General features: G+C 40.7%; 2 protein-coding genes across 3 annotated transcripts; one reads left to right on the forward strand and one right to left on the reverse strand.

The window, feature by feature from the left end:
* The first annotated feature begins 4,041 nt into the window (after window positions 1-4,041).
* Window positions 4,042-83,324, forward strand: AOAH (acyloxyacyl hydrolase). Its single transcript, XM_064670095.1, has 22 exons — window positions 4,042-4,256; window positions 4,645-4,799; window positions 18,279-18,374; window positions 23,359-23,419; window positions 24,508-24,607; window positions 32,340-32,399; window positions 37,980-38,050; window positions 40,004-40,064; window positions 40,566-40,636; window positions 41,817-41,865; window positions 42,277-42,325; window positions 43,441-43,535; window positions 51,483-51,574; window positions 53,890-53,972; window positions 60,824-60,860; window positions 61,853-61,927; window positions 68,063-68,235; window positions 70,927-70,985; window positions 71,066-71,125; window positions 72,687-72,783; window positions 76,533-76,609; window positions 82,968-83,324. Exons 1-22 carry the CDS (start codon window positions 4,132-4,134, stop codon window positions 83,094-83,096), a joined length of 1,875 nt encoding a protein of 624 aa, XP_064526165.1. The 5' UTR covers window positions 4,042-4,131; the 3' UTR covers window positions 83,097-83,324.
* A 4,546-nt stretch (window positions 83,325-87,870) lies between these two features.
* Window positions 87,871-115,907, reverse strand: ANLN (anillin, actin binding protein). 2 transcript variants are annotated; one of them, XM_064670083.1, is made up of 24 exons: window positions 115,774-115,907; window positions 111,445-111,598; window positions 110,807-111,076; window positions 110,044-110,390; window positions 109,132-109,351; window positions 108,034-108,227; window positions 107,788-107,895; window positions 107,145-107,265; window positions 106,155-106,271; window positions 105,395-105,621; window positions 104,725-104,876; window positions 104,274-104,421; window positions 103,511-103,646; window positions 103,005-103,187; window positions 101,188-101,314; window positions 100,203-100,251; window positions 100,067-100,123; window positions 98,515-98,553; window positions 98,100-98,121; window positions 96,968-97,080; window positions 92,225-92,311; window positions 90,568-90,675; window positions 88,426-88,598; window positions 87,871-88,068 (listed from the first exon to the last, which is right to left on the reverse strand). In XM_064670083.1, the coding sequence occupies exons 1-24, from the start codon at window positions 115,789-115,791 to the stop codon at window positions 87,945-87,947; spliced, it is 3,294 nt and encodes a 1,097-aa protein (XP_064526153.1). In that variant the 5' UTR covers window positions 115,792-115,907; the 3' UTR covers window positions 87,871-87,944. The 2 variants fall into 2 exon arrangements, with proteins under 2 accessions (XP_064526153.1, XP_064526144.1); XM_064670074.1 differs by lacking the exon at window positions 107,788-107,895 and having other exon boundaries at window positions 115,774-115,894.
* Between the last annotated feature and the right edge of the window lie 3,324 nt (window positions 115,908-119,231).

Genomic DNA, 119,231 nt, shown 5'->3' on the forward strand with positions numbered 1-119,231 from the left:
ATCTTAAAAGTCAATATGTAACAGAAATCTAACCAAAAAGTAAAAAAAAAAAAGTGCAATAATATGTGCAGTGGCTTGGACAGAATAAGATAGATAAATATACACTGCCAGCTGATCTCCTTTCATAAGAGGACTCTGTCATTTTTATTTTTTTCAATCAAATGGTCCCTAATCCTGACAGATGGTATGTCAATTCTTACTTGTCCTGTTTTGGGGCTTCTTGGAAGTATTTTCCATTCTTTTTTCTTTTCAATGGCTTTTTTCAATGTATTTTCTGTGTACATTACAGGTCTTTAGGGACCCATTACAGAAAGCAGTGTTTAGCATAACTCCATCCTTGTATCTCATTTCACGCTTCTACTGGCAATCGTGTATTGTGCCCTATGGGGAAAGGGTGATTCTTAAATTGTGTTTAAGACCTTATTCAGGAAATCAGACACCCAAAATCAGTTCCACTGTATCTCTATCAGGGGCATTAAAGATAGAGGCTGAAACCTTACCTGCCCCCTAACTTGTTTGTTGGCACAACCACCCAAGCCAATGTACATTCCATGTCAGGAACTAATATAGAAGCACAAGAAATGGAGAAGTGTTGTGGGTCCTTCAAACTCCAGCCATCACACTCCTGGGATTAGTCTAGGTGATTGTATTTCTTCACTAGTTATGTATGTGCCCTGACGCTGTCCGCTCTGCCATTATCGAAATTCAGGCTTGGTTTTGTCTGCTTTGCCTCACGTTTTTGGCAGCCACACACATGTGCAAGTTTCTCTCAGCTCTGCTTAAATTGAGAGAGGCTTTAGGGTGTGGCTGGAGACCTCAAGTTGGGAGTTACTGAATGGGGCACATCATGGTCCGTTAACCCCTGGAGGCCCTTCAGTGACCCCCAACCAAAGCCCTCTCTTATGCGGTGTGTCTTCCACACATCACACTTGCTACTGATCTGTATGTGGGAATATGGTGACTGACATTTAGCTCTGTGGACCCACACATGTGGTAAAACTCCCCAGGAAACATAGACTGGATCAAGCTGAGTGAGATGAGCAAGCTCCTCAGTGTGTCCTAGCATCCTGAGAGAATATAGCAGACAGCTATATGACTTTCCTTCAGAGAAGCATCTTACTAAAACCCCACAGAGGATGCAACGTACATCTCTCCTCATCTGTGTGCTGAATGGAGGGAGCTGTGGGCCCTCCCATTTCCCTGATAGGAAGCAACAGTGTGAGGGCCAGTGCATATCATGGATGTGTGCACATGTATTTATTTATGTATTTGTTATCATTAGTCCAAATTCAACCTTGAAAAAATTCAACTGACCCTACATTTTCTGCATAGAAGTGCCTGAATGACCTGTGTGTCTGTGGAGGTTGGTCATTGCTGGAGCAAAGAGGGTTTCCCATCTGCAAGAGGTGGTGTTCTCACCACACCTTTGGTTCTACACAGTCCTTGCTTCCTCTTCAAAAGAGACACATGGAGACCCAGAGAGAGACAAAATATTGATTACATTCCCAATGCTATTTAGGTGAGTAATGCTGCAGGCAGGTACTTAGTGGGACTTCCAGAAGCATTTCTGCAGAGTTCATTCCTGTACCTGCCTGGCTCTCATGGTCCCCAAAGGCAAGTGTCAGGGCCCTGGGGCACAGCCTTGACCAGGCCCACCAGGACACCCACCCAGGCACCCGGAGTCATGTTGCAGCACAGCCCTGAGCACCTGGTCCCCACCTGAACTGCACTCCTCTGCCTCCTGGCTGGACCTGCTGCAAGTCTAGGTTGAAAACATGAAAAAAACAATAGAGCTGGGGAGACAGAGATGCTTGCAAGCTGTAGGGTGACTCTGCCAGATGTTTTTAGGCAAGGAACACCCCAGGCATCACCTCTCTGCCCTGATGCTTTGCAGTGGGCAGAGCTCTGCTCTTCCATTGCTCCTGCTGCCGTACCCTTTATTTCTAGGTAGGCAGCATCTCCTGAGTCGCCCTTGTCCCAGGTCTGCTTCCCTGACTTAGGTGTTGTACACAACCTAATAGAAGCATTTATTTTCAAATCCCTTACTTTGGGACAGAAATAATGTGGCTTTTACCTCCCATGAACATCATCCATGCACTTACTAAGATTAAAAGGCAATGCTCCTTCACTCCTGTACCAAGACAGCTTTAGGTCTCACTGTCTTAGGGACTTGGAAGTAATATAAAACCTGCTTGGCAAAAGGCAGGCCTTGCTATCTGGTTTGAGTGGGAAGGAGAAAGATTTCACACCGGGGGGTGCCATCTTCCCAGCTGGCCTCTAAATCTAAGCATGCAAATCCCTCATTTGTCTGGCCAGACCACATATTTTAAAAGCTTTGGGGTTTTTCTTTAATTGGTTTATAAGCTTGGCTAACGCATAAGGTACAGTGCAAACCAGCTCTGTGTTACACACGATTCTGGGTTATCTCACCACTCTTTCCACAGCCTGAAATGAAAGAAAATAACAGAGCCGATTATAGGCTTCAGCTACATGCTTTGTAGGTTTACATGCCTGGGAGCAGCTTGTGATCTAACTATATATTTTATAAGTGCTGTTGTTTAGATTTGTGTTTTGCAACAGATATAAAGCAGAAACCATTCTGAGGACCTCTCTGCTTGGAAGATTTTTTTCTTGCCTATTATTAGCACTCTGCTTTTGCAGCAAGTGCTCATGAGCCAATATGCAGGGTTTTAAAGGACTTCAAAGTGTCATTGGGAACCAAGTGATATGTGTGTTAAAAAGGGGTTTAATGGAGCTGCAGTCGCTGTAGCACAGTGTCTTTTTATAGCAAGTTTTTACAGCATTAAGAAAAACATCCTGCAGATTTCAGTAGGATTGGCATATGGATAAGGTACTTCGCACTATGATTTTTGTTTATGTGCTATTAAAAAAAAAGAAAACAAGCATTGCTAGCTATAGGGAGAATGATAAGCAGGAAGAATTCTGCAAAACTCAGGCAACAGCTATTGCCTCTATTTTGGGTTTAATTATTTTCTCCTTTTTTTCAAAGAAAAGTTTATATTTGAAAGCCAGCAGCTTGACTTAGAGAATGGAGATATGGTGTGATTTGTATTCACATTGAAGATTTTAAAGTCTTTTTTTTTTCCCCAGAGCCACTGGATTATATTATCATTAGCACAAGGCAAATCCTGCTTATCAAAGTTGAGGCAAACTTTCTGGGACTGTCTTTAAAAAGTCATAGGTCAGGCTCCCAAGGAAAGAAGTGGTTTGCAAAAACTGTATGAAATACTAAAGTGGATCTGATACCTATGTGATCATGTTGATCTGCAGGAATTGGCAGGAATTTTATTAGGTCCTCTAGTTCTCCTTTTATGACATCATTTATAAGTCTGCTTTAACTATTCCTGGGGAGTATGCAGGGATAGCAGGTGAGACAGGTTACTCATTGTCCTTTAGCAACCTGTGTTAACAGCCTGATAATTTCTGAAAGAGGCAGGCAAGGAGTGGAAAGGAAATACAAGTACCCATGGCCCACTGGGAGGGCAAGAGGCTTGCCCAGGGTTATACAAAAAGACATACAGTGTCTGGAATGTAGCTGTATGGACTTGTTCCAGCTCTGAAGCAACGTTATTTAAAAATGTTTTACTCTCTGCTTTTGCTTCAGGCTGGAGAACAACTGGTTTCTGCCTTATCTGAGGGATTGGGAAAAAAAAGAGAGTCAGGGAAACCTTTGGTTGTTGTGACTGCCAAAGTAGGAACAGCTCGGGATTTCTCAAGCCTCGCAGGCAGCTGAGAGCTGCAAGCAAATGTGCTCAAAGCTGATGACAACGGGGGTTCAGCTCCCAGTGCTGCCCTTACACTGGCAGCTGTTTCCCATCCCCGTGGCTCAGTCCCAGCAGAACTAAAGCCCTGGCAAAACCCCAGTGTGGCAGCCCCGTCCCTTCTGCCCCTGCTGCTCTGGCTTGAGCAGCTTCTCATTTTTCACACCCAGTTCTCCTAAACGGAAACCCTGGTCTAAAATCTTACACAAGCAGCCGGAGAGATATTTTTTTCTAGTCTGCGGAGGAGGGCAGAGGAGAAACGGTGCAGGGGGGCAGGGTTTGTGGAGTTGGTTTCCTTTTTTTTTCTTTTTGCAACACTAGTTATTCAGGGGAGTGTCTTGCATTATTAATGCTGAGTGGCTCCGGCAACTACTGCGGTTCAAGGTCGTTACTCATCCGCTGCTACTGCAGGAGACACAGGAGCGCTGAGCCAGAGCTGTTCATCCAACTCTCTTGGTCCTCCCAGGCCAGCAGGTTGGGAAGAGCTACACATGGGGCAGCGGGGTCGCGTGGGGGTGTGGAGAGCAGCCCCGGGCCATAGGGTCATCGCAGTCTGGTCATGGGGTGCCTGGGTGTGTGGGATCTGCTGGATTTAGTGGGTGGCGGGGCCTGAGAGGAGCTGAGGGCTGTGCAAAGAGCAGGGTTTGGGAGAGCACCTGCGATGTGGGAGTGCGGGATCCTCCATGCACCTTGTGGGAGGGCAGATATCTGTATGCCTACCTGGGCATCTGCCCCTGTATCACTTACAGCTACAGAGGCATGCAAGTCTCCTTTCATCTCAAGCTGTAGGAATGCAGGATGCTCTCTGAGCATGTCCACGTGCTCCCTTCCTGCCTGATTTCTTCCGTTTTTCCTTCCTTAGGATGAAGGGCCCTAGGCAAACATTCCTTAATTTATTCTGCATCCTCTGGCTCTTGCTTCTGCTGAAGGCTGCCTCTTCCTCCCCTCTACACCATGAAAATGAACCACCACCCCCTTCACTCCCCATTGGGCTGTACAAAGGACAGACCTGCGTTGGTATGTATCCAGGTTTTGTTTGCCTACTGGACTTGTTCATTTGTTACTCCACTGGCGAGCTGAGAATTGCTGTGCACGTCATAAATCACTCCTTTATCTATTTCAACAGCTGTACTCCAAAACACTTGTAGTCTTTGGTGAAACAGTCACTGAAGATTTTGCAAGGCCATTGTGGGGTCTGGAGTTATTTTATGATTTTGTTTTTCAGTGACTGCTTCCCAAAGTTCATGGTTTTGCTCTGTGAGCAATGGTAACTGAAAAGCTGGTTTTAATGTCTGTAGGTCTGGTACATGGAAACAGGATGTTGTGAGGTCCTTGTGTTTGTTAGGGTTCACAATGCATTTTGCTTAACTGCAGGAAGGCACAGTTTCCTTCAGACTTGCCCAGAGTCTCCCCATTGTCTTCATTGCCTTGGAAACTCTTCTTAAGAGTGGTTGGTCCATATTTGGGACAGACACCTTTGTGGTCTGGATGATCATCTCTGAACAGCCAAGTTGAAAAGGCTGTTTCCTCACATTTCCTTTCCTTTTTGTGAGTGCATGCATCTGCATGACCTGTACTAAAGTGACGCAAGTTGGCAACACCCTTCTAGTGTGACTTCGGTGACTGTGGTGATATCCACAAGATCTGTAGCTGGGGGTATCCTCAGCTGGCTGATTCCCAAAGGAAGACTGGTAACACTAGAGTCAGTTTAAACTGTGGGTATCTCTGCATCAGAAATGCCCTTGTCATGAGACTCTGTATATCTAGAGAGATGTGGGATCTTATATTTTTTATGTGTGCTAATGTGAAATGTTGGGTATGTCCTATGCATTACAATCAAATGCTTTATTTTGTCTTCAGTTGGACTCATTGATTTTAGAGGTCTTTTCCAGCCTAAATAATTCCATGATTCTTTTAGTTTCCCCGGGCATGTTTTGTGCTGTAAGCATAAACCCTGTCACAACCCTCCATCCTTCAGAAGGAAATAATTCTTTTCACTATGGCTCAAGGAATATAATTAGAAATAATATTCCTAAGCTTGATAAAATCAGATTTTTACCTCACTTCTGAGCCATCCACAGTGCCCCTGAAAGTTTTGGTGCCAGGGAGGCAGGATGAACCAAAAGTGGAACAAAGTGGAAGTCAGGGTGGTGAGGCTTGTGCAGCCCCTGATGGGGTTCAGCCACCAGGCGGAATATGAGAACAAGTGGTGAAAAGCAGAAATAACTGTCAGGGACTGGCCTTTTTTGGAGTGGCAGCCATGCAAGCTGTGACTGAGCAGCTGCCAGAGCGAGGGAGAAGTGGTGTTTAATGGTGAGATCTTTAGGGTGTTACCATTTTGATGACACAGGAAAGTTCTAAATTCCTAAAGTGACTGCACATAACATTGAAGTTGCCTCATGCAAGGTCCTTTTTTCCCTCCTAAAGGGATGAGAGCTGAATCAGCCCCATTGCTGGGATCACTGAACATGTCCCTGGCTCTTGTCTCCAGCAAGAGGACAGGAAAAACACTGCCTTCCACACCAGTTTCTCTCTCTGAAGTGTCCCTTCAGCTAAAAACGTCCTTCTGAGCTCAACTCAGGACCAAAACAGACTGTGCCCCACCTCTGTAAACTGCAAGATAAAAACAAAGTGTAGCAAGTGTTAAAAGCGCCTGGGCCAGGCCTGGCAGGGAGGGCTGGTGGCTGCTAGCCCAGATGTCTGCCACTGGGCTTTTACTGATTAGCTGCTCTTTCAACTAAACACTTGAAAACACTTACTGTGTCCCTTCATTATATCAAGCAGGAAAGAGAAAGCACAGAGAAAGTGATGGTTGTGCTTGCCATGGCTTGGAGCAGGAATAAAGTCAGTTCTTGCATCTAATTCAGTGAGCAGCCCTCTCAGGAGCAGAAATTAAGCAGAATCAACTTGTGATTTCCTTCCAATAGCTCGACCCCAGACCCTGGTTTGCCATCTTGGAAGGTAATGGGAGAGAACCATAAGAACTTCCTCTGTGTCTTCTTGGCCTTAAAGATCAAGGCAGAATTTTTCATAGAATCAGAGAGAATCATGGAATGGTTTGGGTTGGAAGGGACCTTAAAGACCATATAGTTCCAGCCCCCCTGCCATAGACCTATAGACCATGTTGCTCAAAGCAACATCCAGCCTGGCCTTGAACAGTGCCAGGGATGGGGCATCCTGTTCCAGTGCCCTCTCACCCTCACTGTGAAGAATTTCTTCCTAATATCTAATCTAATTTTTGATGCGAGAAATGCCTGCTGCCAAACGTATGGGAGATTTTATTGAAGAAATGGGGGTTTTCATGCAAGTTAAATGTGTGGTCAGGTATCTAATCTTTCAAAGTTATCTGCCCCTGTTTTCTGAGGGAAATGAGGTAACTTCACATTGAATAGTCATTTCTAATCACTCCTGTGTACCACCTGCATGACCGGGATTGCTGTGTTAGTAGCCAAATCCTGCCAGAAAATGGATGCTCTTCCAGTAACAAAACCTCAAAAATATTTCCCATTAATCCTTTCCACTGAAATTATCACACTTCTTGAAGAAATATGTAGAAATGATATGACAGAAGAGCAAAGTGCATCTCTGGTACCTCTGTTAAATGTGGTACAACTTGGTTGCTTCCTCCTTCTGTTCTCCTTGCTAGTGGCATTCCCTGGGTAGGCACCACCATCTGCGCCAGTATATTCTGGTCATACTGGCAAAGCAGTTGGATGCTTCAAGGGGCTTCCCTGCCCTTAGCAGATCCTGGGAAATGTATTTTGTGTCAGCACCTGTATGCTGATACAGAATATGGCAGGGGGAGAGGAGGGCACGCCTCCGATGAGGTGCCACAGCAGGCTGAACAACTCAGACAATTCATAGGGAGAGGTTGGTCAAAACACATCTGTTTTCAGATTGTCACTTGTCTAAAAAAGATGACTCTTTTGCAGCAAACTCATATTAGAAAACATTAGACAAAAGTTTTAATCATCCTCGGGAACTGTAAAAAAGGTCATGCCAATTTTTTTCTGCATTTTCTTAAAAAACGTGGCTGCTTCATTCAGGGAAAGTCTTTTTATAATTGACATGGTGTGCAAATAAAGCAACTGTAGTGTTCCCACCTAAAAAAGGGTTTAGTACTGCTGCCTTTTAGAGTTATGGCAAAGAGGGGAAAAGCACACAGCAATAATCCTCCCAGCCACAGGATCAAATGTAGTATACCTAAGCAGTTCTAAGATAACTGGTCTATAGCAGTTTCTAACCACAACCAAATAAATGGTCTTCCTTTGGCCTTGTCACGAGAAAAACTTTCCCAACATGTGACATTCTCTGTTCTCCATCAGTGTTTCCTGTCTCCCCAGGCTGGAAAAATGCCACCCTTTTTGTGTGAAATCAGCTCAGGCCCTCCCTCTTGGCCTTTTGCACACTTAACATGTGATATATTCTTCTGGTTTTTCCCTATGGAAGAAAAAAGGGCTTTTGTAATTTTTTTCTACATAGAATCATAGAATCACAGAATATGCCGAGTTGGAAGGGACTGCAAGAGCCCATGAAGCTGTTTTATCTCCTGTAAATGCAGTGAGATTTGCTCTGTGCACTGGTTTGGATGCTGGGTCTGGCTTTCCTTTCTGTTTGTTACTAATGGGCAGTATGGCTTAAGAGGTTTATTCAGGATGAGACCTAGAAATCCTTTTGCTGAGTGCAGCCTGACAGTTTCAGTGTGGCATCCTGAGAAAGAGATTCTGTGTATTTTTCTCTCAAAAACTAAGCATGAATGAACACTTCAGATACTGAGGTCTCTGACTTTCCCATCTGTTAAATGAGGAAAAACTGCCCATTTCACAGGGCAAGCAAAGTTTTACTTAATGTTAGGGTACCCAAAGACAGTACAATAACACTGGTAACTGCTGACACTGGTGTTGATGTTTCATCATACCTGAGATCATGTTCTTTATTTTTCTACATTTCTTAAAATTTTTCTTCTAATTTTGAAAGTTTTTATTCCCTACTGCCTACCACCCTAAATTACAGCAGAGCCCTTTCGGGGTTTTTGCAAATTGTTCTGTACTCTAGCAAAGCTGACTTCATCCAGAGGTGTCTGAAGCAACCTCAGGAAAGGTAGAAGCTGTCCTGGAGGACGCAGAAACTGGGGGAGACACTGAAAGACAGAAGGGAACCGCTGTATTCATCTCTCTGCAACATAGTGAAGAAGAAATTTGGGGAATGGTAGATTAGTCACTTAAGCATCAATTCCTAGAAAAATCATGAAATAGTTAATAAAACATTTTAAAAGCACCTTTCAAAAATAATGTCAGATCAATCTAATTTTCTTTGCCAATGGTGTAATGGTGTGTAGACACAGAGGAAGCAGTAGATATTATAGCTGGACTCTAGTAAGACCTTTGGCACTACCTCAGCACTAATCTTATGGCTGAGAGACATGTGGCATTGATTAAGCTTCTACAGGGCAGGACAAAACTGATGGGTAGCCTTGTTTAGAGAGTATTTACAAGTGGCTCACTCCCTAAGCAAAAGGATATACAAAATTACGTCTTTCTTGGACTTCTCTTTCCATATTTTCACTAGCCAAGATAATGAAATTTGTGCTATTAAACTAGCAGCTCATATACAGCTGAAATTGTTTGCAAGTACAATGAAGGGATGAATTAAATTAAAACAATCTTGACAACTTGGAGTACTTGGACTTGAAAAAGTTATTTCAATATGGGAATGTTGAAGGCACTTCAGTAGAAATAGTCCATGACACGTAGCAGATGAGGCCAAACCAGGTGGGTAGCATCCCTAGGGAAGATCATCTGGGCTTGTGGTGGCACAATGTTGGCATGCTGTCATGAAGCACACACATGCTTGGCGAGCACCAAGACGCGAGAACAGAAGATAGCTTGCAAGATGTGAAGTAACCCGTTACCTTTCTCAGCATTGACAAAGCTCAGAGGAATTTCTGCCTTGCCTTTTGGGGCTGTGCATCAAGAATGATGCAGAGTGACAGGAGGTTTCAGAGAAAAACAAGCATAAGCTATAAAGAACGAGTGAATAAATTAGAGTTAATTAGTCTAGAGAAGACAAACTTGAGAAAAACATGTCTGTCCTTGAAAACATTAAAAGGGTGCTCCATTCTCAAGGTTCATAACACCTATGGCAAGAAATAACAGAAATGGGTACCAGTGGGGACATTCGGGTTAGGAAGAAGATTTTCCAAGGTCAGTAATAAGTGAGCACAGTCGTTAGTTCCTGAGAAATCTGTAGAAGACCTCATTAGAGATTTTTGCAGACTGTGTCTAGCCTGTCCCTTCAGAATGGCCTAGATGGCACAGATCAACTGCTAGAGCAGAGGTTGTGTAAGAGGACTTCTTTCAGTGTTTCAGAGGTTCGGTGCTGTGACTGCGAGAACCATTTGCAAATAGCAGCATTTATTTGTTTTCTTCCCAGAAGTCAACTGCCCTGCTCTATTGACCGTTAACTTTGGTTGCCCTTTTTGGAGCGAGGTGATTAGTCAGGGAGCGCTCAATACAACCAGACAGCAACGCTGTCCATCTTCTTTGCTAGTGAGCAGAGATCCTGTGGGTCAACAGCCAGGGAAGCAAATTTCCCCATCTTTGTGCTCAATATAATGCCATTCTCAGCAACCTTTGCAGGTCAGCACTTCCATTCAGCCAGGAGCACATAATTCCTAGTGTATGAAGAAGCATGTTTTTAAAACATATTTTCAGCTCTGATTACATTAAAGAACAGATGTTTCCAAGCTACCAGCAGTGTAAAACGCTGACCTCTACCTGTGTTGATTTGCTTGGTTGTCATTGTCCTCACCAGTTTGCCTCTGTCTAGCTGTGCATGAGTGCAGGGATGAAATATGCCCCGCAGAGTGGCAGCAGGATTGGTGGCGTCTGGAGCTCCTGATAACTTCACACAATGGAACATGCCAAATGGAGTTGGAGGCTTTTAACAACTGTGCTCAGACAAAGTGGCTGTGCACATATTGTCTGGGGAGGCACCATGACAGAACGTATAATTTACAGCTCAATGAGTTCTGTAAAAAGGCCATGCCCAGTATCAGTGTAGCACCACAATGTATTTTACTCTGAAAGGCTGGGAATTGACTTTGATTACAGCTAAACCACTGCCAAGCCGCACCTCTGTTCAGTTCACCAACATTGCTCAATTTACTCAGCGGCAAAATTTGGCCTGTTAGTCAACAAGAAATACTAAATTTGATCATAACATTTTTTTCCTAGGTTTATACTTTAGATAGAAATGAACAGACATGGGAGTAGTAAATACAGTAGAGATACTAAAGCTACTATTCAGTAAAAACATCATTTCCAGAATCACCCCAACTCTTACTGAAAGTTTATGACTGTAACATGTAAATATATCTATTGACCACAATAAAAAGGTATGCTCAGCACACCAACACATCTACATCTATGTGTGTGTAAATACACAGTCACATCTGTATGCATTTGTAGATATGGGTAGTCATGTACATTTTACATTACTTATGCTTGCCTTCAGTATAAGTTTTCTTTAATAGTCTTATTTATTGATGGTCTATTTGGGTGCTGATTGCCACGTGTGTGCCTCTCATTCTTGTTCATATGTTAACCCTTAGAGAGAACTTCTGCTTATGTTTAAGGCAATCACTTTTACTGGTTTTAGGAACTGTATATCTGAAACAAGTTTCGTGCATTCAGAGTCTTAAAATGGTCAAACCTTTGTGACAAGGATGAAGTTATCCATTCACATTAACTTCCCCTGCCAGCAATCGGGCTTCAGTAAATTTTCAATATCCTTTCTTGATTTGGAAAAGATAAATATGCTCACGGCGCACATGCAAACATGGGGTTTTTTTCCTATTAATTAATACAGAAAACATTTCTATTGGAAATGCCTGGGGTTATAGATTTTTTTTAAATAGGGCTCTTTAAAGTGTAATACAGGAAACATTTGGAATATGTTTGGTTGGCAAGTATGGTACTAGTGTCTTCCACTAGATGGAAACTGAATTTTCGGCACTGCCATAGTATCAGAGTCCTTATTGGGTGTCTTAAGAAATCAGTAGTGAATGAATAGGGCTCTAAAGTTAGGGTGTCTGAGGTGGCTCACTGCTACTGCACGTGCAACAGAAATGATAACTGGTATTCCAGGGTTTGCTGGTTTTGTTACTGATTTTGTTACAAATGTACTCAAAATACTGTTATATTGCTATTAATATTTTAAAAATATCTTTAGCCAATATACTATATGTAATTTAATACCCAGTGACAGGTTTGTTAATAGTGTATCATTTAGTATTTCCAGGATATTTTATAACACTTAGCAAATTAAGGGCGAAAGTGTCTTGTATATGCCAGTATGTTTGAATGGATACCTCTAATTATATTCCATCATTTCAATATCTCTGTAAAATGCATTGGTACTGTAAATGAAATAGGAAACAAAATCTGAGTTAAAAGACTTTATTACTCAGATCCATTTCTAAATTATCTTTCAAAGAAACAAATCTTCTGGCTGTAAGAAAACTGTCCTAACTTTGCATATACAGTTAAGTCATTTGAGCTGAATATTTCCAAGCTGGAGTGAAATCTTGAGGGCTGTTCTTTGAAAGTATCAGCTCAGTGCTGAAAAGCAGTGCAAGAAGGCAAAATGGGTATTGGGAACTATTAGGAAAGGAATATATAATGAGTGAGATGCTGGAACAGGTTGCCCTTGAGAAGCTCTGGATGTGCCAACCCTGGCACTGTTAAAGGCCAGGCTGGATGGGGCTTTGAGCAATCTGATCTAGTGGAAAGTGTCCCTGCCCATGGGATGGATAACTAGATGATCTTTGAGGTCCCTTCCAACCCAAACCATTCTATAATTCTATGAAAAAAAAATCATTCCTGTATTGTAACTTTGCATGGTCTGCCTGCATCAAAAATACCCACATGGATGTCCCCATCTCAGAGGAGAAAACCTTACTTCTTCCTAGTTCCCCATATGAATGCTTTTATTTCAAACAAGAATGTCTTGTTCCAGGTTGAACTGGAACTGGATTACATGAATTTAGATAGAGGAGATTTTATACCTGTATAACAGCATCTGCATGAGGAGTAGCAATACTGCCTTTTATAGACAGGCTCTTGGGTCTCCTCACCTGTAGGCTTTGAGATGCTTTGGAGCTTAGGATCGTGTTTTGGGAAAGCCTTCATCTTCTGTACAAAACCAGGAATGTGATAGATGGGTTCATTTACACAGAGGCTGGCTGCTGCAGACAGATTTTTGAGGCAAAGGTTTGTCGCTTCACCAAACAAGGCTCCAGCTCCTGCTTCACTGGGAGTGAGCTGGCTGGCAGGGTTTGCAGAGAGCTATTTGTGTTCAAGGCTGCTTTTGTGGACTTATATCCTCCTTTTGCTCTGTGGGTACGTTTAATTTATGGCTAAGGAACAGTGATATGGCTGGACAGGTGAGAAAGAAGTCCAGTACCCAGAAATGTGAGCAAAGGATGGCAAAGGAGGATGTGTCAGGTGCCAGAAATCCAATTTAACAGAGTTTTACTCAGACAAATAGACCTACAAATCTGAAACTTAGAGAGGCAGCTTACACTATCCAGACATTTTTTGACATCCCTAGGTATAATTCTAATTATAGAGCCTTTCAAACTTGTGCAGCAGAAGTGGATTAAGTTAAATAGTCTGCTCAAACTGCTAGAGGCTTCACAGCTAAGAAATTAATTTCTCTAGCTTTGATTTTATTATTGGGGTATGATTTTTTTTCCCCTGAGCTTATTGGAAATGTCATTTTATTATTACACACTACTTTCAAATACATGGAGAGAAGTACTTCCTGATGTGTGAGTTTTCACCTTGCTGCTGCTGAGCAAAATGGTTATGGACTTGTCTTATCTCTTCAGAAATTAATAGCAGATGGCACAAACTATCGCTAAAAGAGACAGGCATTTTATTAATACCAGAGTCTAGTTTCTAATGGCTGGTGGGTATTTTAATGCCAGTGAAGTTCTTCCAGAGAAAACATTCTTCAGCCTGTCAGGGTATTGAAACCTATTATTGAAGTGAGACAGCAGAGTCAATTTATTGAAACTTGTTTCTAAAGAAAATCTTATGCAACTTTAAAAAAAAATTAGAGCTTTTTTAATGATGAAGCCTATTTACATTGGCTTATATGCACCCAGCTCATGATGAGAGATAAATCACATCTAAATAGCAAGTAAATTAAAAGCAAGCAATAGTTGCTAATGACTGGCCAGATCAGGACATACTTTTCTACTGATGCCAGAACACTTAAAAGTTTGTATTAGTGCACATATCATAAGTAATTAAATCAGTTAAATTTCTACAGTCGAAGATATCTGATTTCCCCTTGCCCTTTTTAGCTAACTAATTATTTTGCATTTTTGGCCAGCAAAATTAAGACCCATTAAAGGCTAGGATAACTGCTTACCATTTCTTTTCCTGACACTAAATTCAGAGGAAGATAATATATTGGATTAAAAGGAGAGCAGGTTTGTAGTAGGAGTGAGGATAGTCTGGATTATCTTGAATATGTAAACACTAACCTCTTGAAGTTCAGCCCATCACCAGAGATAGGTTCTCCCAGAGCATAAATCTGAATTACTGGGGTGGCATGTTTTTAAAAAACAAAAAAATGGGGAGTCTGGGTGGGTTAGGCTCCCCAGACCATAGTGACCCCTAGACATTCCTCCTCCCTCTGCACAGAGTTCAGTCTTTTTCCCCGAGTAATTTACAATCTCCAACCCAAAAGCTTCTCCTAATGACATCACTCTAAATGAAGGTCTTTGGCAGAGCTCATGGCAAGGTGATAAGAGATGTCAGCAGACCACAGGGAGTAAAGAGAGGTGGGCCAAGGGCAGTTGATAAAAGACCTGGTCGATAGGGAAAACAGAGCAGATGAGCCAATGGCTTGTGTTGATGGCATGTGTTCCCAGGGAGCACCTTTCCCACTACCCAAATTCAGGTCCAGAGACTTCAGCCGCGGTGCCTGATGATGTCCCATCTAGAACTGCAGACCCTTTTTAAAATCAGTCAAGACTTTCTTTATCAGCTTGTCCCACAAAGTAAGCATTTTGCGTGGAATAAATGCATTTGACTGGGAGAGCATTTGAATAATCAAGGCGTGGTCTGTGGGTGCCTGAGGTGGGGAGGGTATAACAGTGTGAACAGAAACATCCTCTCTGTGATAGTGAAAACAAGTTTATGAGAGCAAACATTCTGAAGTTCAGCTCTGTGGGTTTTTCCCTAGTAGTCAGGCTATTATTATTGTTATTTATATTCATATAGCTTCTAGTAGCCTGAGGTACTGCATTAAGTACTGCACAAATTCAGTGATGGCTCTGTTAATCCTCGTGTGAAGCAGATTTCCCTTCAGGCCTGGTTCAATAGACACAAAGGTGTCTATCTGACTTAATCGATTGAAAAAATTTTCATTTAATTGCCAGGAGAGTGCTCCTAGAGTAGTGTTACCCCCATGATTGTGTTTGTGATTAAGAATTCTATTTCTGTTTGGCAGAGCTGAACCAAAAATAGCTTTTTTGTTTCTCACTCCCTCTGTGGTACTTTGACAAACATGAGATAGAAACTCACATCTTCAGTGTCTTGTATAGCACAGAAAATGGAAGCACCAAGGGTATTTTTATTCTCAGCCCAACTCTTCGGATGTTGAGCTGTTTGTCCATAAGCCCCTTTTTCTGCAGACCTCGAATGGAAGTGCAGGAGCACTGCATTACACAGCACAGGCAAAACGAGAGATACTTCTCTCTGCTGCAGTAGGTGAGATTGTCAGCTCCAACCTAAACAATTCTATGATTCTGTGGATTCCTCAAGCTCGTGGTGCAAAAGAATGAGAAAAAAACAAAAGCTGTGCACCTTGGAAAATATCAGAGGGATAGCTCTTTCCTGTCTTTCTTCTTGGACTCCTTTTTGTCTTTTTGACTTCTAGACATCAAGATTGTTAGATGAACACCTGACCTCGGTATGAGTAGAAAGGAAGGCACAGAAAGAATGTGTGTTTTTGTGATCAAGTCATCATTTAGGTAGTTTTCTGAGCTTCTATCCTCATAAATAAAACACAGAAGTCAGGGGAAGGGTAGGGTTTTTTTGTCTGTAGGTTGCACATGTATGTTAATAATATAGTTTTATAAGAACTAAGCTATGTAATGCCTTTTAGATGTGTTACAGTGTGTCTTGAGGATGTGCACTGCCATCTCTGTGCTAAAGGATGGATCAGTCCGGCATGGCTGTGCCCATGCTACCCCGGCAAAGGACCCAGGGTCTGTTTTCTGTCTCAGGGGTAATGGTTTTAAACTAAAATAGGTTTTGGTTAGATTAGATATAAGGAAGGAGTTTTTTACAATGAGGGCAGTAAAACACTGACACAGGTTGCCCAGAGACGTGATGGATGCCCCAGCCCTGGCAACATTCAGAGTCAGGTTCAATGGGGCTCTGAGCCACCTGGTCTAGTTGAAGCTATTCCTGCTCATTGCAGGGTTTGGACTAGATGCATTTTGAAGGTCCGACCCAGCCCAAAACACTTTGTGATTCTATGATAAGGCTGTTATAAGGCCCCTGCTAGTGGTTAAATCTGGTTCAAATGGTCCTGGTGTGTTCTTTGAGCCCAAGTCCAGAGCATGCTTTATCCTTCATTTTGGATGTTCCCTTTACTTTAGTTTGTGTCTTTATTATTCTACTCATTTTTTTTCTTTACGAGCTATTGTGTTTTTAATGAGCTGTTAATTCCTTGGGCTAGCTAGCCTCTGGTTATTTGGAAGGATAGGGGAAAGAGGGAGGGGGAGAGGGAAGAATGTCCCGCTTTAGGTTTTTTTCCTTGGTAGTATCTGTCTTCATTTAATCTCCAATCCTTTTAGTCTGACTAGAGGTAATGGCTCTTAGCATGCTCTATAAATCATTCTGCAGAAGATCTTGAGTGAGCATTTTATTTAATAAGTATGGAGAAGTGGGCTTTTATCCGTGCAAAGGAGGTGACAAGTTCACTGTAATTTCCACTGGATTACTGTATTTGGAATAGAAGAAGTAATAGAAGACTCAAAATACTGGCCTTACAGCAAGTTCCAATTGTACTACCTCCTCTTTTACTTGCTACTTGATCCATAGAAGCATCAAAGTTATTTATGTTGAAAAACAGCACTTTGATTTAATAGCGCATAGGTGCTTGGGTGGAATTTAAAGCTCACTTTGAAGAGTTGTGCCAGTCTGAAAACCTGAACATTAAAGCTCTCGAGCTTCAGAAAAAGGTGAATCTGCAGCCACATCAAATTGCTGCAGCTCACCTCCATTTCTAGACTGTGTCAGAGCAAGTCTGAGAGCTTGGATTTCTTGAAGAGGAGAGGAAGTAGGGTTCAGCTACAGGGATCTCAAAGAGAAATCTTTATCCAGGCTGCTGGAAACTGGCATCCTGGCTCCTTGTCTACTGTCTGCCTGGGATACCCTCCTTTCTTTCTCCTTTTAGGCTTTGAGCCTAGGCAGGGACTTCACTCTGGCTGCCAGGTCTGACTACAGTGGGAAGACTTTGCATCACCAAAGCTGTGTTCCTCATAAAACAGTGAAGCCACTGCAGAGAAAGCGCAATGTTGACTTACAGCAATTTAAAATTGACTTGAAATGAATGCTCATCATGTGGATTTTGAATGGCTGTTGAGTGGGGATCACATTGAACCTACTTCATCCCCAGAACAGCAGGAAAAGTGCTGCACATCTCAAGAAGTGCTTCACTAGTGTACAATTTTGTGAGTCTCAGCCACAGGAAGTCCAAGAAGCAACTAGGCTGTAGCCCTGTTCACACCCAGATTAGTGATGAGAAATAACCAGCTTTATAGGTCAAAGGAAGTGGTTTCTTTCCAACCACAGAATGAACTCTGAAGACATTTTGTCTTTAACAAATGGGACCAGCAAGCCTGTGTGTGTACTGAGCAGTGCTGAGCTTCAGAGTAAAGTCTGTGAAGAAATGATGCCATGGATGCTTTGGTCATGGTCAGAACACACATCTGCAGTGTGATGTCTCTTCTGTAGGTCGTCACAACCGTTTGTTTTTCAGGTTTGGTATCTCTCTGTGTGGCTTGTATGGAGAGGTATAAAAGTCCTATCAAGTACAGACCCATGACTTTTTTCTTGTGAGAAATAACGAGAAAGCAGGTGGCCAAGCAGGCAGTCGAAACAGTGGCTATCCCCCTGACTCCTTGATTTTCAGCCTTGAAAGAATGGAGTAATTTTTCCAGAAGCACTATATAGTAAAAGTCAGGCTGTTCTATGTGTTCCCCTGGTATCCACATCCTCCCTGTAATAACTTACAGGGTTTGAATCAAGACAGGAATTCACAGACATTTTTCTTCTTGAACATTTATCTGCCATGGAGCATTTCAAGAAATAAAATGCCCAATGATGCCTGAAATATTTCTGTGGCACAGGGCACTTCGTCACACCTCACAGACAACCGTATTCACTCTCTTTGTTTGTTTGTTTGAAGGATGCGTGCTTGTGGTGTCTGTAATTGAACAACTTGCACAATGGCACAACAGTACAGTAAAGGCAGCCGTGGAGAGACTGTGCAACTACATACCTGGTAAGTACCAAGTAATGTGCCATATGTTATGCTGGTGCTGCTGTATTTCTCTGTTAATTAAAAATTCTCATGTGAAGTCTGAAAAAACTTTATCCACTTCTCATGCAGCGTCTCAAACGTATGTAGCTAGGAGATAGAAAGTTGCTATTTACAGGAAAGTCAGTGGCGTGGCTTTGCTTGGTTTCAGGGACGGGATTTTGTCCCAAAGTTAGAATATATGGGGCTGTATTAAACCCACACATATCTGAGCACCAACATATGCAGACCCCTTTCCTTTCTTTTTCTCCCCTTTGTCTCTTTGTTAGTTGCTTAAGAATAGACTCACTGTATGCCCAACTACTCATCTTGTTGATAAGGGTCTTCTTAGCAACTGTGAAGCTGAAAATGTTTTCAGTGGATATAGGAAGCTGCTACTGTAAAATTTTAAAAATGAGATGAGGTTGACAGGTGTGATGTGAGGATTTGGTATGCGCAGAAAAGCTATTGAAATGTAACTGGTGATACAAATTTCAAAAGCAATAGTTATTCCTTATGATTATATGTAAGAGTCCCGTTTTTCTGCCCCGTATTTTGTCTGCCCAAAGGAGCTTAGCTGTCCACATGCACACTCCTAAATAGAGAGCAGTTTGAATGCCACAATAGCTTTGTGCCTCACAGACCAATCCCATAACTGTTTAAGTAACTAGATCTCACATTCATGATATCTTTTTAACATTATGAATGTAAAAAAGATGGCTTAGGATTCTTCATTAAAAAGTAATTTCTATAGGACTTCACGAATTATATCTTTGAGAAACCATCTTGCTCCATAAACCCTAGTTAGGAGATATGTGTAGAATATTAATTTCCTCCTTTCCAAGTGAGGATTTCCAAGTGGAATGGGGCAGGGAGCTAATTGCTAGGATTCATTCATTGATAGAATGACGCTTATCTGATTTCTATTCCATAAGTCATATCCTCAGTGTTTTAAATTACAGGCACATAACCATGAAGTTACAATTACAAACACTGATCCTGCTATTAAACTACAATTTTCTTCTTTAAATTGTGACATACTAGCTCTGTGTTCACGATTCGCTCAGTGGACCTTGTTCTGCTGACATGTCAAGATATTTCTTTTCAGCTGCCATTCTTTACACACATAAAATCCTATTATCCCTTTAGTTAAATCTGCATAATCCAGTTACCTTCTATGAGATGCATGGATACACCCAATAGAAAATAACTGACCCTGAACTTGAAAGGAATGAAAAATCCTATAGATTGTGTGGGAGCTACAGTGTAACCCACTTTATCCTCTCCTGGGGGATGAACACTGCAGGCCAGTGGGAAATAACAGCTTCTTGCTGCTTGAAACAGTAGAAAAGCTTTGGATGCTCATGAGGAGCAAACCTACTAAAGCAGGTCATGCATTTCACTTATAGAAGCAATTCATTATTATGTGCATGCCTATAATCAATTGCAAGAATAACAACAACAAATTAATGGCAGTGGGGTTTTTCCTAGGGCCAAAAAGGGAATAAGAATTCATGTGGGTTTTTTTAAGGACCTCCTATAATTCTGATTACAAGCCTTCAGTAAAATTATATGATGTTCAAGAACAAAAGACAGAGAAAAAGATAGTAAAATTCTCAGTACCTGTCAATCCCACTTAATCCCCTAGGCTATGTAGAAAATGGAACCACATCCTCATTTGTATGGAAATATTTGCAATATGTGCGATTCAAGCAATGTGGCCAATAAAACTATGAAAATAAGACTAGTAATGTCACTAGTGAAGAAGGCTCTTGAGCAGATGCAAAGGCCAGGTCTGGGAGAATGTGCAGTATTTACAGTGTTAAGAGATGTTAGCAAGAATATATGTTTACCTGGTTACTGACTGACTGCTTGATGAAATTGAGGTGTCTGATACCTGAAATGTGCTTTGAGACCCTTTGCCTTCACCATTGGCTCTGAGTCATGCTCTGCCTCTGTGTTGGCCACTGCTGTGTAAACACCTTAGAGCTCAAGTGCAAATGGCAACAGGATAACAGCATCTTTCTTGCAAATATTTATCCTCTGGGATTCAGCCAGAATCTGTGTTTCTAGGACTATCAAGATATAGAGGAAAACCTTCCAAATTGTTCTTACGTGAGAATAAGGCACTTTTTAGGGGAATCTCTTTTATGCGAAACAGGGCAAAAGCAAGTACACTCTATATTTTCTCTAAATTTTCCAGCATTTAATTTGGTTTAAGCTCTTTTTTTGCCTTAAGAGACTGTGAAGAAAAAGACTCCAGGCCAATTTAGCGTATAAGATAAGATAAAAAGAGTGGGTCCTTTAATTAGGCCTCAGGCCAGGGGAATACACGTGACATGCCCACACCCAGACCAGTGGTTGTATGATTTTATAAGGTCCATTCAATCCCAGATCTGTCCACTCCCGGTTCTGCCCAGTTCTGCCCACTGACACACGCCTTTGGGAATTAGGTCTGGGGATGTTTGGGACCCCTTCTTCCTCATCTTCATCTTCTTCACAGCATGTATAGTCCTTGGAGCTCCTCCAAAGTTCTGGGATTGAAGGTCGCTACATCTGTGTGATATCTTCTGGTCCAGGCCTAGAGTGCTTTTCTACAATTCTACCTTGAAAAGAAGACTAAACACACTAACAGAATTTAGAGGGATTGATATGAAATGCGGTAACAGGGTTGGGTATGTGTAACTATTATGCTACAGGGTAAGGGATATAATACACCTACATTAAAATCTACATTTACTACAAAAGTACTTCTAAAATCTACAAAAGTAAAAAAATCCAAAAAGCTCTGAGGCACCATTTTCTTGCCCCTGAACGTTCACAGTTATTCATCACTTTTTCTCTCCCTCCCTTCTGACTTACACAGGTTCTTCCTCACAGATTCCTCTCTTCAATGTCCTCTGCTCATGTGTTTTATCAGAGCTGGACCTTTGTTAACACATGAATGCAGGCTGGCTGGCTCCTAGGGCAGTCCTGTAAACACTGCCTGTGGCTTTGGTCTGTTTTGCTGGAAGCTAAAGCCTGAATGGCATCTGAATCTTCCAAGAGGACTCTATGTGCTCAACTACAATTTAACATTATTACTATTCTTTTTACCTCTCATCATTTGTTATGCCATGGGGTAGTTACATGTCAAGCTTCCTAAACGCATAAGGAAACCAGCACCTAGAAATCAGTGTGACCAGCAAAACCCCCACATCAGCTCCCCCGACTTGGCGGGCAGCCAAATTCTTCTCTCCTCAGAGCCACCAGTACAGGTTACAGTAGCCAGCTGGCTCTTCCAGGGCCAGAAACATTGTGGAAACCAGCTGGTCTGGGAAAATCACAAGGAGACCATCATCCGTGATGCATCAGGGAGGTGTTGGGGAAGCCAGCCACCTTTGCCTGCAGGCTGCTATAGGGAGCCAGGTGCCCCACTGGCAAGCCTCATCAGAGGGTATTCTAATCAGCTGTGATACCAAACTCAGGGTTATTGATGTCTGCAAGGTCCTTTTAGGTGAACAAGAATAAAATCTAATTCTAGTCAGGAGACCAATTCTTACTTGCAGATTGCTTCTAAAGAGCCAATAGAGAGGAGTTATGTGACAAAGGAGGTAAAGAAATTAAGCTAGTAACTTGATAGAAATAAAACACCTGTCATGGGATAAGAAATATCAGCTCTCATAGTTACAGAAGCTGCCTGCAACACCATATGAGTAGGAGAGTGTTGGGAAAATTATCTCTTTGTTCCCTGGTATGCCTTTCTGGCCCCAGTCCTCCTTTTGCAGTCACAGGTTGCCAGTCAAGGTGCTTGCAGTCCTGGCAGGAGAGCAGCTGTGGGAGAAAGAGCACATCCATGGCCACCAATGGAGTCACTGCCACAAGGTTTTGTACCCCCCTTGGAGCAAACCTACCCACCTTGTATGCAGCAGACTCCCAGCCCTGGCCATGTCCAGCTGGTTAAAATTGAATATATAGCCCAGAGCTGGAGGGAAGTGACTCCTTTGGGGGTTGCTATACCTTTCTTTGGGAAAGATGAGGACACACTGTGCTTTCTTCCCCAAGTCTGTCTGAGTAATGGAGGTCCAAGAGAAAAATGACAGCTCTCAGAAATTTGAGGAGCTGCAAGTTTATTGTCACAGCACTTACATGAACCTGCATCTTTTGACATTTCACAACACTAACCCTGCCAAAACAAGGCTGACACCTCCTTTGCATAGTTAACCATCTCTAGCCTGTTCAGGCCGAGAAACACGAAGTTTTCCTTCATGGGAACTGTCAGACCAGTGCTACCATCATGCCCTTTTTTGATTCAAACTCCAATCTCTCCCACAGTGTCTTTGCTCAGGTGCAGGGACCACCTTTTTTTAAAACAGTGCCTTAAAGAAATCACTAATGAACTGTCTTATGGAGGGTATGCTTCACCCAGATTAAAGAAAATCAACTAAGCCAGCATCCCAAAAAGGAACACATCTGCAGACCGTGAAAGAAAGCCAAACAAAAAATGTCAAATATTTCTTTGGATGCAGTTACTCTTGCACAACTCCTGCTCTACACAAAACCTATTTTCTCAAATCAGGAAGCTCCCAGGCAGTTCTAGCCCAACACCACTCTCTGGTCTTTGATTTATGTATTTGTTTTCTTTCTTCTTGCAAACCTACTGAGCTGTTTGTTTAAACTTCTTAGGACATGCTGTGGCATACATTATTTCTTTTGACTTTTCCATGATACCATACTCAGAACATTTAACAAATGCTGATTATCTATTCTAGTCTTTATCATGTGGCTTGCCTAAAGTGAGAGAAGGGTTTTAGGCAAGGTTAAAAATTCAGGTTTTCCGTTTTTTGGTGCTACACTGAGGTCATAGAGTCACATGCCTTCCTCTAAAGTAAATCAACATTCACCTTAATGAATCAACTGCTGCTGCATTTTGACTGCTGCAAAACCAGTTCACTATGCTCAACTATTTTAAAAAAATTATGTTTTCTAGAAAAACTGCAAGGTTTCTGTTACTTACTCGCTGAACTTTATGGATCACGCATAGCTGAACTGTAAGTATCACTCTGTGCTCTCAGATTTTTGCTTAGTTTGTTCTTGACATGTACAGATGTGCTGTCAGAGTGAAGCGCAGGGATTTCACTCCTAAAATCACATTATTATTATTAAAGCAGAGGTGCTTCAGAGTGATTCTGATTTGGCACAGTTATTCCTGAGTGAATAAACACAGGCTGCCACCAGTAACCATTTTGATATTCCATTTAAATCTCAGATCAGGCCCACCTGATGTAATTACCTTTTGAAATTCAGCTCATTTGGCTGAGGGAGGAATTTGAATAACCTGTGTGTGTGAGACAGATTCTATAGAATCAAGGTGATGTTGCTTGGCTCTTGCTTTCCATTCTACCTTTAATCAGACTTTCTAATTATCAGCCCTTACATGCTCTCGGCCCTGACCTTGATTCACACTCTTGGGGAAGCCTACTATTTAATGTAAGTGATTAAAAAAATAAAATGTAGGTCATTTTATTCGTCTTTGAAAGTTCTTAGTTTAATTAACTGAGCTTTTGCTAGACCTTCCTCCTCCTTAGGGCTTTTATTTTTGTTTTTTAAACTAGTCAGGGGACTGCAAAGTGTTTACAGGACTAAGAAGTGCTATAATCAAACATTTTCATTTAATTCCTGATTAGCCCAGAGATGTATCCTAAAAAGAAAGAAAAAATTCTAGCACTCATGCTTGGTGATTAAAGGTTAAGGATCTTTGAAGGATTTCTTGTTATTTTGTGGAGTTAATGATTGAACATTCATATGTACCAAATTCTGTATGCATTAACCTTTGTCTTTGTCAGACTTATGATTGATTTAAAAACTAGAACAGTCACAATATATGTGATTCAGGTGCTGCATATAAAGCATGGTGTTTTTTCATAGTCCTGGGATCCAATTTTAAATGCTGAGTAGGATGTCATGGCAGAAAATCATTAGAGCCCAACACTGTACTGAGCAGTGATTATGGGCCAGAGTGAAGTGAGCTGAGATTATTGTGTAGTGTTGAGGAGATCTGGCTTCCCATGGAAATAGCTTCTACTTTCAAGCACCCAGAAGAACATAATAATCTTTGTTTATGCACCATTTCCTTCAGCATAGCCAGGGAAATGAATGCTGATGTGGTTTGCCATTCCTTGAAGCTGTGTAAACAGGATCCAGGACAACCGCTTTGTCATCTCTATCCTCCTCCAAAGGTGAGTTGGTTTGCCACTTTTTTTAAAACTACTGATTGTGGAACATCTTTTAAGCTGGAACTGAACAGTTCAGAGGCTTCCACTGCACATGCATTGTCTAGGAAATAAACTTCAACATTTTGAGCGTGAACACTTTTAGAATGAAAAGTACATAACACGCATTAGTGGTGTGGACTATCCTCAACAGAATTGTTGTAGCGTGAGAGTCACAGGGCCAAATTCTCTTGTACCAGTCTGGATCAGAGAAGAAGAGTAGAGAAAATAAAATATCTCTTTCTCTGGACTTCATTGTTAAGCAGTAAAATAACCCCAAACCAGATATTCAGCTGAGGTTCATATATACCACTGCATTACCACGGCATGACAAGTGATCCCCACATTGCCTGATCTGCAGTGACAGCCTGTGTAGGCACAAGTTACCTGCTGCAAATGCAGGGCTATTAGACTTGGAGTAGTCTGCAGTGCAAGAGGTTTAAGCTAATGTGCATAATCTTTTGCCTCAGGCTGGAAACATATTTAATTACCACCACTTATTTGATGTATAGTTACTTGCTATGACACTTGCATGTCCTAGACCTTTGCTACACTTGTACACATACATATCTGCATAGGTGTCTAAACATATACTGTTTGGTTTGGGATTCTTTTGTTTGTGGGGTTCTTTTCTTCCCAGTTATCATGCATGTCCAGTCACACTAAAACCTGCAAGTGATGGTGGTTGTTTGGCAGTGTTGAAAAGCAAGACACTCACTTGGGTATCTATTTTCGTAAATCTTTTCCCTGCATCTGGATGGAGAAAGGCATGTTTGATTCCTAAAGGTTGGTTTGTTTGACGTTTCACACAGGGTCTAATCCAACAGTCATTGAAATCAGTCAGTGTCTTTTTATGGGCTTCGATGAGCTGCAATTCCTCTCCATGATGGGTTTAGTTTTGGTAGTATTAAGACCTGGAGAAACATTTGCCTTCCAAGAATGGCAGTAACATTTGTTTTATAGCACGTGTGCATCCCATATGACTACTATGCTCCATGATATGCCAACATAGAGATATATGGGTGTTCAACCAGGCGGGGGTGAAAGAAGACTGGAAACAGCAGAGGGTCCACACTCACTCGACTCAAACAGGATGTTACCCAAATTTCATCAGATAGATTCTATGAGAAATCTCGCATCTTGAACTGAATGTCAGAAGTGCAAGGTGCCTCTTGAAGTGAAAGATGCAGACAATGAACCACACTTTAAGAGAGGGATGGAGTCTCCATGGCTACACAGAGAGCCAGGCTAACAAGTCTGGAGAGAGGGGCTGTTTAAATCAAGGTGACTTCTGTGAAGAAGTTATAACACCTGTCTTGCAATTCTTTGTCAATCAACCAGAAGGGAAAGGATCTTTGGTTAGCTCTTACCCATCTCTCAGAGCAAGTGTAGCACTGAGGTGTTGACTCCTTCCAGCGACAGCTTCAGTGAGTGCACTTTCTGCAAGGAAAACCACTGAACATGTTGGGTTTCTGATTGGTTTTTTAAAACAAAATTTAGATTCTTGTTTGCGTGGCCTGGAGAATATCCTTCAAGTGAGTGGCTCATGCAAACCCTCTCCCCTTCCAAGTGGTAGTTAGATCCCTTTCTGTCAAGGTGTATTTGTTTCTCATCAGGGAATAAGGGAATGGTGCCAACAAAACCAATTTTTTTACACTGACTGTGCCTTTTATTTTTGGCTCTCCTGGTGCCCTGAGACAGCATGAGGAGATGGGAGGAGAAGAGCAGTGCTTCAAGTTCATGCTCAAGTGGTTGATAAATTGCCCACAATAACTGTGACAAGTCAGACTGAGTAAAGATGAATTTTGGGTGAAAAAAATTAATATACAATCAGAGACACAGATGCATAAAATACAGTTTGCCTCATATTTCCTTCCGTCATTTGTAATTTGATTGATCACTTCAGTTTTATGAGCCTGCAAATGTTGGTGCAGTCCCCTGCCGAGTGTTTGAGCAAGACTTTAATACTAATGACTGTTCTGTTCAACTCTATTGATTTTCAGGTACTTTGCTTGTTCATTTAGGCTTTTGGATACCCATTTTCCCAGAATTAGTATCATATTTGTACTGGCAAAGGGAATAAAATAAATAGTTACCTGTCCTTGTAAGGCAGTATAATTTTCAGGTTTTAATTGCCTTTAAGGTGGAAAATATCAATGTGTAGCTGATTTTTTCAGTCAGTACTTTATTTCTTTCTGCTTCTGTGGTGTTGTTTTAGTGACATTCTGTGTCTTGAGGAAGGAAGGGCCCCTGCTTCAGCGGCCCTGCAAACTACTTACTGGAGATATTACAGGCCATGTAAATGATACGTGCATCATACTATATACTTCCCTGGTGTCTGACAAATTAGCCCAAATTAATTTTTTTTTTGCCAAGCTGCCTGAAGCCATTAGCACTCTGTGATTATTCTAGGAGACTTTGCTGTAATTATGAATAAAAAATATTGCTCCGTTCACACAGAGCTCAGTGCTCTCAGTGCAGAGCTGGAGGAGGAGAGCATCCAACCGGGGCAAAGGCAGCTCTGTTGCAGTGTGTCCCTGGGGTCTTGGGCAAGGTGGGCTGCTCTGCTGGTGGGCAGTTTCAGGACCAGACCCCTGATGTTGGTGGGGAAAAATGGAAGAAGCTTTTGTGGCTCCTGGATCACCAGTGTGGCTGTGTGATCAGGTGTCACTTGTACCGGGGTCCTGTGAGACCCTTCTTGCCTCCAGTGGCTCATAGAGGGTCAGGGATGGAAGTGCAGGTAGATTTGCATGCATAGGCTTTCCCACTGCATGTTTCTTGCCCAATGAGAGGTTCTCCTCTACCCTTAAGTAGGAGGGTGGCAACACTGGGGACTCCTTCAAGTAAAGAGACAAACAAATAGGGCAGATCAAAAGTGTAGAAGACTCTCTGCACTAGGTCATGTAATACAGTGGTGTTCCTCTAGTGAGCAAAAAGGCCTGAAATAGGGTGAAGGGTTTTAGGCACTGCCTACCAAGTTTTCCTTCTGACCCTGGGAGCAAACAGGTTTGCAGGAGATTACTCTCAGCTTGTCTCTAGATTGCTTTAAGCCAGCTGGCCTGTTCAGTTAAATGGCAATACTTTAATTGATTTTGTTGGGGCCAGAATAATGGCTGGACTTCAGCACTGTAGTCCTGCTCTGGCAATTTCTAAAGCAATCTGTGTTGGAAGGAGCTTGTACTCTTCTTTCTGCCTTTCAGGGTCCCTTTTCTGCTGCCCATCACTTTTCTGCTCCACATTATAAGAGACCTTGTGGCTGCAGATTTTGCAATTTGCTGCAATAGGATTTTGACAGAAGTCATCTTACATCAGCAGTAGTACACGTATTTATGTTTTTATTATTTTATCTTAAAAAAATAACCATCAATTCCACAAGCACTCATGCTGGTTCATGTGCCCTCTATCAGGTCTTTGACTGACTTTGCAAAAGGCAAAAGCCCCCTCATGGACATGACTGTGGCCAGCATACTCTTTGACAAAGTAGGAGGCAACCAGTTCTGGGTCGAAAAAGGAAACCCCTCAGGGTGTAATAAAATAAAAATACTCCTGCTGTTTTCTTTCATTCTTCTCTGTCAGTAAAAATGTGAGTTGCCTCCTGGGAGGTGAGGCAGAACCAAACTCCAGAGTGGGAGTGCTTCTGCATTCCTGATAAGAGCAGGCTACCAGTCAAAGGTAGATCTCGTGACTGGGTCCTGTTTCCTTTTTTTGAGACCATAGGCAGTAAAACAAGCATCTGGGAGGCAGGCTAGGTCCTGTGGAGCAAGATGTCCTCCTTTTAGCCTTTCTTTTTGGAAATGGGTAAAATCCACTGAAATGTGAGTCGTTTCTCCTGCAGTCAGAACTGAGCTCTGAAGAAACTACCAATAGACAAATGATAGCAGAAGGCACAATCTGAGCACTAGTTCCTATTCTTTCACTTGTTTCTCAGCACTTCCTCTGCTCCTCTTCGCTAGCATAAAATAAAATAAAATAAAATTAACCCTACCCCAATTGAAAAACCAAACAACTCCCAGAAGCCAAATCACACAACCCCAACTTTCCACCAAATAAACCAAAGGAAATAGGGTAGCATAAGAATTTCAGGGTGCTGCATGCAGTTGCATCATGCTGATGTAGAAGCTGCCACAGGCAGGACCCTTGAAAACAGGTCTCAGGTAACTCACAGGCACAGAGGCATTTGGCGTGGGAGGGTGGCAGACAAAAACGTGAGGACAAGAAAGCATTGCTTTTGAACAAATCCCACTTTTGTCACTGCCATTTAACGCTGACAAGTTTTGCAGATTTTTCGTATCTCAGTACTCTTTGTAAAAGGATGATGAAATGAGTTAGAAGGGAAACTTGGAGTGTTTTGTAAATAACCACTCTCCTGGGAAAGAGCTGGCTAACAAGGGTGATAAATGAGAGACAATTAGATTTGGTTCATGCATTTGTTTATGATGAGAAATACATCTGTTTGCCAAAAAAAATCATTACTGGGAATGTGTGGTCTCTGTGGAAAGCATTGAAAGAAGGCAGTGAATGAAATCCCAGTGCCCTCCTGCCCTCATCCCTGTCCATGGTGTGGGTATGTTGGGGTGGCAGGGCTGCACCAGTTTGGGCAGGTGGTGCTGGCTTCTCCCCAGGACTGCAGCACGCCCTCTGCGCTGCGGCTGCAGCTTCACCATCAGCTGCTGGAGCCTGGGGAGCCCCCTCACTGGTGGTGTTCTCATGCCATGGGAAAGAGAGGAGGCTCCTTGCTAACCCAGATGCACCAAGAGAGGCTGTATGGGTTGTATGGCCTTCAGTGGCAGGCTTGACCCACTGGTGTCAGCCAGGGATTACAAGTGACCCATGAAACCAGGAGTGTTTTCTCCGGGGTGGGTGTATCAGCTGCCAGTCTTCCATAGCCCAGCCTGGAGTCTTGGCTGAAGTAACTTGTGAAGTGAGAGAAGGTCTCGTACTTAGCACTTCAGAGAGACAATTTTCTACATGCAAGGTCAATTCAGCCTTTCCTCCCTTGTTTTCTGCTTTCTGACTGCAATATTTCTGTAGCTGTCTGAAGCATGCATTTCTCATGTGCTGCTGCTGCTGTGAGCAAGAAAGGTCTCTCCCACCCTGACCGGCAGAGAGGGAGTGATAAATCCTACCTCTCTGGAAATATTCCATCTATTATACTCCATTTTAAGCCATTTTCCTCATCTACCTCTCAAGTTATTTTATTGCAGAAATGACAGCAGCTGGTATCGTGCAACGTAACTATGGCAAATGTAAGATGCATAATTGGTTTTAGGGACAGCAGTTGCTGCCCAGGGGGAAGAAACTAGAAAACAGTGGCTCAGTCCTAGTGTCCCTCATCTATTTGTGACATACCCTGATTTTTATAAGACTATAGACAGCATGAATTAAACATATATTAACTACATATATTAAAGTGACACGTATATTAAACCCCAGTAACTTAGAAGTCTGTGTTCCTTGCTGCTTATGCTTATTCTTCTGTATCCCTTGGATTGTTCACTATAAATTTTTGACTCCTGAATATCATGGTTAATTAATTTGCTTTGATCACTGCCTAAATCAATTATAATGACATGCTAAATTTTATCCCCAGTAAAGAAAATGTTGATAATGATTACTTTAAATGCAAATATATTCTGCTGCAGTATTACTAGCTGGCATGCCCACTGTTCAGTAAGGTGCCATCACTCGAGGGATATTTTCTTTTTTTCCAAATGCTTTAATATTACCACATGGTGAAGCATACTTTTTGCCCCCGTGTTGAGTTCTTGTAGCTCTATCCAGAGAAACATAAACCTGGTTGGTGTTAGGCTGGTAGTTATATCCTTAGGCTGGGCTGTAGGAGGGACTGATGGCAGGTCATTGTCAGACAGAACAGTTCATCCTCACTAACAATTTTGAGCAGACACTAAGTGCTAACATGTTTGTTATACTCTGGATTTGCCTTTCCATTTGAAACACTGTCACAAGTAATTTATTTTTATCTCCTTTTTTTATTCTAGGGTGGTTTTTTTACCAGTTCTCAAACCCTATATAACATAAGTAGTTATTCCTTCAGAAAGAGAGCAAACAGGCTGTGTTTTCAGCCTTCTTCACTCCGAATGCTAAAGGGAAGGACAGAGGCCATGACAAATATGACTGTTTTCAAAGGTGGCCTAATAAATGCAGGACAGCATATAGGAATTGTCATCACTGATATACAAGAATATTGTCCTAAACTGAAAATGGAGCAGCAGAGGGGAGCACACTGGTGTTACCCTGACCCTCTCAGACTCCTGTGACTGTCTTTTCTCTTTTTTTTTTTCCCTAAATTAAAATTGTGAGGTCTTCCTTTCTCACGGGAAGACGTGGCTGAATTTAGAAAGTGCTGTTCATCAGAGCTGTTAAACTGCTGTTAAATATTTTTGACTGCATGAGCATATCTGGGCATCTCCCCACCTCCATGACCAGGAAGAGTCCTTGTGGCAGAAGAACCAGTATGGCCTTCTGTGCTGTGATGCAAGACAAACTTCTTAAGGCTAGAGTCAACGCTTAGCTGCATGGTGCAGAAACATCCTGCCCTTGCTTCCTCCTCATGGCTCAACATTTAGCCAGGCAGAACCCACAGCAGTGGATTGGCGGGCTGCAAAAATATATTGGTTGAGGTTTTTGCAACGGCAGAGCCTCAAGCAAGGCTTTGAGAGCAGGACCATGGCAGTGTTGGGCAGTTCCCAGCCATGGCAAGTGGCCATCAGTGTGCATTTGGCCACAGCCTTGCAGCACCACACACGGCACATCTGTCCTGCTGCCAGCCGTGCTGGACCCTGGCTGTCACCCACGCTCATAGATGGTGCCCCTTGCGCAAAATTTCCTTTCCTCCTTTGAGGAGCATGTGTGTAAAGGGATTTGAGGAATTATTTGGGCATCACTTGTAGCTGACTTCTTTGTAACCCGCGGCCTTATGACGCCCAAACTGATTATGCCTTTCCAAGGTATTTTCTTCCAGTGGTTCTCCCACTCTTCCTTTCTATGTAGGTGTAAGTATCCTCAGTTTGGAAGTACCCCAAAATGATTCTTCAGCACAAGTTGGCATGGACACAACAGAAAAATTATCTTCCCACTGTCAGCAAGAACTTGCCCTGCAGGTCAGGTATTTCCAGAATAAAAAGCTGACCTTCCTAGATCCTAGCCAGGAGATTTTCCTTCCAAACTCTTTTCCCTGCTTTTTACCTTCCTGCATGCCAGCTGTTCCCCTGCTGGGATGAACCTCATCTGAGTACAACCCTTATCCATGCAAGAGCTAATATTTCATCTGTGCCCTTCCACAGCAAGTCAGACTGACATTACATGTGTAACCCTCTTTTAGCCATCTAATGGATGACTTGTTCTTCAGGAGGAGTCACCAGAGAAGTATGTCCTCTGCAGCTCACACAGCGCAGTCAGGATATGAATTTCAGCTGATCTGGACTTTTACTTAGGAAATAAATGATGCCCTGGAGCAAAATAAATGAACTCCTGCAACTGGAGTTTCATAGAGTGTGACTGGATAATTGATTGTTAGTCCAATAAAAAGTAACTGATGAGGAGTTTGTGGACTCATACATCATTTTTGTGCTGTGACTGATATATTAAAATAGAAAAAAAGGTAGGAAATAGGAAGAAAAGTTGATGGGATACTGTGAGGTTGATCTGGTTGTTTTTCATTTTGTTCTTGCTCCCCTAGGTAGGACTGAGAACTGCAATAAAAAAGGCAAGAAGAATTATGAAGACTTCCAAGGACCTGGTAAGAAATCAATGGCATTAGGGTGTTTTACACTGTACTTGCATTTTATCAGGAGTGAGTCCTTTTTTATTTTGTATGACTGTGAATCCTTCTGAATTGAATGCTGACTCACTCCTGCCTGGCACAGGATCTGCTCTGTCAGGTGACACTGGGAAGAAGGAGAGGGAGAAATAGAGAGGAAATATGGAAGCAGGGGGAGAACAGAAAAAAACCTCATGAAAACGCAGATTGTTTGTGGAGAAGGGATAACAATCTATATCCATATCTGTCCAAGACATAAATTTATGTCTAAAATGCATGCAGCAATCAGCATCTCATCTGTGAGCTCCATAATGCACCTTCACACTGAGACGCTTGCTTTTAGTGGCCCAACATAGGAATTTCCCACTCAACCTTGCCCTGTGGTTTTCCTTCATTCCTTCAAACTTCTTGCAGTGTTTATTATTGCTCCTCTTTTTTTTTTTTTTGTGCTTCTTCCTTGACCCTTATCATCCCTGCCTTGCCCTTGTAGCAGTATGTAAGTGGGTGTCTTATGAACTGAGCCACTGCCTTACAGCACAGAGAGTGCATTTTAGGGCTGTCTGAAGCTCGAGCAATGGTCTGAATGCAAATTCTGCATATTTTTCCTTTATTTGTGAGAGACTGCCTTTGCCTGTTAAACTTGAAAACTAGGATTTGAAATCTTTCTGCCTCCAATCAGATTTGTAGAAGATCTCTAAAGGGTAGCAGAGAAGGGAGGGGCAGCTTTTATTCTGGTGGGTTCGCTTAGGTGAGTCAGCTCAGCTCAGCCACAGAGTTTACTTCCAATTGTCTTCAGGCACTTAATGCAGAGCAAATGTTTTAGCTGTTTGTGACGAAATTATTGGTATTGCTTCTTCCTGGTTCCTTACTGGGATGCTACTCACAAAAGTGAAAATTGAGGTGCCTAATTAGCCTTTGGGCAATTGCCAAATTGCCAAGCCAGAGAAATAAACAAAGCATTGGAGAGACAGGTCACACCTCCCACGGAACAGCAACCAGCAGGATCTTATTAGTTTTCCTTCCTATTCAGTGCTGTGCTACTGACGGCTTGAGATTTCTGCTCAAATTACATTAAATTTCTAATCCCCTTCCCTTGGACCAAGTCCCCATGTTAACACTTGCAGCAAGATGCTCTGAGTCAAGCAGGTCCTCTCTGTTAGCCAGAGAGCAGCTTCAGGCTTGGGAGTGCTGTCCCCCAGGACATTGGGCTCCTTTGCTCCCTTACACATGTTTCTACCCTTGGCATATTGGGCTGCATCCCTTGCATGGCCATATCTGGCCTTTGTAGGCTCTCCTGGATAGGGTGGCATGATTGGCATCAATCTTTGGGTGCAATAGGCTCTCCTATTTTGCCTCTACTCTCCCATATCCTCAAAGCTGCTCCCAATAACTCTCTCAATCTCCATCACAACACCCTTGGCCCTTTCCTGCTCCTAGCTGCCCATTTTCCAGCAGGAAGGATAAGTAGACTGTGTCCCATCTAGAAGCAGCACATAGTTGGGTTTCTCCAGTCAATGTATTTCTAAACCTCCATAGGTGCACAATACAAGGTCAGCTCAAATTAAAACAAGTATCAAGTGCTTGCTTGAGCCTCTCCTGAGGTTATTCCTTGTGTACTCCCTGTAATGAGCCTGGATGAAACTTATTTAAAACCTGGAAAATTAAAAATAACAACATTTCTAGAAGCATTACTGTATCTCTCAATTTCCCATTCACACAGATTAAAGTTATTTTGAGATCCAGAAAAACAATATAGTGAGAAAGACAAAGAAGAATCTCTAGGAGAGAGCACAGTATGGATCCTACTTGCATGAGTCATGTATCCCAGAGAAGCAGCATGTGATGAAATAGTAAGAAAATCACCTGCCCAGTCTGAACACTGCCATATCATGGTCTGTTCATGGTCTGCACGCACAGATGCACATGGTGGTGAGAGCTGAGGAGCTCTCGCTGCTTGGGAAGAGGATCACCTGGCTGAATGTGTGGGTGAGGATCCAGAAAAACCTCATCTGTGGTAGGACACCACTGCACTCACATCAGCAGAGAGAGAAAAAGATTCACCTGGCCTCTTTTATGCTCTGGCTCATGCTAGACCAAAACATCAAATTATATCTGTTCATTCTTCTCCTATCTGCTGTTTTGGTTGCTTTTGCCCCATTGCATGTTTGGGGAAAGCCTTCTGAAAAAGTTCTTGCAAGTTAGTTGTCCCCATCTTGGCTTGGCAGCTGTGTGTGACTGCATAAAAAAAGGCATGATTATGGATGTTGGTAATGAGAATGGGAGGTCTGTCTGGATCCCAGGATTTACTTGAAAGTTCTGTGGATCATTGTGAGTTTAGGAAAAAAAAAAGATATTTGACTAATGTAGAGATGTAATGAAAGTGGCTACAAACCCAAAAGATTCTAATAAATGTCTCCATTCATTAAAAGGAGTGAGCCATCTGCAAGTGATTGGCTTAAACCAAACACCAGCAAGCATTAGGGGCTCATTGTTATTCTTTTTAGTAAAACCAATTAAAACAATTACAGAAATGCCATTAGGGAACATTAACAGGCAATGAATAAAATATTAGTGTTATCAATCACTGTGAGCACCTCTAGTGCTAACTTTTTCTACGGGGGGGGGGGGGGGAGGGAGGGGGGGGCGGGGAGAAGATACTAAGGGGTATCTTTGAGCAATAGTGGTGAACAAATGGTGAATAGGGTTGTGGCTGTAGCATTTAGTGAGAGCAGGCACCATGCATACAACCCTGCCACGACTGTGAGGTCCCTGCAAGTCACAGCCTGGCAGTGGGAGAAGTGGGAAGCCAAAGGGAATTGTCGGGAAGAGGAGAGCATAAGCTAATTTCCCTGTGTCCCACTCATGTTACACAGGGGCAAGTAATCCATCTTCTCTCAGAAACTCATACTGCAATTGTAGCTTGTCTCTGCTGGGAAGGACCCTATAGTAACTGCTCACGCAAAGGTTCTCTCTTTTTTTTAAACCTGTATTCCTTTATGCCTTTTAAGAGTAGCCCGAGACACCACACTCCTGCACAACCCCAAGCAGAGCTAAAGCATTACCTTCAGACCTCACTGTCCCACCTGCTGTGGGAATGCATAGGCTGGGGAGCCAGGGGTTGTTGTGCTCCAAAATACTGCTGCAGTAGCTCCTCAGCATCACCCACACCCATTCCACATCACCAACACACAACCATTCCCACCAAAGTTAGGCGGTCTCTGGTCTTCCCTTGAAACTAACAGAGATCCAGTTAGAAATTCAAAATCCAATTTTGAAATGATTGGCTGAGAAAAAGGCAAGAAAAAATTTATTCTACTTTCAGCAAAGGGTAGACTTTAAGTGCAGCCTGTGAGCAGAATGAAATGAGATTTTATTTCTGTATTTATTTCTTGCAAGCCCTGTAGTTTGTCTTTCTGGTGCAGTTTTGGCTCCAGGTGCTTTAACTTCAAAGGCTTTGCAATACTGTGACTTAGGCTGAAGTGAAAACCTGACAGCTCAGATGAAGACACTGCAAATCTTAGCCTGATGGAAAGCTTTAAGACCGTCTACTGCTTCTGTAGGCAGGATTAGTCCTGCATGAAGGAGGTGGGAGAAGTGATTTCTTTCCTCTTTCCAGGAAGGTGTACATGGGTTTTCAAATCTCTTTGAGAAAAGCTGGCATCCTGCTTGTGCACCTCTCACACTCTCTGCCTACCTGATCATACTCATGTATGCACACACAGAGAGCAAAAAGGAGGTCCATGTCCCTGCCATGCTGCAGGACATAGCCCCAAGGCAGCAAGTAGCTTGAATACAGAGGTGCAGCGGGATGGGGGAAGAGCACATGGCAGCTGAAGTCACAGCAGCAGGACAAGGTTGGTCTTTCAGCTCAAGAAAAGGTCCCACTCCCTGGCTGGTTTTGGCTATTTCTCTCTACTTCTTCTGTGATTGTGTTCTGGTTTCTCCTTTCACTCTACCAACACCTTCTCACTCCCAAGCTTTGTCATTTGAGTGTGTTGGACAGAGATGAGGAGAATTAATTGGTGGGTTTCTTTTGGGGTTCTTGTCTCATCTCCCTGACTTTCCTCTTTTTTTTCTCCTTTGATTTCACTTTTGCATCCTCCAGAAAGTGCTCTGTCACAGCTCCACCTCCACTGCAGATCTCCCCTCCTGCTCCTTTTCAGTGGTAACTGAAAAAGGTACCACTCTTTTTCATCTTCATCTTGCTGCTTGGTCATTTCAGCTGCCACTGCAAATGTTGACTACAATCTTTGCACTAGGGGCTCTATCCCCTCTTCACTACCCCAGCCCTCCTCTCCACATTGAGATCCTGACTGTGACACATTGCTGTGGCTGACCTCCTGCTCTGGGCGGTGTGATACCCTTGTCTCCATCACCCCTTGTTACCTGTGCAAGAAAACACCTTTCCTGGAACTGTAAGGCAATGCCCTACACACCATGGCCCACTGGTTCCCTGCCCTGCAATGCTACCTCAAGGTTCTCCTCTGTCACTCAGAGCTTTATACACTGCAGTTACTGCCCCTCATGGTGAGTAATAACCTTTCATTGTCCTCTCCTGAGTTGTATCCAGCCTCTACCTTCTGTTTTACATTGGGTTTAATTGTAATGTCTTTAGGGCGAGGACTATCTTACTCTTTTTCTCTGTGTATATAAAGTATGTAACACGAGGCAGTTGGTCCAAGGACAGAGCTTTTAAGTACTATGTCTATATAAATAATTACCCTTCTTTGCATCAAGTTGTGATTATGCCCATCTGCTCCATATTTACATGATAAATGTAGCCTTAGTGAATACAGTTAATTAGACTAGCCCTCTCTATTTATAGACCACTTGAGCACCCTCAGTGTTTAAAGACCACCTGAACTTACAGTGAAGCCACATGAGCAGCTTTTGTGGGATTCACTGCCAATGCAGTGCAATATTTCCGTTCATTAGGAAAGTCTCTTTCAGCTTCTGAAACTTCCTGGCTAACTGGAACATGAACTGGATTGGCCCCTGGCAGTGGTCTGCTAATGCTGAAAGAGTTTTTCCAGCAGCAGCTGTCTTTTACAGCTTCCAGGTCTGGCCAAGATAAAATATAGTTACAAGATTTCCAGGTAAAATCTCATTAAAAATTCAAAGGTATTCTCTGCGTGTTCTGGATCATCCTATTTCTCCTCTCTTTGGGGTTGTTGGCCTATCCACTCCTCCCTGAGCATGTAGAAACAAACCTCATGGCTCACAACGTTTTCGCATTGTGTCAGATACCATGATGTTTATCAAACATGATAACAGTAATTTTTTCGAAGAATGAGAAAGTAAGTTTGGTACTTGAGAGGAGACACTTTCACAGGAACTTTTTATTCCTTTTTAGTTTATAGGTCTTTGAAAGCAGGAGTAGTTGATTTGTCTAAATATTCTGGCATGTCGCATCCTTAATGGCATCACTGGAGTTTTTAGATGTTTCTAGGCAGAAAATACGTGGTTTAGCTCTGTAATTTACTGACACTTAATATCCTAAGGTACACCACCTCTGTGAACTAATGCACCCATCTTTTTTTTATTTTTCTTCCTCTCCAGAAAAGCTTCATGGGGTTCTCAAGTATTTGTACATTTCCTCTTCTGGCTAACCTGTGTGAGAAGATGAAATAGTATGTATAAAATTTCAGTCCTTAACCACAAACAGATTATGGTACATTTGCTTCTTTCAAAAGTCATCCTTAGTTAACAAAGCTTCCCACACTTTACTTATGTTGGTTTCCTTCATGAAACCACTATCTAGGTAGTATAGAGGGAGGTTGCAGAGAAATCAGGCAAGTAAGTTTTCTCCTAGGGATCCCTGTGATTTTTTCAGTCCTTAAATTATTTGCTTTTTTCAGCATGTCCCAGAGGTCAAATATGTGACACACTCACAGATGTGACATTTCCAAAAGGGGAGCCACCTTTCTGTTGAGATTTCCTGAGCCCAAGAGACTTCTCCATTTCATTTGTTCACCCAGTTGTGGTGCCCATGGCTCAGCACAGGAAGGCCACCAGTACCCATATAACTCTGTGAGGAACATGAATTTAATGTCAGCTGTGAAGTATAGAAGAATCTCAAGACAAGAAAAACCATTCATGGCAGTGCTGACTTTGAATCAGTTTCTGAGAAAGACCAAGGACGTGAGCTGGGATATTACTCCTAAAGCATATTTGTAAATGTAGTCCAATGACTTGGAGGAAGAGTCAAGCAAATCTACATCAGTATTATAAACTGTATATTTGACTGAGTCAACTGCCAAGACTAACTTGGCACCTATTCACCTAACTCAACTATTTCTGCTCATTTAATTGAAACTGCAAATATCAGGAGTTTATTGGGAATGGGTTGATTGACATGAAATATCTTGTAAATGCCTTTGAAATGTTAGTCAGGACACATGAGCTGAGTTCGAACCCTGTGAGTTCAGACAGTGGAAGCAGGAATCAAATTGTATATCATATGTTGAATCAAATATGTTCAACTCTTCTGATCTCTCCCTCATGCGCTCTCTCTCACTCTCTTTGGTTTTTCACCTTCCTCTCTCTATAGCTGCAAAAAAATGTTTCTCAATTGGACTTTTTTAGTGGTCTAGACTTGTGCCAGTTCCTTGCAACTGAACCTTACTGCAGAGAAGTAGCCCAAACAGTGCTTCTGAACTATTGATTATGGACTCAACAAGGTTGACAATCACACCCACAAGTGCATGTCACCAGTCTTCTCTACATTTTTTCTTATCCTGATGCTTCTGCAGCTTGAGGAATCCACACCCATTGCACCTATTTGCTCTCTCAGCCAGGTCCAACATCTCTTACAAACTCAAGAGTTTGGAAAAACTTGAAAAGAAAACTTTCCAAGGAAAGATTAACTAGCATATCATTTTAAGATTGCTGCCTGCTGGGCTAAATATGAAAGGCTGCTCAACATAGGTGAGCTAAGCGGTGTCCCATAGCCAAAGAGAAATGCCATGCTTGGGCAGCACCATGTGAAAGCGAGCACATACCCAAGCTAAAAAGGAAGGGGCACAGGGCTGACACTATCATTTTAATACCTGTTTCAGGTACTGCTAAAACCTATGCGATTTCTGGAAACAAAAGTCACAAAGAAAAAGAAAGAAATGTAATTTTCAAAGGTTGATGTAATTAGGCAGTTAGTCTCCATCAGCATGAGATCCATTCTGCAGATCTTTCCCAGGGAGAAGGGCCTTCATTAGCATTTTGTATCTGGCAGGTTTGCAAGGCCTGCAAGTGTTGAGTGTAGTATTTATTTCCAAAAAATTTATACTCACTTTTACCACAGATTTGATGTCCTAGTTTTAGAGACTGCAGGTTTGACATTGCAGCCATACAGGATTCCATCAGCTTCACCTCCAGATTTCAGTCAGCAGGTATTGAAAGAAATTAGAATTTGTTCTTTTGGACAGGATCACTTTGCTGAAGTACAAGCACAGAGCTAAAACTGAATATGGAGCAGTGAATGACATGCCAGTTATTATCTATTCTGTATGCTTCATTGTGTTTTTTACTTTCTGAATAGGTTCCCTTCCATATGTTAACACTATGTTTGTTGTTTTTGTTTTTTACAGTGTTATAAGAAATAAACTGCCTTTTGAAGATTTTGATGGAGATAAATTTAGTACTTTCCCAGTAAGCAAAGCCTTTCCTTTGATACACTAATCCCTTGATAATGAGGATGTCTATGGGATTCCTCTTACTTTCTGCAAAGCCTTATCCATTCATGTGAAAATAGGTAAAGGAATAAAGTGAATGGATGGGTTTTTATCATAAAATGTGGGGATTTTTCTTGGATGAAAAAGCAATCATTCATTTATGCCACCTGGGGAGATGCACACATAAAGCTGTGCTCCCTGCAGAAGCAAATTGCTCTGCTGCTGAGTGGTTTGTTTACTGAATTAATAAGAGGTGAAGCAAAGTCATATTAAAAAAAAAATTGCCAACTTGTCTTATTTCTGCACCAAAGCATGCAAGGTGTCATTTATTAAAGCTTAGCAAAGGGACTCCGGAATACAACCTGTTTACTGGGTTTTATTCTTACACCTTTAGTTAGATTCTCATTTTAGATACTTTAAATTGAAAGTGCAAGAGCAATAATGACTGTCCTATATGTGTGCTTCTCCTGGCCTTCAGACATTGAGGGGCTATCACTGGCGAGGCAGAGACTGCAATGACAAAAACACCACCGTGTATCCTGGCAGACGGTAAAGCTTTTAATTATTTTAAAGGCTTCCTAGTGATTGTGGCTTCTTGAAGAATGAGCTCAAGATTTTATTTTGGCCATATTCTGAGATAGCACATCACTGCTTGTTGCTTGATTTCAATGTGATAGGGACAAGAGGGGATGATCAAGATTAGGGGTGGGGCGCGTTTGCAGGGGTGGTGCACGGGTTTCTTTCCTTTCTCTGAAGTGCCTGCAGCCAAAGTTGGTCAGACACACCAAATGTGGAGGGAGGAGGGAAACCATGCTGCTGAGGCTTACAAACCTTATTACACTTGAGCTAGAGCAGGCTGTGCCTATTTTAGGGAGCAGCAGGGTGGGAGTGTGAAACAGTGGTGCTCGTGGCTGGCTGCTGACCTCCAGCATCCAATCCTCATGGTTTGTGGAAATGAAGGGCTAAATATATACCCTTCTAAGTGAATACCTTCTGGGTGCATACCTCCCAGCTGCCTGAGCATGGACTTTTATGGAGACCTGGAACAGAGCACAGCCAGTCCTACTGGTCTGGCCTTGCTCTGTTGCTATTTTACCTTTTCAAAAACACAGCTCTCCTCTACCATGGTTTTGCTAAGAAGTTGTTAACCAGGACTGATTTTAAAGCATAGATATTAACCAGTTTGTGACCAGATAAACTGAGATTAAGGGTATGGCCTGGGTAGCAGACCTGCATCAGCAGAAATGGTTTTACAGAGTCCTGGATAGATGGATATTCAGAGACTGAATATATGGAGTTTTCCTGCAAGAGAGGTCTGCGCTAATCATACTGTTTTATGGGCCAAAGAAAATCCTCATTACCCTGCACTGAATTTGGAGTGAGGGGCTTGGTGGATTTCAGTGAACACTTAAAAGGGCAGGGAAAAAGGTCTGTCTTTTCCAAGAATCACCCCCACCAACTTCAGCTAAGTGCTGAAAGGATACAGACTGAAAGGATAAGTTTCATTCAGCAACTTCCAGGATTAACTTTAAATTAATATTGCATTTTGCTGGCAAAAATTCCTCTTCTGGATTCAAAGGAGGAAAACCCCCACTCTTCCATGCAGAAAGGAATTTCTAATTGCTTTTTATTCTTAGCGAAAAATGACACTAAAGATCTAATTTCCTCAAAAACCCCTTTTGCTTTATTTTCTGTTAACACTGTTTATCTCTTTGTAACTCTTTTTTAGTCCTGATAACTGGGATGTGAAAAGTGACTCTAACTGCAATGGCATATGGGTAAGTAAATGAAGTTGCACCTTCTTGATTGCTCCCTCTCTTTTTTCCTTCTTTTGAAATAGCCTGCAAATGTTTCTTTTTTTTTTATTTTGATTTATTAACTGATTTGGCTTACTCTTATTTTTTTACTGCCTTTGATATTCCAAATAATAGAACCATTTATTAAAAACTAAACAAATAAGAGAAGCAGTTATGAGTGAAGTTTGTTTAATGATGCTTATGATTATTTAAATAATGATTATTATAATTAATTTAAATGTACATATTAAAATAATATAATGGAAAGCATCATTATTATGATGCAGTGCTTCCTACAGGCAAGCATTCAAGAAGAACTAAATTCCCAGCCTCCGTTTTGCACTGCCACTTTTCAGGTGCTAGATAGCTACTATCATTTCTCCCCTCCAACAGGGTGTGGATCCGAAAGATGGAATTCCCTATGAGGAGAAATTCTGCAAAGGTAAATCTTTAGAGTTAATACAAGAAACAATGTCACTGACAATGCAGGGGAAAGGCATTTTTAATGAGCTTTACAACATCATGAGAAAGGCAAAATGGCAAAATTGTTGGATTTTTTTAATCCTGAGGGTGAGCAAAGAGGAAATGTGAAAAACACCAGCTGCTGGTAATCTCCTGTTAAAAGTAAGTTCAGTTACAAAGTTGAATACGTAGATCAGGGACAGCAGCAGAGATACCACCTCTGCATCTTCTGTGGAGCCTGAAGCCTAACCCAGAGGGTTGGCCTGGGGATTTAGGGGAGCAGTTTAACATCAGCATTTGTCCAGTTTGAATCATTGCCATAAATACATGCTGATCCTTTTCTGGAGAAGGACTTACAGAGGTGATGGCATCAGCTGATCTCCCAAAGAGGTGAAGTGATGGCATCAGCTGATCTCCCTAACTGTGAGGTGGGTGGGTGCCTGTGTGTACACATCACACAAATAACAACCTCACAAAACAGCCCTGACTGCAGTTGCCACGCACCTCACCTTACATTTAAATCAGGGAATGAACCATTGCCTGGCAAGGCTTCTCAATATTTTTAGATGAAAGGCAATCTACAAATGCTAAGTAACATTAATTATAAACCAGACAGGATATTCTAGCAGAAAACCTCATATGAGTAGCACATCCACCACCCAGTTCTGTTATAAGGAGCTTTGAGCAATTTTCTGAGTAATCCGATTTCCCTAAATGTTTAAGTACTTTTTAATGCATATTCTATGGATAGTAAAAATAAACATTGGCTGCACAGCAGAACCTCTGCTGAAATAACATACAATTTGAATATAACTAGGATTTTTTCTGATTAGCAAGACCTCTTCCTGTTTTTCATGCCCAGTTCCCGGTTGTTTCTTTATGGCTGATGGCAAATGCCTGCTAGACATTTTTTGCTGCAGATGGCGTGAAAATCCTCTTTCAGGGTCTGAACGTTTAAGCCTCATGAAGAGTGGTATAGCCAGTCACCCTGTGACTCCCTCAGCTGCCACGGCTGTTCTTCTTTAAGCATCGCTCTCCATGCTCGTTTTCAGTTTGCTCTTTCTGCTCATGTGACTAATAAAATGCATTAATTAGGTGCAGACTCACAAGGGGTCGTGCTGTTGGGAGACTCGGCCGGCGCTCACTTCCACATCCCTCCCGAGTGGATGACTGTCACGCAGATGTCAGCGGTGAGGAATCACATTCAGGTTGCCAAAAACACTGTGCCACTGGCTGCCATTTGCTTTGTCCCCTGTGCTGCAGGTTGCCAATGGGAAACAAGTGCAAAATGCTTCATTGCAATGGAATTTATAGTTATGCGTTCACGTGTATCAGTCCCCTCCTGCATCTGCTGTTATGAAGATAAAAAAACAGCCCTGTGCTACTGCCGGTCCTCCGACATCTGTGCAATTGGGTCAGGGAAGAGTTTGGCTGCAGTGGCCCAGTGCTGTGCCAGAAATACAAACCAGGACATCTGGCTTTCCACACACGTGCCTGTGGCTCAAGGAGACCTGTACTGTCTGTGGGATCAGTCCTGCCATTAGCAGGCTTGTTGGTATGGCTCCTTGCTGTGCGAGTGTTGCAGAAGTGACCCTGCTGATGGTTTGGGAACTTCTGTTTTAGGCATCTGGCTTTGAAATGACGTGCCCTGGGTTGTTTTCCCTCATCTGTGGCATATATGAAATAGGTCTGTTAACTCCAGCATTCAGGCTTTGAGGCTTGTTGAACAAATACATCCGCAGGTATTTGAGGGTCATCCAAGGATTTATAATAGACTTGTCCTTAAGGGAACAGTTTCTGTGACCGTGAAAGATCACGGCCCCACTGATGTCTATATTTGGGTGGTATCCCAGCATTTTCCATTTTCAAACAACATCAAAATGCAGCTGACTGTGAATTATGCTGAGCCTGGGCTGTTGCAGTTCACTGACATGTAATGAAATAATTGAGAGGAAAAGATCACTCCAGCAAACTGCAATTGTGGGGTGGAGATAAATGTGCAGGTATGCTCTTGACCTTCACTGTTGTTTCCTATCCCAAAATGTTGTCACTCCCTAGTCAGTGAGGACTGTTCCTTGTCCTTCTCTGCACAAATGTCTGCTGCATAGGGGTGATCAGATAGATCATCATTACCCACCTTTCCTGATGAAAACCACTGGCCTCTGTAGAAGGATATGGACATTTTCTGGAGAACAATTCTTATTCCAAAGTGTTGGTAGTTACAGTGCTGTGGGAGGTCTGAGAGTTTCATGTATTTTTTCACTTTTGATCTCAGAGCTGATTTGAATGTTGCAGATTAACAGTTGTTTTTCTCTGTTAAATGCTTATAAGTAACTATTAGATGAATGACACTGATGACAGAGCTGATGAGGCACATAATAAATTAGAACTAATGATAATTGAGATTACCTTGTCTAATGAAGATGGTAATAATACTGATGGTGATGATGATTCTCGCAGTAATGCTGGTAGTAGAGCCATGTAGGCAAGAAGAGTTTTAGACTATGTGAGCATTATATTATCACTACAATGAAGATTTAGAAAGCATTTCTGTTGCTTGAAGCTTTCTGGTCCACTAGCTGGATGGGTGAAGGGCTGGTAATAGCATGCTGAGGTAGAAGCTTCAAGGCTGGGAGCTGGAGTGCAGATGACAAAGCGAGTTTTGGTGGCTCCTTGTTACTGTCTGATGGGTGTAGAACAACTTGCATGGGAAGAGAACTGGTGCTCTCTGTGTAAGGCTCAACAAATATACACTTTCGGTGATCAACTCCATCTGGCCAGAGTGTGGGAAAAGTTGAGGACTGGTTGGAAAAGGAGAAGTGGGTCACTTTCCTTTGCAGAAAGAGTGCCTCCAGGTTAGAGCTGGTGCCCATCACTGGGGCAGGGAGGGCTAAGAGAGATGTGTTCCCTCACTGGCCTTTTGTAGTCACTCCACTGACAGCATATAAAATAAAAGGAGTTAATACGTCACTGGAATTGGAGAAGGTAAATACAGTGTATGAGTAGAGTAAAAAAAGAAGCCTGGATTTCACATGGAAATCCAGTGCCGCCTTGAGCCAGTCCCAGATATCTCTTGTGGTGTATGTTCTGAGTCCAGTAAGAAAGGGATGCATTAAAATACCACTTACTGGAGCTAGCAGAGGAAGGTAAAGGAGAATAGTATAGATATTCTTGTGTACCTTCAGATACTGAGTACCCTGAGCTGGGCAGCGTGAGACAGACCTCTGACGTGGGTATGGCACAGTATATTGGTAACATAAAGGAACTTGGGAAAATCAGTTACAGCTACACAGGGCAAAGCAAGGCTGAGCTAATCATCTTTCAGGAGATGCAGCCCTCCTACAGCTAGCTGAGCTCTACAGTAGTGCACTGCACAGCCACCATGGTGTATGTGGTACATGGAGTTTGGGGTAGGAAAGAGCAGATTCTGTTCTAGGACTATTTGCAAGCTTTCCTACCAATCTGGAAAAAATACAGCAGTTAAATATTGATGTAGAGATACAGAGAGCCCAATCATATTAAAAAACTATTCTCTGTGATTAAACTCTTGCAAAATTAAAATGTTATTTAATTTGGAGCTCACCTTGGATAAGAAAGTTGACACCTGAGCACAAAAGTGCCAGCAAAAACATTTCTGAGCTAATTCAGACTTTATCACTGCCTCTTCCTCTTGCTTGTCATCTTTGTCTTGCTCTCTCTGTGTAGAATGTCGATAGCAGCAATTCCACTGCCTTGGGGTTGCGAAGGTGCAATACTGTTGTCTCTTGATGTGTTGTATTAAATGCCACTGGCAAATATGGGTTTAATTAACAAATTAACAGGCTTCATTGCTTTTTCAGTGCAAGACTTTCCTCAAGGAGATTTTCTAAGCACGTCTAGGGATGGGTTTGTTACCATAGACAATGCAGAGAGTCTATGTACTAATCTCACGGAAAACATCTTTAACCTGAGACCACAGAAAGAATATGAAGTTAGGGCTTGGGGAGGAAAGCAAAAGGCATCAGCTTTGTGCACCTGTTGTTCCCCTGTACTGTCAAACTCAAGACATTTGCTTTGATTCTGTCCAAATTTCTTTGATAAGACGTATAAAAATATTAGTTTACCAAATGGTTTTATCTACAGTCAATATTAGAGTCAGTTCAAAGCTTTAATTTCCATTTCAGTAGAATCTTAAACCTCTTAATGGAATTCTAAACAGGGCTTCCTCACCCCTGCCCTGTAGAGGTTTTTTTATCATGTGTACAGGGAAAAGGTTGTGTGCCTGTTAACTCAGATTTATTAAGTGTACTATTTTATTACTTTAATGTTTTTCTATATTTTTACATATCCATTTTATATACTTTATACATTTTACATATTTCTTATTTATATTTATCCTTTTACATGTTTACATATACAAGTGTTTACATATACAAGTATAGAGTGAAATTTACACTTGGTAACAATGCTGTGGGCCCATCTGTTAATCAGCACCACGTCAGTGGCGGCTGTGAATTCCAGTTTTAAAGATAATTATGTGCAGAAATAATTTTTCAGGAGAGATGCTGAAAATTTCATTAAGAGACTCTGCAAAATGCTGGTTTTCCCTGATTATGCTGCACATATTCTACCGTGCAGAGGACTAGTTTTGATGAGTAAGGGAAGAAAGAGAATGCGAATGAGAAATTTCCTCACTGAAGCAGGCTCAGGATGCTGTTTGGGTAGCTGGATGATTAACACAGGGGTGATGAGATGAGCATTTGGGCTGAACAACTTTGGAATTCATATGCCCATGACGCTGAATTGAAGAGCATTGTTGGAAAGATGTTGTATACTGGATTGTGGATTTCCTGGTCTAATTAGGAATTTACTGCCCTCCTAGCAGTGGGATAATAACCCCCTGTGTAATCCAGTGCAGAGAGATGTGCTTCAGTTACATGCACCATGTCATGGAATGCATCACGTTGCATCATTTACTTTTCCCATATCAAGTCCTCTAGTGCCTTCCTGCTCTTTCTGTTTCCTTTCACCTGACCAAATGTGGAGATCTGAATCATGTTCCTGCATCCACCAAGGAGACTGGTTTGAGGGGGAAAACTTGCAAGCACCTGGGCACCAGCCTGCCCACAATGATGCAGCCATAGGCACCCATTTTGTCTGTCACCAAGCTTGAGCATGTATTATATCTCAATGGGGAGATGTGTTTTCCAGTGATATTTCCAAAGCCTTTACCTAGGAGCCAGGCACATATACAGTTATCATATCTCTCAGAAGGTGTTCTTCCCACAAAGAGCATATGGAGGCATTACTTGGTGTGGAAAATATCCATTATAAGGTGGACACATCTTTGAAAGCTGTAGCTCAGGCATGTTATTTCTCCAGTTAAAACAAACAAACAAGCAAAACCAACAAAAATATTCCCTCACTCTTCTCTATGTAGCACTAGGGGAAGTCACAGGTACCTTACAGGAAGAGAATTATACAGCTGTAAGAAGGGGATGAGTCAACTTTATTTTGGCTTTCTGCTTGTCAATAGCTTCTGGCTTTGCCAGACTTTTCTTTCAAAAGGTTCAATAAGAATTGAGCTGAATATTCATTCCTTTGACCTGAAAATTTGTACACTAAAAATGAAGTGTAATGCAGTAGGTGTGCACTTTAAGAGGTTTAGTAAAGCAGAAGAAATGCTGGTGAGGATTTTTGGAGGTGGATAGTTTTTGTGGAAAGCTAATATTGAAAACACTGGTGTGTCTAGCAATGGATATTATGCTCCTGCTGCTCTGTCCATCTGTTTGCAATTGACTTCCAAATAGCTACTAAATGCAGCATTTTTCTGTTACAGATTTGGAATAGAAACAACTTTTATTTCTCATTTTAGAGACAATTTTATTTTGAGATAAAAGCACTATATATTTACAAATGTGCTGGAAATAATACCCTTTCTAGAAAGAGGAATTTTAAAACTGTTGGATCTCTTTTTCATGCTGAATAAAGAGAAAAATAAATCCTGCATTTATCCATAGTCCAGTGAATATCTATTTGCCCCAGAACTCAAAGGGTTCTCAGGTTTTGTTAAAGTAACTGTTTCACAGTATTTATTTCCTATTAGCAGAATTCATAATTTCTTTAAATGTGGATTCAGGATGTCCTGAACCCTTATCCTACTGACTTTTTTTTTTTTTTTTGCACCACTAGAAAAAACAGAAGTTTGATATGTGAAATTCTTATTAAAAACATTCTCTAGCTTCCCTTTAAGTCCACTGAAATGCAGGCAAGTTTCTCCCAGCTAGTACTGTGATGACTAAGGTGCCGCATTTTGCGGGAAATAAGGTTATAGTTTTGCTAATTTCAAACCTCTGCCCCTTGCAGCTTTACAGAATAAAAATGTTATTCGTGCTTTTTAAAAAGATATATTTTGCTTTTCTGAAGGGCATTAAGGTTTGCTTATTTGTATATTTAGAATAAGAAAGTTGTCTGTGGTACTTAATACTATCACAAGGACTTGAACAATACTAAGGGATGTTTCAAAGATTTCAGGATTTCCAGGACTGACATTTCTACAGGCTTGTATAAGTGTGAGGTTTCCAGTGCCCTTTTGTGTTCTGATTTTGAAAATCTCTTGCCATAGCAACCCTGAACCTTCTTCCGTTTAAGCACGGCTTGGCATTCGTACATTTAGCATCAGCCACGGCTTTGGCTGCCCCATATTTCAAGGCAGGACACATCTAGGAGATGAGAATATTCATTGAAATGAGACCCATCTAGAGCGTTCGAGGCTAAAATATGGCATTTGTAGCTAGGCTGGAAAAACTTTCTACTGATTCTCTGCTAAAATCTGATGCGTAGGCTGAAGTAGGTTTCTCAGCCAGAATAGTCTAGAGAATGATATTTAGACAAGTCTGTGCTCAAAAGAGTTTTATGCTAAAGGTCAACATAGTTTAACCTCCAGAGTAGGACACATTTGCATCCGAGACTAAGAGAAACGCAGTCTGTTAGACTGTACTCTCCAAACTATGTCGCTGCAGAGTTTAAGGTCTAGCATTCTTCTGAAATTTCCATTAACTACTCATCTCCACCCTTTGGAACTGAAATATCTTCAAAAGTCTGGCCTTAAGTGCTTTGTTGGAAAAATGTCAATGCTAAATGTATATACAGTTTTCAAATACAACTATAATTTTGAGCTCAAATGTTCCTTTCCAAACCAATTTACATCTCAATTAGGTTCTGGCTAATTCATATTTGAACTAAGTTTGCAGGGGAAAAAAAAGCCAAACACTTAAAAGTTATTGGGAATTGTCCAATGAATATATTGGTTTTGAGTGCCAACAGGAAATAATGTGAGAATTGGTCATAGAAGGATTTGTTTTAAAAATATTTAATAATTTTTACCTCTTTTTATATTATATGCTGATATATCTCTCATATGCTGTGACTTATAAGAGATCATATCTGCAGGGTTGGTTTTTTCTGTGCTAAGTGACTATTTCTGTCATCTTTCATGCAAAACTATGAAGAGGGAAATATTGCAAATGGCTAAGCCATACTGTATCCCTCCACTTCTGCTCATAGCTGTGCCCTTGGATTAAGTGGTTGTTTGCACACAAAACTAACAGATTTGAAGAAGGCAGATTTGAAGGTTCCCTCCACCCCTAAAAAAACTAATAATTTTTATGTATGTATGTATATACGGATACACTCAAGGACACATACATATGTGAGAGAGAGAGAAAGAGAGAACAAACTGAAAGATAATTAATACATGCCCATTTTCACCTTTGTAACTAACGCAGATATACTGTAAGTAGGTCAAATCTGCTGTTACATGCTTTAAACTGGCATCTGCTGTGCATTAGACTGCTCAGAGCTTGGCTTCAGGATTTCTTCCCCCACAACCCCCCTTTATTTGCCTTTCTTCCTCTTTCCCTGCATCTCCCTCCATCCTCTTACAGTCAAAATCCACAGACATATACTCAACCCAAGTATAGCTCCCATTCGCCTAAATGATAATTTTCTGGGAATGAGAACTTGGTGGTGACCACAAGATTTAGCTCTTCTGTGGCTGCTCAGTTACTTCTGACCCTCCTGGATAAAGAATTACCCACCTGCTTGTTGTTTATAGCAGTGAGGTCTTAAGGAAACCCCGCAATTGCTTGGAGAGAAAATGAAGCTAATAAATTATATGGATTAAACAAGCCTGTAAGTTCTTTGGTATTATGTTTTGACCTTCTTTTGGTTATTACCTTTTCTATCAGCAGTTTTTCCTGTATGAGCACACTGGATTTATACTTTTGTCTTTGCAAGCGTACCCCAGACTAATAGATGCCGGAAATTTACTCCATGTTCTCGTCCTTCTGAGGTAGCACAATTTATCAAGGCTGTTTTTCTAACCTTTCATGATTTTTGGGACATTCAGAAATCAAAGTGGAAAGGAACAGGGCACTGTGTTTTGAATGTGCAACATGGCTTGCATCTGTAGAGAGGCTTTCACAGAGACAGTCACTTTAAAAATGTTAGGGACTAATATCAGCAAAAGCAGAGGAGGGTAAAGGATGTATGTATCTCTCAGGAAGGTTATGTCGCATGATGTGTTTTTCTCCCTGGTCCCTGCCATGCTCAGGGGCCTTTCTGACTCTGTTGCTTTAGTGCCATCTCTAAAATTTGCAGTGAGGACCAGGCAGAGGTTTTTAGGGGATCGGATGCTTGCAGCTCATTCTGCTGGAGAGAACAGGAGAGCTTTGAGTGAATTTGACATTATACTTCTGCCATATGCTCTGGGGACATCACACCGTCATCTCTTCCTGTGCCCAACGTTGACCCACCTTTGAACAGGATGGATGCTGGAGCAAACAACTGCTGCCTTGGTGGTCTGCGCCTGCAGTACGTACTCCATATCGGGAGGAGTTTTGGACTCCTCCAGAATTAAAGGGTGCCAGAAGTTGCAATTCAGATATCTCTTCTGCTTTTCCTTCCTCCATCTCTTGATACTTGTCTGCCTTACAAGAGTCAACTTTTTAAGTATATGCATACATAATTACCACTACTGGCTGTATTTACAATTGCAGCTGTCTGGCTAATGCTCCGGCTAAGAAATGTTCGAATTTGCTAAAAGGATTTTTGTCTGTGAGGGCAAAACTGTGTTGATTTAAGAATTTCTCTTTCAGAAATCATTTGCTAATCTTCCAATGGCTTTCAGTGACGAGCTTGACTGGCCCCAGTTCTCAGAGATCACTGGATTTCTGAATTCCACTATCGGGTAAGACAACCAGCAGGGAGGGTGGCCAAGTCACAGCAAGTCTCAATGTCAATCAAAGCACAGCAAGGAAAAAAAACTCACAAGACAGTGCTTTAAAGGAAAGATAAAAAATACATTCAGATCTGCTTCTGCCCTTTCTAAAATCAAGATTGACACTGGATTTAGGGTTTTTAAAAAATATTTTAAGTATATAACCAGATCTTCCTGAAATTCGAGGTAGGTTTTAGAACTGGTCTAATTGAAATTTAGAAGGAGAAAATCTTGTTCTTTGCAGAATTCTGGGGAAGAGAGAAGGGGAGCATTGCTGAAACTAACAAAAATCAGCATTTCCTTTTTCTTTTTTTTAATCTTTCCCTCTTCCTCAGATTTCCTTTCTGCTGCTGAAACAGTGGAATAAATGGTAACCCCTTAGGGGGAAATCTTTCTCTCCTCCCTCCACCCTTTGTTTTTTAACACATTTAGAGGGAAATAGCAAAAGAAGAATTTGGAAGAGTCTGTGACCTAATTTGCTGTGTTAGCTTGGCTCATGTGGATGGGGAAGGATGTAGGGATAGATGGGAAAAAAAAGAAGTCTCTGCCAAAAAGGAAGGAAAATAAAGTCTAAACACTTGAAATGCCTGCAGTTTTAACTGTTAAACTAAAAAAAAAAAAAAAAAAATCATAATTTTATTAATCATCTGTCTGGCCAGCATTAAGAGGCCTTTTAATCCTGCCAGAACTGTACGGTACAATCACCAACAGTACCTGGTCGGACCTGAATTTCAGACAATTTTTATTTTATTTGTGTAAGATAGGTCAGGAATAGAGTTGAATGCCAAACCAAGCATGAGTCAAGCCTAAAGAGGCTCTCTACCAACAGAATTAAAAAGTTGGCAGAATTATATTCTTTTCCAGGAAAAATATCTGTTGCACCATACATTTCTTGCTTCCTTTTTTCTCCCAGTAAAAAATCCAGGCTCCCCGCCTCAGCTACATTCACACAGTGTCTGCTTTAAGAAGGTTTACTACTTGACAAGCCAACAGGAAACATCTATGCAGCCTCCTCTATCGGAGCCATAGCAAAACTGACCTTTAAAAACCTGTTACAATGTCCAGCCACTCAATACACGGCATTTGTCTGGGCTCCAAAGAATCTGAAGTCCACAAATGATCAGAGATTAGAACTGACCCCGAAGTTGTCAGTGACAAGCCTTGGTCCAGAGCTCAGTTTTTAATCTCTTTCACTTCTGGAAGAAATAAAAATCAAACAACTGCCTGGGACTTCAAGGTATCTTTAAGAGAAGTAGCTCAAAATCCCACACCACAATAAGTGCGGTGGAGACTGGCTGGCACTGTGCAGTGGGAGGATACCAGTTACTTCAAGACTGCCCAAGCAGAGATACAAACTTGTGTGGTCCGTGTCCATCTTTCCCACCCCCTGATAAGCAAACAGGGATACCACTTTTTAACTAATATCCTCTGAATGAGAAGGTGTGTTTGCTCCTCTTCCTCTGCCTGCCCACTATGTTGAAAACCAAAGAGGTTGAGCATTTCTTGCATGGCCCATTGCATGGTGACTGGCTGAGGTTTTTCTGCACAGGTAGTTACTTCTTGTTGCTGGTTTAAAACTTATTATTGCCTTTTGTATCTTAGTCTTCATCCAAGTTTGTTTTTGTTAAGCCATGATATTTATCTGATTCCTTTGGTTTCTCAGTTCAAACACAAAATCAGCAGCCCAGATAGAGATGATCAGGTACTTCTGACTGGGAGCTTGGTCTTCTTATCAACATTTGGGCTGTTATTCTTTTCACTTGCTTTTTGATTTTTCTCAACAGTGCAAAGTAAAGAAGAGAACTAATCACAATCAAGCATAACCTGCTTTTAGATTAATCTGTCCAAGATTTATGTTGTTGGGAAATGATTTCCCTGCCAATATTTCTTCTCTTTTATTTACTGTTCCATAACAACCAATTGAAAAGTCAATTTGTGAACAATCAACAGGATTATTTTGATAAATTATGTATAACAAAAAGGTTTTTAAACACATTATCTGAAAGACCAGCATAAAAGCATTGTTTCTGGATGGAACAATGTCAAAGAAACTTTCCATCAATTTATAGTTTCTGAAAAGATATCTTGGCTTCGTTTTAGGCAACTCTGTTCAAGATTAAAAAGATTTATGACCACAAAAAAGGAGAGATAATGAAATAGAAGTATATACATAACTGGGGTACTAAGTTGTTCAGAAACAAGAACATATTTCTTTTTTAATATCAGCTTTATTTTCATCAGTATCATATGAGTTTAGCAGTTTGCATTTTTTCAATTTGTTTCAGAGGCTGGACAGACTCTCTGTATCTGCGTTTACGCAAGAGAAATCGCTGTAATCACAGAGACTTACAAAACATTTCCCAAAATGGTATGTTAACTTTTTTCATTTTTTGTTGTTTTGTGGGGTTTTTTTAACATTGCTGCTGCTGATACTTGATGCTGCATTAATGACCATCTTTCAGAAACAAGGAGAAACCCCTTCCTAGCTGCATGCATTTCTTATGGAAAAAATAGAGAACAGAACTTATTCAACTCAGCACCTTTTCTTCTTGCTCTGAGCAGGGAGGGGTGTGGCTTGATCCCTTTTATCAACACACTAAGGATTTCCACCGGATTAAAACCGGTGTACCCCACTGTAACTCTATGGACCTTTTTTTGACTAGGGTCAAAATGAGGGATTTAGAGGGATGTCACTAGTAGTGACAGAGATAAAAGGGCCATTGTCCATCTACTCCGGAGGCTGTGGCATGGTCCCTGCTTGCATGCATTCCTCTGCTCTATACTCCTGCAGGGAATGCTGAGAGAGCCCTATACTGCACCCCATGGTAGCACAGGGGACTCCTAGGGCTGCCACACCAGCAGGCAGAGTGAGCACAAAACAGTCATCAGTCTCATAGCAAGGCTGTCCATGACATCCTAAGACATCCCAAGACATCCCTTGGGGGCCAGCAAGCAGAGATCCTCCTGCAAAACTGGGAAGGTCAACGGTGCTCATCTCAGTGTGCTCTTACAACAGATTTTAAATAAGTAATCAGACACAAACAAAGCACTGGTGGGACAAAGACAGGAAAGAAGTCTGTTATGCTTTAGTTAATTATTTTTGTGAGGCTGGCATAACATCTTTCTATGAAAAAACTTTCATATATATATATGCATATAAATATACAGAAGACCTGACCTACCTAGAACTAAGGAAAGTGTTTTGCATGGTACCTCAGTGTGCAGTGAAGAAGAGAAAGATTATTACAAGAAATAAGAGGTGGGTAGAGAAAAACCTAAGCAGGGAAGAGCAGTGGGTTTGAGAGAGAATCTATGTCCCCTGTGCATCTCTCCTGAGGCTAATGCAGCTTAACATTTGGAGTGGTGACCTTAGAGCAAAGACCAGGGTACATGCTTGATAGCTTCTGTGAATGATGCAAAACTGCAAAGTATTAACCATCCTAGAGCAGGACACATCCTTACACAGGAATAATTTAGATGAACTTGGGAATAGCAGTGACAGGAATTGTAGCAAATGCAATTGTACAAAACGTCTATGACAGAACTAGTGATGAGATTTGTCTGTAAACTAGTGGCTCGTCAGCCAGAGGTGGTGGAGGAACAGAGGCACTGGGGTCCAAAGGGAAATTCCAAGAAACCATCAGGAGTACAGGATCAACTGGAAAGAGACTAAGGAGGTTGCAAGATGTATCATGCATGGCATTTTCTCTAGAGACAGGGAGACAGTCCTTCCTCATATAAGTCCACTGATAAGAACTCAGAATTTGAGCCCTTTTTGTCTAGGGAGGACTGACTTGGGTGGGTATAGATACAGAAAAGGGCTTTAGAGAGAATTAGGGCAATGGAGACTTCTGAAGACACGCTGGCATTTCAGCAAAGCAAAAATTAAATGGTGTTATGGTTTTGAATCCCTTTGAGGTATAAACACCACAGAGTGGGAAGAATGGTTTAAACTGAAGGATAACTCTGGTACAAGAACGTGGCTTTTCATTAATCCTACCTCTGTTTGGAGAGGAAATTTAAAAAAAAAAAAAGGTTACTAACAAGGAGTAAAAACCTAGAATAACCCTCAAAACAGAGGAATAAGGGCAAACAAGAAACCCTGAGTTGTTTCAAGACAGAGTTGAATTAAATTTGTCCAAGAGGTTGTGTGAAGACGTGACAGTAATCCTCCTTAGAAATTGAGGTTTATGATGTCAGCTTTTGTGTCTTGGATTAGGTGATGTTCCCAACAGCAGGTTTAAAAGACACTTGATTATGCTGTGATTATCCCTTTGTGTTTCCATTGTATTTAATTAATTTTCATGCTTCAGAAAACTGGCTGCAGAAGCTTGGGAAAATTTATTCTCCTTGGGTAGATAATTTGGCTTTATGGGATGCTCTTCCTCTCCAACAGATGATTCATGTTGGCTGCAAGTGAGGAGCACTGCTGTCCCTAGAGCTACTTAGAAACTCATTAAATGTTTGGAATATTTCTGCAAGATTTAGGGTCAGAAAGGGTCTGCCTCAGCCCTACCTTCGACAAACAGACACATATAAATATCTCAAAGGCAAGCGTCAAGAGGATGGTGCCAGACTCTTTTCAGTGGTGCCCAGTGACAGGACAAGGAGTAATAGCCATAAACTAAAACACATGAAGTTCCACCTCAACATGAGGAAGAATTTCTTTGCATTGAAGGTGGCAGAGCGCTGCAAAAGGTTGCCCAGAGAGGTCACGGAGCCTCCCTTTCTGGAGACATTCAAAGCCCACCTGGACAAGTTCCTGTGTAACCTGCTCTAGGTGACCCTGCCTTGGCAGGAGGCTTGGACTGGATGATCTCCAGAGGTCCCTTCCAGCTCTAACGATTCCCTGATCTTACCAGGCAGAAGAGGTTGCACAGACAGGTAGCATGATGCAAGAATCACTTCCGGGCTCAGGTGGGCATTTTCACCTTAAAAATTGCCTTCTGGTGCCAGCACCAATGGCACTGGCAATGCCTCTCATATGCCTTCCTACTTCCTGTGGCACACTTGGTGCTCCTGAGGCTTTGAGTCTTCTGTGAAAGCGTTTTACAATGTGTTTGGTGTCATCAATCAGGTGTTTCTGACTTTCTTGCCTGTAAGATGCAGGGCACTAAAGTTGATGGCTCTTGCAGTCCCCCAGTTGTGCTTTCTGAGAGAATAAAAAAAAGGGCCAAACTAGATGGTCATGGATGACTAGGTGTGAGTGGTTCTTCTCATTTCTATCCAGTTCATCTCAGTACATGATAGCCTAATTACCTTGTTCTGTTCTCCTTACATTAATGGGGGTGGTAGCTCCTTCACCTCCTTTTCCCAATTCCCTTGTAGATTTTTTTTTTAAATAATCTCTCACTGTGTGCATGGTTCATTTTTCTCTCCACATATCTCCTTTCCACTTACAGGCACCTGCAGGATATAAAAAGAGGTGAGCCTGTGACAGGGCAAAAGACTCTGAAGAAAATTGAGAAGGGAATTTAAAAAAGGGAAAAAACTACAAGTGAGAGAATAATCTCAGGATGTCTTCCCTTGATGTCTTCTCTAAATCATCACACTGACACTACACTGTAAAGGTTCACTTTTATTGCCTCATTTGGCTTAATAGTTTCCCTGAATGGGAGGATTTAAATAGCCGCTCTCAGTGGCAATAAAGCAAAAAGTTGGCCACTACCCTGACCTAACCTCACCTGGGACAACTAAACCTTCTTTTGAAAATGATGCTTCACAGCCCTACATGTATGCAATGGGAGGATGAGTCACTAGAGAGGATGATCTGGTGGGGAAGATGTGCAGCCAAGAGCTAGAGCCGGGGGATGGCATTGTGTCAGACCTCAGCATGGAGGGACTTTCCCCACTGACCTTCTCAGGACATGCATCTTCACTCTGGAGAAATGCTTCCTCGGTCTCTGTGATAGTGAGATTTCTGCCTTCCCTTTCTTAAGAAATCCCATTATCCTCTAGAGATTGTGGACCCTTTCCTCCTCTGCATCTGACTGAGGGACAGGACCAGGGAAGGTGCCCCTCAGCTCAGTATGTTACCCATGGCCTGTGAATATACTCGTGTCAGAATTGCTGACATTCATTTTGGGTGACCAGTTTTGCTCACCAGGCATCCCACAAAATGCATGGGACATGAAACATAAGTTAATAATTCGTAACAAATCTGTTCTATTCTGACACTACTGTGGAAGTACAGCTTGTGGTTGCACAACAAGCACCTCAGTGTCCTAATCAATGTTTTCTGTCAGAGTGACTTGCTGAACAGTGTTCTGTAGATAATTTTTGTTGGTTCACTATTTTCAATACCGTTTTGTTGTGTTTCCTTCCAGCAGCTTCACACAGGTTGATAAGCTATGTGCCATTTCTGGTTTTTGACTGGGTGAGTGGGATCTCCAGGTGTGAGGGCTTGGCATGAATGCTCAGGTGTGGAGTTAGAAAATTCTTCTAAATGTTCTCCAGCACTTGTTGAAGATCCCTTGTTTTGATAGAAACATCCTGACAGTGAAATTGGTTAGATAAACACGGGAAAAGGGAATACCCTCAGATTTTCTAAATAATTACAGCACAATCTTACAATTGTCATCCATGTTTTGCATGAGATACTTGGATAATGTAGGCTATTTCAAAGGATGGGTATTTTATGTTCCTTTGCCATTTTTAGTTTCATCTGTCTCTTTGGGATTCTTGCCTTTGACCAGAAAAATTAGTCCTTTTTAACATGTGCTATGAGTCACTGAGCCATCAACCACCAGTTATCTCACATTGGCTTCAAAACCAGTTAAGAAATAATAATTCTTTTTTTTTTTTTTTCTTCATCTGTCCTGGGAAGTCTATTCCACTTGAAGTTCATTTGGGAAAAACCAGATACTTTTTTCTTTGCGTCATTATATTTTCAATTGCTTTTACAACGTAAGGGAGCAAAAGATTAGAAGTCAATAAGCCTTCTTGCCCACGCAGCACTTTTGGTTCTATCCAGACCCGGGGTCTTTCAGTGCACTTTAGTGCTGCTCCCTGTGAGCCATGCAAGGTTTGAGTGCAAGAAAATATAGAAGTGCAGCTCAAGTATTCCAAGGTTTATGAAATTCAGAGTTGCTCACAAGCAGAAGGAAACCCAACCTTGATTCCTCAACCAAAACTAAAAAAAACCCACTGGTGTGAAAATATTTGGAAAGAAACAAAAAGAAAGACAGGAGAGATCCAGGAAGAGCTTCCAGGACATTCAAAAGTGTAAGAGTAACTGTTCTGCCTCATCTCTTTTTGTATCTTGAATGTTTTTATCACAGATTGCATCCTGTATCACAAAAGCTTCCTTGAAGACCCAATTTACCCATGAAAACTGTTTTCTAAAAACCCTTTCATTTTCTTGATGGTTTGATTTGTAACTGTGTTAGTGCTTTCCACAGAGCTGCTTATAACTACCTATGCTTGTGGAGTTAATACATACCCTAAACCAGCTTATTGGGATTTTTTTTATAAATACATTTTTAATTTCTAGAGGTCCCACTTGTTTATTTGTGCTAGAACTGCAGCCTCAGTCCAGGGAGCCATGTGGTAGAATGGCTTTAAGAGGGGGTGTTCCACTCTAGCTGAAAGAAGGGCTATTAAACAGAAAAAAATAAACTACTGGTAGTTATGTTCCAAGCCATATTTTCTAAGGATTTCATGAGGCTCTTATCCTACTGAAAAGAACTTCTCAACAGACGGGCTGGATTTTTGAATCAGCAACCCTCAGGAAAGAAGCAGCAGACAGATATATTAATTTTTAACTTGGAAGAACTGGATTATTTAAAACATAAAGGATTCCCTGATATATGTGGTTGGCATCACTGTGAGTGATAATAACAAAGGCACCACTATTAAAATGCAAAGTGTATTATTGCTACCTTAGGGGTTTATCTCTTAGATCTTTCCCCCATACCAATCTAGCAGGGATTTAATGATGTTCTGTCCATAAGGTTCCTCCCAAGAGCTGCGGGGAGGACAGGATTTGTGGCTCAAAGCAAGCTTCAGAAGCACAATGCAGAAAAAAGAAGAGACCAGGAAAGAGCTGAGCTGAGAATAGAGGGAGTGTAATACCAGAGGAGAAGGAGCGAGAAAAGAGGAGAGAGTGATAATACTACAAAATAAAAGCAAGTACTATCTGTAGGGCCTGCTTCTCTGAAGTGTATGTTTCTCTGCATTGCTGTCCAGTGAGCTTCTTGCAGTCACAGCCTTAGTCTCATCTTGAACAAAGCCTAAAGTATTTTTTGGCTCCTTGTTTGCTAACACTCTTATACTGCAGGTGATGGAGTTTGATTTGTGTGCTGGGGATGTATATGCAGAGCCTTTAAAGACCTGCTAGTAGGTTTAATGCATAAAAACTTCACTAAATGGGAATGCCTTTCTCATTCAAAATATAAATGAAAGATTACAGATGCTCACAGATGCTTAGGTGTAGCCAGCAATTTTCCTCAAGTAGGAAAGATTTGTATCCAATCCATTGAAATGCACAGCTTCTTGGGAGGAGTGCAGCTGCTCTAATACTACTTTTTGTAAGTCTGACACTTGTGGGGAGAGCAATGCAGAAACTCAAATGTTGGTGTCTACAGCTATTTAAGGTGCTTTACAGTATCTTTCCCATCTTCAGCTGCCTTTCCAGAAGTGTACAACCTCTCATGCATCCTGTGATGAATCTCCAGCCCTGCTGCAGGTGTCTTGGATAGTCTGGGATGTCAAAAATGGCACTTGATGTCTATGTTTAGGACCTGAATCAGTCCCAATGTGGTATAGCTGTGAGACGCATACTCTTAGAAGAGTGAGAACGGTTTCCTTTGCAATTTATAGGGAAAGTTAAAAGTAGAACGACTGTTGACAAGTCAGGTTGGCTGGTTTACAAGAGACTACTATGTTCGACAGATGGGAAGAAGCTGCCAGATCTGGATTAAAAGCCAGATCAAAACAACCCTGCACTTTAAAGTATTTGATTTAATACAGCCAGAAGTGTGGGACTCAGGTAAGAGGCAGCAGGTCCCTGGATTTAACTTTACTTCTTACTGCCAGCACCTAAAAGTATTACAGAGATGATTTCTTGTTACATTTCTATTTTTAGTGCTTCTACATTCTTGGAAATATCCAATTAACTTGGGTTTTGCACTTTGTGTTTTAGTTGGTTTTTTGGTTGTTTTTTTTTTGTCACTATAACAATGTTGTACTAATTCTCTTATTCCCACTGTGTGTGATCAGGTGGTTCTTCTGGAAACCTCCTCTATTTAATAAAAAGGTGAGTGTTTAATGGGATTCAAGTGCTAACTCAGGGTACAGAGGCATTGATAGAGTTCTGCTTCTCTGAAAGAAACATGCAAAGCCCTGTAAGGAATATACTATCCACAAGTATTCTAAAAAGCACAGGCACTTTAAGGAATATATTATCCACAATAATGTTCTAAGAAGTACAGCTTCCCTTGACCCTTGTGCTCTGAAGTGATGGCTGTTTCTTCTCTGTGATAAACATTAATAAAAAGAAGAAAAACTATTTTAAAGTGTGGATGTCACCATGTCCAGGGCCTTGAACTTGGCTCAGTAAAACCAGTGGGGCATTTCCAGTGATCTTAGGGAAGAGACTAAACCTTTCCATACATCTATGCTTTGTGTCCCCTTAACTGTGTGTAGCAATGTACACAGACATAGGTAAGTCCACTGTTATCTCCACATGGATATAACTGTGTATCTACTGGATAGTGAGAGGCAGCAACTCTCCTTTTCAGATGAATTTAGGTGGGCTATGGATCAGTCAGGTTTAGTTTACTTTAGTTCACATGCCAAGGATTTTTATTGTTCTCTCCTCCGGAAAAAAAGTAGTAAAGAATCCTTGCCCTCTAGCACTGAGCTTCGAACCACATCCTGATTTGATCTTGAGTTCAATTGTGCACATAGACTTACTTGTCAGCCAAACATTGTCTTCCTCTCTCATCTCTAATTAAAAAAAAAACCATTTTGGTTCATGTCTTTGCCCCACAATGAAACTACAGTCCACTAGGAGCAAAAGAGAGATGAAAAAAGATGTGTTTAAGACACTTTACTAAAATATAAAACTATAGTGAAAAGAAAAACCCAGAAAGGAAAACCCTCTCCCAAACATAGGAGCGTAGTCATTTCAGCACTGTCTGTATCCAACCAGGCTACTTCCAAATGTGATCTCACACAAGCACGGTGTGTGACTCAGACACTGAGAGCGTATTTTCACATTAATATAGATGCATATTTATCTTTTAGCTTGGCCAGAAACCAGCTGTTGGACAATCCAGCCATAGTTATCTATGCTACAATTGGGAATGATGTCTGCAATGGGTAAGGTGTAAACTAAATGAACTTTTATGGAAGCATAAATTGGACTTCTTTAGAGTACTGCTGACTGCTTGGACATTTGTGTCTCATTGCTTTGTGCTTCTCCATGATGGCATTTTTCTTTGCTTTCTTAATTTTCTGCTGAAAATGCTGGTTGTTGCCTTACCTATATTTGTCATAAGCACCTATCAGCCCCCATTCGGACCTCGTCTTTCATTTCCTTTTTTTGTAGCCAGTCATAAAGTGACCCATGGCATGTCTGAAGTAATCATTTATAACTTGGCAGAGGAAATTAATAATAACAACGGGGGGTGGGGTGGGGAGAAGAGTTTAAAAGCGTGTATATCTGTCTTATCCAATGTGTCACCTCCTGTCAGGAGGGAGAGCATGACTGATTTATCATTTCTGAAGAATCACAAAATAGTCCCCTGTCTAGGTCCATTTTACCCTGCCTCTGCTGCACACTGCCTGCAGTTTTTGCTGCGCTTTCCTGATGAGGTGTTTTGTCTTTCTGGCTTTACTCACATCATAAGCTCTGCAGGAGAATGAACTGAAGCTTTCAAAACTAATAGTTCTGACATTACCCAGAATGGATAATGTCACAGGGACACCAAGAGGTCACTAGTTGGATGCTTCCCTTCCTCCAGGTATGGAAGGGCAGAAAACACCTTGCAACCAGGCAAATGCACAGGACATCCATACCACAGTTTTGGTTTTGAAGAAGGTCTGAGTGCTGTTGCTAGTGCAACATTATTTTCACCATGATCAATCTTCAACTTTTCTTGTATGTTGAAAAAATATATCTGACGTACATGGAGACTTTCAAAACATTCATTTTAATAAATGCCACACACTCAGCTGAGTTTCCTTCTAAAGCTATTGAAAACTCTCACCTGCACATTGTATAATAAAGTTGGAGCTATTCAAACTTGGCCAGTAAAATACCAAGGCTTGGTATCCTACAATTTCTCTTAACGGGCAGTTAATGGGTTGACATTTTGCTTGTCAGGTGTTGTTCTCCAGATGAGGATGTCCAAAGCCAGGCAGGACCTTCCCTGGCACTGCAGCACCTGGAAGCCCTCAGCCAGGGCAGAAGTGGTACCACAGGGCCCACATTCTAGGTCCTCTCCTGACATCACCATTACCCTAGCCACATCCAGACAGCACACAGAAATAACCTCCCATGAAATCTTCACCATCTGGTGCCCATGCTCTCTCTGCACCCTTGCCCAAAACTGCCAAATTTGCCCTCAGCACCACACTCCTGTCAGTGGAAGGACACACAAATCCTCAAAAGCAATGCCATCACTCCCCGACTTAGTGGGAAAATCAGTCACAGGCTCCTTACCACTTGCTGACAAGACTGTTCTGGGGATCTGTTTACTGAGAAGCTTATGGAGGTATCATTACATCCACCACCAGGTTGATAAACCCCCCTCTCCTCCCTGTCCCAGCCCACCACCCCTTTCAAAAAAAAAAAAAAACAACAGGCACCTTTGCTGAAGTCCATGTCTCCTGCCATGGATATTTTCAAGGTGTCTTCTCCCAGGTTTGGCCTAGGCTCTTTTGTGCACATATTTCAATTCTGCCGTGTCACTGCCTTTGCTAAAAGCTCCTCTTTTTCCTTTGTTTTATTCCTCATTCTGCAGGTTGCCATGTCTTTCACTTACCATGTCTCTAACACTGCTTTCTGCTCTTGCCTGAAGTAAAAAGAAATTTTCCAGAAGTTTAAACCATTTTCACCTTGCCTCACCCATTTGGTATATTCCAAAACTTTCCAGAACAGTATTTATTACTTACTTGAAATTCTGCTGTCTTTTTATCCCAGCATCCATTACCTGGCAGAGACATTTTTGTCTGCTCAAATTCTTTCTATTGTTTTTTGTCTGTTTACTTACAAAACATTCACAGCATCAAAAGAGGCTATCAGGCTTCAGCAAGGAAAGATTCTGCAGCTTCTGTAGAATGTGCTGTTTCCATTGAGTTGTACAGTGGACAGAGATTTCAGTGTCCAGTCACTGTGTGTAGCTGCCCTGGCTCTGATGTACCTAGAGAGGTTACAGAGGATGCAGAGCATCTGATGGGCTTGACTTCAAACCTAGAGCTTGACAAATAGAAACCTCTTCAAGGGCAGCTTTAAACTGCAACAATGGAACCTTCTTGGCCTTATCCTATATCTTGCCTTCAAAAGAGAGCAGTGTGCTGAGCATACCAGAGACACAGTTCTTAGCCAAAGCGTTGTTAAAATGCGAGTATTTCACCCTGTGCAAAGACTGGAGCAATGAATAATATGGATGTTTGTAGAGGGAAAAGGTAGTGAAATTGGCAGCCTGTGCTACACATTCCCAGTAGTCTCCATACTGCAGTGTCCAAACAGGGGGGTTAGAAAAATAAAGACAGATGGCAATGGTATCTCTCAGCCCACTGAGGTTTAAATGTGGGACACAGAGACCTAGAACAAAAAAAAATCAGACAAGAAAATAATAAGCACCAGAAGTCTCAAATGTTGTGCAGTTGATGCACCTATTAGTTACATTTGGGGTGAAGCCCCATTTCTCCAGCCTCTTTGTCACAGATCTACAGTTATTGCATTTGCAACAAACAGAAAGGAGACAGCAGCAAAGCAGGGTGAGCAGGGACCCACTGGGAAAGGAATTTGTGCAAAGTGGCACCAGTGCCAGCAAGAGCATAATGCTCCCTTGTTGTAAGACTATCAGCACTAAAGAGCTGCTGCACGTCTCTGGCCCTGAAAGTAGTATGTGAGCAGGCAACACCTCTAGCCCTCATGCTGTGAGCATCCCACCCCTCTGCAGCGAGCTGGAGCTGAACTGCTCTGCTGTGGATCCAGCTCTGCACCTACGTGCATGTGCCGTGTGTGAATGTGTGTGTGTGGCATGTCACACCCCAGCTGACCCTGTGTGCCCACGGCCCAAACCCTGGGCATGTAACAGCATGTGGCTGGAAAGCAGATGGATGGCTGGAACATTTGCTGGGGAAGTATTTATTTGGGTTGGGGTTAGGGGGAGGGGGAGTTGCTGCCCTATAGGATGTGGCAGGCCAGGCTCACAAACACTGCAGAAGGAGGGTGGAGAGCTGTGTGTGGACTATGCCAGACACTGTTAGAAGGGACTGGAGGAGGTCCCTGTGACAGAGGAGAGCCGGAAAAGCTTAGCACAGATTGCATGAGGCTGTCTGTTCTATATGTGTGCACAGCTAGAGTACCAACGATGTTAGGATATCCAGGAGCTCTGTGCACATCCAACAATTTTACTGTGTACTTGTGTGTTGTGGGGGTCCCAGATCCAATGCAGCAGGAATCCTAACATTAATGTCTGCTTCCTATGCTCTGACACATTGAACCGAGGGCAATAGCATCTTCCAAAAGTCCCAGGTGGGCGGAGGCTCTCATGGGCTGCTGACCTGCAGGAGAATGAGGTGATGGTACCAAATAGGCTCATCCAGGCACCTTGAAGTCCTTCTGGCAGAGCTCAAATCTAATATGCCTATAAAATGGCTTTCTTCGTGTTCGGTTTTAATTTCATAACCTGGCATAGAAAGGAAATGTGAAGAAATGGACTGAAATATCTGCATGACTTCAACAGTGTATGACAAGAGAAAGTGGAATTATGAATGTCATATTAATTTTGGCTTACACTGACATGTTTACTTGCGGTAGAGGCCTTGCATCAGAGCAGTATTTTGAAATCAAGTGCTGCAACACCTGTAGGCGAAATGAAGTAATTTCAGGGCAAAACCAGAGTCTTATCTCAGAAGTAGCTTGCTTGGGTGGCTGTCACAAGGATAAACCTGAATCTTAATGCTGTTTTTCAGTTCTCCCTAATCAGAAAGTCTCAAATGCTTCAGCAGCACATGCTGCATTAAGATAAATTTCTGCATCCAGGAAACTCGCCCAATTATTATCTTGTGTGCAAAATGCAGCTCACTGAAGAATCCCAAATCTTTGTTAGGAAACATGGTTGTCCCATACAGGACTCAACACCCTTTCCCCCCATCTGAGCCCAGATATTTCTAATGCCTTGAGACAGAACAACAGTGTTTTGGAAAGCTCCTACTTCTGTGGTGTTCACTGACAAGGAATCTGACCCTATTCCTCAGCAGTTTGCCTGGCACTGCATGCACCAGGTTTGCCCTTCTCTTACCCATGGGAAGCCATGAAAGAGATAAAGTCTTTCCCATGGAAAGGACCTGGATGGAGCCTCCTGGTTGCTAAGGTGACTGCTTCCCTTCTACCCTACAAGGAGAAAATGTTGGAACCACTAAAACAATGAGGGTGAACATTAGTACAATCTTCCTGCTTGGAAGGATATCCCCTGTCTTTCTTCCTGAGCAGCACAATCAGGTCCCCAGCAAGTGTTGAATTTTTCTCCCTGAATGCCTTAGTCAGCTGAGCCAAAGCACCAAGACAGAACGAAAAGTGTCACGAGAGACTCCTTCCCAAGGTGCTTGGTCCATGCCATGCGTGGTCACAGATGTTGATGTGCTCCAAATTCCAACTATGGTACCCTTGCTGCTATGTCTGGGGGTTCTTATAAAAGCTTGTGTTGCAAACGCATGTCTTTATTGCCTTTCCCAATTCAAAAAAAGGCAACTTACTGGTTTCCATGCTCTGCTTTGTGTGCCCCAAGGGAGCCGTGGCCAACCTGGACTTCCCGGCGTTTGTGGAAACTTACAATGGTGTCCTGATTTCCATCCCACTGACTTCACTCTGAGACAGGCCAATGTCACATCTCCAGGCAAAGAGAGACCTTTACCCAGAGTGGGCCCTGCTCTGCCTCCCAGGTGTTGCCAGAATGAGATGTCATGGAGCTGGGGTCCCTCCCCACACCAGAGACCCATGGATCGTCTCTTGCTGGGATGAGACAGCCTTCCTATGGCTGTGATCACCCCCTAGCTTTCAGCCCCTGTTACGGGCATGTGCACCACGAGAATGTGGCAATAGCTCTCAGAGAGAAAATGGGTGAACGCTTTTTCTGTAATAAAGTAGGTTTTTTAATAACATAATTAGAGCAGTGTTCTCTAGGCAGCCTGGGGTGGTTTTGGTTGCTTGTTTTTCTTATATAAATTGAAACATATTTCAACTTCAGGATTTAATTTCCCCCCACCTCTCCTGCAGCAATTAAAGCTAAATGCAAGAGAGGAAGCATAAACCTGAGCCTGGGACTCTGGCTTGAAGAGGTTCATGCCTGACAGTGAGCCACAAAACATGTGGTCATAGTTGGCTTCATGGCTCTGATTTGCCTCTCTGCACTGTAAATAAAAACTAACTCATTTGCAAACGATAATTCCAGTAGGTGATCTAAGCCTTTTTTCTTTATGAAAGTGTGCTGGGCCTGGCTAGGATGGAGTTAATTTTCTTCATTGCAGCTCCTATGGTGCTGCAGTTTAGATTTTTTGACAAAATCAATGCTAACAACACAATACTGGTTTAGCTGTTGCTGTCTAGTGTTTGCACAGCATTGGGGCCCTCTCTGTTCCTCATTCTGCCCCCTGCGAATAGATTGGGGCTGCAAAAGAGGTTGGGAGGGGTCACAACTGAGACAATGACCCAAACTGACTGAAGGGATAGTCCGTGCTGTGTAACATCATGCTCAGCAATGAAGAGGGAGAAGAGGGTATTTTAGGGAGGTTAACCATCTTTTGTTCAGCAACTGCCGGGTGTTAATCTATCCGGGAGGTGATGAGGGATTGTCTTTGCATTCCTTCTTTTGCTTGCTTCTTCTCTCCTTTTATTTTTTCCTTCACTTTCTGAACAATAACTGGTTTGTTTTGGTTTTTTTATCTCGACCCGTAAGTTTTCTTGCTTTTACTCTGTCTGCAGCTTTGTGGTGCTTAGCTGCCCACTGGGGTTAACCCACAAAAGGAGTCCACTCTATAAAAAAGGAATGCATCTGTGTTTTTAGAGAGACAGATTACACCAAGGGAGGGAGGTTTCTATATCACATCTGATTTTGGCGATATCAATGAGAAACCAGAACACATGGCATCATTTTTATAAGGTTTTATTTATCTGACTTAATGTGGAAGTGCAGCAAATAAAGAAAATGGCACTGTTTCAGGTGCCTTTTTGGGGCCACAGCATTGCCTGACTCAATGTCCTATTGGCATCTTCTTCCTTAGGAACCGTGACACACTGGCCCACATGACTACACCCAAAGAAATGCTCTCCAATGTGATGCAAGCTCTGCGATACCTGGACTCCCGCCTTCCAAACGGCAGCCATGTGATTTTAACAGGCTTGGTAGATGGTCGCTTCCTCTGGGATAACCTGCATGACAGATACCATCCCCTAGGTAAATATGGGGTGTTGTGGGGTTCCTCCTGGTTATCTGTCTGCTCATGTTGCCTTTGCTCTCTAAATAATTTATGGATCTATTAAGAATTTCAAGCAAACCTGACAGAGTGGCAGAGATCTGAGAAATATGAGTCGGATATTGGCTGTGCAGCAAAGTCAGAATGACAGTTCTTACCATCCCCTCTGCATGACAGGACAGATCCCTATCCTGCCCTGTTACCCCACCAGCGAGACCTACTCAGCTCCAAAACAGCCTCACCACATTCTGTAGATGTGGAAACAAGATGTTCTACCTCAGCCTTGGCCCGAAATCATGGACAGCCTGCCTGCACTTAATCCTGATTGTTGTTACAGGTGGAGCTGGACATTTAGTTAACACCTCCATTCACTGGTTGGTGGATGTTATGGTAAAATTGGATGTGGACCAGGACAGAAGATTAAGTCAGGGGATTGCAAAAGACTGGTTATATATTAGAGAAATAAATTTTCCTCCTGGGTGCCTGCCACCTTCTACACTACCTACAGGTGTAATGGCTGAAACCTCACACCATGTGCAGGCGCATTTTGGGCCGTTCCCTCAGAGTGTAGTTGCTGTAAAGAGCTTTGGGGTATTTTTTTTCAGAGATTTGCAGGCTGCCTTTGGGAGCCTGTCATCTCAGGGTGTGAATGAAGCTGTACATCCGACCATTAGCAGACCACTTGCTCCTTGGCTTCATCCTGTGCCAAGCAGCAAGGATGAATGTCATCTCAGGGGGCTTCATTCATTTGCACTCAAGTGTGACATCCATCCTTGGTTAGTCTGATAGCTGTGCCTCTGAGGTCAGTGTAGAAACATTTCCCTGGGAATGCGGGATGTTGGGGGGTGGGGAAGCTTGGAAGCTGGTTGCAGAACCCCTTCTCTGCAAGTTCATAGCACCATGCAGTGCATAAAGAATGTGAAATACTTTATGCAGGTAGCAAAGGAAGTTTTTACGCCAACAGAAGCAAGTCCCTTGGTCTCAAGTTGACAGTGTGTACAAGATGCCATTCCACTGCCAAATTTTAGACCAAAAACATGTACTTATTTGTATTTGTGTAAAGGAATCTCTTTTGCATCTAACAAGCAAGAAGTTGTTTTCGTCTTTGTTCTCATTAGCAAAGAAAGAGAGAAGCTAAACTACATCATTAAAATGGTAGATCACAAATGCAGATGATTTTGGCAACCACAGCTGTCAGCAGAATCTGTGCTGTGGTTTCCCCAAGATTCCCCAATCATTGCTGGTGGGTCCATATCTTTTCCATTTCTATTCCTGATACCTTGTTATATTTTTCTTTAATAAGCACCATACTACTACCAATGGAAAAAAAAAAAAAAAAGAAACTCTTGCCCCTTTCAGGGCAAGGGAAACCTGTGATAATTATTTTTTAGTCACATAAACCCATTTCTCTCCTTGAGCGCTTGTTTATCACAGGGATGGTTCCTCTACTGGATATCTAATTATCAGAGACAACACATAGCATTTTTTGGCACCAGCCAAATCAGGAGTGATTAACTACAGAACCAGCTGGAAATCTTTCAGAGGGGCTGATTTGCCTTAAAGGGACCCAATTAATCCTAAGCAACATGTTTTGCAGCAAAGGATCCCTTCTGGCAGATTCTCCGATGAGCTGTGAGCAGGTTTCCCCATTTGGCTGCCAGTCAGTCAGGCGTGACCAGACACCAGTCTGGCTTTCAGCCAAATCCCTAGTCCCCCTGACAGCCCATCCCAGGGCCTGGTGCTTCAGGCTATAGGGGTCTGGGACATTCCTGATATCCAGGAGTGACACTAGATCTTTGAACTTCTCATTTGTTCCCTGGGCAGCTGATACTGCTGCTGGATGATGGGCAGCTGTGTGATAGGCATGAATCACATCTGTATCAGGGAGCCACTGTAAAGCAACCTGAGGAGCTCATTTCACTTGGGAGTGATTATACTTTGATATTTATGCAGTACTGAAATATGAAATTTTTATTGTTGTTTTAGGAACTGCAAAGTCTGACGTAATGATCAGTGTGCTACAAACTCAGACAACTGAGTGGCCATTTAATTCCCATCTTAGCTGTAGCTACCAAAGAAGCAAAAAGATCGAGAAAATGGAGAATTTTCTCAGCAAGCCAGGCTATTGCATAGCACAACGAATTTTAGGGAATGTCAGCTGGGTGTTTGACTTGGTGCTTGAATTTGCTCACCCACACAAACATATCCAGTTCCCTCAATGACAGCAAAATTGTTTCTCCTTTTTAAGGCTAACCTCTGTGAGGTAAATGCGAGTGTACACAGGCATCCTTCTACTTTGCAAACCCTGCATTTCTGTGGCGAGTGAGAGACACGTTAATGGAAAAAATATCAGTTGTGCACTTCAGAAATTGGCATAGGCTGTGATGACTAACCCCACGTGTGAGACAAATCACCTACGAAAGGCAGGAGAGGGATGCAGGAGAAGCAAAAGCATGGAGACATGGACACTTGGCAGGAGGAATGAATTGGTGCCACCTCTATTGCACCCCAGCTATGGTGGTGGGAGGGTAACCCAAGGGTGGGAAGTGGGGTGGTGCTCCTGGGGTGCCTCTCCCCACCCAGGGGTGTAGTGCATGGGAATTCACAGACCTGAAAAATGAAGATACATTTGGCCATCAGGCACATGAACTTTCCCTCTCTGTGCTTTGCAGGGCAGCTGAACAGGGATGTCACATACAGTCAAATTTATTCTTTCCTTGACTGCCTCCAGGTAAGGTGTCTGGCTGTAGCTTACTAGTCCCCTTTTCCTTTTGACTCACTACTAAAGCCCCTCTCCCCGTGCCTGCCCAGGTGAGCCCCTGCAGCGGCTGGCTGACCTCCAATGAGACCCTCAGGAATTTGACCTCAGAGGTAAGTCTCAACAACGGGGGCCACTCTCTTGCACATACATTGAGGATATAAGCCCAGTTACCTCAGCACACTTTTTTCTTCCAACGATGAGAAGAAAATGAGGAAACATCTGCACCCATCCTTTCAAATGCCTCTCAGGCTCTGGGAGGCAGCATGCTCAAGTGAAGGATTTGTAAAGGTATTCCTGTTATAACCTCTCAGCTGTCCAAATTTATTCTCAAGGGATGTGATCTCCCTGAGACAAAACTGTTCAGATTCATGTTCTTTAAGAAGAAAACATACCTGATAAGGAATAAAAGGCTTGTGAATCAAGTAGCTGTTGGTATGACAAGCTGGCTGCATAGATTTTGCTGCCAATGGGAGCGGGTCCTGAGAGCAAGAGTTTTACCCTTTTTTCATTTGGGATTTGTGCTAATCTTCCTCAGACACATTTCTGTGGACTTAATCATCAGATGGTGTGACCAGGGAGCATCCAGGCTCAGTGCAGGAATGGGAACAGACAGGACAGAGATGTCTTAAAACTCACCCTAAAAATCTGGCTGCAGAAGTGAATGACACATAATACCAGCCACTTATTTTGTTATGGTACAAACTGATTTTTAATTGCAGGAATCCCCTGCAGTCATGTAAAAGGGACAGTATCCAAATGTTATCAAAGGTATCATCTCTGTGTACAGTTGTATTAATATTTGCATTCACTAAAAAACAAAATATTGCCTTAATTTAACCAAAGCTTACATATGTATTTCATTTTATACCCTGTCCCTGCTGACTTCAGAGAAGGCAATTAAACAGATTCCTAAATCTTTGCAGGATTACAGTTTATATATTCATACCAACAATACAGAATATAGAGTACATGTAACTTCCGTCCATGAACAATGCATATGCCTGCAGGGTATGAATTAATCTTTTTGAGCCCTTGTCTGAAACTAATTGTCTATGTTATTATCCAAACTGCACAATTTAAATATTTAGGAGATCCTGATCTCTGTTATGGCTGTAGAAATTACACTGGATGTATCAGTTAGGCAGACACTCAATGAAGGTAATTTACTCTGCTGAAAGTAGGGGTGGAATTTGGTCTACGTAGATAAGCATTAGCATCCACAACATAGTAGCAGGAAGGACAATATGAAAACAGAACATTTCTGTTGCAGAAATGTTTTGGGTTTCTTTAAAAGAAATGAAAATTACTGGGCTGCCACTCATCAAGAGGCTCCAAAACTCAGAAGTTCAGAATATTTATATAAGCCTAGGGACGCTACTAAAAGAGGTCTCCAGTAAAATAAGCATATACTGTATTAAACTTACAAAATGATCTGAGGCCTCAATGTAACCTGCAAGGACATGTTGCATGATGAACTGGGTAGCTCAAAGGCTGGTGGTGTTCGTGCAAGTTCATGTTATGACAAAGAGCCCCATTTCACCTCCTTTCCCCCAGCTGAAAGAGCAATATTAGCTATCAAATTCCTGGCCGCACTTCAGTGATGAAAGCTGAATCCATGCAAAGCAGCATAAATAGCAATGAATAGTCATTAAATCTTCTGATTTTTTGCAGAGAGCGTTACAACTTTCCAATGTCCTGAAAGAAATAGCGAGATCTGAGAAATTTGCCAACTTTGATATTTTCTACATGGATTTCCCACTGAGACAAAGTAAGTTGCTTTTTTTCCTGCCTTTCTTACAAAACATTTAGTCAGGTGCTAAGCTGCTAATATGGTCCTCATATTTTAGCTCTGTACCAGGAAAAGGGCAGAATAGTCAGCCAGCCTAGGTGATCCTGCTGGCAGGGATGTGGTCAAGGTGGGGACATTTAATGCCATCTCCCATCTTCCCTGAATGGAGAGTAGCCATGGACCTTTGCTGAGACAAGACCCCACCACCAGCCTGGGCACCACAACCTCCGTGCTGCTCCCAGCTGCCAGCACCCACAACCCCAGCGATGCACAGCACACAGGCCACTTTCTCTTGGGTGGCAAGGGGCGAGGCAGAGCAGATATGCCTCTGCTAAAAATGCCTCCTGGTTGTCCACTGCAGTTTTTCAGGCTGGGGAAGGAAAAAAGAAATCTCGAACCTATATTGGTCCATAAGATTTGGTTATATTTTTGATCATGGCTATTATAGTGGGTCATCTAGGCTGGAGATTCATACCCGCAATGGTGAAGGTGGTCTTCATGAGCTGTAGTTTACTATATCACTGACTAGGCTTCATATTGCTTCCTCTGGGATGACCAGTGCCTCAGGAAGGAGAACTTTTATCATCCGTTTTTCTGTGAATAACACAGCCAAGCTCTCCTAACTCACTGTTCTCAAAAGTAGAAGCACCTCTCCCAGGAATAACTGGCTTCTTTCCTATGTTTCTTTAAACATCTACTTTGACTTGAAGAGCTTACGAAACTTGTCCTTCTGTGGTCTTTAGTGACATTAGGTAAGCGTATTACCTAAATCATTCTTCTGCAACTGACATTTGAATTAAAAAAACAGGATATTTTTGTTGTTACCATGAGCATCAGCAGACAGTGTCCCTGTGGGACTGGGGACAGACATCTGTCGCTGTATCCCTCTGAGCTTGGCTTTCCTTGCAAAAAGCACAGGAATGCAGCTTGAAGCATCACCCAGCATCAGCCCAGCTTCATCATAAGGAGAAACATATTCCTTCTTTTTCAAAATAAGAATCAGCATGGGGTGACAGGTTGAGTTGGGCAACATATTCAAGTAGTTAGACAGTGATGGGAAAGTAGGGATAAGGCTTCTTTTTTCAGCCTGAATCTCCCATGTTTCAACTTATACCCATTGTCTCTCCCTCTCCTACTGTGCCGTGAAAAGACTAGCCCCATCCTCATTGCCTTCTCACAGGCTCTTAGCCAGAAGGGATCGTACCTGCCCCTCAGCCTCTGTTCACAGGGCAGGAGCTCCGGCCCTGGCCACCTGACAGCTCTCCCCAATATCATGAATGTTTATGTTCCAAAAATAGTATATAATAATTGGAAAATAAACTTGATCTCCATTTCCCTCTTTTTATATTCAAAGTTCTGTGTTGGTCCTTATTGAAAAATTTAGTCTGGGTATTATATTTTAAATCCCAGCACACAGACAGCTAAATCTGGAGCCATGACGGGACAGAAGCACCCTGTCAGTACTTTAGAATGTACATCTCTAACACCTCTCCCCATCAGTGCCTGGCTGTCCTCGAAAGCACGAAGCTGCCAAGGCACCTAAGATTATTAAAAACTCATTTTGCAGCCAAATCCTATCAAAATTCAAAAACTTATTTTATCCTGCATGACCCACTTCAGGAAACTGGTTCTGGGTCTCATGAAGACCATATGGAGAAGGAGGAGGTAAAGAAGTGAGGATAGGAGAGGGAGTCTTTCTGTCCAAAAGTTCCTCTCAGAGAGGTGGACTCCACTGCCAAGTTGATTATTGCAGCACAGAGTTTCGGAGTGTCCAAGTCTCTTTGCAGCTTTTGCCTCAGCTACTTAATATTTAACAAGTCATTCGGATTTGAAATGAACTACCTGCTGAGTAGGCAAATTACTTTAATAACTTAAATTATTAACTTTAAGTAATTTATTTGCTTTCACAAAAAGAAACATCTTAATATAATTTGCTGATCTTGATTACATCGTGTTAAATTAATGAAGTAAACAAAATCACACATGCATACACAAACATCAGCTTTGAAAGACACTCTGCAAAGTTTCCTGCAGCCCTGGAGCCAACGATTCGAGCTTGCCGTCAGAAAAGCTGTCAGATCATAAGTGTGCTCAAAAGCCAGCTAAGGCTGCTGACCTACTTTTCTGGTCTCTTTCTGAAGCAAGCACAAATCCTCCATGAAACTCTCCAGACATCAAATATTTAGCAGTGGTTGCACATTGTGATGACTACATTGATTTCAGGCTGGCCTGGGCATATATATGTGCATAGCAGCTCCCAGCTTTGTCAAAGTAATATTGGAGCATGCTAGCATTTATCTTAGATTTAGGTGGACATTCGAAATCACACATTGCCCTTGGAAATCAGTCATTCCTTTAAGAAGCAGTGTAATAAATGGCAGGATATGTGTTGCATTTTGGACTTTTTCTTGGTGTGGATGGGAGCAAACTCTAGTCTAGTCTAGCCAAGGCAATAGTCATTTTTAACACAAATTCTGGACATATTCAATTGGTGGTTATTTGCTCGATTGCTCTAGGATTTTTGAAGGTCAAGTATAATAGTCTGAATTGATGTATCTTGATACAAAGCTTACTTATCCCTTCGCTATTTCTGGCATTGGAGCTGTAGTCCCTCAACAAAGTAAAACAGTACACAAGCCTCTTAATCCATGTAGAATATCGTATATATGAGGAGTTATGCAAGTTCACTCTGTTCATCTATATGAGTGTTCTGTGATGTAATCTAAGGTGAATATGTGTTGTGCCCAACATAACGCAAGTTTGAAATAAAGCTCCAAACCCTGTGTCTTGAAACAGGTTACTTTGGGAGCTGACTGAAGCATCTCAAGTGGGTTTCTATAGTCAAAGCAGGAATGTTGCCTTTTTGTGAATTCGAAGTTAGCATGGGGACCCAGACACCACTTTTCGACACAATAGCCAGGGTCCAAAATACAGTGGTTAATCTAGATCAAAACTGTGCTTGAATGGAGAACATTTTCCTCCTGACAGGATGCTTGCATAATGCTATTAAGAATTCTTAATCTGTCATTATAAAAGGAATTATTGAATTTACAGTCGGTTAATGCCATATCCACTAGTCCTATGTTTGATCACTCCACAGCCCTTTTGAAGAGAGAAAGCTTTTTACTTCTCTAATGGCTCCAGGGCTTATAGCACAGCATCATTTGCATTGAATGTCACGCTTATGTAATTCAAAAGGTTATTTTGTTGGAGTTGAGAAAAAGACTGCTCAGAAGAGAAGTAACAAAAAATGACAGTCATTCCTACAGACTTCAGCCCATGTGAATATTGTTGCCATCTTTTTCTCTAAAAAGCACTGTTTTCTTTATCTTTTTTTTTTTTTTTTTTGCATTCTTGGAGATGCAACTAACATGGCAAATGCAAAAGTATTAAATCAGTATTAAATAATTTACAGCTTTACTTGGTATAGCATCCATCTTAGTTGGGAGGGAAAGCGAATTGTTTTACGATCATTTATGTTCAAAGCACTTTCTTGCATAAAGATCGCAGAGAAAAAAAATTAACAATAAAGTCTTAAATACCGCCCCAAGGAGAGGGGATTGCACACACTATTGGCTCTGACAACTTCATGCGAATTATCATAATTTTCATGCAGAGCTGTCATGTGCTTGAAAATACCAGCGGTGCTTTGCAGAAGAGGGGGGTACACCTCCTGGCGGGCGTCTACGCGTTCACCGTGATAACCCCTCTGCTTACATTATTTGCAGCGGCTGAGGAGTGGCGCAAGATGGGAGGTGAGCCCTGGCAGCTGATTGAACCAGTCGATGGCTTCCACCCCAGCCAGGTAAAAACTCAGCCCCAAGAGATGGGTGGGAGCAGGCAGGATGAGGGAGCATGCGAGATGTTAGTGCCCATTGCTGCCCCAGGCACTCAGCTGGCATGCCACAGGGATGTAGGTTTGGGGTATTTCACTTTTAAAGGAGAGTCATAGGATCATTTGGGTTGGAAAGACCTCTAAGATCATAGAGGCCAACTATTAACATAACACCGCGAAGTCCACCACTAAACCCTATCCCTAAGCATCACACCTATGGGTTTTTCAAATACCTCCAGGGATGGTGACTCAACCACTTCCCTGGGCAGCCCATTCCAATGCTTGGCAAACCTTTCCCTGAAGAAATTTTTTCTAATATCCAATCTAACCCCATCCTAGTGCAGTTTGAGACCATTCCCTCTTGTCCTATTGATTGTCCCTTGGGAGAAGAGACCAACCCCTACCTCATCAGGACCTTGACCTCCTTTCAGGTAGTTATAGAGAGTGATAAGAGAGTGATAAGGTCTCCCCTCAGCCTCCTTTCTTCCAGGCTAGAAGACCTCAGTTCCCTAACCCACTCCTCATAAGACTTGTGCTCCAGAGCCTTCTCCAGCTCCATCAACCTTCTCTGGAGTCGCTCCAGCACCTCAATGTCTTTTTTGTAGAGATGGGCCCAAAACTGAACACAGGATTTGAGGTATGGCTTTAGCCCTAGAGCCAACATCTCCATTTCAGGCAGCTGCACTCTGCTCTGGCTCCTGCAAAGTCTTCTGCCTCTTTCCCTCATTGACCAGTACTATGGCCAAACAGGTCTTAATGCACAAAAACTGATCCTTGCCACTTAGCCTGGCCGCTTGTCTGCCCAAACACTCATGGGAATTTTGCAGGACCAGGACAGAAACGCAGCACTGTAGGAACCAGACAGGTCCCCTCCAGCCCTGTCCCTGCTCTGCAGCCTCTGAGGCTGTGGGTTTCCCTGTTGCAGCCTGAAACAAAGCTTTCTTTTTGAAGCTATACATTTAAATTGGTTATGCTCAGCAGCTACATATTAGTAAGTTTTATCCTGCTTTCTTGGCCTCCTAGGACATGTGGCAGGAGAAGGTTTACAGTCAGAAGTAAACAAAAGGGAAGGAGAAGCACCTGCTCTGCTTTAAGTCCTTGCCTAGATTTGGTAACTTAGTGTGAGATTGCCTGGTTCCCACCATACTCACTTCAAAATAGTTTTTTTCTGACCCCGTAAAACACAGGGAGAGAGCATGTTCTGCAATCAGCTGCAAACAAAGCCAATGGGTTTTCTATTTGCTAGCTGCAGATTTCAAACACGTGTGCAAAGCAAAGCAGCAGCCAATCTCCTCTGTACAGTCCTGGGAAAAACTGTGTGTGAGCTGAAAATCCACATCCAGCCTTTAACAGTGAGGTCTCCCACCAGTGGGCATAGCCTGACAGGGTTCTCTGGACACTCCTCAATGATGTTTTTATGGCGCATGGTGCCAGCTCTGTGCCATGGTGAGAGCAGTTTGGAGAAAGCTGCTGTCTAGAACATCACTGCCTTGCCCCACACTTCCAACTGCACACTCCCCTCCACCTCGGAATGATCAAGCCATGCAAGCAAACCCCACCATGCTGCCCAGCCACTGGCAGTTCCCCCTGTTCAAAAGTATGGCAGGATTTTATGGACCAGTTTAATGTTGTGAGCTAACACTCTGAATGTGTTGACTCCCAGACCTGATCCTCATACAACCCAATGTAATGACATTTTCCACGCTGAGAAAGAGCAGTCGATGGAGAAGCACTCCAACATGCATTGGAAGCATTGATGGATTCCAACATTTCAGCAGCTTCTCCATTGAATGTGCTGTCAGTTCAGCTGGAGGAGAGCTGCAGGGGGAAGTCCAAAGGCAAAATAGATGCTTTAGTTGCCTTGTTTCACACCCACAAGAAACTCCAAACCAGTCAGGTGGAGCAATACGGTGCCTTGCTTAGCCTTGCCAAGTTAAAAGAGCCTCCTGTTCAAAGAGGGACTCCTTCATAGCAGAAATTCCTGCCTGTCTACCACGCGGTACCAGAAGATAGCTGCATGAAAGTATGAACTCACAGCCTGGGGATGCAGAGAAAGCATGCCTGGATTTTTTGCTGCAGGCCTTTTGCAAGGACACAACTAGAAAAAACTTGGCAAATGAAATGAGAGTGAAAATCATGATGAAACAAACCCCATTCCCAACCCTGCTATCTGGGGAAACCTTGCCATACAAAGACTATGGAGTGAAGCAGAAAAGGTCTTTGCCTAATTTTTCTGTCTTACCCCAAGGCCAGCCTGAGGTTTCTTATAACCCCCAGTACCAGGCTACCATGGGAGCCAAGCTTGCCATATCACAACTTTTCATCCAGGCTCTTGCCCACATCCTGCAGCTGCAAGGTAGCATGGAGTTGAAGGCAGGAAAAATATATCTTAACTGGATCCTTCCTAAGCAAAAAGGAATTATAAAAGGACATTGAAGGGCAGCTGCAAACCTACATGCAGCCCCCAGAGTCCTGAGATGCAGGATCCAGCCAAGCACTGTCTTTTTTCACTCCCTCTGGACCTGGCATCCTGCGTGATTATGATTTCCCCCTCCCACTGTTAGGATTATCGTTACTGCTTTTATAGGTACATTTTCCCTTACAGTCAAGGTGCCAGCTGTAGATATGCCTCACTTCAAGTGAGTTATTGTCTTTCTAGGATTTATTAATTAGCCTTATCCAAACATCCACCATTTTTCTTTTCCTGTTAGTGTACAGAAGTCTGTTATCAATATAACACTATTTAGACTGAAACATAGCACTCTGCCCCAAAACAGTGACTCTCTTAATAAAAAGAAGGGGAAGTGTTAGCAGAATGATATTTAAGAGTACACTTAAGAAAGATGATAAACAACTCACTCACTCATCACATGAGTTTTATTTAAAGTTTTACTTTCTACCAACATGAATGCCTCTGGCCAGGTATGGCTTTTTTACCATACAATGTTGCCTAGCAGGAGAGAATTGATGCCATGCAGCTCAAGTGAACAGAGGCTCTTACTTTAATCTCTGCAGCTATTCCCCATCCCTCATGTATAGCTTGCCAAAAACTTACAACAGATAAGACCTAGCCTGGGCATTTCTACTGAATTTTCCCTCTGTAGACCTCAAAGTACCTGACAAATATTCTCAAATTTTGGAATTGAGCAGCACTCCAAAGAAAGCATAAATACTTTGGCTCTTCCCTTCAATGCAGAGAAACTTCGGAGCTTGGGATAAAAGAACCGCAGTGCCCCTCTCGGCCAAGGGTGAGCTGGCAGTGTATGCAGTGATCCCTAGTCATTGTAATACAGCAGTGGGCAGCATAAGATGGTGTCTGTTCTCAGCTCCTGGAATTCACCTGCTGTTATCAACTGTCTGTTTAATTTTAAAAAAATCATCTGCTGGTATAAACATAGCAGAAGTAGGTGCCAGCATGTATATCCAATAGTCCAGCAGTCCAGACATTCCAGAGCCATATGGGAGGGAATTGAAACTTCCTAGCTGAAGCTTGCATACCTACAATTACAAGGTGAAGAGAAAGAAAATAAGAAAAAAGACAACACTCAGCGTGTCCCGTTAGAGCTAGTGCAGTTTCTCATGCTTTGGAGAAAGGCTAGGTTAGGCACTCAGGCAGGGAAAACTAGCCCACACAGTCCCCACTCCAGGCAATACTTTATATTTAAAAACCCTGAAAGAAGGCATAAACACCAAGTACTGATTTATTTAGCCAGGCCCAGAAACACATTCCCTTTCTGTTAATTTCTTGCACAGTGAAGGTGTTTCCTGCATGTTTTTATTAAGTTGCAAAACAGGAGGCTGCAAACAAACCACTCATTACTGGCATAATTGCATTCCACTAAAGTTTCAAAGCTAAAATTTCCCTCCATAAAAAGTTTTTTACAAAACACCCAGCTCAGGATGGAGGTGGAAGAAATTCACACCATTTACTTTTGACACCTAAAAGCCAAATGCATCACTCAGTCCTCCCAAGTTCCCTCTAGAGCTGTCTTTGTGAGACCATTCCTCAAAGTCCGGCTTGGTGGTTCTTGGAACAAATATGTCTTTTTCTTCCCACTACCTACAGATGGAGCCCAGCAATTTTCTTCAGCATCTCTTCCTTACTACAAAATTTCGCTGCAAATCCTTGTGAATGCCAGATGGCTTCAAGGACATCACTTCCCTCTAGAACAGCCTATTGCTTTGTTTGGATGACAGGGCTATGAATTTCAACAGGATCCTGAACAAACAGCTCCATTTCTGGCTTTTATGAAGTTACCAGGGAGAATGTGAAAGCCCTGAGCATCACAAACTGGAACCTGAGACGCTTGGAAGATTCTTAATGTTTATATACAGGCAGGAAAGCACAGCTTGAGTGTGATTAGCTTCTTCCTTTTTCTTCCTTAAGTCATAGCAAAGCATACTCCACCCAGAAATACAGAGAAAAAGCTGAAGTGGCACATATCAGATGAGCTGAGTATTTACACTTTGCTGAGAAGCACGCCCATTGCCAGTTTGGTGCAGAAGGAGAAAACAGATAGCCTGAAGCTGCTGGAATAACACAGCTGCCTCCCTGTTGCAGTCACCCAGAGCCCTGTGAGGAATGGGTAATATCTCCTGTAAAGAACTTCCTTAGGGGTTGTCATCTTCACTATTAAGAAATTAATTGCAAACCCCATGCAAATTACAGGATGTCTCACAGCACAAGAACTTTGGAATTTAGACAAAAACGTGTAAGAAATGCAATTTCCAGAATCACAAACCCTTCTCTGTGCCTCGCTACTCATCCAGAGTAAATTATTGAAGTCATCAGGACTGTATGAAGTGATGTGTTAGCAGAACCTAATTTAGGTAATAATTTAGGGTAGTTTAAGCATATATACCTTAAATTACAGTCAACAGTGGTCTGAACACTGTAGAGCATACCTCCGGTGATACCTTTGCAAAGGCTGTACCATGCAAAGATAGTAGGGTTTTTAAAACCAACCAACGAATCCTGCTAAAAATATATATGGAAGGCTTAGGGAGTTGTGAAGGAGGTTTGGAGACTACATGTCAGAATGGACCACTCTGACAGGGATGTGCCTCAGCCCCCTGGATGACATAGCGTGTCCCAGAATAAACATTTGGTCACTAGAAACTGCAACCAGAAGAAAACACTCTACTGTACAGTCTCCTCTATCCTTCTTCCCTGCCCCAATTCCTCCATCAGCTTAACGAAATCTCAGGTGACCAGAGTCTAAGAGCTTCCATACCACAAATATGTCTTTTTGTATATGAGTTCTGAATAAAAGTAAGTTTTTTGTCTCCTAGCCCATCATTACAGCTTCTTTCAAAAGTACAACATTTAAAAAGAAGTGCATAAAAATTTCCCAAAGGCTTCTGTCTTTTCCCAAACTCCAAAACAACAGCATTCAAATAGTTTGATTCCATAAACCTATCTCAGTCCTTTAAAAAAGGCTTTGTTAGCCTTCATAATTGCAATCAGTGTCAGTGTTAAAAAGTTTATGTTGAAAATAAAGTTATCATAGAAGCCAATTATAATTGTAGGTCAGGAGTTAAAGCAAAACTGTCTTAGCAGCATGGGAAAATTTGATTAAGAGAGAATCAGGCTGTTCTCTCTGTCCCTTTCTGCTACCCTTGATGTCTTTTACCCTGGAAATACAGCAGACACAATTTCTCTTCAGTGCATAACTTCCATGGCAAAAATCTCTATGAAAATTGGACCAATACTGATATTGAGGAGAAAAGCTATTCTAGCATTTCTGCAGGTCTCATGGGAAAAAAAACCTCTGAAGACAACCAGCAGCAGGTGCAAACTTGGAGCATCAGAGCAAGGTAGTTTTGAAACTGGATATAATTGGGCCTCTTTCCTCAACACATGGTTTCCTTCCAGGAGAGCAGAGAGAACATTTATTAGAAGTACTAGAGGTATTTAGAAGCATGAATTCTTTTAGACTTACAATAGTTCTATGCATTATATCCAAGCAGTGCTTTTGACGACTTTCAAAATATTCAACAGGGGAAAAAATAAAAATACTTTAGGGCTTTTGAATAGCAGTTTATGGACTAAACATCATAAGCATTAGAAAGTGGGTAGACACAGACATTGTGTCATTAGACAAACGACTGGTCAGGAGGGTGCAAATATATGGTCCTCACCATATTTTTACTGTTCAGAAGGATTTTGCCCTGGTCAAGCAGCTGGAATGGGGGATTTCTTTTGGTTAGAGATTACAGTCCATCATGTGGCTCTACAGGCTTCCTTATGGTGGGGTCTCCTAAACGCTGGCATGAAATAACTACATTATAAAGACATGAGATATTGATGGTATTTGTGCTTTTGCAGATTGCTGCAGCCCTTGGAACAAGCATTACCTGGCAGAAGGCACTACAGGAATGGCCTCAAGTGCTTGGAAAGGAGAATCCATTCAATGACCAGATTGAAGCTATATTCAAAGATCAAGGTGGACACTGACTTCCAAACTGCCAGAGCCATAATGTGATTTATGGTGATGCTTCCCAGTGCATTCCACGAATAAAGATGATTAAAGACACACACAAAAAAGGGGGGAGGGGAAGTTATCAGAGCCAGTAGCAGTGGACATAGCACAACAGCAGTCTTTTCAGCTTGTATCTCACCTGCACAAGTAGGCTATGCTTTTTCTGTGGAGCTACAAAAATAAAAATCAAAGGATACCTGCCAGCTAGACCATTTATTGTACTGATTTGCAAATCCATAAATTTTTTTTATAGAGATAGCAAACTTCTAGCCCTACCTCATTTTTTCCCCCCCTGCAGAACATTATTACTTGGCTTTCCATTTGTAATGTTTCAATGGTTAACCTGATCCAAAAGGAGTGGGGGAAACCTCAAACTCATTATGTTGCTATAAATTGCGTGTATGTAATTGCTCTGACTGTCAATACATTATTTAGCTGCTATTTGCTTATTAAAACGTGCCAGGCAACACAAGGCACTACAATTTTGATTTGCCTGGCAGCATTAGCACAGGCTGACTGAGCACAGGTTCTCTTCCCCCCATTAATAAGATGCTAACTTGACAACCCTTCATGTATTGAAAACAGGTTGCTTTTTCAACCTGTAATATATCTTTGCTCTTTATCTTTCTAACAAATAATATGCTCAGTCCTACGTCTTTTAAAGGCATGACCCAGGAACCACTGAAAATACTGAGCAGCCCTTAGCTGCTGTACTTCATAGATAGACTTGAACATTGAGAATTACTGTATTTTTTCACCAGCTTATCCATGCTCTTAACAAAATAAATAAATAAATAAATATTTTAAAATTAGAGACAGCTTGACCCTATTCACAACCTTACTGATGATGGAGGGATCAGACAGCATAAAATGGCATTAATTACACACAGAAAAAAATCTGGTAAACAGAAAGCTTTAACATGACGTGACTAAAACCCACCCTATTTGGCCAAAGCTCAGGTAGTCCTGCTCTGCTCTTTGTTCTGAGCATATCCCTTGTACAAGGCTGTGTCACCCATGAGGCAGCTCTTAGACTGTGGTCCAAATCAACAGAGATGCCTGGCTGTAGGAGAAGCACCCGCTCAGCATTTTGAATGGGCAGGGGATGATTGGCTTATATTATTTTGATTGAAGCATGTATTATTGCTTTGCTAGATCCTATTCCTTTTTTTTTTTTTTTTAGAGCACAGTCAATGCCACGTCCTTCATTAAGATAGCAGTAATCCCAAAGGAATTTCTAACACTTAAGTAAATATTCACGTCATCTATTTTAGGAAACCAAAAGGGAATACGTTCCCTAATTGAATGATACTTGTTAATAAGGCCCCAATTCATTCAAGGCATTTATATGTTACCAAAATATCCAGTCTCCCAAGAAATAGTTTCAACTCCAGAGAGTCATGCCTGGGGAAATTATTTGACGTTAGAAGGAAAAGGAAATCTCCCTGCTTTCTGTGCCAATTCTTTCCAAACAACGTAACACTCCATGCACCCTGGCCAGGTAGAACGCCTTCTATTTTTTATTACCTATTCAGGCCTCTTATGTTTCACTAAATATAACACAAGGACAGAAACAAATGCATTCACATGGTTTTACTATAGACCAAGTACAGCACTGGCAATAATTACAGAATATTAGATGATTTCCTCTACACTAACATACCAAAGTGTAGCAATTAAAAGGGGGAAGAGAATCGTGTTTAGAAGGCTAATTTTCAAGGCAATTTCATTGCAAATTATTGTATTTCATTTGAGGCTTAATAACACCAATTAAGAATTTTACAAACTAGTAAAACTGAAATTTCCTCAGCTAAAGTAAGCTTCATTGCCCAGAGCAAAGCATTTTTCACTTAGAGACTTTCATATTTGTGAACTTCTTGAATTTTCAAACAATGGAAAAACCCGTTTCTTATAAAATTATAACATCTTCTCAGAGACAACCTGAAACCATAGCTGAACCACAAAGCAAAGCTCTCAGGTTTGCCCAGTGCCATTGCTCCATGCTGGACATGGGGTCTCTGAGGGACACCAAGGAATGGGCTTGCCCCTGGCTGGAGTTGCACTGACCAAAGCACATGCCCTCATGCCTTAGAGTTGAGCTCTGCAGCTCCAAATTGGGCTGTATGCAGAAACTTGATCTTGTAATGCAGCAACTATCTGCGAATAAAGATAAATTTTGGGCCTATTATGCCATCAGCTTTTACAACCAGTGTCTATTATTTCAAATGCAAAAAACAGCTGAAGATCTGCACCCCCAACCATCAATCACTTACCCATACCACTCTAAAAATATATGTCCTATGCTTAAAAAAATGCTGCTGAAAAAGCTTACTTATGCTAAAGCAGTAATGAACTACATATTCTAGTCTATTCCGTTAGTTTAACCGTCTCCTGGTGTTTAGACTGGTTGAAGATGACAAATACGTGGGGAAGAGAGAAATAAACAGGAAACAAAAAGTTTCTCTTGGAAAGCTAAGAATAGTTCCATGCAATTCAAACTTTATAGCAATACGTATTTCTAGAAGGAATGGTCTGTCAAGGTCTCTTTGGGGTCAGTCAGAGCATGTGAATATAGCAGGGATTATGTCACTGGCTGGGTCCAACACACTACAAATGGGAAGGTTTTTTTGGACTTCACTCTGTAAATGGTTTTTACAAAACTTAGAGCTTTTTTGAAATCAGACAGTAGGAACTATTTTTGAGGTATAGAACATCTAAAGCTACCTAAAGCTATCTGAATTCACACAGTCTGGCCTCTTTGAAAAGGATCTACTACAAACATGGAAAGAAAATACATCACCATTTTTTTAGCAAAATTCTCAGGTCACCCTTAAAAGAGCAGAGAAGCATGGCAGGAGATGGCACACAGCAGTACAAGTCAGTAAAGCTGTGAGTGCAGGCTTGCAGCTAAGCTGGCATCCCATGTCCTCACCACTGAGAGCTTGTGCCCAGAACTCACCACACAGGTCAGCTTTTCTAACTTACTCCACCTGTTACACTTTTTACCTTTCCTTGATGAGGGATAACTACTTTTTGGTCATTGAACAAACACAGATTGGTTTCTACAATGGATAATAGCCCAATCAACCTAAATAAAAATATGTTGTTCCCTTGGATACATCCAGTTCAGTTCTCAGCACCTTTCTGTGGACTCATTTGATAATTCTATATTTAATGATTTTTAAGATCCACTTGGAAGTTTAAGAAGACAGCCTACCACATACCCAGCATGAAATTTACCCTTGCACTGTCTGTGTTGTGTTACTCTGTTACTATGCTGCCCTGTCTCTGTCACTAAAGAAAAGAAAAATCTCTCCTCTTCATATCTAATGAACTGCTGGACATGGACAACCTGGCCTCTCACTACAAAATTTGGTGCTAGCTACATCCGAGGCCTCAAATTATCTTCTCAAAAAAGTGGAATTGTGATACACGTACAAAATAGAATCCTTTCTCAAACATTGTGTGGATCCCAGCACTACTTCTTTAGCTTACAAACTAGTGTTTCAAATGCATAGAAAATGCTATGAGAAAACCAGGTGGTGTGTAATTTTTTATTTTAAATGAATAAAATAAATCTCAATACATAGTTTGGAAATATTTAAAGACGTAAAGGAAAAAGAAAACGATTTAAAAGCAAGTACAAAAGTGGCAGGATGAAAACAGTATAAGCTAACAGAATTTAGTGTTTTGAGTGTGAATGTGTAACAGCAACGGCAATTTCACTACTGTATTTGCAATAGTGAAGTAATGAGCTGGTATTTCACTAAGCCCAGTGAAAAGCTGTGAAAACTGCAAGTTTTAACTGAGAAATTTTGCCATTTTGATGGGTCTCAAGTACTGCTTTTCTATGCATTTGCGCACATGTCTGTCAAGGGGAGGAAGACCCGTACTTTTGGCCAGCAGAGTATTAGTTGGTACATAGCAGCTTTGTAAAGTCTTATTATTAAAAAAAAAAAAAAAAAAGCACTTTTACAACCTATTAACCTATTCCTAGTTCTCAAATGGAGAATTCTAGCTTGTACAAACCACAAGTCTCAGGAAATGCTGATGCATACAATCCTAAACCTAAATTTCTCCGTTAGATTTTTTTTATATAGCAGTCCTAACAAAAATATTCAAGACTTTTCATTTCTATCAAAGTGCAATATACTGCATACGTAATCCCACACCTGCAAATCACATAGTGTACATGCCATGCACTTACCCATACTGGTTTGTATAAGAAATTGCAAAAGTAGTATGAATATATAGTGCATTTCTATTGTTCTGACCACAAGGATGCTGTACAAGCAAGAAATATCTATACTGCATGTTGTAGAACAAAATTGACTTAGTAACGTCTGTATCTGATCCTTACAAAATACCCCAACAAACCTCCAACATTAAATCTTGTACTTCGGCAGCATCCTTGTTGGAGTTTTTTGAGCTATTGTTTCTCTCAGGGAGCTGAGTTATCTAGAAAGCTTGTTTTTCACTAGCTTGCACCTCCCTTCCTGCCCTGAAGTGTGATTTCCTGAAATAATTTAGTTGTTTAAAGGAGAAAATGTACCTAGTTAGAAGACTTCCAAAAAAGGAGTTACATAAATATTAAGAAACAACTAATTGCTTCCTACCATACTCAAAAGCTAGGAAGTAAAAAAGTTTTAAAATTTTTTAAGCAAAATAAAAATACTGCATAACACAGTCCTATATAATGTTAAATACTCTCTCAATTTAAAGCATAAGTGACCCAGAGGACTTCCCGTATTTTCATTTCAGTTCTTTTCTTGTTTAGTTAATGAGGATTTTCACATATTTTCTTCATATTTCCTTTCCAGAGTTTAAAGCTTTCCAATAGGTTTGTAGCAGGCATCAGGTTGCCACATGCGAAGGTCAACAAGGACTTGGTTGAGCTTTTGCATCCAAAGGTTACGCTCTTCTTTAGTATCAGCAGATAGCCAGTTCCTAGAAGGCAAAGAACCCAGTGGATTATTTTCCACCTCCACTTAGTTATTATGAAAAATGTCAAACTGATCAACCATAGAAGCCCAAATAGCAGGGGAAAAAATGAAGTCAAACATTCCACAGTCCTGTTACCAAGTCACCTGGCATCTCCACTTCTAGAAAAGTGGAGTTCTTTGTTCTTAGAATACTGAAATGGAATAGAGAGACAAAATAGGTCTAAAAGTGAACCAAACAGCTCAAGTGCCATCTGAAAATCTTAGCTTTTAAATGAGCTTAGCACTGATATCACATGAGGTAAAACACCATCCCATACACATCCCATAGCCTCCCACAACCTCCATGATTTTATGCACTCACTTTGTAACACAGAGTGTGTCTCTGCATTGGCTGACTAGAGTTTCTCGGTCATCTTCCCTCTGAGGTCTGACAGTTATTAGTTCAAAAGTGTTGGGACGGGCACAGAACTCCCTGTTGGCAGGTTCAATCTGATGGTTGGTACAGTTAGCCAAATTTATGCGGCCCAAAGGATGCTGAAAGTGAAATTAGTTCATCAGTCAAGGATGCTGCAATCAAGAGTAATCCTGAACAACATACGCTTTGACAATTTTTGCCATTTTAGGGCCATAGCTGAAAGCAAGATCATACAGGCAATGGAACATGTTCTGCTCAGCCACACACAATACCACTAACACATCTATCCCTTACCAAAGGCTTAGGCTACACAAAGATGTACCTCCCCTTTATTCCTTAGAGTGTTTTAACTCTCAATTTCAAGAGAACTTTGTAACAAAATCCAAACTGATAAGAGTAAACGCTGTGAAAGCCTATAGAAAGCACACACTATAGGGATCCTCGCATCATTCTTGTCAAAGCCTATAAGCATACATGAATTCATCTTCAAACATTCAACTAAGGCACCTAAGTCTTGAGTCCAGCTGTTTTAGCTCCCTCTAGTCAAGAGACAGGCCTCTTTGAAGAGCCTTCCAAGTTTCAAGGCAGTCACATATAGGTATATGCTGACTATAGAGAGAAGCTCAGCTGTACACCTAAAGTTAGTTACAGACCTTGGCATTGATTCTTCATGCCTGCAGAATACCTCATCAGGGAAACATCACAAGCTACTCTTGGCTTGGAGAAGAATTTGCTGTTTTTTGGGCATGCTTACTACACTATTTCATAGACACTTAAAATAACCCAAGTTCAGGAAAAAGGAGGACAGCTCCACATCAAGGAACATCAGGGAAGGTGTTGCATGTTGGTGATATATGCACAGCCATAGGAAATTTATTTTAGAAAAAAAGGATTTTGTGATTTAAAGCAATCATGGCCTAATACCAATATATCTGAGCTACATCTATCTCTGCATGATGGAACAGATATAGTAGGATTGAGGGGAGGCATTTAATAAGTTTAATATTGCTGTAGATAAAAGTATAACAAAAGAATACAGCTGACCCCTTCTCAGAACAATAGTCAAACAAGTCTGGAAGATTTTCAAGAACAGAATCAGGAAAACAAACCGAAGCCTCTTTCTTGTAGACAAAAGCAGAATAGGAACCTTTTTCTTGTTTAATTCATTTAATTTTTGCCTATCTTCTATTACAGTGGGTAGAAATTTTTCCCTCTCTTCTAGCATGAGAAAAAAGTACATTGATATATTTTGGCAATGTCAACTATCAGCATATGGTCTTCTTCTCTTAGCAGGGAAGAAACTAAACTCAAGCATCTGGATTGGCATAGAAGACCCAAAAAGACCAGTTTGCCATAGAGTTTGGGAATGAAAGTGTTCTGCCAATAAACTTAACAACAAAATAAATTAAAAGTTTAATGGTAAATAATTTCAGTGAGTCAGAAAAACCCTCTTGAAAGCAGTCCTTACAAAGATCTGGAAATATTTTAGCACATGCAGAGAGAACAGGCTAAGGAGACAGGAAGGTTCACCTCAGTGACAGATGAACCTCTGATTTGTCTCATTAGCCAGACATTAACTTGGTTTCTGTGAGAACCAAGAAGCACTGGTTCCAGCTAAAATGTGGAATTGCAAGACAACAATAACCACAATTAAGATAGTCCCCAATTACAGCTATGCTTCTGCAATATAGAAGGATTGCCCACTCTAATTCTTTATCATATTGTTATTCATATTTTGTCTAAAACTTAAGGCAACTAGACACAGTCTGCTTATTAAGCTGTACAAGTCTGATCAAATTCAATTAAATATAGTCATTTGATGAGCACAATGGAAAGCCTTAAGACTAAAGAGGAAATTAAATATGAATCCTCTTTCGCTTTTTCCCTTTCCCACTAGACAGAGTGGTCAGCTTCTAGGTTTTCCCAGTTAGTTCTGATTTATAAAGACAAGTCCCCTCCATTCCCCAAGGAAGCTTTATGAGCTTGAATACTTTGAACATCTTCACCAGTTTCAAGCCTTAAAAATGAACAGGTAGTTGTGTAGGGTACTACAGAACTTTAGACTTGAGCTTTATAAAGAAGCATTACCTTTCGTTTCTCATCATCTGGGTATGTCCAATAAGAGATACAATTTCCAGACAGCACACACCAGCGTCTATGCCATGCTCCAAATCCACTAACATCTTCAAACATCGTCTTAAAAAAAAAAAAAAAAGTTTTAAAAAAGAATAATAAAAAAGTAAAAAAATGGGGTAACATTATACCTTGAACTTGGTCTGTACTTGACTATTTTGCTACCAGAATGGTTCTGCAAGTACAATCTGTTATAGGAGTACACAAAAGTGAAGGAAAAAAATTATACTGGGAGAGCCTTCTATTAGCACAGAATATTTTCAAGATAGCATAGAAAATGGGCTCACATTATCATTCTCAAGTTTGCAGCCTCTTGCTTAAAATACATCTACCACTGCTGTTTCAAACTACCAGGTTTTCATGTTGATGGTGGCCAGAATTCCCATTATTTAAAGATAATGGAGGGTTCCTTATAGTAGATACAGTATGAATAGTTCGCAAAACACATATAACAATTTATTATTATTAGATATTTAAGTCATCTTTGACTTACAATTCAGGATTACAAAATATCTGGCTAATCAACAGGCCACACTCAGGAGCCCAGTCAGTTTAAAAGAAATTAGAAATTGATTTTTAAATGTTTGTGTTGGTAGTTCTTTTACTGGATGAAGGATTTTATCAATTTCAAGCCCCATTTCCTTAGTACTGGCATGGAAAGTTTAGTATCTGACTTGTATTTCTGATCCCCCTCGAACTTGTATAGAAGTTTTATTTTCCAATTAATTTGTGTGTGTTGTGTTTTTCACTCATCACAATTCAGTTTATAATTTTTAATGGTGCAGGGAGTTTCCAAACCCTTACTCTGGACAAATTTAATATGCATGTACACCATTCTTCCAGTTTGACGTATTGTATAGTGGAAGCAAAAATGGACTTTCTTAAATTAGTACACAGAAACATGGGGCAGCAAACACCATAAGCATGAGAAATGTTTGTATCTAATGAAATCTGTTCAACTTCAATTAAGTGAAGGGAAAGGAGACAGAAAGCAGTGTCTGAAAAGAGTCCTAAGAAATTCTGATTTATAACACCAAAATAACAGCAAACGTTAATGTTGTGCTGAAGTATTTCCATAGCACATTTACTGCCATCTGCTGGACATCTCAACAGCTTCACCTCTTAGGCTCAAGTATCGGCTGCATTTTTGAAGTTCAGTTTTAGAGAGAGAACTGCTAAAGATGTTTCTCGAAAAAAAATACTGTCACTTCCTTGGCATTTCCAAAGGCTGTGAGCACAGTGGAAAAAAACCCCCCAATCTTGTTTTTACTAGACTCAAAAAAACCTCAAAAAGACCAAACCAAGACATCTTGTAAAATTTTCTGCCAGAGAGATTAAAATCTCATCTCATATCACAGATTAGAGCAAGAGAAGGCTAACTTAAGTTTAAAATAAGAAATTAACAGAGTTTATTAACAAAATCTTAAAAGGTAGCTTTAACTTAGTCACGTTTAGAAGATAAACTAGGAAACATTTGGGGTCTGGTTCAGAGAGGGGGAAAAAAAATCTCAAGCCACTTTTAAGCTTCAAATACATGTGTGAAGTTAAAAAAGTGACTACATTTAATAGGACCTGTTATTCGCAAGGAAGAAGTTTCAAGTGAATACCTTACCAAGAATCCTTTTTCTTCCACCAAGGAGTCCACTTGGCATTTCAATTTTAGATATATATGACCTTCCAAAGGGGACAAAAAGGGAACCTGCAAACAGTAAAACAATTAATCACTTAATTTTGACACCTCCCAACTCTTACTGGTTCAAGCAAGACACCTGCACCAAGATGTTAGCACTGTCTTGCTCCTAGAATCTTCAGCCAGAAAGCAGCAGTCAGTCTCAAGCAAGACAGTAATAATCACTTTTTGTTTCAAGTTCATTTAGAAGCTCTTTAGCAATTATTTGCTTAGTAGTTTGCAAAGGACATATGGACAAACATGCATTTTCTCTATAAAAACAGGCACTCCAAGCATGGTTAGAAACAACAGAAGGCATCAGTCCACACCCTGCAAGCTTCTGCCTCAGCTTGACATTAAGTCGTTTGGAAAATATTGAAGTGAGCTGAAACAGGAATGGTACTTGGATACCATAAGTATTTTTAGCAGAGACTGATGTAGTAATGCCTACTCAGATAAGTCTTTGTATTAAAAAAAAACTAGCAAGGGGAAAAGTAACAAAAACAATTCTTCTCAATAATTCTTCTCAACTGGTACTCAAAGTGTTAAAGACCTGTGTTAAGTAATTTTTAACAGAAAGGGTTCCAAGTCCTATCTTCTGCCACTGAAAAAAATAAAAAAGCAGCTAAAGTACTGTACCAGAGGTTGGTTAAATAGCTATTTGATAGTCAAGAGTTTTTAGAAGAAACATGCAACAAAGTCTGCCTTTGGACTTCACCCAGTCCTTCCCATACATAGTACCCCGTTACACTGACTACTCCTACGAAATCCCACCCCTTTTATTTTCCCCCATAAGGAAGCTAAGAGACAAACTGCTAATACAACAAGCAAGTTATGATCTGCAGGGCATTTTACATACCATATTTTGTTGCTAATCTAAATAAGCAATACTGTTAAGAATCTTGCAAAAAAACCCCAACCAAAATAGAAACAGGAATGCTTCTGATAATAAAAAAAAAAAAAATCAGAAAACTAAATACTATTAAAAATAATATAAATTATATAATACATTATTACATATTATAAAATAAGACAAATTATATTAAAAAACATAGTAGAAACAGTGTTTTCTCATAGTAGAAAAAACAGACAAGTTGATGGTGCTAGTCAAACACAAAGAAAGAACAACTTGCCAGGGAATCAACATGTCTACATTGCAATGAAGTAGCTTTTAAAGCCACAGAATCATCAATCAAATAGAATTAAGTATTGTTAGTAGTTAAGATGAACAAGAGTCACCCTCAGTAGTTAAAAGTGCACATCTGTAGGCCTCAGTGAATCCTGCAGAACACTAGAATACGTGTTGTGGCTAGAAACAAATTGCCTTCTAATTTTAGACATCCTGAAGCTTCCTTCCAGACGTGATACACATGTGTACAAACAGGTGATCAAGTCATTTTTACATGTTAGATCTACTCAACTATCATAGCATACTCAGTTCTACAGTATAGCACAGATAAATTCTGAGCATCAGGTAGGAGCCTGCATGACCATTTGAAAAGCAAAAAATAGTAAAACATTCCCACATAATATAAATAAGTTAGATTTTTTTATCAGCAAAGACAACTATAACCCTACATGCTACATCAGGGAACATTGGCTTATATTCTAGCAAACCACAGTAAAATCCACTTCTGAATGAGGGCCTCAGGGACATTTGGCCATTCCCCAATTCAAGTTTGTGGGTTTTGCATTCCTTTCTGGTTTATGTCAGGACAGAAGAGTCTATCTAATGGATTATGAAGTTTACCAGTGAAGAGCTGTGTGACAGTAAAGCAAAGAGGTTGTATAACAAACAGAACATACAGTTTTGCAGAACCTGCAACACAATTACTAATTACTAAAGCAGGTCTTGAAACACTCTCCTGTACACATAACGAGAAAATATTACATTCTACTTATCAATCTATCCCTTTCAAAGGGGTGGAGGTGATGGAAAGAAATCTAGTTGTCAATATCCAGGTAGATGAAAACTAAAACCCATGGCTAGGCTAGCTTGCATTCTGGTGTGCTCATTCAGGTGTCTGTCTTAAGCAGTTGTCCTACTGTCATAGAAGATTATCTGTAAAGGTACTCAAGACAATTCAAGAATTTGAAAAATTGTTTTTTTAGGAGACTTTTGATTAAAAATAGGAGATAAGTACTAAAATTATCACTTGCTTAATTTTGAGCGAAAACATATAAATTTATCTACAACACTTTCTTCTGATTGACTCGAGTAAGCTATTAACTAGACAAAACTATTTTCAGATGTTAAAGACAAATTATTTCTTTTAAGCAAACCAATTCCCATAATTCCTAAAGCCAAAAACATATAGCAAAATATTTTAAGTGCACATTTGTGTACAAATAAAAAACCCTCACATTTTAACATGTTTAGTATCTTTAAAACTTCAGTTCTTTATGATCACTTTTTGTTTAAAAAACAAAGGTCTTGCTACATCTTGCCAGAACAAGGTCTGGTTAGAATAAGAAATTAGATATCTAGGTCCCAGGTGATTTTAATTTTCTTCAGCAGCAACAAGTTGAGTTAAACCAACATTTAGGCCGCCAGTCATTTTTCTCTGGTTCTCTTATCAATGGAGTAGCTGATTCTATGTTCTCTGCAGTTCATAAAGAAGCTGGCCCAAATTTTCTGACTAGCAATCTTTAAGAGACACATCAATTTGTTTTGAAGTACAAAATCCCTCCTCCAGTGACCTAGGAAGACAAGAGGCACATGCTAGTTAAGGAAAAGCCCTAGGCAGCCTAAATAACTTTGAGTTCTAGCAGCATGCTTATTACTGTGCATGCTGGGAGAAGTACTGTGCAAGAGGGAGAATTCTGCAAGTCTTAAAGGCTCCTAACATCTTGTGTTTAGTTAGTAAATCTTCATAAGCATTTTCCTAGAAAAATTAAAAGAAGTTGCAAAAAAGCCAGACACAGATAAGAAACATGCACTAGAAAGCAGTTTCCTATTTTAAGTTATGAACTAAAGGATTATAGCAACCTTGTCCTGGAACATATAGCCCAACAGTTCTTTTTCCTCCCCTTCAAAATTTATCTAGGGAAAAAAGAAACATGCTCAATGCAATTAGTGTAAAGTTAAAGTCTAGAAGAAGAAAGGACACAGTCATACATGAGTATATTTTGCTCCTTTCCTACCCTGAATTTTAACAGTATGTATAAAAGAGAGGAATGAAACAAAAAACCCACTGTGACAGTAATTTGTTCCTCATTTGAAATGCATGAAGCAAATTAAAAAGCAGCCATTGGTACAGCCATAGGCCAAGTCAAAACTGAAGATTTACTGACATGATAATTTAACAAAACCCAAGTGACAAACAAGATTTCCCCTTTTTGTCAGATAACTAAGACTACACCTGCAAAAAATTAACCAAGTGATAGTTTCCCTGGAATTCTATTTAAACCTTGTGCTTGTGCTACAGTCCAGGAGTCCTAGTCCAGTGTCCTGTCCCACAGAGTAAACTGAAGACGTTCAAACCCAAATTGCTGGTTGCAAAAGCTGATTCCATTAACTCCAAGAACAATGAGTTTCCAATAAGCAAGCCATACACAAAGATTTCTACACATGGTTCTGGTTAACAGGAACACTTATGCTGAAGAACCAAAGCTAAAAAAGCTCTGAAATTCACATAGTCAGTAACACCAGTGCAATTCAAGTGTTCAGTTCTGCCAGCTGTTTCAGTAACAGAGTCTGCTTCTATCTGCAAAAAGTAAAAAACTTCTAAACAGCAAGTTGGTATTATTGCAATATTTTGTTTTAAGTCTCATGCACAAACACTACTAGTTCTTGTCATCTCATCTCCCATCAGAAGCTATAATTGCAATAATACTATCAATACATATGATTTAATTAGCTAAGAGAAAAAATTATACTACTGATGCTGTTTGGATAGATAAAGTTGTGATTTAGTCCTACCATAAACTGTAGTAACTTTTGAATTCATTTAAATTATTTTAAGGTAGCTACTGGCATAAACACCTATTAAAATAGATTTTAGGTATTAGATATTACAAAGTTAAGAGACCATAATGAGTGTAAAAATGTATTTTTTAAACTTCTGATAGTAAAAGCAAATAAGCATTCTATTTAGACAAGGAACTAGTGCAATAAAACTCAATAATAGCTCTCTCAATATTAGGATTATTTGCTTTTACAAATTTAATTAGGATATGAAAGGAAAAACTTGCAATCGTAGCTATATTTGAATGTTAATTTTTAGGTGAATTAAATGAAGAAAAGTTCAAATACTTCATTATCATTAAAACACACTAAATGTCTTATTTAATGATAACTGCAAGGTTAAGAGCAACAAACAATACGAAGATCATGTACAAAGATGCCAACTGCATACATCAATTTTTTTGTGAGTGAATGCAAATCAGTAAACAAATGCCTTCATTATCTTTGCATAACCATACCTTACACTGAGCTACAGAAATGAAAGAGCATCTGGCATAGTAATGTAAGTCTTTCTCCGTTGTATCTCAAAATTACTTGTATTGAATTTCATATGAATGAAGTGTAACAACTATACATAAATTTATAATGTATAAATAACATATCTATAAACCTTTATGTTTCATTTCTAGGATGGTAATTTTGCCTGAAAACAGTAGGCCCAGACTCATTCATTTTTCTAGTAGTATGCAATTACCTTTGGATTAGTAACCAGTAATTACCTTGTCCAATGCAAATTTGGCACTTCCTACAGAAGACAGAGATAGCTTGTGGGATCCAACAAGGATGAAATTAGTACTGCGTATAGCATTTGGGCCACCTGGACTGGCCATGGCTGCGGAGAAAGAAGTTAAAGTGAAGTCACAACACAACACACAGTAAGGATGCTGCAAGGCTTAAAAAAAAAAAAAAAAAAAAAAAAAAAAAGGCTTTATTTGTGCTCCTGTATGCATGCCCTACTCAGTACTCCAGGGGAAGCCCTCTTTGCAGTGCAGCCCAGCAGGACATTCAGAGAGAATCTTGATGCACACCATTCCTCCCCAGTAGATCTTTTCTTTCACAAAGAAGTCTTGAAATATCCACAAAGGAGAAAAAGCATTTAAAGAAGTCTCAGAGGGACAGAGAGCATGCTAGGGCATGCTACAAAGCGCACACATCCTGCGGTAAGAACATGCCTTTTAAATCCCTCCACCTCTTCTCAAGTGACATGCTGCAGTCTTCTAGAATTTGTACACCTTTTTTTGCATTTTTAGCAATAGAAACAAACTGTAGCTCAGGCCCAGGAATCTTACTAGTAGCAGTAGCATGGTAGACATTCCAGAGTTAGTTCATGAGCTCCTTATTGTTGCAATTTGTACTAAGGCCAGCTCAAGTATCTCATACTCTAGTCATACAAGTGTATAACACATTTTTATGTAGTTAGAAAACCACTCAGAGATGCTGTTCTTCCCTCCCCTCAAGAGTCAGAAATATATAAATGTTTAACTGTGTTATTATATACACTACACACAAACAGTGCTTTAGGATCTGTTTGTATTTTCAAGTTATTCTGTAAAACTTTGTTGACATCAGACTCCAGCTTGAAATCTTAAATTCATTTGAATTCACATTTTCAGGAAAAAAATGCAAACCATGGGTGTCTGATACCAGATATTAGTTTTGGTTTGGTAAAGATCCTTTCATTAAATTCAATGGTAACTCAGATATAAACACAGGACCAGTTTCTGGATTGGCAAATTCAGTGCTTATTACTCTGAAATTGTCATCTGTTACAAGTATTATTTATTGATACACTGATTTTGACAGAAAGTGTAGATTATTCATCTTGGCATAAGATGTTTAAACTTTACTTACCTGGAGTAAGAAGGTTGCTTTTCTAGAAAGAGAAATAAAGAAATAAAGGCTTAAGGGAAAAGTAATTCTGACAGTTTCTACAAAAGACAAAGCTAGGGTAGAACAAAATTACATTTGAAATACTTAAAAAAAACCCAAAACAAACAAACAAACAAAAAAACCAAACAGAAACAACTTGAAAAGAAAGTCCAAATAAATGTGTAGCAACTGCATATTTCCAGCATTACATGTTTAGAGCTGTTTTCTATTTCTTGAGCTGATAACTGAAGAATTTGGCCGAAAACTGGGCAGTTTATAGAGTTTTAAGTAAGGGACAGAAAGAGCCTACTAAGGGCTCAGCCTTATTCAGTGTGAGAATATGGCCTTTGGAAGGAGTCATAAACAGATCTGGTTACAGTATTACACTCATACTTACAGAGGTAATAGATGTTAGTAATCTCTTCGGAGTAATAACCTACGAAAGAATACAAGAAGATAATGCATTTGCTACTGAATTTGTCCACCATATTAGTGTAAAAATTAAACAGTGAAACTACTGAAGGCTTATCTAAATAAATTTTGAATGGATAGTTGTTGTAAGGAGTAAGTCTTGGTTTTTGACTGGATGTAAAGTATTTCGGTGGAAAGAATACTACCTATCAAAAAATACTTACTGAAGTTTACGCATACATTATCTTGGGATGAACAACATTATCTTGATGATGTGTTTGAAAAAACGTTAGTAGGCCTTTTAACTTCATTACGTGAGGCTTCAAAGTTACATTTGCTTATTTAAAGGTAAAAGTTAACAATAAAAATACAGAGATGTTCCATGTGCTACTGTTATAAATAATCTATTATTTTCAAATCAAAATCTCAAAGTTTAAATGAAATTGTATATTAAACATGAACTGGAATTATGTACTCATCTTTTCTTGAAGCTGAAGGAAAAGTCTAAGAAACTTGTCAAAAAGCAGATATAGGAAACCATTGGCAAACCTGCAACCCTACATAAGCAACTAACACACAAAATCATTCTGTTTTAAGTAAAAATTCCTCTAAACTTCAGCACAGGAGAGAATAAGACCCTGGACTTGAAACTTTTATTAGAGAATAGGTAGAAGCATGCTTTCACTGTGCCAAATGGAAGTAAAGAATAAAGAAATGTCCTATTTCTGTTTGCAGAGACAGGATTTAAGCACTCATTCCAAATGTTTTGAAAGACACTTAAGTTTCTTGTTTTCACCAAGTGATGTATCTTGACGAAGAGGAAATCAGACCTGAAGTCATTAATTCACTGTGTGCTCAGCTATTGGAATGATGAGAAGAAAAATACACCCCACCTCTACTCTTCCCCCCCCAAAAAACCCAAAACAAACCAAAACAACAAACCAAACAAACCGCCTCTAGAAAGTCACTGGCTTGTTTAGGGTTACATATCCTTAATAAAGCACAAACACTTGATACCTGTGCCCTATCCAAGCTGAAATATTTTGTCCAAGGAGTTATTAAAACAATGTTTGCTTTAAAAAAAACAAGCATCTAATGTTTTTTACTTAACACCGAGGAGAAAGAAAGTTTTCAGTTGATCAATAAAATCTTTAAGACAAATCAAACGCCAGGGTAGGGCATATTGACTGGCGCAGTTTAAGTAAATGGGAGAATAAGGGCACTAAATCACTATCAGAGGCACCACACCTAATAAATAAAAGTTTGCAAAGCATAACATTTTGCAGAACTAGTAAGATTTCTTCTCCTTCCCCTCCAATATATTTCAGGTTCAGCCAAGTACTGCATCTAAGGTCCAATCTACTAATTGCTGCAGGTCTCCATAATCCATCTGTCATTGCAGATGTTCCAAGAAAGAAGGAGAGGAAAAGTAAGCAACAGATTGTCTAGCACTATTAGTCAGTTCTCCCTGAACACAGCAGTCTTCCTAGTGCACCTTCTGTTGAAACTTAATATACTGATTTTCATGTTTCATTTACCTTAGATTTATTTGCCTTTTTCCTTTTATCAGTGCTAGTAGCTTCTTTTCTCTGCACCTGTAAGGAAAGAAGGTATTAAGAAAGTACAGCACATTATTTTCTGTTACACATCCTCTGCACAGGAACTGATACATACCAGACTGTAAACTTCTACATTTATTTCAAAGTCATTTGACACATCATGCCTAAAAGGAAGGAAGGGGAAAAATAGGTTAAACAGAAACTGAAGCAAAAAGATTTTTGGTTTTGTGTGTGGTGTAGGTTTTGGGGGATTTTTTTGAGTTACTCTTTATTTCTTCCCTCATTCAGCTCTTTAAAACTGTCCAGGGAGCAGCTAGGTTCTACAGAGAAGCTTAGCCATGGTGCTGACTAATAGCTTAGTCTTAGTTTGCTCCCGCAGGGCAATACAGCTGTTTGAGATCCGTTCACTTCTACAACAGTACGCTTCAGAGCAATTAACATTGCTGTTTTTTAAGACTTTAGTGTATTACTATTTAAAAATACTCTGCAGAACTCAAAAAAACAAAAGCAAAAGGGAAAACAAGTACATCTACCGTTTCTCGGATTGCATCCTGCAGTACACACACATTTCCAGAAAGAGATTGGGTCTAAGTAAATAGATTTAAGTGAAAATTCCAGTTCAACTGGACTTTAAAAAGGGAGTTTGTTTATTTATTTTGAAAGACTTCTGATAACAAACAGCCATTTGAACTCACAATACCTTTTTAGATGAGATATGAGACCTTAAAGTTTTAGTTGTAAGAGTACTATTTTTTCCAGACACTAAAACCAAATAGCTACATAAAATGTTATTGGCTGCAAAAGAGAAAAACACATAATCTCAGGCATGGTAATCCATCTGTCTTTGCAGGTGTTCCAGGAAAGAACAAAGGTATAAAAAGCAAGACGTAAAATAGCTGATGGATGTCGAATAAGTCTAGGTTGTTCTGAGAGAAGTGCATTCCAGCTATTTCTTGAAGCAGGAAATACCTACCTATACCACAAAAGCTCACCATATTTGTTTGCACTATATGACATTTTTGTATGAAGATTTTAAACATTTTTTCCATGCTCTACCATTGGAGTTGAAACTGGTTCAAAAAGAATTTCTGTATACTTACATAGTAAATGTCGTAGTAAAAGTAAGAGCATCTCCATTCAGGGAACTGGCAGTACTTGCTAATGGAGTCACAACCATGTTTTCTGCTCCAGATCTCAGGATTATTACGTAGTAGTAATTTGCTGAGTCTGTAAATACATAGCAGGTAGTTTTGTTAGCCTGAGGAGTTCAAAGTATCTAAAAATCCCAGAATTCTGAATTACCATTAAATACGTCTGTTTCACCCCAATTAAACACTTGGTTACAGTAGAGACTTACTTATAAACTTAGTCTTAAAACAATTTTTTCTATGCTGTGTTTACTAGTAGGACTGTCTCCATAAGATTCATAAAAACCACATTGTTGTCTGGGGCATCTCAGCCCAGACCTACACTAACCCTTGCGTGAGAAGGGAGAGGAAGAACTTGCAGTCAGATTCAGAAGCTAATCTTAGTTCCTTACACTCTTTAGGTCTGTCAGCTCAAGCACACATCAGCTCTTGCTACTGCCCATTCTCGTGCTTTTTTCAGTCCTATGAAGTAACTGGCTATCCAGGCAATTCATTTCCTTAACCTTTCACATAAGGGGAAAACAAGCAAGATCACCACAAACATGCATCTAAAGAGTGTCAGGAGATAATTCGGAGTTTGTGCAGCAAATTGCACAATGCTCTTGCTTTACCTAATGTTCAGCAATGTGAGACTACATTAAAAAAAAAAACCAAACACAAAAAACAAGCCAACAAACAAAAACAAAAAACAAAACGCCCCAGTTTGAGTGCTCTGTTATATAGGATAAGTCACAGCTTTCAGAACAGCTGTTGTAAACTCCAATAAACATTGATTTGTACGCTTTATATTTGATTATCTCTTCAGATGCAAGTGATTAATAGAGCTTCTGATGCACAATGCACAGCAAATTTTATGCTTCCAAAATAAAGGTTTTATGACAAATAGTTCATAGTTGTTTGTTTAGACAGTTTTGTTTTCAGAATTACTGACAGAAATTAAACTTATATTTTTGTAACCCTTAGAGAAGTTTTCCTATAACAGAGGTGAATTGTCTCCTGCAACAGGAGCAGTAATATGTTTGTCCAATAACTTTTGTCCTTAAGTTTTAGTGAGGCAAGAAGCAGAAAGCTGTCCACACACAATCATATTTTGTGGTATTATATCAAATAGCACTGGTTATTATGGGCTTGCAGATTCTTTGAACAACCACATGCCAGAAATTCACTATATTCCAGGATGGGTCTCTAGACCTACAGTGAGATATTGCTAGATATTCTTCTGGAACAAAAGAAGAAACAAATCCACATTTTGACACCTTGATTAATTATAACAATTTACAAATACTAGTATTCTAGCATCTTAAGTATTTTGCAATGTTAACAGAAGATTGAAAAAAATAGAGGCTTAATGCCACAATGCCACAAAGGTCAGAATTTTTGTAAAGATCTTTAGTATTAGACTTGCATCCATCAAAAAAATTCCAAGACAGCAAGAGAGAAGACAGCCTGAGATATAAAATTCTACTTCCTCTCCAACAGATTACAGAGAACCACAAAGAACTTTAAGACTGGCTGGAAACGTCCTGATAAGTTTCTTAAGTCTCACAAGCCATAAAAAGATGCAACTAACACAACCATGGAAAATACTGAAAACTTAGTCAAAAAGCAGATGAACTGAAAGTAATTGCTAAATTTTCATTGTCATTAGATTTCTTAGAACATCAGCATAGCAGACAAAATAAAACCAAGGAGAATGAACAAGAAATAAATGTTGGGAGAACGAGGGAAGGGAGAGAAAAGGGCTAAAAGCGTTCGGTTGATAGCTTTACCTGGCTTTTGAACTGTACCACACACAAAGTCTGCTTTTAGAGGTAAACGCATTTCTGAAATGGAAACAGATCCCCTGGATGGAGCAAATTCAGTGGATGTAGAAGCACCTTTATTTCTTTTACTATGAGGTCCCTCGCTCTTCAGTTTATTCAGTTCTTCCAATAAAGCAGTTCTCTTCTCAGCTGCAAAGAGGAATTAATTACAATGGTAACAGAGGAAAAAGTAGTACTGAAACATTTTTTTTTTGCCATAAGCATATAAAATGCAACACAAACGTTAATCATCTTCTAGAATAGTATGAATATTAGGGTCAAGAAAGGTACCGAGAGTGTCCTCTCACCTACAAAAGCAGCTGAAATGAAACAGATAATATCCTCTCCTGTTTTCTAAGTGAAGAACTATAAATATCTACAATGATGTATAGTATGTGTATTATCAGAGTTCCTCCAAAAGTGTTCTTGACAAAGTGTCCATGACAAAGAATTGAACTTGTTTAAAAACCTACTTGCAAGGAGAAGAAGTCTCTCTGCTTCTGCTTCTTCTTGTGACCCTTTTCCATGTTCCTCATCAAAACAGCAGTTCAGAGCTTGACTGGCTTGATAAATCACTGTCTGCTGCATGTTGATCTCATTGTTCAGTTCCTAGGGCAAACCAGTGGTAGAAATAATTAGCCAGAAGAGTTATGTAGTGTTACATTCAAACAAGGAAATGTCTCAAGATTAGCATTTTTGGGGCTATGCTTCAGAAAAGATCAGATCACTTAGATAGTAAGCTACAAAAATTTTGCAGTTTACAGTTACTTCTGCAAAAGAATATTGCAGTACGACTTTTTTGACCTCAGAATATGGTGGGGAGTGAAGGACTCCAATGTTTATATGCTACACATGCAGTCTAGTGTTCCCTTCATTTGGGGGAAGCAGCAGCTAACCAGAAATTGAGCACTGTAGGTGAATGAGGCACTAGTAAAGATCAGAATATTGCCTACTGAAAGTATGTAGTTATAAATCTGGCCTAATTCAAAGGCAGCGATAAGATACAGATTCTGTCTCCTTCTCAAAACAATGTCTTGTTCTCTCCAGACTTCCTTTACAACATGATCCTTCGAAGAGATGCAGCTGTTCGAATTATGCAGTATCATTCCCTACCATTAAATATTTATATTAAACAATCTAATTTTGCAGAGTTCTAAGCAGCATGTTAATTCATGGGGGAAATTAAGTGTGGAAACAGTAGATTAGAAAAAGGATTTTAAGAAGCGTATTAAATACCTGCATTTTTTTTTTGATATTGACTTGGTCAGATGGGCCATTCCTTTTCATTTCCAGTTTGGAAGCAACATCTTCTTTGCGAACAATGATTTGCTTTATTGAAGGACGATCAGTCTCTTTAAATCTCTGAGATCTGTACGCATCGACACTTTTAAAAGAGGAAATCTCATGAAATGTTTCACAGGTGTGCCAAGCTTTTTTTCTTTAATACACATACATATGTACTGCATATTGATGTTTTCCAACTTGTCTAATCGGTTTTCAAAAAAAAGCATGCTATCAGCTCATTTTAAGTTTAAACAACATAAAAAAGTACACTGAGACAATCTTTGACAAAGGCTGAGATCCTGGAAAAAAGCTTTGTTCATAGTTAAAGAAAGTACACGTCCAAAAAAGCCAATGTCTTAATTTGTACACTTACAGAATCAGGGATGAGGTTTGTGTTTATTACCTATATGGAAGGTTGCGATCTTCCGACATAGAGCCAATACTGTCTCCAGATTCTGCCCTGGGAACTTTAGTCCTTTGGAACTTTTCAGACTTCAGACTTACATCACTGGTACTGCTACCTTCCCCAGCTGACTTACAAGGAGAAGCAAAGGCCTGGGGAAAAGAAAAGGTTGTACTACCTGTCCAATTTATCAATTACCTGTTTTCTCTGACCGTTACTTGTTTTGCATGTAAACAATAAATTTGGAGGCTGCTTAATACTATCTAACAGATGACATCTTACAAATATTTCCTAGGACATGAAGCAAATTTATTTATTCATTTTAAGGACACCAACAGATTATTGAACTTAGAAACCCTTAGTATCTAAACCAGTATAGTTGCATAATTACTTCTCTTCAGATCTTCATCAGCAACCGCTTCACTGAGTGCATGTCTACCACTGCAAGTTCAGTACAAATAATAGGTTGATTTAGCAAAAGACTATTTGTTTAGCAGAGCATCCAATATGTTACACTGTTTTCAGAGGAAAATAACTTTGCCTCATTATGCTCTCATTAGCAAAATGTCATTCTCTATTTGTTCAGATATCCTAATACAACAAAATGTCACTTCTCACAAGCAAATTGCACATCTCTGTGTATCCTTCTCCACCTCATAAGAATTCTCACCTCTGAACCAACAGATTCCACTAGAGGGGTTAACAGAGACATTGATGAAATATTCAGCGACTCTTCCTGCTCATCCTCATCACTTTCACCTTCCAGGCTCATGCTCATTTCTTTCTTCAGCTTTTCTATGTCTGGACCGTCCTCTTGAAGAATTTCAAAAATCTCATTTATCACTTTTGAGCTATTCATTTCCTCATCCACATTCATTTCGACTTGGCATAGTTCATCTGAAGGGTGACATTTTAAAACATATTAGTAGCATCAAGACTAAACTTTCCCTTAAATGAGAGTGAAGTGATATTAACAGATAAACTATTTTTGCTTTTCCAGTAAGCTTGATTAAAAAGCATTTCTTATAGTCAGTTCTTATAGAACTCAAAAGTACACTTCTATGATTATTTTTTAATGCTATTTTCATACATGCTGCTTAATCAAGAGAGGGAATGAAAAGATGCACCTCTTAGACAAATTTCAACCTTTTAGTTCCAATACATCTGAAACTTAACTGCAAGACCTACAGTCCTTACCCAATGAACTCTTAATATCAGCTTTTTAACGTTCCTTGAAGACTTGAATGTCAAGGGAGAAGGATTATGATAAAAGAAGTTGCTTGTTTTATATAAACCTCACTACAAAACACACATGAGGGTCAGTGCATGTATGGTGAATTCATTGTTCAGACTTGAAGGATATTAACACTGTTCTAGACAAGTGGCAACAGAGAGCTAAGTGCATTAATATACATCTACTCAATACAAACCTTTTGGTTTCTCAGCAAGTTGTTCAAGTTCAGAGGCAGACATCACTTTCACAGGGCTCTTCGACTCAGTGATCTTGGGAGGACTGGGTTTATCAGTCTCTTCAGATTTAGAAGCATCTAAGTGGTTTATAAAAAAAGAAGTAACTGAAGATTATGTCTAGCCTTTGAACTTTAATTATTGAATTTTAGAAGTTTTACTAACAAAAAGACCACTATATTAAGTGTTGCTGTTAGCTGGCTGTCAAAAAGCATTAGAGTATATGTCCTCCACAACCTGTACATCTAGAGTTCTATCTTATAATCAGAAAACTGATACCTCAAGAAACAATGCTGAAATCATAGCGGAATGCAGCCAATCAAGAGTAAAAAGGAAAAATTCAAAAAAAGCAAACAAAAAACCCAGTAAACAAACCATCCCACCCAAACCCAATCCAAGAGCAGGATATGATCCTGCTTTTCTAGAAGCACATTTAATAGCCTGTTTGTCCATAAGGTCTAGAAGAAGTGTTAACTAAGTTCGTGTTTTTTATGCAGAAAACTAGAGATTCTTCCGCTCGGTAAGCAACAGAAAGGGTATCACAAGCATCTCAGAGTTCTTTTCACGTCTTGTACTATAAGAATTAATATTGTAAAGGGATATAGACAAGCGAAGAGTTCTTTCCCATTAGATTAATGTGGAAATTTGGATTCTCAGATACAGCATAGATTAAATCTGTAACTGACAATTCTCATTCACTACACTTAACTATGTGAAAGTATAAAACATAGGTAAACCCACTGAAAAACAAAGACAGTCTTGCCTTGCAAACCTTTCAAGTGGTACAGGAGTGCAGAGTGCTATTATGATATGAAAAGTTGTAGATAAATCAGTTAACAAATAAGAGGTCCAGTTCTACACATCAGTGCTATGAGCCTCTTTATCTGCTCGTGGAGGTCAAGTGCAGTGTTTCTGTCCAGTAACAGCAACAGGCAAACTGTGACAGTTCTTACCCGAAGACTCCACTCTCGGAGACTTTACTGGCCCGTCACCTGCTGGTGTGTTGTCTGTTGATCCAAAAGCAGTGGCATCTGAACTAGGAGGGCGTTTTGGACTAGCCTGAGATTGGTTTTCCTGGCAAGAATAAAAACATAATACATTCAAGACATAATGTTCAAAGTAACTAAAAAAAAAAAAAAGAAACACCAAACAAAAAAAACCAAACCAAACCAAAACACACCTGCCAGAAAGAAATACATTGAACACGTACTAGGCAAAAGAGGTTGCCTATCCAGTACCCTATTTATTTAAGAAATTTAGCTGAATTGCTAAATATTGTTTGTGTGAGGAGTTTTCTTCTGCTTTTGAAATTATAGAATACAAAAAATACCCCCACACTTAACATCATGAAAAAGTAAATAAATTAGTTGGCTCAAAGCAGTATCACTTGTCTTAGCTGATTTGGCAAGAGGAAAAAAGAAATCTAATAATTTCTTAATAAACATACAAATCACTTGACAAGTGGTCTTGCACAGCCTGGACATTCCCCGAAGCATACGTTTTTTACTTTTTATATTTGCACATCTATCCCTGTATTCAGAATACGTTGAAGCAATTCAGACTATCATATTTTGATACATGCAGGTAACACATTACCGTTTTAGCTTCTGGAAGTTTCCTCTTTGAACTGTCACTTTTCTCCGCACTCCACAGATTGCCCCTATCAAATCTGCCACGAAGGCATGCAAGTTCTCGCTCACGTTCCTAAGCAAGTAAAGGGGAATGGGGGAAAAGGTGACAGCTTTAAGATGTTGCAACATTTCAAATTCCTCAGATAGGTGCAGAACACTAAGAATCTTCCCCATACCTTTATAAATAAGTTATGAATATAACAAGTCATACCTGCTTAAGCTGAAGTGCTAAACTGGCAGTAGAGGAATTTTCATTTTGTTTGAGAAGCCTTTCCTGGATTGTCCTGGTGTTTGGGGTAACAACAGGTGTTCTGCCCCCAGGAGTATTTGTAGCAGGGCTGCGTGCACTACGCTCTTGACAGCGCTCCCCAAAGCGTTCCAGGAAGGGCTTAATTCCTGATCCCCCTACAAGAACAATTGTTTCACCTTGAAAGAAACTCTCAAAAATACAGAAAGAAATCAGTGCAATTTGCATCCTGATGAAGATTCTCAGTGAAGCAATTAAGCTGTCTCCTTTACACATCTTACTCCATTATATTTTATACAAACTGAACCTGAAGGTCAAATCATAACAGAACATTGAAGTTAATAAAGCAGCAAATCAGAGCAAATAGATGTCCCTCTCTTACTACACTCCATATGTGATACAGTTATTTAAACTTGTTTGCTTTTTCAATATTTCCTCTATAACAAACTTCACTTGTATCTTTCATGAAAATGAGCGTTCTAATACATAAGGTAGACATATTGTTCAGCATCCACCCTATTTTATTGAGCATGTCTTTTATTGTCAGCATATCTAGAGACACACATTTCTTTTTCAGAGAGTTCAAGCAGTTAGTCCAAGTTTCTGACACAATAAGCAGTTGAATTTAAAACTGGGGATGCTCACCTGTTTTGACATTAGTGCTATCAACTGAAAGAAAAACACTATGCAAAGTTAGTGCATCTGTGGGATTTCTTTTATCATATACAGACTCTTAACATTATATTGATAGGATACACATAGTGTTCAACAACTTGAAGTAAACTTTGAATAATCTCAATTAACATGTTAGTATAAAAAGTTCAACTGATTTTGCTCTTAGAGAATTACTAAAGTTGTGTCCAAAAAAAATATCCCTGCAATATATGGGAGCTGTACAACTTAAAATAACCACAGAACTCATTGGAATTTTAATCAATTTACAGCAGGAAATAGGTATTATCTGGTATGTTACCTTAAATTCTTAACTAACACGTAGTTTTGAACACAGAACACATAAACCTAATTTGAATGAACGTTTACTGAGGCTGAAAAACAGCTTACCTGGTGTTGTGGGTTTACCCTTAGATTCAAGTTGCACATGTGTTCCTTTGACTGGCTCTTCTTTGGACTGAACTGGTTGAGGCAAAGATGATTTTGCTGTTTGTGTATGCTCTTGAGTTTTCTTGGGACTGCAGGGATTCTCTGTTAGCAGTTGTACTTCAGATTTGTTAGAATGTGGAGCAGTGGATCTTGAGGATTGTGTTAAAAAATTGTTTGGATCCTGAACAAGACAAAAAGGAAAAACATTAAGATGACACATTCTTATTCTGTGAAGAGGAAAAAGAATGAAAGCATTCTGCATAGCCTACTATCACCTAATATATCTATTTCATCAACAAAAGAAGAAGCTGAGACAAGTCTTAAGCTTTTCTCTTTTTTTTAATCCAGTATTCCAAATTGTTTCAGAATTTGATTCCAGGTGCTCTTGTCAGCTACTTCAGGTATTTTCCCACATTTCCCTAAACAAGACTGCAGATATTGCCATTGCATAAATGCCATAAATCAAACAATACATGTCTGGTACTACTAATTTCATCATTCTGATTGAGTCTTCATACAGCAACAATATTTACAATTTCAGTCAATCAACTACATAAAGTTACAGAGTGAAACCCAGTATCTCTGTAAAAAGCCCCTTTCTGATGGTCAAGAGCAGCAATCAATTACATTGATACCAACTTTTACAAAACACTTAAGTACTCTCATCTTTAAATCTCAGCAAAAAGAATTCTAAGCTGTTTCACGTCCGCGATTAAACAAACAGCATGTGGGATTGCAATAAAGTGAAAGTTGTAAATAGACTAAGATTGCTCACACCAAATCTTTAAATTCAGATTAAACAGTTATGTGTTAATGTTTGTACCCTGCAATACTCATATCAATTTTTAATCAGCAACCAAATCAGGCACTCACCGCTCTCTTTGAGTTTGCTGGTTTATTAATAGAAGCCTCAACAAGCCTTTGAGAACAGGATGCAGCTTCCTGCTTTACACTGCTACTATTGATTCTAGCAGATGCTCCACTTGTAGTGGACAATTTGGATAAACAAGTAGTGCCAGGCTGTTCTTGTGCATTGTTTTGCTTTGCAGATGGATGACTTAGGTCATCTTCCCAGGAACCAATTGTAGCAGCAAGGTTAGCTAAACGGCCTCTTCTCCCAATAGGGGTTTCACTTGCCAGGGCATTAGATGTCTGCTTAGGTGGAGAAACAGGCAGATCTTTTGACTGGAGAGGGGACAGAGAAACACATTCAGAGGGATCTGGAAAAAAGAAAACACATTTATTTTGCTAATAAAATACATTGAGATATATTTACATATTTTGCATTGTACAATGTATTGAGTTTAATCAACAGTTAGATGTTCCTGCCAACAACAGAATCTAACTACTAGTCCTGAAGGCATTGAGACTAATCAAATTAAACATTTTTAATCAAGCAGTTTACTAGTTTTATGTCACTGCTGTAAGGAGTAAGGCATCAGACTAGTAGGAGGGAAAAAAAATTATATTATTAAGCTGTGGTCAAAGCTTCAATATTTTAGGCCTTTCCTAGCGCTGTCTCAGAATTCTTTATTAAAATATTAGCATTCACACACACAAAATTATCTTCTACTACCAAACAATCATCAATACAAACAGTGAAAGACACCACTACTGCTTAGCAAGTGAAACATACCCTCACTGTCCCAGCAGCGCCGCTGTTCTGCCAGTTTCTGCATACGTGTTTTGACTGAAAGGGCTGCAGGAGTTTCTGACTTGGTGTTCAGAGGTTGAACGGACGAAGTCCTGTTAGAAGCAGTTTCATGCAATTCTGAAGTCATCTTAGGAGAGTCATGGCTTGTAGAACTTGAAAGAACTGGCTGTACATTCTCTGAACTCGAAGCTTGAGTCTCTATATCATTAGGGCAGAGCCTCTTTGATGGTGATGGCTTTGTATCAGGTTTTACTGTACAGGTCAGAGTATTCAAGTAAATTAGTATTCAAGCAACCTAAAATATTTCCAGAGACAACACAAAACTATACTGTCAATAAAGTTATGATTTTTGAATACCCTGATATGCCTCCCAAAAAAATGCCCTTCCCAGATCTACTAAGCACAAGGACTATCTTTGGCTATTATTTCTAAATAGCTCACTAATTCCTTAGCGCATCTGCTCTCAAGTCAAGCTAAACATGAGCTAGTCCTAGTGGTCAGGTAACTGCATCCATCACTGTTTATTTTAAGATATACACTCAGGATTCTCACTTGCCCTTAGGAAAAAAAAATAGGCCTTGCATCAAAAAACAACCTTTATTAAACTTGTTGCCAAATACCTTCTTCACCAGGAGGAGAAGCCTGGTTACCAGTTTCTGCCAAAGGCTCTCTGACCCTCTTGGTCTGCATTGGGGGTCTTGCTCCCATCTTGGGCCGTTCTGCCATTTTCTTCTGCAGGTTCTCTCGCCTGGCACGGGTTCTTTCAAGGAGTTTCTGAGTAGTCAGTAGATCACAAGTTACTATACATTGCAGCATGTTAACCAGTAACAACTCAAATTAAAAAATGGTAGCATTCTATATAGCATATACTAAGATCCACTATACCAGAAGCCAGCCAGTAGGTTCCAAACTTCCAGTCATTAAATCAACTGGTGTCTCCCATTAGCTTGGCTTTGAAAGAAAACCAGGATAAAGAGATAGAAGCAATAGCAAAATTAAAGAGGGGTTCATTTAGAGCCTGAAGTAGTCAGAAAGGTTTGAAAGTTATTATGTTTTTTTACTGAATCACCACATGACAATCTTGATCTGGGTTTTTTTGACAGGTTGCTAAAGCATCTGGTCAAGTCATCTGACTGGCACTAACCCTCTAACAAAATAAACAGCAGTGAAGCCATTGTCAAGTGATCATAAAACAATTCAACGAATTAAATGTGTGTCTATCAATATTAAAAAAAATTGTTGCTATTACACCTTCTAAATCAAAAGGTGAATTTCTTTGCCTGAAGCTTAAATTTTAAGAATAGACTGAGGTTATGACTAGTTATACTACAATAAATAACCTGTTTATTGAGATATCTGTATTCAGAAGAACATATAGAGATACCAATTAAGGTACCTGACATTATCTTTCATTCCCTATCCATTGGAAATTTGAGTACTCTGATTATATTCCATACAATATAGCTGCTTTAGTAAATGCTCCACACTAGTAGAAAGTGATTCCTTATAGCATCCAGGTTTAAAATATGTTGTGGTTTGTTTGTATTTTTTTTTAAATACAGCATTCGTAAATCATTATAACTCAGTTTGAGACAAGAAAATGTGTGATTGAACTAATGGCCTTTAAAGGGAAGCATATAAACTGCACTTGTTTGGTGGCACATAAATTATTGTGAGAACTGTGCCAGCCATTACCCATCCTGTTGCACAGCAATTAAATACACATTTCACATTTTTAACTGTCTAAGGCTGAAGTCTTTAACAATGTTCCATTGTAGGGCAACACAGGACAAACAGAATGTCAATCTCAACAGTTTTTTTGTGAAAGTAAATCTCAGCCTCTCTAACTTTCATAGAAGAGGAGGATTTTGAAAGGAAAAAAAAACCAACAACAAACCAATCAAGCAAAACCAAAACAAACAAACAAACAGACATATGAAATGCCTTCAATGCAGGTTCCATCTTAGTTCCGTCCACAAGTCATGTTTCCTTATTTCAACTTACAAAAGGCAGAGCTACAAGGTGCACATAATACCCACATAATTTAAATAGCCATTAGGATATTTTTTAACAGTTCTTCTTGCACAGTGTTGAATATATCTTCCACAACAGTATCCCTGTGGTTCTATTCAAATGGAGTCACATTCCTTTCTGTTTTGTTAGTTCAGTGAAATAGAGTTGCAGTTGTTAAAAAAGGGATGTCACTTCCCAAGAATGCATGCCTCTGTTGTTCGACTCCAGCTCCTATTGGCTTTTTGTATCTCAAATTTTCCATGCAACTGCCACGATTCAAATGCTGCTATGACACACAATGAGTAAGCCACTCTCCAGAACTTGAAACTTACTTTCCGAGTTCATCAACAGGGTATTTGTTACAAGTACATTCTCAAAGTGTTCTGATGACAAAGTTTCAGAGTATCATAGAATCCTAAAAATCACATGAGATCCTGAGCTGGAAGGGACCCACAGGGATCATCAAAGTTTAACTCCTGGCCCTGCACAGGATAGCCCCAAGAATCTCACCATATGCCTGAGAGCACTACTTATTTCAATACATCAAGGAATTTGAGGACTACTGAGTCAAAGTCAGAGTATCACTGTTCGTGTTACAAAAGCACCTTCTGAAAATCAGAAAAGGCCTTCCCACTTCAAATGTTAATGGACAATCTCAGTTATTCAATATTTTACTAAATATTTTATATTTATTCAATACTAGAGAAGATACTTGGGGCCCATATATGATTACAAGAACTTGTTCTAACTAACCTGCTTTACTAGCAGAATAGAGCAAAGGGAGCAAATTTATCCATGACATTGAATGAACAGTTAACTTCAAACCTCATATTTGGAAGTTTTCCCTGAACAACTGCATCACTCTTTGCTCATTCTCCATGCTAGGAGACCATACTTTGCTCTATGAATGTTAATAACTACTTCAAATTACAAAATATCCTGAAAAATTACCCACTGTACCATCTCCTCAGTGTGATCTGTATTAATAATTTGGTTGAGATTCAGAAGGTTATTAGCTTTTTCTTCCAAGATTAATAAAAAGAAACATTATTTCTGAACTGTCTAATTTGAAAGCATTCCACTGAATTTTAGAGCAAGATTTATTTGAGCTTAAATTGATTGAGACCCAGCCAAAATTTGCTACTGCAAAGTGATCAACACACACTGAATTAACAGCACTCTTTGGTCCATTAAGGTTCAAATATTCTGTGACTGTGAATTATATTGCTTTACATAATCAACTTGCAATGCCTCACCAGTTCCCTGAAAGTTACACAGCACGATAATTTGTAGACAAAGATTATCTGAAAACAGTTTAGCTAAGGGAAGGTTATATTTAAAAAAAAATAACAACGCAAACCGCAGAACATAAATACTTCAAAATAGGTGGTTAAAAGGTTTCTTTTCACTAAAATTTTTTTTGAGGAAAATTACTAAACTTCAATACTAATACACTAATATTGGTGAGATCTTTACACAAGAGTGGAATGTTCTCCACAGTAGAAACATTCTTGATAAGACACTCTGCAATACTGGCTAACACTTGAAAATGAAGTTTACTCAGGGGAGCAGCCTCACAATTTGTCATAGCTTTTCAAAGTCAGTTGTGTACCAGAAAGGGCGTGTTGAGGTTGGAATACCTCCCAGCATGCAAAACCATTTTGAATTTGATTTGGTAGTCCAGACTTGAAGTTTATTTAAGACTAGCTGGATCATGTCACTCACTACCAATTAAGGAAGGAGGTTTTAGATGTTTACACTTAGCAAGACTTTTCATGGAGGTAGGGTAGATCTGCCTTGGCATTACACATTTAGTAAATCTGTTTAGATCAACATCTTGTGTTCATTTTTTTAAAATCAGATCTGTGCACTCACCTTTTTTGGGCACTCGAATTATTTTAATTATGTCAGTTTGATAAACAGATTGTTTACAAGGGGATAAGAGAGTAGAGATAAGAGAGTAGTTCATCAGTGTATCTGATCTGATTTTTTTTTTAAAGTAATTCGGGTTTTGTTTAGGCAGACTGTGGATTGAAGGCCGTTTTTACTAGGAGGTTTCTCAAAGTAGTCACAAGACAGCTTCAAGACTTTACAGCCCTGACTCATAAAATACACCTTAAGTATACCACAGCATCTTTCAGAAACCTCCAGCCTTCATACAGCTTCAAGCTGGTCAACTCCACTCATTTTGCTACAATTTTGTCTCTGTAAAACTCAAGCACACACACAGCAAGTCCACCCTAACAACTGACAACTACTTTTTTTTTTTTTTAACAAAAAAGAGGAACCGTGCCTGCCAATGAGAGTGACCACAATCGCAGATGGCAACAGTGCCAAATAAGACGCAGTTTTTTCAGACGGTCGCCGCTTTGGGCAGACTTGAGGTACGACCCTTAAGTACGGCAGCACAGTATGTGTCAATACCACTCCCACTAGCTCCCAGGGTCCCTTCCGCTCCAGCCGAAAGTTTTATCTTGCCAGATGAGCACGAAAGGCAAACGCCCGGGATGGGAAAGGTCCTCTCCTCCGCAAACCCGAGTGAATCACCCCTCTGTCTTCTCCCGGCAGGGACCTGACACCTGGGTGGCTCCAGGAGCGGAGGGACCAGCAGGAGCCAGACGGGGGTGGGGGAGCAGAGAGGGTCTCCCCGCCGCGGAGAAAGCGGGTCGCCACTCGCCCGCAAAGCCCCGGAGTACAGCGAGCGGGGACGGGGGGCGCTGGGCAGGGCTCGGCCGGGAGTCAGGCTGAGAGGAAGTATTCCACCCCCAGAGCGCCGTGCACAGAGCAGCTCCCTTGCCTTCCCTGCGGACCCCGACCAGCCCCTTCTCCGCCCTCTGTCCCCGATACTGACAACTGGCCCCCTTCCCCGGCTCAAGGCCCGGGTGCGGGCCCTCCGTAGCTGACGACCCAGGGGCCGGGTCAGGTCGTGCCCTCACCTCGGTGAACGGGTCCATTGCTATTGCTGCTGCTGCTGCTGCTGCTGCTGCTGCTGCTGCTGCCACCCTTGCAGGGTCCACTCTCCGAGGCCGCCCGAGTGCAGCCAAACCTCCGCCCCAACCGCTCCCGGGATTTGAATTTCAGCGCCCGCCGCGGCACCACGGGAACAGGGGGAGGTGCGCGCGCGCCGGGTTGATTGACAGGAGCGCCATCCAATCCGAGGGCAGGCGGCCCCGCGCGCCCCTCCCCTCAACCTGCCGCGGAAATTCGCGGCCTTGGGGAGCGGAGGGGATCTGAGCCCGGCTGGGCTGGGAGGTGACCCGGGAGGGCTTTCCCCGTTTCCTCGTTTCCCCGTTCTGGGAGCACGCCTGGATTCGGGTGTTGCACCTCCAGGTTCTGTGTCTGACCCCTGCGTGCGGCCGTGCTGCCGAGGGTTTTCTTGTGTGGCGTGCAGGCAGTGCATCCAGCCATGGCCGCCCACTCCCACAGAATCACAGAATCCATTAAAGCTGGAAATTATGATCTCTGAGATCATCGAGTCCAACCTATGACCGAACACCACCTTGTCAACTAGATGATGACACTTAAGTGCCACGTCCAGTCTTTAATTAAACACCTCCGGGGACAGTGACTCTCCCACCCCCCTGGGCAGCTCATTCCAATGTCTAGTCACACTTACAGTGAAGAAATTCCTCCTGATGTCCAACCTAAACCTCTGCTGACACAGCTCGAGACTATGTCCTCTCATCCTTACCTTCCCTTCCTTCTCCTTACTGACAGCCCCACCAGGCACTAACTGTGGGGTTCTTCTAAAGAAAAGGCTTTTACCTCCTTTACAGGCAAGTAGGGCAACACTGCCTGATTGACCTCACATCTTGCTGCAGGTGCTCAGTAGGAGTGTGCCCTTAGCCTTTTTTCATTGGAAGATTAACTTTTCACCTGGCAGTGACGTGGAAATGTCAATGGAAAACATGATTTTAATGTGACTCAGTAAATTGAGAGGATTTTTACCCCAGTGCAGCTGTGAAACTCATAGCTCCTTCTCGTGGTTCTTATGTTTCTCATCACATTACAGCCTGTGGGTCTCATGAAACCTTGCCCACCAGTTCCTCCCACTGTCCGCTTCACCATTTCACTGGCAGACCTTTATAAGTGGATGTGGAATTGGCAGAGCCCCATGATGTGCTATCCAGGCACCATCTCAAACTCCCTTCCCATAAACATGTTGAATGCAATCACAAATCCAGCTTGTTTCTTCATCTCCAGTGTTCGCCTTAGGAGTCTGCTGTAGGTCTGACTGCCCAAATGAATAAACCTTGTCAAATTTCCAGTCCATCCATACATATTGGCACCACTTTACTTTTTGCTTTTATGCAAATAGTGTTCATTACCTTGCATGAATATGAATACCCATCTTCACTAGTGCTATGCTTCTTGCCTCAATTATTTTATAGGCAGTGGTCGTTTCCTCCTCCAGTCTTTACTTTGCCTTGCTAAGCAAACCAATACTCTTGTAATTGTCCCTCTTTAGAAAATTTTTCAAGTGCCTTATTTGCAAACAGCATGGCATCAGTGTGCAGCAGAATCTAAAAATACTGTATCAAATTATATTTTTCTGAAGAAATCTTCAAGATTGGACACTCTGGCAAACAAACATCCCTGCATTGCTCTCAGATAAATGTGAGTTGGAGCAGCCCGAGGTCCAGCATCAGAACTTGTTCACACACCAGGCAAAAAACTGGGACTTACCAGATGGGACTCATCAGTCATTCATAATCTGTGAACCAGCTTGTACAGTGGTAAGAAAGGACAGGCTTTATTTCTTTCAAGAGAAACCAGGCATAGCTTTCACTAGCACATAACAGAAACATTCCTTTAGTGGAGCAGTAGAGAATCAATGCAAGAAAATACCAGAAGACAAAATAGCTAACATGGACCTCAAAGTCGCTGGCAGAAAATAGAGAGAATTACTATTTAGTCTTTTATTTCTCCTGCTATCCCAAAGGAAGAAAAGTAATGCACAATTCGAGCCCTTTAAATATTACAGAATTATTGCAATTTAAACATGGTTTCTGCTTTACATGTAGGTCTGTGAGGTTTATACAGTGCGGCTCCGTCTGTTCTTGATGCACTTCCAAATGTGATTCCATCCACTGCTGTTGTCTTTCAAATGACATGGCATAGTATATGATGCTCAGCCTGGGGACTGACCAAAACATTAGCTGCACTGTTCGTGTACATAATAATGTCATCTGCTTTTTATTATTAAAACAGAGGGAAATAATCATGCCTTATTCTGTATAATAAATGTCTTGTAAAAAATATTTCTATGAAGTATATTCTGAAAAAGAAAGTGGAGATTCTTAGGAATGTATAACTGCTTAAAATGTCAGTGTAGCATGCATGTGACAAATGTCCTTTCCTTTTGCTCTCTGCAGAACCAATAATTTCTTCATTATTTTGATCCAGACTCAATGGGCCCTTGCTAGAAATAAACAGAATACATAGTTTCTCATCTTCTCAAGGGGTTACATCTGTCTTCCAGAAAAACACTGGACAGTTAGTATACTTACCCTTTTAGATTCCAAAGAGCCAAAGAAAGTCAGTCTTTTTCAAGAATGGTGCTATAAAATGACAATGAGATCTGTTGTCTGTGTAATAGTGAGCAGTACACACCATAGCAATGGAATTTTCAGTTAGAGTTATATTTTTCTTATTAAATAATAAAACTATTTGCAACTTATGGAAAAAAATCAAATAAAGTTTAGTAATCTGAAGGCATAAAGAAAAAGAGAGGGAAAGAAAGGAATGCCATGTGAAACCAGCAGAACAATGAGCCAGCTCTGCCTGCTGAACAGCATTATAATTTATGCCAGCCTCTTGCATTCAAAAATTATGAAACACACCCTTAACTGTCTCCTCATCCCACGTGATATGGTTTAAGATTTCTTCTTGCCAGGAGTAAGCTAATGAAAAGTAATCTCTTCTGTAACAATAACACAATACAGAGCACTTGGGTAACAGTTTTTGCTGGCTTGCAGTTTTCATGAGAATTGAAAATGTGGACACAGGAGCCAGTCATTTGCCTTTTAACATGGCAAGAAAAACATTTTTACTTTCCCAAGTTCTACTTCAAAAAGCTTTAAAGCATGTTGACTGTTTTCAGAGGTGTATTTTCATCTTCAGAAAGTTATAGATGTTTGCACTAGCACTTTAGTAAGAGTGAAGCACTTTTTTACTAATAAGAACACTAGCCAAAGTGTATATTTGGCTTCCTTACAATACCAATACAATCATAAATGTAAAATATTGAAGTTAAAAATGCTGATCCCAGTGTAGTCCACTATGTAGCTCCATTCTGTAATCCTCCGAAAATATTTCCAAAACTTTCTTTCTGCTGAGAAGCTGTGCTCACAGGTCTGATTCCAAAGGAAAGATGAGCAAGATGATTCCTTTG

This window comes from Pseudopipra pipra, chromosome 1, assembly GCF_036250125.1.
Source record: "Pseudopipra pipra isolate bDixPip1 chromosome 1, bDixPip1.hap1, whole genome shotgun sequence".
NCBI classification, from domain to species: domain Eukaryota; kingdom Metazoa; phylum Chordata; class Aves; order Passeriformes; family Pipridae; genus Pseudopipra; species Pseudopipra pipra.

What these genes read in the sequence shown, in the direction of transcription:
- AOAH (XM_064670095.1), top strand. Translation starts at nt 4,132, where the DNA reads ATGCTGAGTGGCTCCGGCAACTACTGCGGTTCAAGGTCGTTACTCATC. An exon ending in ACTGTGCAACTACATACCTG is followed by an intron (nt 18,375 to 23,358) that starts GTAAGTACCAAG and finishes TATGTTTTCTAG; the next exon opens with AAAAACTGCAAGGTTTCTGT. An exon ending in TGAAGACTTCCAAGGACCTG is followed by an intron (nt 32,400 to 37,979) that starts GTAAGAAATCAA and finishes CTTCCTCTCCAG; the next exon opens with AAAAGCTTCATGGGGTTCTC.
- ANLN (XM_064670083.1), bottom strand. An exon ending in AACTTCCAGAAGCTAAAACG is followed by an intron (nt 107,266 to 107,787) that starts GTAATGTGTTAC and finishes TATTCTTGCCAG; the next exon opens with GAAAACCAATCTCAGGCTAG. An exon ending in TCCGAGAGTGGAGTCTTCGG is followed by an intron (nt 106,272 to 107,144) that starts GTAAGAACTGTC and finishes TAAACCACTTAG; the next exon opens with ATGCTTCTAAATCTGAAGAG.